The sequence below is a fragment of the Hakea prostrata genome, chromosome 10 (genome assembly GCF_041222555.1).
Source record: "Hakea prostrata isolate BN-2017 chromosome 10, UWA_Hpros_2, whole genome shotgun sequence".
Taxonomy (NCBI): Eukaryota; Viridiplantae; Streptophyta; class Magnoliopsida; order Proteales; family Proteaceae; genus Hakea; species Hakea prostrata.
In genome coordinates, this window is record NC_142609.1 from 13924854 (window position 1) to 14032117 (window position 107264).

The window sequence follows — 107264 nt, forward strand, 5'->3', positions numbered from 1 at the left end:
CTATGGGTATATGTTAAATACATTTGAATCTGTTTTGGATTATTTGTTGACATCTTTAATTTTTATTTTCCTTGAGTTTGGAATTTGTATTTAATTCTTTATATGTATTTTATTCCTACCTCTTCTTTGATATTCACCAGATATGCCAATTAGCTAGGGACAGGCCATTAGAGCCTCCAATCGGCCGGCAGCCTCGGTTAGCCGGCGGCCTGGCCCGGCCTCGGGGGCTTTCCGGGCCCTTGGCCGGGCCCCGGCGGGCCTTGGCCGGCGCCTGCCGGGGCCGGCCTGGCCGGCGGCCCCCGCCTGCGTGGCTCTGCCCTGGCTTCCGGCTTTGCCCCCGCCGTGCTCCTTCCTGGCGCTTGGGTTCCCCCCCCCCCCCCCGCCTATAAGGCTCGGTTAGTGGCAAAGGGCTTTACTCAGGAATATGGGCTTGACTATGGTGAGACTTTTAGTCCGGTAGTAAAACCTACCACGATTCGGATTCTTCTCTCTCTTGCCATTTCTTGTAGTTGGCATATACGACAATTGGATGTTAATAATGCTTTCTTACATGGCACCTTAGATGAGGATGTGTATATGATGCAACCGTCGGGATATGTTGATCAACGATATTCCTCATATGTGTGTAAACTTCAGAGGTCTCTATATGGGTTGAAACAAGCTCCACGAGCTTGGTTTCAACGGCTTAGTACTTATCTCTTCCAATTGAGTTTTCAAGGCTCCAAAACTGATTCCTTGTTGTTTATCCGTCAATGCGTCATGATCACTCTGGACCTTTATACATCTTGGTTTATGTTGATGATGTTCTTCTACTTGGGCCCTCTACCACTAGCATTGATATGCTTATGACTTCTCTTTCTACTGAATTGGCCTTAAAGGATCTTGGCCCAGCTCGATTCTTTCTTGGAGTTGAACTTATTCCTTTGTCCATTGGGCTTCTTCTCTCTCAGCAATGTTACATTAGCACTCTTCTTATTAAGGTTGGAATGACTGATGCTAAGCCTCTTTCGACACCAGTGGCAACTAATCTCACTCTTACCAAGACCGAAGGCAAACCATTGGGTGATCCTTTGTTATATCGTAGTCTTGTTGGTGTTCTTCAATACATTACCCTCACTCGTCCGAATCTCTCATTTAGTATCAACAAGTTGTGCCAGTTTTTAGCCTCACCGACTAATGCGCATTGGGTTGCGCTCAAACGTCTTTTAAGATATCTTAAAGGTACAATCTTATATGGTTTACATTTGACTCCATCTCTTACATGCACTTTGGAGGCTTACTCTGATGTTGATTGGGCTGGTTGTCTGGATGATTGCAAGTCCACCGGAGGGTATCTTGTCTATTTTGGAGATAATTTGAAATCTTGGCAGTCTCGCAAGCAATGCACTATTGCACGCTCTAGCATCGAGAGTGAATATCGTGCTCTTGCAATGGCGGCTACTGAACTTATGTGGGTTCAATCTCTTCTTAGTGAGATTGGCGTTTTTCTATCCTCTTCTCCCACTTTATGGTATGATAATATAGGGGCAACTTATCTTTCGGCAAACCCGGTGTTTCATGCTTGTACAAAACATATTGAGATTGATTTTCATTTTGTTTGTGAGCGGGTTGCCAAGGGAGAGTTACTTGTTCGTTTTCTCTCCACTACGGATCAACTTGCCAATATCCTTACAAAGAGTTTAGGGACCTCTCGTTTTCAGTTTTTGCGTTCCAAACTCAAGCTCCTATAAGGACCCTTGACTTTGCGGGAGGGTGTTAGAGATATTCCTCATATACCCCCATAGTTTTATGAAATGTCTTTTGTATCCTTCTATTTGGTACTTATATAATTTCTTAATAAACTGTCTCAGAAGAAACAGAGAGACAAACTTTCATCTCACAATGCACAACACTCCATTCTTTATATAAATTTTTTTTTACGTGTGGGTCTCATTGGTGGACCATAAACTAATGTCGGGTCCCCTTAATGCAATATATTATGTGTGGGTTCCAAGTAAACTAACACCATTAGACATCGTTAAGTATATTCAAATTTCAAACCTAAAGAAACCAAAGTACCTCTCAAGTGATTTAATACATTGATAATTGGTCATTAAGCGTTAATTATATGATTTTATATATATATATATAATATATATATATATATATAATAAACAAAAATATATAATAATACAATGTATAAAATAACTTGAGGGGCATTTTGGTCCCTCAACGTTTGAAATTTAAATATATTTAATGGCGATTAATGGTGTTAGTCTGGTTATGACCCACATGTAATATATTGCACTAAGGGGACTTAACATTAGTTTGCGGTCCACTAAGGGGACCCACACTCAAAAACTCTTGTATAAATTATGCTTTACCATAATAGAAGTCGAATAAGTTATATAAACAGTTTTTTTCTTTTTGGTAGAAAGTTATGTAAACAGAGTTTAAATCCCATTCAGGTATTGTATGTACTGTATAGCTGGGTTTTTACCAAAATACGGAAAAGCTCTATATAGCTGGGGCCCATTCAGGCCCAGCCCAAATATTTAAACGGATAGTCCCTGCACAGGCATAAGAGTGGGGCCCCTTCAGGCCCAGCCCAATTATTTAAACGGGTGATTACTGTGTAGGCTTAGGATAGGAGTTTGAAATGTTTGTAGGGAATCTGATGCAGGTTGATATAGGTTTCCTCTCCTTAGAAGAATCTTCCAATGAGCTATATATATTATTGCGTTTACCCAAAAAGAAAATCCAGAGTTTTGTTACGTGTAATATTCTAATCTAATGCTATTCACCAGATCTGTCTTAGCCATTGGATTAGAATACCAGATGTGACTGAACCCTATAACTCATTGAAATAGCCTTTCTAAGGAGACGATCCAAACTTGACTAGAGGAGTTGTGAGTTCTAGAAAGTTACCCATAGATAACCAAAGTTTACTATAAATAAATAACTGAATCTTTTTTCATGAATGACGGGTAAATAGGTCACGTGGTTCATGGGTCATTTCATTATTTATTGAAGATCATAAAATGAGTAAGACAGGAATGGCTATGGAGTGAGCTAAAATGCCTAATTTTATTAATGTGAATAAAAATAGTGAAAATTGATGAATTTTTCACTTCAAGAAACTATTAGAAAAATAAAAATAAGAATTCTAGGCAATTTGTATGAAGCGAAGGAGTTTCAACTTTTCAACTTTCAAACCGGTATAAAAGGTTTCTATAAATAGATTTGGATGATGATGATTTGAGGGGGCATGTTACTATTTTGAATTATCTTTTTTTTTTTTATAATTATTATTTTTTTTATTTTTCTTTTCGGATCTGAAGTTCACCGAGCTAGCTTGTGCTAGGTTTTTTCGGTAGAATTTTTAAGTTCCTTTCATGCTTAATTAGAGTTGAAGGCATTCATCCCTTCCATGATTTCAACATCTTATGATTTGCAGCAGTTGGTTAATGTCCATAATCATGCTTGTCAATGTCGACGATTTAAATAATTGAAAAAAATTAAAAAAAAATCAATGGCATTTTGCTTTTTTTAAGAAATTGGTAGCTTTATATTAAAGGATAATGACTATTACATGTATCACCGGAGAGTTAAAACTTTTGATATCTTTCTTGATCGAGAGGTATCAGTCATTATCAACTAAGAATCCCCCGTCAATATAAAGTATTTTATTTATTAACTTACTGGGACTATTATATGTATCATTAGAAAAAATTAAATCGTGACATTTTCACTAAGAGTTTATGGTTACCAATTGAGGGAAGATGGTAAAATCAAATTTCTATTGTGAGCACAGGCATGTTTGGGAAGCCACAGCCACAGGGATTTTCACAGTCGGCTCGGCTTATAATCTTGCCATCATTCCCTTTCATACGTATCCACCAATGAATGGCTTCAACTAATTTCGATTTTGGCATTTTCCCTTCCCACCCCGCATACTACACTTCATTTGCAAAACCCTTTATGAGAAACTACCAACTACATATCTTCTTATTGAAAGAGGTTGTCATGTCCCAATCAACTGTCTATTCTACACAACACATCCAGCATCAGTACACCATCTATTCATTTTCGTGTCCTATAACTGCTTGCATCTAGGAACAACTGTGTCTTCCACGATGGAATATTACCCAACCCATCCATCTCAGTTACGCCAGATGTTGGTCAAACTTTATTTGCTCACCCAACAACACGATCAACACTATCACATTCTCATTTCTCTTTGGGCACTTTGGACTCTCTATACTCCTCGCATTAGTAGTTCACATCCTTTTTCTCTACAGGATGCTATTCAGCACATATGAAGAGCATTGTTCTTGTTTACTCCATCGCCATGTCCGTTAAGAATTCAACCCTCCTCCCCTTTCCTCCCGCCGCTTTCCCTTTTGTTTTTGTGGGGTTGGTGGGTGTGTCCCTTGCCCCCCCCCCCCCCACGCGCGGGCTCCCCGCCCCCCGCCTAAGTGTGCATTGTCTTCTTTGTTGGGAATCTCCTCACCCAGGGTGGGTTAAAATCAATGTTGATGGCTCTTCTTATGCTCATCTTTGCCTTTCTAGTATAGGGGGTTTAGCCTGAACTCAGTATTATTAGTTTTTTTTTTTTTTTTCAAACAAGGTCTCAACACACAAGACACTCGCAATCAGAAGGCTCTCCAGGGTGCGCAACAACTTCACCTTTCACACATCATCCTAGAAACAAATAACCAAGCCCTGACAACATTTTTCACATCACACACTCATCTTTCCTGAAAAGTCACGACTCTTGTAATGGATATTCTTCACCTTGCCTCTACATTAACAACATGTCAACTTCATCATATCCTTTGAGAGGCTAATTTTGCTACTGATATTATTGCAAAAAACTGTTGGTAAATCACAGGATTGCTTCTTCTTTATTAATTCCCCTCCCTAGTTCTTATCATGGGTTTTGTTGTACAATACTCTTAGATGTAAAATCTCCCGAGGCTTTGATATTAATTGTTGTGAATAAATTACCCAAGACTCGGATCGATCGATCTTAACCAATGAACCAAACCAGATACGGGGTCAAACCGAAAGCCACATAAGGATCTAATCTTAACCATCAATTCTATGACACTCGATTGATGGCTCAAAGAAGGTTAAGTCAAAAAAGTAAATCTATAAATAGGGATGAAGTGTAGATAGAAGATAACACACTCTAATTCACTAAGAACTACCTGCATTTCCTGACTTTAAGCACGAAAACATTCCTGAGCTCTCTTGAGCTCTACAACCCTAATCGTTCAGAAAAATCCCAAAGGTTTGATTCATGGACCACTGAAACCAGGTTGGGAGAGGGCCAACCGACCTGCTTTTTGTGTAGATGTGTTTCTTCCAAGAAACGATTTTGCGTCGCTCTCACTCAGAAACTTGCGAGTTGCTTCGTCCAGAAAAAAATTAATTTGTGAGGGAAATTTAAATTTGTTTGGTTTCAATTTTCAACCTCAAATTATCATATATTGATTGTTGAGTGGTTTCTTTGACTTCCACGAGTTTCTGGAGAATAGCTTGAATTTTTCCGCCGTTGGAAAAAGCAATTCCTCGGTCAATTCGAGACAACCAATTCAAAAATGGCAAAAAGAAAACGACAAAAAGTGGCGGGAATCCCACAGTGTTAATCAGTTAATATAAATAATCTCCTTTGTAATACCCGCCAAAACCATTTTCATGAAAAATATTAATAGAATATCAAACTTTCTAATCCTCACTATTTCCACGTGCCCCATTTGAAGTCCACCATATTGTTTATCCCCCGGCGGAGTTTAATTGTTTTAATTTCAACATATTTTCTTTAAAAAAAAATAACAGGTAATGAAGACCAAGACTTTGGATATCTGGATAAAATATTTATTTTTTTGATATTTTTTTATCTGAGTATTTAGAAGAAAGTGTACCTCTGAACATTTACAAGATAGATCATAAGTAGATTGCAACTTCTTAAACATATACAAGAGGGATGATAAAATTCGAGATACACATAAATACATGATCCCAATTCAACACTAAACACTGTTATGGATAATGAATGCACAACCATGAACGGAGAAGAACACAAGCAAATCACACAAGATAAATTTAACGTGGTTCGGCAAAACCATGCTTACGTTCACCAGAGAGAAAAAGAGTTTTACTATTTCCAGGAAACCTCACACTACTCTCACACCCACAAAGTGCTACCCTTTGATTGCCCTCTATCCTTATCAGGATGGGTACCCCAATCCCTGTAAGGATGGGTACCCCAATCCCTTACAGGGATTGATTCCCTAATCTCCTACAGAGATTGACGCCTATAGGTTATCTTATAGAGACTATTTATAGGGAAACCTAGAACTCTAATCCCAATGTAATTACAAGTTTAACTCAGTACTAATAATTGACTCAAATTCTGTTTCAATTACAAATATAACAAAAATTATAATTATATAGGCCCACAGAATACAAGACACCCAAACCCAATAATCACCTCATTATGAGGTTAACAATTCGAATATCCTTGGATGGTCAGGATAGCTTTATCTTCTATAGAAAGCAATTTTCTTTGTAGGATCAAATTTATTCTTTGATTACAAATGAATGTAACTAGATTTTATATTGATTAATTAAATAGTAAATATTTAGTTTGTACTCCATGCTCCCTTTGAGTGTATTGGTGTTCCATGCTCCCTTTGAGTGGAGTTACATACTTACATTGTCAAATAAATAGATGAAGTTCAAATGTTGTTTTCTTAAATTTTGAAAAAGAAGTAACCTTATTGATGGTTAATAAATGTGCCATGTTACATTATATCATAATATATTATAGGGATAATTACTATTGCCTTCTTATATTTTGGTTTTATTACTAATCAAACCCCTTTCTTTGTGAAATTACTATTGCCCCCTCACTTCTAAAGGTGTTAAGTGGCTGTTAACATCAAATATGAAATGTCTATTTTGCCCTTAAAATTAAGAAGTAAAAAAATATAACATTACCCTCATTTATAGAAACTATATTGCATGTCAATTATATATTTAAAATCTTATATTTTAGAAATAATTTTAGATTTGGTGGGACCACATACTTATGATTGTTGAAACTTTCACATTCCACTTAAATTTTTCATAATCATCATGATGGAAGTTTTACAAACAAATTAGCATATAAGATCTAATTGATAGAAAATTTGGTAACATACATAATGGTTAGCATATATTAGGTGATTTTCAATCTCAGCTTTGAATTAAATTTGATATTTCAATATTTTAGTTTCTATTTAATTACATCTTTCCTTTATTTGGTGATTTATTTTTAGAGAAAAAAAATTACGTCTTTTCTTTATTTGGTAGTTTCTTTTTAAAAAAGAAAAGTGAAATTAAAGTTAATTTTTTCCTATTAAGGGTAGTATTATAACTTGAAAAAAGAGCAAATAAGTAAAAAGATAATTGCAGGGTTATTTTTGGGATTTTGAAAAAAATATAGATGAAGTAAATGGAGCTTAACGGTAGGGGGTATTAGTAATTGTTGACAAAGTTAAAGGTTGGAATAGTAATTTTAAAAAGTACAGGAGATAAAGTAGTAATAAAATCAAAGTACAAGGGGACAACAGTAATTATTCCTATATTGTATTATATTTTGTTGTGTTATGCTATGCTATTAGATTATTTATAGCTGAACTAATTTATTATAACCAGTTAGAAAACTATTTTTTATTTCAAGTATTGATTATGGGCAAAGAGGATAGAGTCTTTTACCACCATAAAACTTCAATTTTTCTATTTTCTGGTTGAAACGAAGGTTTATTTGCCTAAATTGAAACTCTTTAGCTTTCTCAAAAACAAAAAACTTAATTGCAGCCATGCAAGAATATTTATAAGTTCTTTCTTATTTTATATATATATATATAAAATTAATGCGACGAGAACGGTGCAAAACCAAGACCTCCCTTAAGGAAGTTGAGCCTTTAACCGCTTTAGTAACCCAATTAATAGTTATATATACTATTTCTTCACAAGAACACCAGAGTATAATATATTGTTATCGATCACTTTCTAAAATGTGAATCACGAGTCTCTTTAATCTATCTTACTATCCACTATTTTAAAGCTGTCACTAGAGTATTTTGATTATTATTTTATGGAGTCGAAACAGGAAGTCCAACTGTTAATGAAAAGCATGTCCTTACCATTCACACCAAAATGCCTGGTTTGTTTTTGTTTGACTCTTCCACATGTATTCTTATTAATTAAAAAATGGCGTTAATCTCAACAATGAATCATTTAGAAAGATATTTAGTATAGAGTTGTGTATAATTTCCCAAAGTTGACCTTTCCTCAACTCATGGTGTTTGATTTTTCTTTACATAACCAAGTTTACTTGACTAAGCAGCAAATGGTCAAAATTGAGTTGCAGAAACTAGTTTTACATGCTTAAATTAAATGGTATATAAGATTTGAAGTTTTCAGAGGGGAGACGTCTGCAAGGATAGAACCCACGACCTCTCCACTTAGAAGCATGGATCTCTACCACTTTACCAATATTTTGAAGTTTTTCTTTTGGTTTTATTTATATCTGTGAAATATTAATATTTGATTTCTCTAATTTTTTGTAACTTTCTGTTTTTATATTCGTATTTTTTATATTTCTCCTCTAGCCCTCTTTTTATGTGTGAAATACTAGTACTTGGGCCCTCTCGATATTAAATTTGGATTTCACTCTTGATGGACGACATTGCCATTTGTCAATATGTATAAACATTTAAATATTAGGTCTTTTTTGTCCAACAATGTGAACCTATGTATAAAATTTGCATTGTTTCTTTTGTTTTCTCATAAGAAAATTTGCATGGTTTTGTGCCAGCTGCGGGTGCATTTAGAAAGTTCTGGAGTTTACAAAAACAATCGAAAATTCCAAAAATCCTCAAGATTTTTCGTTTTAGGTGGCTGAAAATGCAACAAGAAATGGGTGGCCAAAAAGTGAAGAGACAGGAATCCACCGTCGTGGAAGGTTGGGAAAATGCAACTTAAATGCTGCTCATTAAATACACAGTACGAAAATTTTGTATTTTTTCATTTTACTGTTCTTTATTTATGTGATAATAATTTTCTTTTTTCCTAAAGAGATTTTTTAGGTCCACACATCTGGCATTCATGAAAATAATATTATTTTTAATTTTACTGTTCTTTATTTATATAATAATAATATATTTTTTTTTTTCTAAAGAGATTTTCTAGGTCCACGTATCTAGCATTCATGAAAATTTCCGGACAACCTTCTTTGGCCACTCGCCCTCACAAGAATCTAAACGATTAACCGTTAAGTCGATTATCCAATCAGTAATTCTCGTTTGGAATCCCCAAAAAATCGCCGAGGAAATCCAGGTTTCCAAACACCAACCGTAAACTACCTACCAATCTTCTCTTTCAGTGGTTCTCGGTTTTCTGATTGCGATTTAACGGCAGAAAAGAAAACACACCATTCACCAAACCTACCTTCGGAACCATCTCTAACACGTTTGGTACCAGAACTTCTCTTCTTCATCTACCCTTTCTAAACCTTCCAAGAGAGGGATTACAGGGTTTTCCCTCTTTCAGAAACCCTAATTTCCCCTTCATTTCCTCTGTTCCTTCTGCTAGTTGACTCAACAGGCTCTGATCCATTTCCAGGTTCGTTGGGTTCTTCTTCTTTTTCTCTGAATTGTTGGATTCTGTTTCTGTTTTAGTTCTTTATTTGGCATTTTTGGGCTAGGACAAAACCATGATGCACACCGGTAGCATTCCCTGAGACAAAGCTTCATCCTTGCTGAATTTTTAAACCATGAAAACCCAAATTCCGTTTCTCTCTCTATTGATCTGCTTATCTTGTCAATTGTTAACCACTATAGATAAAAAGACCTACTCAATTGTTATTAAGTTTCGTAATGAAGCTCTTTTTCCTTTCTAGGATCCAAAAGATAATGTTGTTCAAAGTAGTTTTCCTTAAATATCATGGATAGCTATAGATTACATCAAATGGCATTTGGCTTTACATTGTCCTTAGAGAAATTTTCCTTATTTCCATCATCAATATGCAGGGACTTAGTTACTGGACTTTGTAAGTCCATTTCTCCACTATTGCTAATTGTGAGGTGTTAGTGTGTCAATAATAATCTCATTTACTTGCAGTTCTTTAGCAGTTATTCTGGTAATTCTTGTATTGGATTTGAATTTTATTCTTCTCACTTCTGTTGATAAACAATAACGACTAAGGCCTTGCATTAGTGTTTGTGCTGTTGAACTTACTTGTAATTTTTTTTTCCAGTTCTACTTTTTCCGATTGGACTCAGCAATGTCGAGTTTGGAGGAGCCACTAGGTCTTGACAACTTCCCAAACCTGAGCTGTATTGATAGGGTCAGGGGTTTCTCCTCTACTGCTTGCAGGCCTATCCCAGATGACATAGGGATGGGAACTTGCTGGATTGAGGGAAGGAGCTGCAGCTCATCCAACAGTTGCAAGTAAGTGAAATGTTAATGTCAGGAAACATTTTTTATAGAAGAGAAAAGAAAAATGATAGAAGCTTGGAAAACCTAAGGGTCATATCCTTATATGATCAAACCTCTCCGTAAGCAAGTTCTTCAGTTTTTCTCTTCCTTACCATCATCATCAAAGGAGATACGAAAAATCTTATCATTCAATAGATGTCTCCTAGCCCTTTATTCTTTTCTCTCCCTTGTTCTTTTAGCCGTGTATGTTTTTAACTTCATTTGTAGATTTTCAAACTTTTGTTTTTGAATTGCTCTTATCAGTATTTCTTATAATTTTGATAATCATTTTGTTTACGTACTATGTGCTTTTGATGAATTTGGGCATTTGGAAGATATTCTTTCTGTTGCGTTGAACAAAAAAGTATTTAACTTAATCCCATTTTGGCACAACTTATGCTAAAACTTAGAGAACAAAAAACAAAAGGACAAAATCTTCATTTAACTTCATTTCATACAAACATTTTGAAGTCCAGGGTGGAGTTCTCAAGTTATTTCTAGAATTTTTCAAGATAAGCTGTTAAATTATTTTTGTTCAATTTGTTTATTTTCCCCTTTCAGTGAAGACTGTTCAAGAGAGACATTTTCATGGAGGAGACAGACTCGAGAGGGGTTGTGTGGGGACTCCTTAAAGCGAAGGACTTTAAGCTTGGGTCGGAACCAAAGGGTATTTGGAGGTGTTTGTGATTCCTATGTACCAGATCGTCAGTACTGCTCTGAATGCAGTGGCAATGATGTAAGGGGCATAACGAGTAAGGTATGATGGGTTCCAAATAAACTTCTAATCATAATAAGGATGCTATATTCATTATTAGTTTTTTGGTGGGTTTGCCTGCTTAAGATTTACTTTCCCTCCTAGTTTTATAGATGCAAAACTCAGAGCATGAACGATTACTTTTATTCAACTTTGATGAATGCTTACTTTTCTCCTGCAAATTTCAGAGATCATTTAATTGGCTCCCCCCCCCTCCCTTCCTTTAAATTTAAGTTCTCTCTTTTTGATATATGTAATTCAAAATCTGATTGTGCCTTCATACTGCAGCTATTACTTGGAATCCCAAGCTACGTAAAGATTGTGGAAGTAGCTCCAAGGGATGGATTGCAGAATGAGAAAAATATTGTGCCTACAGCTGTAAAAATTGAATTGATACAGAGATTAGTTTCTTGTGGATTGTCTGTTGTTGAGGCAACAAGTTTTGTCTCACCAAAATGGGTACCACAGGTAATTTACACATTCTTTTTTCCTCTCAATCATCATTTACCTTATATTAATTTTGACCAAATCATACATGTAGTGGTGGAAAATCCTACAAAGCACTAAGTCACTACTCCATGCTGTGTATCAGGCTGTTTCCATCTAGGTCTAAACTGTGCTCGCCTATCTGATATGTCCTTTGTCTTACACAAAAGAACTTGCTCAACTTCCTGAATAAGAACCTTTATTTACTTCTACCATCTCCACATATTTGCTCAAGTTCCTGGGTAGAACTTAAATGGTTAAGAGGTGATCATTGCAGAACCTAGTTGGACTGTTTTGCTTGACTTGTCTCGAATGTCTCCAAGACACGTCATGCCAAGTTCCTCTTCTGATGTGAAGTTACCTTGTGTTTGCTCTGAAATTTAATTTCTCTTTATTATGATTTATTATCACCGAAAGCTTCTCACTGTTTCTTTTTTATTTTGCATGTTCTGCCAACCTTATTAATGGACATTGTTTGGTTTTTTCAGAATAGTTTCATGACGCTCAGTCATTTTGTTTTTCTGTTTCAGCTGGCAGATGCAAAGGATGTAATGGCAGGCATCAGGAATGTGGAGGGTGCTAGATTGCCTGTGTTGACTCCTAACCTTAGAGTACGTTGTTCTATCTAGGATGAAAATCGAAATTTGAACTACGCCAAATTTGTATGAACGGATAAAACAGTTAACTTATGTTGCCTGCTTTCAGGGGTTTGAAGCAGCTGTGGCAGCTGGAGTGAAGGAAGTGGCAATCTTTGCCTCAGCGTCAGAATCATTTTCGAAGTCCAACATTAATTGCAGCATTGAGGACAGTCTTGAGCGTTACCGGGCTGTTGCTCATGCTGCCAAAAAGCTGTCAATTCCTATTCGTGGGTATGATATAGCCTTTTTTCTACTAAAATGGTTTTTATTTTTTATTTTTTTATATATAATCTTTCCATTTCACCCTTCCCTGACTCTTAGGGGAAACGGTTTGCATTTTTTGGTTCTAGCAGGCAGTTTCTTCATTTCTGCCATACTACCCATTTGTTTGATGAATCACATCTGGCCACAATTTCTTATCAGGATTATTCTTTTATTCAATGATTGGGTGGCTGTTGTGCTCAGTTTTGTGCTAGAACATTTACATTTGTTGGTTTTGATTTATATATGTTTGTTTATTACTCCCCCACTTAAAAGGAAAATAGGGTGTGGGGCATGTGTGGTTTACACTTCACAATAGTCTTCCCATTCTCTGCTTGAGCCTTGACAATGATGAAGCTAGCCATTATGGTCTAAAGCATGTTCTGCTAGGGGAAGTCATGTTGCATATAATGCATGCATCCTTGACCCATCATGGAAAGGATCCTCAGACATCAATGGTAGCCCACCAAATTGAAATCATGGCCAAGCTCACTCTTAAATCCTGTTGGACCAGATAGCTCTCTAGCTGGTCATCTCTATTGCAGATTTGTCTAAAGGTCAATTTCTGATAAGATTTTGTTTTTCTTACTTTTCGTTCATGGAATTTTATGCCACAACAACAATTAGCCTTTTCCCAACTAAATGGGGTCGGCTACATGGAATCTTGCCTTCCAATCACTTTTGTTTGAGGCCATGCTAGATACAAGGCCTAAGCTATGCATATCCTTTCTCACCAGTTCTCTTAAGGATATCTTAGGTCTACCCCTAGCTCTTCTAGTTCCTTCAATCTGGATTATATCACTTCTCCGTGATGGGGCATTTATAGGTCTCCGTTGAATGTGGCCGTGCCACCTCAAGTGACTTTCTCGAAGCCTTTGATTTGTAGGAGCAACTCCTAGACCAACTCTAATATGATTATTTTTTATCTTAACCTTCCTAGTTTTGCCACTTATCCATCTTAGCATCCTCATTTTTGCTACACTAAGTTTATTTATTATGATTCTTTTTAACAGCCCAACACTCTGCACCATACATCATAGTTGGTTGAACGAAGGTCCTATAGAATTTTCCTATAAGTTTTAATGGAATACGTCGATCACACAAGACCCCGGACACATCTCTCCACTTCATCCATCATATTTTAATTCTTTTGGGAAACATCATCCTTCATATCACCTCTTTTATTTATGATTGAACCTAGATACTTAAAACATTCACTATGAGGAATCTCCTTCTCGTCAAGTTTCACCACCTCATCGTCTGCTTAATCATGACTAAAGTTGCAAACTAGATATTTTGTCTTCGTTCTCCTTAGTTTAAAGCCTCTTGATTCTAAAGCTGCTCTCCATGATTCTAACTTAGTATTAATCCCTAATTGAATATCATCAGCATAAAGCATACACCAAGGGACTTCGTCTTGAATGTCTTTGGTTAATTCATCAATTACAAGTGCAAATAAATATGGGCTTAAAATTGATCCTTGATGTAGTTCAACTATAATTGGGAATTCATTACTTTGTCCCCCCCACTGTTCTTACACTTGTCATTGAATCATCATACATATCTTTAATTATGTCTATATATTTACTTGCAACACTTCTTTTCTCTAGTACTTGCCAAATTAAAACTCTAGGAACTCAATCATAAGCTTTTATACTGAGTTGCAATATCATTCTTATATCTTTAATATGGGTTCTGATTAGAAGTAACCAATCTTCTTTTTTGGGCAGTTATGTATCATGCGTTATTGGGTGCCCTGAGGAAGGCCCAATTCCTCCGTCAAAGGTAGCATACGTGGCAAAAGCACTTTTTGACATGGGTTGCTTTGAGATCTCCCTAGGCGATACAATTGGTATTGGAACACCTGGTAATTTCCGAGTCAGATTTTGCTTTTCTATTCGTAATTGTATAGTTGATTTTATCCATTATATGAAATTAGAAAAAAGAATGCATGCCACTAGAAATTGCATTTATTGAACTGTAAATTTCATATCTTATGGAGAGATACTGGTATCAATCTATAATGCTTTTATTGTTTGAGATCTCATTGATATGCAAATGATGGATTTATCTCTTTCTTCTGTCTGAGGAACTTAAAAATGTGTGCCGTTGGGCCAGATGGTTGTGTCTACTAGATCATAAAATTCAATTTTAGGAATTTTTTAAAAAATATTTCCATATCAGATCATCAGATTCCCCTAGATACCGTTGTCGAGTGGACCTCATGGGGGACCTTTTAATGTGTCAAAGCATTTTCCTGAACTGATGGGTGTATCTCAATCAATTGAGATAAGAAAAGCCCTAAAACTGAGTTTCACCGGGCTTAAAAACCAGATTCTCTGATTGGTTTCAAGTCCAGCAACAGATTCTGATGCAGATTCTCTGAGAGTATCGAGAGAAGAATACAAATTGAATCTCCTAAACCAGAGATTAACCAACACTAGCTAAGTTGAAGGAGACCAGAGTATAATAAGAAAAAGAAAAGTAACCAATCTCAAATTCTAGGTATCACACTGCCACTGTTTCTCACAGGTCTCCGGCCAAAGGCCACTGAGCAATACGCATGAATCAATCATGTCTGGCCTTTGGAATAGTGTTTTTATAGTTACTAAATTTTAAGTTACATTCTGATTAGGAGTACTAGTATTAGTTAAAGAACTATTACAAATTAAATTATAATAAGTAAATTTCCTAACTGAAATAAGAATGTCTAGCCAAGGTTAGCTGGCTTGAAACTCCATGAAACTGGTCAATTTTTTTGAGAAAGAGTCTTGCGACTTCACATTGCTGGTTTTGCAGCTGGAGAAAGGCCCATGAACTTGACAGATTTCTGGATGCATTCATCATATATTTTGGATATTGAGTGAGAGAGAAGAGAGAAGAGAGAGAGAGAGAGAGAGTTGGGTGTACTGTTCTGAACTCAATGCAGTTGAAAATGTGTTGTTGAATATCTTGAAAGGAGTCAGTAGTAGAACAAGGAGGAAAGGATTAAAGAGTTAACAATAAATGTGTGATCATGCATTTTGCTATTATATGACAAGAATTAGGATTGCATAATTTCACATGCAGAGATTCTCTCTACTCAGTGGATATTCTTAATTCTGTGTTTACAACTATATTCTACAAGTCATGAATGATAGTTGTTCAGAAGGGACATTTATACATAGAGAACAGTTGGATTGCTTAACGAATTGATAGAGAAACTAGTTGTTTCCATTAACTCATCTATATACAGGATCTGACTTGTATCTCATAATTCCTCTAGTTTATGATATTATTATTGGGTATGCCCCTTTTAGGAATTCCCCCCCCTCTAATTTGGTCTCTTTAGTTATGAGAGTTGTGACAATTATTTTCTGCTCCCCTTTCTACTTTTGGTGGTGCAGGCTCTGTTGTTCCAATGCTAGAAGCTGTAATGGCTGTTGTACCTGTTGAGAGGCTTGCAGTGCATTTCCATGACACCTATGGGCAATCTCTTTCTAATATTATGGTGTCCCTCCAGGTAAGCAACTTTGTTTGGTTTGAATTGTCTTGGAAGGAGAAAACACTGCTGAAATTCTGTTAACTGTGACAGGATAGAGTATAAAAGCAAACCCAGCCTGTTTGTCATTGAGTTACAAATTTAGGACTCTTTGGTTGGAATGGGACATCCCAAATTGCAACCATACAACAATCAACGTTCAAGTTGATGTCACTGACTGAAACCACAGACAAATTTACATATTTCTTCATAGTATTTTGTGTTTAGAAACATAGTTTCTGGACTTGCGGTCTGAAGTGCCATTGATGCTCAGCAATTTGTGCAATGTTGAGTTATTATTTGCAAAATCTGGCCATCGGTATATGGGATAGCATCTTAACTGGATGCATTTTCTTACCTTGTTTACATTTTTCTGTTTGTATTTTTTCCCATGTTTATCTGAATTGTTGGCTTTCCATATTTAAACCTTGTGGTTAAAAATGCAGCCAGTCCACCATGTTTATTAACAACTGAGTCTACCATTTTGAGTTTTTGATCTGAGACTGTCTTATGTAGCCTCAATTGAATGAGGGCCAATTCTCCAAATATATTTCAAGAGAACCAACTTACATGGTGTGGATACGCTTTTAGGGGAAAATGGTTAAGTTAGGCCTTTGTGGTTAAAAGTCATATGCTCTCAAATGATATTTAGGGTATCAATGATACTTAGCCCATCCCATGGTAAGTATGGGATAAATTCCTTGAGATGGGAACTGGAGTCTAAAGCTCTATTAGAATGGGGTGAAACTTGGAGGGACCATAATTAAAATGTAGAGAGATGATCTCCAAATTGGAAGATACTAGTGTTCTTGTTTTGGGGGTTTTAAGGAGTATGGTAATAAAATTAGACATATTTAAATTGAAATCGAATGGTCAAAATCGGATCAAATTGGGACCTAAGGTCACTAGGGTTGGGGTGGAGGGATGATATACTTGAAAGTGTGGAACAGATCTAACGGTTAGATTGGTGTAGATCTGAACCTTGAATTTTGGATTTCTTGAAATGTCCAAAAATTCAAGAAAAATAAAAAAGGGTGATATGAGAAGGGGAATGGAGTGTAGACTGCCAAATACCTGGAGTGAGAGCCTTGTAAAGCTTTGGGTTGAATGGAGATGGTGTTTGTAGGCTGTCAATTCAGCTGTTGCAAGAACCTAGGCTTGACTTCATCATAGATCCTAACTGTTATTAAATCTTGGACCTTCCAAATTGAACAAACACTGTTGCAGCAGCAACACACAAGAGGATGCTCGAACTGAGAAGAGCTATTAATCATATCACTGTTGGGTGCCTACCTGAAGGTTGAAATTATAAATTAATTTGAACTCCTAATTGAATTCTAACTCAAAATAGAACCTAAGTAAAAATTGAAACTAATCAAATTAAGTTAGGGCACTCAAAGCTGAAATAAAAATATATGAAAAGACTATTCTGCCCAACATAAATTAATTTATGAAACTAGACCAATTTAACTATTTAACTCACCTATTTTTGTACTTGGCCTAGGTACACCTCTGAGCCCATAGAATAGGTTCATGACTATAAGAATCTATGAAACAAAGGCCCAACACCCTCTATCAATCCTAGGTTGATTTCAAAGGAAAATAGGCCAAAATGGTGCTGGATCTGCATCACTGTCTAAGAAAAGTTCCATTACATGTTTAGCAAGAAAACTTGATTCAAGGCATTTAAATTTCAATGGCTAAGGGATTCTTAAAACCTTGAGTCATATTTGTAGCTCAAATGTATAATTGAAATTGATGTAGATCCAAACACCTGCATCTTGAAGAGGAGGCCCAAATAGGGCTTTAAGAGCTGCTGCCCTGCACCACTACTAGTAGGGAATTTCCATTCTAAAGTCTTTCTGTTTTAGTATCTGTAGTTTTTAATTAGAGTGGCAAACGTGTAACTGTCCCCAACCTTAAGTCAAGGGCATGGTTGTTCCTTTAGGTCTTCAATCAGTCTTTTAGTCTTTTAATTTCTGTCAATGAGTCATGTAAGCAGCTTTAGGCCAATGAATCTATTTTAGGAGTTACAGTTATTAATTTCTTAGTGCAGTCAAGATTAAGTCCTAATTTCAATAGGGCTTCAGTTATAATCTTCTATATACCCCACTTGAGGGGAGGATAAAAAAAGATAGGAGTTCAGTTTATATGGTTCAGGCTTCAGCTTGGCTTGAATTCTTGTTCCTTCATGGAAGCTAGGTGTGGTGCGTAAAGTTCAGGGCTGTTAGGGGAGTGATGTTTGAGATCCAGCCCTGGGATTGTAGTTGTTTCAAGTGCTAAGTGGTTGAAGTCCAAGAATCTGGTTTTGTGGACTCTGCCTAGCACGTCATCCACTGATTCCGGGAAGCCTTAGCAGAATCCCATTCCTCCCATCCCTGGTTTCCCATTTTCTTTTACATTTTCCTAGGTCAAGAAGCCATAGCAGAATCCCATTCCTCTCCAAGATCAAGCAACCTTAGATCCAGCAACTCCCCGACCAGAGTTAGTTCATATTTTATATTCATAGCTAACCTAGTAACCTTGACACGTGGTTCAACTCCTAGCTGTAATTGACCAGCCAACTGAAGATACAAATATTCTCTTGAACTTTTGTACTCCCTCAAACCCTAAACTCAAAAACTTGGATCTAAGCCAATTTACCAATTGGAACCTCACCCAAACTTAAAAGAGGATAGTCCCCTGTGTCATTTCTTGCATTCCCTCCAAGTTCCAGTGCATTCTTGATACTAGTAGACTCCTGTTTCCTATTGCAAGAGAATCACCCTATCTCAAGGAAATCACTCCAACTATTTTATCTAAAGCTTGTTTATCTATGAAGTAAATCCATAGTCTTTAGGACACTTCTATAACCATAACATCAGATTCTCAAAGCAATCATACATCCCAAGAACCCCATCTGAAAATTTCCCTATATTCCCCTATGGACCCCATAATCGAAAACGTAAGCCCTTTCTTTTACCGTAAAAGGTTGGTTTTGATTCTTTTGATCAAGATCTTGTTTATTTGGCCCTCATTCAATTGAGGTTGCATCAGGAATCTACAATCAGGAGCCAAGAGCTCCATGGAAAGGTAAAAGAAGTAGAGGAAGATGAGATGCTATGCTACTATGAAAAGGAACCTCTCACCTTGGTCTAGAGCCAACCCTAAACCCATGCCTTTTCTATAAGATGACTGACATGAAACATACTATGGAGCACCTTATGCCTGAACAACCAATCCATCTCCAATAGATGCCATCTGTGTTTGGATTTGATACTTTGCTATTTAGATTTGCTTTTGTGTTTCCCAACTGAAGCACTTGATTAGTTGGGTTGTCATCTTTTCTGGGTTAGGTCCAGTCCTGTTGCATCTCCGAACCATAACCAAGATTGTCAGGACCCACTATTATGTATCTGACATAGTAATCTGGCCCAGAGACAGATCTAAATGAGGGGCTGAAGAGGGGAGGATACCTGTCTTCTTGTGATTGGATGCCACTGAATTGCAGATGTAACAAAAGTTTTTGTTCACTTAAAATTAACTCTCTTTCTATTTCCAAGCACTGACGAGTCTTTTTTTTTTTTTTTTTTTTAATATTTTGTAATAGATGGGGATCAGTATAGTGGATTCATCTGTTGCTGGTCTTGGAGGCTGTCCATATGCTAAAGGTGCTTCTGGGAATGTGGCAACTGAGGATGTTGTCTATATGCTCCATGGACTTGGGGTGAAGACCAATGTGGACCTTGGAAAGCTCATATCCGTGGGGGAGTTCATCTGCAAACATTTAGGTCGCACTTCTGGGTCGAAGGCAGCAGTTGCTCTCAGCAAAATGACAGCAGATGCCTCGAAGATCTAATTATCTATTGGAATTAGATTATCCAGTCTGAGAAAGTGACAAAAATTATGCAAGTTTATATGGAATATGAATATAAACAATGTAAACTCAGAGCCCTAGTTCCAGTGGAAATTGTACTTGTATTCTTAATCCTAAATAAAGCAGCAGCCGCAATTGTATCAGCCTTTGGGTTCAAAGCTTGCCTGGGTTACATTTTCATTTAAGGTGTAGATACATACACCACCCTATCTATTGACTGTATGATAGCTTGGCCACATTTCCCTCTGTGGTTGAGGGACCTGTGTTTTCCCCTGGCCGTGGGGCTTGCAGTTGAGTGAAATCCTTATAGCCAAAAAAAGAAGAAAGAAGGTGTATATCATTGAATTTTCTGAGCCATCAAGTGAGAGGGTCATACATTTAAAAGAAATAAGTACAAGAATTCATTATTGGTCAAGAATGAAAAATGATTTGGTGAATTTTATTGAAAATAAATTATGGAAGGAAAAATAAGTTTGGTGTCAAATAAGAAATTGTTAGGAAATGATAGTGAACAAGTGAGAAAAGAGGGGGAAAAAAATATGGTTTTTATAAAAAAAATGTGTATTGACTATTTTACTCTCATCTTAACCAAAAAATTTTGAAGAAAACTTGCCCATAAATGAAGAGAATGAAATTCTCAACATAATCCATAATAGACAAAAAGCTTATTATAAATTTTAGAGGGTTTTCTATTAATTTAAATAAAAATAAAACTGATAATAGGTACCTAATAATTTAAAATAATGAAAAATTCTCATAATTGAGAATGATAATTGATACCAAAAAGAGCCTTAGTGTTGTTAGAATGCTTTATTATTCATTTCTGAAAGTTTAGATTCATTGCTGCATTGGTCTTGCACTTCTGTTATGTCAACTTCCTTCAACTCCTGTCACTACATTTTCAGAAGTGTAAGCTTAACATAGAAACCCCAAGAAGAGACGTTTGAGGTTAGAGAAATCCAAGCCTGCTTTGGTCTTGGCTGCTTCCATTCCTTGCTCCTAGCTTCTGTCTCCTAAAATCACTCTCGAATTCCCCTAAATGCTCATGATCTCTGCTGTTTTCACTCTCTTCCTTGCTCTTCTAAAATCTAATACCTGATGACACAAAAAATAGTACTGTTAACATTGAATTTGCAACTGGGTATTACATAGAAAGCCATCATACCTAGCCAGTTCTTGATCAGAGCTAGCATTTTTGTGTGAATGTGCTAAGTCACTTCATAGACACACCTCTACAAGTCTCTCATACATCAAATTATCTTGGTGTTGTGCTGAAAACTAATTTTCAGTCACATGTAAAAATTGGTTCAAATTTGAAAATCAAATATTCAAATTCGAATTGCTCGTAAAAAATGGAAACATTGAGGTGTTTTGAAAAATTAAAGAAACTATAATTTTGGCAATATAAATGTTGAAAAGTCTACTATTGCCAAAGTTGATAATGCATATGATGAAATGAACATGGATTTGTTTTGAAGGCCTGAACACAATTGGAAAGGTTGTGTTGATTTTGGATTCTATGAATAGATAATGCACACAAGGTAGTTGTTGCAATGGATCTTGGAGATTATGGAAATTCTTGTATTTATTTTTGGACGTTCTTTTTTGATATAGGGGTAAATTTGTCATTGTTCATTTTTTTTTCTTTTCGTAACTATTTATAGTTTGGTTTGGGTTGAGATGGATAGAGAAAATTAGCTAGGTTGTAATATCCTCTCCGTCTTCATCATAGTGAAGCACCAAATCTGCTTGGTTGTAGACATAGCCTTTGGGTGAACCACATAAATTCCTTGTCTTGTGTGCTTGCATTTTGCTATGTTTTCTTAACAACTGGTATTAGAGCTTTGGATTCGAGGATAAATCTAAAAGGAGATTTTAGGGTGAGTGGGAGCAATGACGGAAGACGGAAAGACAAAAATTGAGAAATCCAATGGGTAGAACTTTATGAGGTGGAAATTGCAAATGGAAGATCTTTTGTACCGGAAGATCTCTATCTCCCGTTATTTTGTTTCATGGCTTTGCAGGATAAATCTAGAGTGAAGTGGGAGCAAGCCATGAAAGATGAGCTGAGCTCACTAAAGCAAAATAAAATTTGGGATTTGGTAAAGTGACCAGTAGGAAAAAATACTCTGTATAACAAATAGGTTTACATAATAAAGAATGAAGCTGGAGTGACAAAAAAGTATAAGGCCAGATTTGTGGTAAACGGGTTTGCACAAAAGAAAGGTATTGATTATCAAGAAATTGTCTCTCTTGTTGTTAAAATGACTTCAATTCGTATTTTGTTAAGCATAGTAGTGGTAGAAGATCTACATCTTAAATAACAATTAGATGTTAAAACAACAATTCCTCTATGGTGATTTGGATGAGGAGATCTACATGCATCAACCTGAAGGTTTTGAAGTGAAGGGAAAAGAAAAATTGGTGTGCAAATTGAAAAGAAGATTATATGGTCCAAAACAAGCTCCAAGGTAGTGTGGTATTTGAAATTTGATAAATCCATGTAGGAAACAAAATTTGTTAAATGTCATTCTGACCACTATGTGTATTTTCAAAAATTTGAAAATGGAGATTTCTTAATGCTTGCATTGTATGTAGATGATATGCTTATCGTAGGATCAAGCATGGAGAGAATTTATAATCTTAAGAAGAGTCTGTCCAAAGCCTTTGATATGAAAGTTTTGGGAGAAGCAAAACAAATTCTTGACATGCAAATAAAAAGGGACAAAAAGGAGAAAAATGTATGACTTTTAAGAAAATGATGTGAAGAAAGTCTTAAAAAGGTTCAACAGGGACAAAGCAAAATCGGTTTATATTCCATTAACAAGTCACTTCAAGCTTTCAAAGGATCAATGCCCTTTAACAAAGGATGAAAAAAAGTTTATGGCAAATGTGCTATATTATTTAACAGTTGGGAGTTTGATGTATGCGATAGTATAAGATTAGACATAGCACATGCAATAGATGTTGTTAGCAGATTTATGCACAACCCAAGAAAAGAACATTGGAGAGCTGTCCAATGGATTTTGAGATTTCTTAGAGATACTTCTCATTACTGTTTATGTTTTGGTGGTTCTAACATTGATGTGTAAGGTTATGTTGATTCCAATCATTCAAGTGACAGAGACAATGGAAGAAGCACTACTAGTTATGTTTTAACTGTAGGTGGAACTGCAGTTAGTTGGGTTTTAAACCTACAAAAGGTGGTTGCACTTTCAACCAGAGAGGCAAAATATGTAGTAGTCACTGAGACAAGTAAAGAGATGATTTGGCTTTAGAGGTTTATGGAAGAGTTGAAAAGAGGGCAAGAGAAGAGTAAGTTATGGAGTGACAGCTAGAGTGCAATTCATCTTGCAAAGAATTCAACATTTCATTTAAGGACAAAATATATTCAACTAAGATATCATTTCATATGGTCATTTATTGAGGATGGCTTATTGAAACTTGATAAAATTGAGGGTAGTAAAAACCCTGTAAACATGTTAACAAAGGTGATTAACAAGGAGAAGTTGAGCTTTTGCTTAAAATTGATCAATCTTCATTAATGATCAATTTGATTGCCTAAGCATTGTTGATCTTTGAGGTAAAAGTTGAAAATTGTCTTCAAGTGGAAGATTGTTGTGGTGAAGACTATTTTTTTCACATGTAAAAATTGATTCAAATTTGAAATCAAATATTCAAATTTGAATTGCCCATAAAAAATGGAAGCGTTGAGATGTGTCGAAAAATTAAAGAAAATATAATTTTGGCAATATAAAATTTTGGAAAGTCTACTATTACCAAGTTGATTATGCATGTGATAAAATGAACCTCGAACTGTTTTGAAGGATTGGACACAATTGGAAATGTTGAGTTGATTTTAGATTCCATGAATAGATAGTGCATACAAGGTAGTTGTTGCAATGGGTCGCGGAGATTATGTAAATTATTGTATTTATTTTTGAACATTCTTTTTGGGTACAGGGGTAAATCATCATTGTCCATTTTTCTTGTAACTATTTATGGTCTTTTGATTTGGATTGAGATAGGTAGATATTGGGTCGAAAAAATTGGTTAGGTTATAATATCATCTTCTTTTTTCTCATAGTGAAACACCAAATCTGCTTGTCCATAGACATAATCCTTGGGTGAACCACTTAAATTCATTGTCTTGTGTGCTTGTGTTTTTGCTCTATTTTCTTAACACTTGACACCCACATTATTTTATATGCATCTAGATCTCTCATTTTAAAGGCCTACACCCCTAACTCAAGTTGGGTGCTTGCTACTTACTACCTACTCCATCGCCGGTCACTATACCCTTGGTACCAACCTCATCTATTGGAACATTGAGAAATCAATATTATGTTTATTCTAATTCCTTCAATCTGGATTAAATCATGTTCTCTATTTTAGGGTATTTATAGTCTTCGATGAACAAATGCACCACCTCAAATGACTATATAGTAGTGTATCATTTATTTGAGCTACTCCTAGATCATTCTTAATATGATCATTTTTTTATCTTATCTTTCCTAGTTTTGTCACTCATCCATCTTAATATCCACATTTTTCTACATCTGAGTTTATGTATATTATGTTTCTTAACAGTTTCAATACTCTATAATACACATCATAGCTAGTCATATGAAGTTCCTACATAATTTTCATTTGTGTTTCAAAAGAATACGTTGATTATACAAGACCTTGGATGTACCTCTCGACTTGTATAAGTGGCCATAAATCATAATATTCTGTGAAAAGCATGAGCTCTTTTTGTCTTGAATCCTCGTTTATTATCTTAGAATTGAAATTCTCAGTTCCAAAGTTAAACAATAGATAGTCACTGCTCCCACCCCCCCCACCCCAAAAAAGGAGAGTATAGTAGATGTTAGTGGAGCCTTCATTTCCTCTTCATGGAGATCAATAGAGTGACATACTTAGACTTCTCTCTACTGTTTTCCATGGACAAGTGCTCAGCTAGAATCTCTGTGTATTTCTGGAACAAAGTTTCTATTATTGCTTCTCCGAAGTGATGAACAAGCAAGGACTCTATAACAGCTCTTACGGTCTTCGCTGCATTTGCTGCACTTAAGAAGTTATCAAACTTGGATTCTTCATTGATTTTATCATCATTTGGATCCCAATTCACATCGAAGAGTTCTAGTATTTCCAAATCAAATAATCCTTCCGCTCCAACTATGTTTTTTACTTCTTGAGGACGAGGTGAATAAACTGGTATGTTAAATGAATCTACTTTAGCTTCTTCAATGAGCCCCTGTTGCAAGATATAAACAAATCAACACCAAAAGAATTAGTTTTGATTCCAAAGTGGAAAAAGCAGATAAAATGAAAGCAAAAAGCATACCTCTGAGACCAGAAAGTAAAGCGATTTGGCTAAAAGCTCCATGAGGGAGCAAAAATCTCTACTAAATTGATCATCCACATCTTTCCTTGCCAGCATTGTTAGGACCATATGACCTCCAGGAACTATTTCTTCATAACGTGCCTTTAGGAATACTGAGAAATCCTTCTGAAATTGCTCCAAGTATGCCTTGTTGACACTAGAACTTGTCTCGTCCATGTAAATGTGTCCCTTGTTATCTTCAGGTTCAAGAGGAACCTATTAATCACATAGAAATCTCAGAAAGTAATTAAAAAACACTGTAGGGTTAGTAAAAAGAACTCATTTAACCACAAAATGGAGGTCAGTGAAGAGGATTCTTGAGTGGGTTTCATCAAAAGTATTTATCTGTGAGATGCTATATATGTTGATTCACCTGTCATGACATTTTTATGGTGACTAATCATTAAATATGTCAAATAAGAGTATAGCAGATAAGCATTATGGCGAGTCGAGATCCTACACCTTGACGGATAGAGGCTTGTGTTCACCTCACACTTCTTCACCATACATTAAAGGGGGCCCACTTATAATTTTTCTTATCAGAACTTAGAGGTAGGCCACCCTCACAATATATTGGTAAAGGGGTGTGACGGAGCATAGACCTCTACCTTGATAGGTAGACTGGATCCCAATACCATTAGGGCTACAATAGGGTTGGGTTAGACTATCGGAATCCCAGCTGAACCTTGAAACATTACTCCCATCCTCTACCTGACCCTAATTTATAGTGGGCTTCCTCCTAATGTATGATGAAAAGGTATAAGGGGAACATATATAGGCCTCTATGTGATGGATAAAACATTCGGGACTCAGCAAAATTGGCCAATAGGAACAAACTTGCATCCCCTTAATAAACACTATATCGGAATGGATCTTGCTGACCTGAGAGAGCCAATGAACTCCGTAGGAAGAGTGAACAAAGTGAAGACTCTTGCTAGGGAAGAGCCTTCCAATAAAAGAACCAGGCAATCCTGATATGAAACATGGTCCAAACTGATCTCCATTCTCCTTGAATTTCTCATAAAATGCTGGCAAGGATTTGAAAATGGTATTGAAGTCATTCCCTGGAAGATCATTTAATGCCACTTGATATTCAAGGTATGGGTTTCCCAATCGGCTTCGTGCAGATTCAATAGCATTTATAATCTCTGTGATAACCATTAGTGTATTGGGTCCTGAAGAACACCCCAAATCTGCTATGCACAAACACTGTGGCAGGGTGGTGGAGTAAATCTTTAATATGCTCTCGAGTATCACCCTCTTCGCCATTGTTATCCCTGTTTTCTGCAACAATCACCACCAAAGAACATGAGATCATGCAAATATGAGAGAGAGAGAGAGAGAGAGAGAGAGAGAGAGAGAGAGAGAGAGGGGGAGTACTTGGAAGTTGGAGTTGACTGCATAGCTGGTTTCACCTTCACCTCCAACCATGTGAAGAACGTCTTGAACATCCATGGCGGCCATCATCCACTGGAGAGGAAATGAATAGAGGTGAGGGGGAGCCTTGAAAACAATGAACACTAATGGAATAGAGAGTTAAACAATGAAAAGCAAATAGGTTATTTATACCCAAGTGCCAGAAACAACGTCCTTTAACGAATAACTAGTTCCAAACAAAATCTGTTAAAACCCAGGTCAATCTCGTTTGCAAAATTTTCGGGTGGTGAAGTAATTAATGGAGTTGATAGATGTTCAAACCACCTTTGATAAACCCATAAGGTTGTCATTTAGATGAACAGGTGCATGAAGGAGAGAGATCTTGGTGTACATTCATGGGCTAATTAAATTCAACACACCAAATTTACATAATATTACGAAGAAATTCATTTGTTTGCAGAGAGAAAGAATTGAAAAATAAAAGATTTAAGTGTTTAAGCAACCGTTTCCCGGGGTTCTTGTTTATATTTTTATTTTGTTATTTTTTCATGTTCTATTTTCATATACGTGTGATCGATATATGATACCTATCCGTGTGGAATTAAATGTAGATCCAACAAATTCTCCTCTTATCTTACATGTTTTTTTTTTGCATGTTTTTTTTAAGAAAAACATGTAAGATAAGTAGGAGAATTTGTTGGATCTATATATTACATGTTGAAATGTAATAATAGTTCTTTTCTCCTTTGGGTTTGTAAGTACTTATCCCTTACAAAAAAAATTATTACAAAAGCCTTTTTTTACGGTGTAGGATTCTATTTTCACGACTACAATTGAATACAGAAAGAAAATTTCAGTCTTGATTGTACCCTTTAATTAAAAGAGTCAGTTAAAGGAACATGAGATGAGATCAACTTATAGAGAAATTGATCAAGGAAACATTCCTAAGAATGTTATTTTTGTTTTATGGTTGATGCTATTTACATTTTTTATTTTCTTCCATGATATGAGTAAGTCCCAACAGATATTGTTTTCGATGTTAAGTTATTCACATATACACCAATACCATAGAGATTAAATGAGTTTTTCAGTAGTTGGTAATTTAACCGGGAAGGTTTATTTATAGACATTGCTAATGTACATTAATGATAGATTGCAAAAGAATGTGGATTGAGATACAAATCAAAGAAATTTGTCAAAATTTTGAAGCTGGTTAAATTTTTAAACATGGGTCAATATATAATATACTTAGGAGTTTAGATTGATCTTACATACAAAAACCAACTGATGTAAAAATTGAAAAAATCATATTTCCTTAGAAAACCAGAAAAAGAGAGAAGATATAACCATGAATAGCAACATGATAACAACAAATACCCATGCAAATGATATTGTGAAACTGAGAAGAAGCAATGAGCCAAGGAATACAAAAATCCGAACCTGAAAGAAGTTGATTGAATTGTTTTGCTATGACTTTCTAGTGTAAGCTCTTAGTGATGTAGCCAAAATTTTTCTGTTAACAGTGCCAAGTGAGAGCCAAACACTAATCGCAAGTGAAAGCCGAAGAGAAACGTATAGTGGGAGCAAGGAAAAAACAAGTATAAAATCTACATGTTCACTACTAATGCAAGATTTTATAGATAGAAGAATTAATAAGATTTTCTTTTATAGGTAAATAATATAAACAATTCAAGAGATGCATAGACTTTGATTAAAAAAAAAAAGAAAAGGAAATTGAAACCTTAGAGGATTCAATAAATTTAGGGGAAGAAAATTTTAGGAGGATTTCTTTCCCATAAGGAAACCGTTAGATTTTGAGGAATCAAAAAATAAAGGAGAAAGAAAGGTTTTTTTTTTTTTTGGGTAAAAAAGAGAGTTGAAATGGTATAAAATATAAGAAAAGATAATTTTTGGTAACAAAATGACCAAGAATATTAAGTAAGTAAAATATGCTCACTGTGGTAAAACCATGGAACTTAATTTCGGCCAGTTTCGCCCCTGGCGAAACGATATTTACCAGAAATCGCCTATCTGGCGAAATATCGCAAAATCTCGCGATATTTTGGAAAAATTTATTTTTAAACAAAAAAATTTTGTGTGTGATTTTTATACTATTTCTTGCACTTTTTAGGTGATTTTTCTCGCGATTCTATCACAATCTTACTAATTTTATCACAATGATTCAAGACTCAAAAGTTAATGTGCTAAATGTAATTAGGAGGAGAATCTACATAGAATAACTTATAAATAAGAAAACTTTTTATAGCAAAATCTTCAAGATTAATGAGCAATCTTACCAACTATATTCTAATGATCTAGTCCTCAAAAGTCAACATGCCAAATGTGGTTAGGGAAGAGTATATACATGAAATAATTTATGGAAACAATTTAAATTATGAAGAGATTTTGTAATAGAATTGTCGGTTAATCATTCCAATTATGCGCAAATGATTTAGGCCTTAGAAAGTAACACGTTAAATGTGGCTAGGCAGGAGATTAAATAGAAATATTTATTAAGAAATAATTTAAATTTACCACATATTTGTATCAAATTAGGGTTCAAAATGACAAAAAAATACCCCCTAAACTAGTGGGCAAAAATTATCAAAGTCAACATGCCAAAATGTGATTAGGGAAGAGTGTATACATGAAATAATTTATGGAAACAATTTAAACTATTAATAAATCTTATAAAAGAATCTTCAGAGTGATTTGATAATCGTTCCAATTATGTCCTAATGATGTTAGGCCTCATAAGGTAACATATTAAATGTAACTAGGTAAGAGAATTTAAATGGAATAATTTTTAGGAAATAATTCAAATTTACCACATATTTGCATTAGATTAGAATAGGCATCAAATTTACCAAAATTATTGAGTAAAAATACTCAAAAAAATATCTCGGCGATATTTCGCCTATTCGCCCGGTTCGCTGAAACTAAGTTCCTTGGGTAAAACAAACCAGTAATACGAAAATAAAGTAACTAAAATATATCTTAAAAGAAAATTAACGCAACTTTTCATAAGATTTTTTTATAAAAAAAAAAAAAAACTAAATTACCATGAGCAACTTGCAAAAAAAAATAGTAACTAAAATATGAAGATTGAGATAAAATACTAATAATAATAATAATAATAATAATAATAATAATAATAATTATACATTTTTATTTTCGTTTTTTTTTTTTTTTAAAATTATTTTTTTTATTTTTTGGGGTTTTTTTTGTTGCCCCCCTGTACTTTGATTTTATTACTAATAAAACCCTGTTCTTTACAAAATTACTGTTGCCCCCCTTCCTTATAACGGTGTTAAGTAGCCGTTAAGTTTGAATATGTAATGTCCACTTTGTCCTTCATTAAAATTAAGAAATCAAAAGACGATACTACCCCCATTTATAAAAACCAAATTAAATATCAATTTTACCCTAACTTCATTTATTTTGAATTAAAAAAATATTGGTTTTCCACCTTCACTAAACTTATTTATTTTGAATTAAAGAAATTGACAAAATTCAAATTCGATTTGGTTTCCCACCTTCTCCTCTAGCATACGTGGAAAGGAAACCACAATTTTGTTTTTTTTTTTGGGGGGGACTGGTGCTTTTTAATATTGGAAGCGACGTAACCCTCCCCATGGGAGTTTAGACTTTTAACCGCTTTACTAACCCACCATTGCGAAACCACAAAATCTTGCCGAGAAGGAATTACGAGTAGGTGATATTCGGTTTCAAATTTGAGTTGAATTATATCTTCCCTCCTCTTTGGTTTCTATTTTAATTTTATTCAATTATTATTTCTTTATTTTGGTGATTTTTTTAGAGTAAACAGATTATGATTATTTTTTCTCTACAATTAATTAAGGGTATTACGAACTTGACAAAAGGGTAAATAAGTAAAGAGATAAGTAAAAGGGTATTTTGGGATTTTTAAAAATATGGAGATGCCACATCATCGGTAAACTAACGGAACTTACGTAGGGGGCATTAGTAATTATAGACAAAGTTAAAGGTTGGATTAGTAATTTTGCAAAATACGGGGGATACATTAGTAATAAATCAAAGTCGGGGGGCATAGTAATTATCCCTAATTAATTTTTCCCTTTTCGGGAAAAGGTTTTTTGAATTTTTTTTTTTTTTCTACGATTTTAGTTTTCTTATTTATTATTATTTTTTCAATGAAAGTCTCATCTTCTTAATTGTTTTTCAATAAATAAAATATAAAGGGATAATTACTATTGACTCCTTGTACTTTGATTTTATTACTACTGTATCCCTCTGTACTTTTCAAAATTACTAATCCAACCTTCAATTTTGTCTATAATTACTATTGCCCCCTACCGTTAAGTTCCTTTAGTTAACTGATGCTATGGCATCTTTATATTTTCTCAAAAATCCCAAAATACCCTTATACTTATCTCTTTACTTATTTACCCTTTTGTCAAGTTACAGTAGTACCCTTAATTAATTGTGGACAAAAAAATAACTATAATCCGTTTTATTCTCCAAAAAAAAAAAAAACCACCAAATAAAGAAAGAATGATTAAATAAAACTCAAATTGAAACTGAAGAGGAAGGAAAATCGAATTCAACTCAAATTGGAAATTGAATATCACCTAAAAAATTTTTAAAATAAATGAAGTTTAGCGAGGGTGGGAAACCAAATTGGATTTTGTTTATTTATTTAATTCAAAATAAATGAAGTTTAGTGAAGGTGGGAAACAAAATCGGATTTGGATTTTGCTCATTTCTTTAATTCAAAATAGATGAAGTTTTATGAAAGTAGGAAACCAAATCGGATTTGGATTTTGCCCATTTCATTAATTCAAAATAAATGAAGTTTAGGGTAAAATTGACATTTAATCTGGTTTTATAAATGGGGTAGCATCATCTTTTGATTTCTTAATTTTAATGAAGGGCAAATTAGACATTACATATTCAAACTTAACGACAACTTAACACCGTTATAAAGAAGGGGAGCAACAAGAATTTTGTAAAGAACAGGGTTTTATTAGTAATAAAATCAAACTACAATGGGGCAACAATAATTATCCCAGTATATAGACATTTTTTGATAGAATGAAGGATATAATAGTCAAGGACTTTGCCAAGAAAATATATTCTTTCTATCTCACACAAAAATTTTTTTAATGCATATTTTTTATACCAAATTTACTATATTTCATTACCTTATTAAGAAAATACCGTATTTTAAAATTAGAAGCTTTTTGAAGATGATTAGATATAAATTGAAGAATAGTGAATGAAGGGCTAGTACTTAGAAAAAAGATTTTCTATTTATTTTTATTTTTTTAAGGTATTTCGTTATTAGTACCTAATTGCCAAAAATAATCAATAAAAAATAGGTAAAGAAATATTAAATAATATAATACTAAACATTTAAAAGAAAAGAAAGAAATGAAAAGATTTGTCACGAAAGAAGAGTACGTACTTTTATATAATAGTATACACTATATAGTGCATATAGTATGTTTGTGTATATATATATTGAACCCTTAACAGAATTACAATTATACGAAATATAAGTAAAATTGGTAGAACAAAGAATGCTCACAATGCTCTGGCTAGCTGCAGAGCTTATTGGATTGAATACAATAATAGAGGGAAATGATTCAGATACTTCCATTGTGCGTAAACCTACGGTTTATATAGGGCGGGTTTACCTTCCTTCCCTAACCATTGGATTTGTTCGTGCCTTCTCTTGTTGGTCATTCGATCTCAGGGTTTCACCCTTCTGTCGTAGATAACGGCAATTACCCCAATTAGCACGATCGCCCATCTTGTGTTAATGATAGGTACCTGTTATGACTCAATCACGTATCTCGAATTCTTCAGGATCATTTATTTCTATGACCGCAACATTCATTTTACGTAACTGTTTGGTTCGAACTTTGGTCCAATCTCGATGGGGTTTCTTGACCCGACCGTGATTGAGCCGTTCAAAACCGGAGTCCATGACCCGACCGAGTCAGGATCCCGTTCGGTATTATTTCACCCTCATCACGAATCTAGGGTGAGAAGGGATACATATATTAAGTTGAATTTAGCAAACAGTTCCTTCCGAAAAAGCTCAGCTCTTCTATTTAACCAAAGCAACAAAGCCCAGCACTTCTTGAAGCTTCATTTTAATGCAAATAACTAAAACGAAACTTGATAATTGATGACTTGAAAAGCTCTGGTCACCATTGCAGGAGATTGAAGATGCATCGCTCTCCACGAAATCATTACCAGGTGACTTTCATGATCGTGCTGAATCAAGAAACTGCTATGGAATGCGATTAGGGTTCCTTTTTCCACTGCTCCTTTCTTGACTTTCATTAAAACAGTTAAATTTATTTTGTTTTCTTGTAGTGATTGTGATAATTTATTGTTCGCGAGGTTAGAAATACCCAATTACAAGATAAATTGAACCCATTCAGGCCAAGTTTGAATCCCCTCCAGGGGCTCTTTTGCATTGAATGTCAATGAATTATATAATATTTTAATCCAAGGAATAAAACATCTTAGAACAACTTGAATATATAGACCATGAGGCCTGAATAGGCCCCATCAAACCTTACCTGCCAGTTGAAACTTGAAACCCCCAGTTTCAAATTTCAAATCAAATCGACTTTGCTTACATGTTTGGAATTCTCAAATGTCATTGCAGTCATAACAACTATAATCAACAAATAAAAGGCGAACTTAGTGTCGAAGGCTTTTACATGAGCTGAAGGGAGGAGAAGGAAGTAATCTTTAAACGACTCTAACCCTAATAAATTTTGCTGAGAGTGTAAGATAATGCTAATGAACGAATTTATTTGATTTACCCAGAAAAAAAGTTGACCCACTTTTTATAAAGATAAAGGGTTCTACATTTATGGAGACAAAAAGAAAACCACAAAGTAGGAATTTTAAAACTAATAGGCCTTCACCCAATAAAAAATAAAATAGAAAGAAAGAAGAAAATCTCTTGCATGAATAAATCATCTCAAAATAATTAAGAGGGGAAGATCTCTCCTGGCTGTCTCTTTAGCCATTCACATAAACAAAACAGGAAACCAAAGATACACTTTATAGGAAACGGTCCTTCCCAGATCTCAATCCCATCTTTTGTCAACCCAAGAGATTGCCTCATGCTGGAAGTTGAGATAGTATTGCTGTTTCATTCTGGGTTTTTACTAGCTTTCTGTGGACCACATTTCATCAGTTCATGAAATCATTTTGTGTGTGTGAGAGAGAGAGATAAGTGCAGTAGGTTGGACAACTCCAAAATAAGGAGAATTGGACACACTGTTCAAGTTTGGTTGATGGGTCAATGAGGGAAAGTAGTAAAACAATAGGAAATGGCCAACAAGTGTAACTAATGCACTGCAGATGACCAGAGCCATAAATACAATACCAACAACTCCATTTAATGAAAATAGTGTTCATGATATATGTTACTTACATCAATATTAATTTCATGTTATATTTAACAAATAATTCCTCAAGAAGATTCAAACTGATTCATATACATTTGCAAGATCCAGAAAAATCTCAAGCATCACAGATCGACAAGAGTAAACGGAAAAATATAACAAAGAACAAGGGAAAAGAACTCATCAAAGCCTGATTAATGAAAGAAATGATCAAGCTCTTTTGTTGTATCTACATACTTATCTATTGTGTAGGGGATTCGGACCTGTATGGATTTTCCTCTTTTCATCACCAAAACCTTCATCGTCATCTTCATCGCCATGTTCTTCAAAACTACCTTTGGACTTAACAGGAACAAATTTAGAATCAGACCCACCTTTCAACTTGTCAGATTTATGGTGAAATCCATAAGCAGAACAAGGACTTTCCAACCGAGCCAGCATCAAGAGAAGAAGAAGAAACAAGCAAGCAACCTCTTTCTTCAAGCCCATCTGACTTCGGGTGAGGAGGACCCAAGTCATGCCATGGAGGATCCTGTGATCTTGTCAGCTCAAATCCCCAAAACAACAGAAAGAAACACCTTTCTATTTTGATCTTTCTCCAAAGGTACAGCAAAAAGGATGAAGTAGAGAATACAGCTAGGGATTATTTTATCTGCTGCTTTTGTCCAAGTGTTTTAGAATGCTTTGGATTCTGGAGAGTGGAGACAGGTTAGGTCAATGAGGCTTCGAGGTCAAAACGCATGGGTTTTGCTGCTTGATTCAATCTGAATTTGGTGGGAGGCGGTTGGGAACTTTCTTGGTTTCCTGATTTCAGAGCCTATTTTTGACTTCGGAGAGATCTATAACCAGGCTGGTGGTTTGGGGGAGAAAGAGAAAGGTGTCTCCTCCGGTTGGGTTTTCAAGATTTTGAATCACCACAGCTTCCTCACATCTTAATTTGAATGAAACCTGCTCCCAATCGGTTTTGGCTCCATTATAGCAGGAGTGCAACTTCAATGTTGCGCATTAATCGTGCTGCGAACGGCAGAGATCAAAACGACGATCGAGATTATGATAACGATAGCTTATTTCACATAAGTGGTTTAAAGCAACTTTTACAAAACAAGCGGTTGAGATCGACTCTTGTGTCAATCTCCCCCATACGCAAATGCACAATACCCAAATAATTTCCTTGTTGGAGGGGTTCTCTCATTGAGTTATAAGATTTAATCGTGGACAATATTGTAATCCAACAACAGTCGTGTAGAAAAGATTTTTCCCCCTATGCAAATGAGTTATAGAAAAAATTTTTCATGAATCACTCATGCATCTCCATCTTATGGGAGTACTTTTGATATTTCTCATTTGGCTCTTGGCACCCTTTTTTGGGTTAGTATTGATTTTTAATTAAAATATTCTATAATTTTGAAAACTATGGTAGAACAATTTATACTATGATTCAGATTCTTAATTAAACTTTAAGAATAACTAATTAGTATAAAAAAAAATTTAATAGTTAATCTTGGTAGAATGTCATATATGAAGTAAAACAAGTCAAAACAATTCCTTTTGAAACATTATGAAGTAAACAAGTCAAAACAATCTCCAGTCTTAAAGGAGTTTTTGGTGTAGGCCATGTTGGTTAGTAGCTTTATATTAAAGATTAGATTGAAAAAATAAAATTGAACACCTTTTTGATAGCTTTTATGGTAGAATAAGGGCAAAACAAAATGTGAGAAATCATTTCAGAACAGTCAAAGCGAAAAAAGAGTTGGACAAATTGATTTATCAAAACTAGTGGTCTTATTCTAGAGAAAAATGATGATGTCTTTAGATCATTTTATTCTTTAAAAGCAAAATCAAGATATGAAAGTCATGGACACATTGATATTAGCAACCCATAAGGGTCCCAAAAATCCACAAATAATAGTTTTGTGGAAAAAAGAAGAAGAAGTATGCCTTGGAAATAATTTTTTCTTCAAAAGATTTGGTTATCTAATTCTTTCACCTTTACTTTTGAATTTTGGCCATCATTCCATGACTAAAAATCAAATTACCTTTTCTTGTTTGTTTGGTTTCAAACTTCTTTTCTCTTTACTTCTTTCTTGTTTGGTGCTATGTTGACAATTTTGTTGAATGGATAAAAGTATGTTACCAAAATGAGAGGGTCTTGGATAGCAAATAAGGATCTAAACCCTAGGTAACAACAATATGGCTAGTCCTTGGAAAGTTCTCAGAAAGAGTTTGTAGGGAAGGAAAAAGAATTTGGAGCAGACTTCCCAAACAAATGACCTTCCAAATTTGGGTTTGTATCTGAATTTGGTAGTTCATATGCAGATCCACTCAAGCTAGATATGCGAAATACAAGATCTATAAATCAACTTCCTGACAATTTCAATGGAGATGGCCTACTTCAAAGGCTAAGGACATCTTTAGTGAGATCAAGTGGAGGCAAGGGCTAGAAAAGGGGCTAGAAAAGGGGCTAGAAAAGGGGCAGACAAAGAAGAAGTGGGGAGGATCTTCTACATTGGTAGCACAAAAGACACACTGGGTGTAGAGGTGTCAATACAACCCTGTTGGCCTGAAACCCAAATGAACCCTAAAATCGACCCGATCCTAGCCTCATTTTTTCAACCAAAAGGGCAGGCTTGGGTTACAAAATAATCAACCCCGACAAGGTTAGGTTTGGGTTTTGCCCTCAGACCAATCCGGCTTAACTCAAGCCGACCCTTTGTTATTTTAATTTAATTAAATTATATTTAAATTGGCTTTAAGCAAATCGAGTATATCTTTTTCTTTGGCAAGTAACAATCGAGCATTCCTTTTTCTTTGGCAAGTAACACTTGAGTATCCCTTTTTCTTTGGGAAGTAACAATCTAATATCCCTTCTCTATATCTTTTGATAAGTAAGAATGTGAGTGTCCCACTAATCCTAATTATCTAAATATATATCCACAAACCTCAGATTTCCATGTCAATAGTCACGTATGCTTTTCAACTCCATTGATCCCTCCAATAGCCGCCCAAGAGACTCCAAGTCTTACTCTCTATCTCTCCCAGGTCTTAGATTTTTACTTTTCTAATCAACTACGATATACTATTGTAGAAGGCTTCAAGTAATTATAAGTAAAAGAGATCTCATTTTTTTAAAATTATTCTTTCCTTCGTTCATATCAGAACTGATAAAAATTAGGGTCAGAATCAGGGTAAATTAGACCAGTCCAACCGATTAGGGTTAATTAGGGTAGGGAGGGCTTAGAGAAATTAGGGTTCAATGCTGGCCAGACTCAACCGGCTTGTTGACACCCTAAATTTTTTTTTTTGGGGGGGGGGGTGGGGGTGGGGGGAGGGAATATAATTATTGATTATGTAGCATCATTAAAAGCAATGAATGAATTGCTGGCAAGCAATTAGGTTCCCCTTTTCCCTTCCCTGTCTTCTTTCTCTTCTAGCTTTTTCTTGGTCAAAGACAAGGAGCTTGCTAACATCATTGGAACATCAACTACTGCATCAAAAATGTATACTTATGACCACATAAAATAGTCATTAATGAAAATGGTAGTTTCACACTCTTAAGTAGCTTCCACAGATTTGAGATGTTAGGCAAAATAACCATCATTAGCAATTACTTGTAGAAGCTTACAAGCGTACTATTAAGTCTTTGATTAGATTGTCGTTAATTATCAAAACCCTCATTAAAGAACCGAGGGAAAATGGTTAATAGTAAAATTTGGGTTCAGTTTTATACTGTTACAAATCCTATGTCCAAACCCAACACATGCCCAAAATCAAAATGTACAGAAATTTGAATCCTAGATCTCCTTGAGCTTACTGCGTGTAACAGAATTATCTTCAAGATTTTGTTTCACTGCATCTATATAGGAGACTGCCGCCACTGTGCTAGAAGTACATCCACCCTAACTTAATTCGATGAACTTGATGGTAACAATGCAAACTTTAGACAAAATGGCTAACATGAGGTTTCACTTGAGAGTAGGGCCTGTGTCCACTTCTCTTACTTGCAGAAGCATGGGTAGAAGGCTGAACGCAGCAAAAGAACTGGGCTATAATTAAAGTGAAGAGAAACAACTGGGAATCCACAATGAAAACAATTCTAAGCATTCTTTAAAGAGCACCAGTTGAAGGTAGAGCACCAGTTGAAGGTAAAGCACCAGCAGGTCCAGACACTATCTGAAAGAGAGCTGTGCTTCAGTGCGACCTCTTCTGTAATTGATAATTGATATCCAGTACTGGTAGGGTTGGTCATTCATGAACATCTATTAACGGTTTGGGGAAGGTGATTACCTGCAACTTATCACGAAGCCAGCCTTCAGTGATTGATCTCTCCTCATGACCATAAGTTGGCTTTCCAATTCATTTCCTTTATAGCATGAGAGAGAGAGAGAGAGATGCTGCTACAGTAGGTACCCAACTTAAGTTTGGGCTGGGCTAGGCTGGGTTCGAGACCTCTACCTTAGTTCAACCCACCCTTCTTTACACATCAGTATGCCAAACACAATTTTCATGCATGGTGTGCTTATTAGACTTCCTACGTAAGGGTCATTATATACCTTAGCTCGACACACTACAAGAAAAGAGATTTTTGGCTACGGTTTTCTTTCTAGCTATAACTGTCGTCATGTAAGTAGAGGTGTCAATGGTTAGGTCTGGGGCGGTTTCAGTTGGGCTTAACAATATCAAGCTGAAAACATCAAAGCCCAAACACGAATCATTTGTAAAATAGCAGTTTTAGTTTAGTTTTGGATTAGTGTAGTTTGGATTCGACTAATTGTTTGGATTTGGGTTGGGTCGGTCTTGAGACCATTACCAACCTGTTATCCTATAATCCAATTTCAAAGTTAAAAGTTACATGTGGGTCTTAAATCTTGCCTCTTGGGCTTATGGTCTCAATAAACCAGTCTCTTTAATTTCTTTACCTCTAAGAGCAAAACAAACTCAAAATTTTATTTGAAAAGAATAATACATGAGATATAATATAGAATTGTAAATTCATAAAATCATTAATTTATACAAAAATGTGAAAATAAAATATGTATATTTTAGCATAAAAAAATATTCAAAATGAAAGTCATAAATTTCAAAAAAATAGATGCAAGAATAAAAAATTCAAAATAAAAAGATTACTAAATGGTGGGCATGATCTAGCTGAGGTCTTGGCAGCTAAGAAGGCAATAACATGCTGGTCCTAATTCGATGAGATTTGCTTGTCTAGTGATCACTGATACAATAGTCAATAACACTTGTACATATATTGATTTCACATTAATTTGAGGTTTTGGACAGAAAAAGTATTCATGCCAAAAAGAGGGAGAAATTGAGAAATGAAAAAGGTAACTGTAAAGGCAAAACTATAAAAGAGTAAAGGGCAGGACCATTATTCAACCCTTGGGGGTGGGGGCAGAATGGCATTTCTACCTAATGCCTTTACTTTTATTTTATTTTTATGTTTTTGTAATATGTTAGTGGATTTTTTTTAGGGGGGAGGAGGATGATGTGGACGTTTCACATTGAATGGGCCAAGACTGGGCTGGGAATGGGCTTACTTGTTTTCTTGGGTCCCCTCCCCTGGCCTGGGGGCTCGCCCTGGGTGCTCCCTTTTTGGGTTACACCGGTTGGCATTTATCAGGGTTCGGTTTGGGTAATGATTCAATGTTGGTTTGGGTTAATGGGCCATTACCTACTCATGATTTTTTGACCCTTCAGGCCATACCCTGTCCAATAAGCTTCAGTTTGGTTTGGTTCCGGCTATAATGGGTTGTTCGGTTCTGTTTTAATGGTTGGGGGCAACAATTTGACACCTTAAATGTGGGGGTGTAAGTTTAGCCCTGGCGTCCTTTGCCAGCCTGAACCACCTTGAGCCCAAATAAAGCCCGGGTTCAAGATTTTGGCCTTGAGGCTAGGTTAGGGCCAAAATATTTGAACCCTCAATCAAGACCAAAAATGGGCCTGGAATTATGTTTGTATTGCTCAACCCATCCCCATGTCCCTGATTTCGACCTAACTTTACTTTAGAGACATGAAATCAACTTGAAAAAAGATTGAGAATGAACATTGCCAAAGTGTAGTTTTTTTTTTTTTTTTGTGGGGGGGGGGGGGGGGGTGGGGGGGGGGTGGAGGGGAGGTGAATATTCTAGGGTTAATGCTATCTACCTTTGTGCTTCTTCTGGTTCAAATGGTTCGTACAATTTATTGCCAAGGTCAGGTACCCCTACCATCTAACCAACAATCAGATGTTAGCCTCCTATCATTATATTAGGGTGTTTAATACCCTTCTTGTTTCTATATATTATTTTCCCTAACTTTGTCTTGTATCTTTTTTTACATATATATTCTTCTTATTTCTTATTTTTTTTTTTCTACCTGTTTTTTCTTCCTTCCCCTTTTCCTCTTTTTTTTTTTTTTTTTTTTTTTTTTCCTTCCCTTCTCTTTCTCTTCTTTTCCTTTCTCCCCTTTTTTTTTTTCTTCTTTCCTTTTCCTCCTCCACCTGTTTTTTTTTCTCTGTTTCTTTTTTCCCTTCTTTTTTTCCATTCTTTTTCTCTTTTTCCTTTCCTTGCTCTCTCTCTCTTCTTCTTGTGTTCTTTTCGTCTCTTTGATCTCTAATTAAATTAGTGCATCGTAGAAATTAAAAACATCATAGAAGAGTTCAAGAACATTGTAAGAAGATGAAGAAAAATTTATTCTCAAGCTCCAAGTCTCCAAAGCCAACCAACATCTCCAAATTTGTCCTTTATGCTTCTTCCAAAACGTCTTCAAGCAGGTGTTGTTCTTCTTTTTACTCAATTTAATACAATTCTAATTTCTTAATTTGACTCAACTAAGTAAGAATTTGGTGTACAAATGAGATTGACTTCAAGAGCTCAAATGTACAATTCCACCGTTGGATTTTAAGAATAGGAAGTTATGAAGCTCCTGCCAAAAATAAGCTTGATCAGACATTGGATGACCATCCGATAAAGCACTTGATAGAAACTGGATAGAGACACTCAAAAAATGGATTTTTCACTCTTCCTTTTTTTAATCTAGTCCCAAACAGGAAATAAAATCCCGGAGTATGCAAAGAATCATTATTTCCACGTTTTTGACTTGAGAAAGCCTTCAGAGCCTACTCTAACTTTATGAAAAAGACTTTCTTTTAGTGGAATAAAAATCTAGCTTGGTTCTTTAAGATTCTTTTCACAAAACTTCTCAATATTACTCTTGTAGTTTTGATTGATTTCCTGCAAGCACAAATAATAATCTTAATTAAATTTTGCTTGAAAATGTATAAAATCACTAAAATTATAGAAATAAAACCAATTAACTAGTTGATATAAAATCTACTCATCAAGGACAAGAATTCCAGGCCCTAAGAATAGGATAGGCTTGAATGTTATAACGCCCGTCCCAGCCCATCTTTGTTGTGGTTCCATCCAAGGAACGAAGTTTCGATAATTTCGCCCGGTTCGCTATCCGCGACGGGGGTGATATTCTTCGGCGAGATTTCGCTACCATTTAAAAACTTTATTAAAAAAACACTGTAGTTTGAAAAGACATGCCTGCAAATCTGCAATTTTCAGTTTCCACTTTAATATAAAAGCAAAATGTCAATGCATCGGTGCGAGTATCTAGGTAAGGTAAATGTAAAATTTAAAAAGGAGATAGAAGTAACATAAAATATTCTACAAAAAGTACAAAACATAACATCAATCAACCGTCAGTGTAAAAGCAAATAAGTAATAATAAATAACATTCAAATCAAAACCCTTTACCTTTTAACTCTCTCTCCGTCTCACCCTTCGTCCTTAACTCCTTCGTCCCTAACCGTCTGCACTCTGCTAAATATTTTTCTCAAAACAGCAAGCTTCTCTCTCTCTCTCTCCTTTTCTCTTTCTCACAAATGGTTGCTGCAAGCCTGTGAACATGGTGGCGCCGTCGGAGCCCCGTCGGCGCGTTGAGTGTTTATCGTCGAAACAGCGAAAATAACGACGGCGAGATATCGCCAGAAATCGCGATATCTTGTCAATCTCGTTTCGCCCCTGGTTTCGGTCCGTGGGCAAATCACCAATTCGAAATATCGCCGTTCGCGTGTTCCTGGTTCCATCAATATGTGGCTGATGTATGTTGTATCAACATTTAACAATAGATGGAGGGCATCAAAGTAATTTGACCACCCATATTACCCTACCTAATCTCCACAATTCGCAATCTGGTGCGGTTATACTAGGGTTTCCCGTCTCGCCCCTGGTTCCCGGCTTTGTCCCTCTCTTCCTTTGTTTCGTGGGGTGGAAAATCCTCTATATATATATATATATATATATATATATATATATATATATATATATATATATATATATAAAGGAAGGGAAAATAATTAATTTTGTATAAAGTTTTAAATGCTTGTCTCATTTGTTTCCCACACTTTTCTACAAATTTCTTTTTATTTAATGAGACTTTGAAAATGGATAGGGTGGGAAAGTTTGTATACCACATCAAAAAACAAGTCAGATGCTGTTAAAAAACCTAAATAAAAAAAAATCCAAACAAAAACTATGAAACCATACAAGCAGAGAAGAATCCTGTTAATTTTGACGATGTTGATGATCACAGGAAGTAAAATTTTCTAATCTGAAGTGGGATGGGAGAGAGGAATAGGAAAATTTTCCATAAAATCTCAAAGTATGACTTATTTATTTCAACGGGGTAGGAATGTGGTTGAGATCCACATCTTCTGTAATTCATTTCTCTACAACTTTTTTTTTTTTTTTTGAGAAAATGAGACTTTATATTAATAGAAATAAATAGAATACAAACAATAATACAAGATTAGGTTCTAAAGAACCTACGACCCCGTCACTCTTTTACAACATATTGAGAGAGCTGAACAGGCAAAGAGAGAGAATCCAACAAAATTTCTTGGTCCGACGTTGCCAATCCGACTAAAAAATCCGCGCACCTATTAGTCTCCCTAATACCATGCACCAAAATATACTCCTGAAACAAAGATCTCAAGTGAAGAATATCCTTCCCTCATAGGATTGTGCCATGTGGCATTTAAGTAATCCAATGGTCACCTAATTCAAACTAAATTTGAATTTTATTTAAACCCACCCATAAATTTGAATTTTATTTAAATTTTACTTTATTGGATGACCATTGGATTACTCTTAAATGCCACATGGCACAATCTTGTGAGGGAATTGTAGGGAAAGGAATTACAGAGGATGTGATCTCAGCCACATTCCTACCAGTTGAAATGAATAAGTCATACTTTGAGATTTTATAGAAAAATTTCTTATCCCTCTCTTCCATCCCGCTTCAGATTATAAATTTTCACTTCCTGTGATCACCAACATCGTCAGAATTAACAGGATTCTTCTCTGCTTGTATGATTTCACCGTTTTTGTTTGGAAAATTTTTTTATCTGGGTTTTGTAAGACTTCATTTATTGCAATATTGTATCTATAACTTCACTTCTCAACTGAAACATATCAATCGTTACTGTTCTCTGTGATACAGGAGTTTCAGTAATCTTGTATAGATCATTCAGTGCCAGTGACATTTTATTTAGAACAACATCACTAGGTAAGTCATACAGAATGATTTATGCTAGAGTTTGGAATTCTTCTGGTACTGGCTTGCCTTCAAGAAATGCATTGAACAAAACAAGTGATCTTTCTGGCTGTGAGAATGGGGCCTTGTGAGATGCTCCTCTAATGGTGGCAAAGGTGAGAACATTTCCATACTCTTGTATCCATCCACCGACCTGAAAATATAGCCATCGAAGTTACATTCAGAAACCAGACAAAGATTATGAGCAGTCACTTATCCAATTTGATCAAGGCTACCAAAATGCAAACTTCTCTAGCTAAATTTGATGAAAGAAATTCTTGCTGTTAGTAGAAGACTAACTTGTTTCCCTTCAAACCAAGCTCTGTAACTCTTAGTTGTCTTCAGTCCCAATTTATCAGCCAATACATGAAGCAGTGTCCGAGTCCCGGTTAATGGGATTACAGAATCTTGATCTCCACTGGCAACAGAGATTAAATACAGAATCATTGTTAGAACTGTAGTCATGAATGGTTGGAACAACAAAACTAAGTCAACTAAGTGAAGCTGACATAATAGCTATTTTCTTAAGAGTGATCCTCAGTTCACTCCTGAGGATTGTGTTGCATTACTCTTAAGAGATTCATCACTTTAGACAAGCTAAGGGAATGGGCTGAAAGATATGGGTCTTCAGACCAAAGATTCTACTCCAAAATCTGAAAGGTTCAGTATTATTGATTGCTTATAATTCACCTGTAAATCAAGACTCGAATTCCAGAACTGATGAGTGAGCCGATGACTGGTACTGTCGGTACCTCTAAGTTTAGCATCTGATATTGTAGAACACTAGGAAAAATGGTGTTTAGAAATACAGACACAGCAAACAGTTCAGAAGAAAACAGTGAATTGGGTAGAAAAACCAGAATTGGTTGATGACAATTCTGCAGCTTTTTTGCTAGTAGCAGAATTGCAAAAACCACTTCACATATTAGTGTCATAGGATACCTACTCACTGCAAGAAGCCCAATTGGTGACGCCCAAAAGACGAGCATGGAAAGCCTTCTGTACATCAGCCCTGTTGAAATATTTTGTTGTTTCATCTTCAACACAGACATCTAGACTCTCTGCAACTTGCTGAAGAATCAAAATACCAAACAAGAGAGTCAATAACAGAACTAATGAAATATAGACATTTGATAAAAGAAGACAAAAGCCCATTGCCAATGTTTACCAGATGTGTTAGAGCATTTGATTGTGATAAAATAGATGATAGACAGACATCAATTGTGACATCATATCTGTCGATATATATGCTAATTTCGTTGTTGACTTGGTTCATCACTCCTGAGCAAACAGAGGAAATATAGCCTCTGTATGACTCACTCTTGTATCTAGAGTAGTTACAAGCTGAAGTGAAGATCTCATATGTTGAATCTGATATCAATCCATGTGACCAGAAAAATTCTGCCCTTGAGTTGAAGTCGATATTGAAATGTAGAAGGGGGTTTCCCAGCTGAAATGAAGAAATAATTAAGGTCAGGCAATATAAAGACTGCATTCTGTTGAGGTTGAGCATGTTCTTGTTTTGTACTACTCACAGCTATTCCTTTCAGATTGAATAACTTCTCCTTCTTGTTGAACTCAACCATGAGCTGTGCTAGCTGGGGAATATAATGACCTGATAAATAAATATACACTCAAAAATCTTTTATTGTTTCAATATCCTTTTCTTTGTTCAATCACAATAAAGAAGTGGTAGATGAAGAGTACCAGCATAGCTTTCCCCTGTGAGGAACAGATCTCTGGTTTTGTATTCAGGGAACTTGTCAAACCAACGCTGCATGAAGATGAGATTATCCCTAGCTTAAGAAGACAAAGATGATAAACAGGTTGTGTTCAGGCCAGTATGATAAACCAAGAACTGTTCATATCAGTGGATCTGAATTTGTAATATAGGGAAAAGAAAATGGAAAATACAGGATTTTTTTTGGAAGATGAAGCATACCAGTCATCTCATCATTCACTCCCTCATAGTAAGATGTGTTAATAGAATAAGAGAACCCAACTCCTGCTGGTGTCTCCAAGTACAATATGTTTGCTTCTGCAGATCAGAGTAACACAGAAATTTTCAATTCTTTTTTGGATTCTTAATCAAAGACCAAAATTCATAGGAAGATGGATTTTTTTTTTTCTTTTTTAATTGCACATACCTTTGTTCCAGCTATATTCATTTTTGACCAATTTGTCTCCACTGGTTCTGAAAGGCCCATTCTCAGAGAAGGCTCCTACACCAACAGAAGAACAACCAGGCCCTAAAAAATAACAAAGCATATTTAAATGATTATGTCCAAATAAAGAACTTCTGAAAAGATAGATTTCATTTTGTTTTTTCACTCTGCACTTCTGGGGCACCAGCACCATAAAGGAAGAATTTTCACTGTACCTCCATTTAACCAGAGAACGAATGGCTTCGAAGCTGGGTTTGCTTCTGCCTCAGCAAAGTAATAGAACAGAGCTCTCTCTTGCTTATCATCCACAGTGATATAGCCTGAAAACTGTTGGAAACTGACCTCTGGTTGCCCAGGTAACTTCTCGATCTTATCAGAATCTGAAAGAGAAGCCTCCACAATCTTAGCTGATAACGATATTTGAAAGATAAATACAACAACTGCTGCTATAGCCTTCCATGGATGAAAACCCATTTATTCAGGCTTCAGACTTCAGTAGAGAGAGTGAGTTGAGAGAAATGCTCTTGTAGATTTCTAGTGTTTATTATCCCCATTTTAATACTTTTAAAAGCTTCTTTTTTCTTCTCCCTTACTTTAATTTTATGGGTTTGGAGATGAAAGAGACATTGGTGGTATCTCATCACAATTCCATAATGGGCACTAATGCAGTAATGCTCCAGGTATAAAGAGAATATCAAAGAAGACTAAGAAGCTTTTCTTTTCTAGTCTTTTTGTCTTTAGCAACTATGCTAAAATGGGTCACCAAAGGTCAAAAACAGAGGATGAACAAGAGAAGGCTAGATCAGGCTTTTCATTTTTCTGTAAATAATTTAAACTTTAGTTGACTTTCGTATCAAAATTTATCTTTGATTGGATGCTTCATGCTCTTCTCTTCAATTACCTTTCATATTTCTGAAGAGCATGAAATATATTGCATCTCATGAACTACAAATTGGCTTTTACCAAAAACATATTTAAAAATTGAGATGCTTTTTCTCGATATTTAATAGAGTTCTCTCAGTTCTAGATCAAGCTTTCATTAGAATTTTTTTTTTTTTTTTCTCCTTGAAAATGAATCTTTGAAATGGAAGTGACAGTAACAAGTGTTTTATACTTTATTCTATTGTCGTTTACCCCAATTAAATGGAATGCTTTACATGATGTTGAGGCTCCACTTAAAAAGTCTTGAAGGCTGAAGGCATGAAGCTGTGCTTAAGGTGATTAAGCTCAGCCAGTTCTACAACTGGGCCACTGCTTTGGTGATTTCTAGATCTTATCCTTTTGTTTTTTCCTGCAATCAGTGTAGGATGATTGTTGATCTACTATTTACCTCTTATTTGAGATGGAATTTGTATTCTTGTTTTCATGTATTGAATTGTTTGTTTTGTTAATTGTGTGCTCGACAAGTGTTTGTTGCTTTGCCTAGTAGACCTAGGTTGCATGGTAGGTAGCTAGTGCTGGGGTTATACCCTATATTCTAGTGTGATCAAGTAAAACAAATCATGTACGAGCATTCCACCATGGATATTGGCAGATTGCTGAACCACATCAAAATAGATAGTGAGTGGTGTAGTTGCTATTGGGTTTTTTTTTTTTAATTATTTTTTTATTAACTGGATAAAAACTTAATATTACTCAAGTACAAAGATTAGTAGCATCTATTATAGCTAGTGTCTTCTAATATTCTATGAGGAATATATATATTATATAAGTAAGCCATTGTTGGAGTGTGGTCTGAGTAAACTTTTTAATGTTTTTAATCTTTACTATTATAGGTTATATTTACCAAAATTGGGACATAAGCTATTGACCATTTATTGTAATTTAATGGTGAGAGTAAATCAAACATTCTCTTCATTACACCATGTCTCTTCTATTTGAATGTTGTAGAGTTGTGCTTGGTCTATTTCATCCTTCATTTCAAATAAGAGAGCATCAATGATCTTCCCCTTCCTTAGTCCTCTTAAACTGATATACATTAATTGTTCCTTCCAAAATAGTTCCACACTCCATACGATACTGTCTAGCATTGCGTTATGTATTCCTGTATACATCAACATTGGTGATTGTCTCAAGTTAACTCACAATTTTACATAAACAAATACTTGGTTTAAGAATCATTATATGTGTCCCGCTGTGTGTGGTTCCTAGAAAATCATTTGTGTTGAGATTTAGATCTCGGATCCAACTTGAAGTATTAAGCAACATTCTTTTGGGGTTAGGGGGGGGGTGAGCTTATTAAAGATTTTGTATTCCGTTCTTTCCAAACAAAAAAACAAGTGATTATAAAGACAAACACCATCCCATCTTTTAGTTGATTTGTCAACCCCAAGTTTTGAAATGAAAGTTTTGCAAAGATCACTGATGGATGTATGTTTTAATCTTTCCATTTTGAAGCCTAAAGGACCAGTTGCTCAAATTTGTTTCCTCCAGTCACATAACAGAAACACGTGCCAAAAAGATTCCACACAATTTCCACAGAGCTCACATATTGGAGACATCAATGTCCATTGAGTGAGTGTTTCCTTAACATGTAATCCTACATTTATAAGACGCTAAAAGAATGACTTAAATTTGGAGTGTATGTGTAATTTCCAAAAGAACTTCCATCATCTGGTGAGTGTAATAGATTGGGATATTGCTCTTATTTGTGATAGGGCTTTCCATGCCAATTTGATAGAAAAATTTCCATTACTTGAAATAAGGGATATCCAGGCATCAATTTCATTATTAAGATTTATGTTGGAGAGGTAAAAAAGTTGAGAAGTTTAATGAAGAGATAACTCCCTGTTGAGATGATCGATTGAGGTTGTCACTTGAGCGATTGTTGAATTTCTTACCCACATCTCGGTGTCAGGCGGTTGATACATTATTAGAAGCAAATTTGATTTGTAGGATAAGAATGTATCTCTAAGTATAACTGTTCTGGGTTAAGGATAGGAGTGCATCTGAACTCTAGCTGGCCAAAATTGGGCACGCCCCAGCCACTGTATACAGAATGTCAATGCAAATGTTTTGGCATCTTAAGTTTCAGTTTTAGGAAGCTTGGGTGTCTGCTAGATAAGCAATATAGGGTTTCTAGTATGTGTGGTTATAAGAAACTGTCAATGGAATCATGTTTCAGTAAAATTTCATAAATACTTGTTCCCCCCCTCACTACTGAAACCTTGTGCATCAAGTTCCTGTTTTGACTTACGCTTTGAATGCTGCTGTAGCCATTGAGGCTTTTGGGCTCTTCTAGATGAAAAGTTCAAGAAAAGAAAAAGGATTGAACTTGTAAGGCTAAGGTGTTAATAGACTCAGTCTGAAATCATGTTTCTTCTTATATGGTGGGGATATCCATCACACTTTCTGTTGCATTTTAGGGATAGATGGGAGTAACAGGAGATTCATCTCCTAAACAGCAGCAATTTTTGAGAATGCAAAGTGTAAAGAAAAAAAAGAGAGACCAGATTCAACATAAAGGAGTACTGTGGTTGATGAAGCAGAGCTGGATACTGATACTGTCTACGACCGCGCTGCCTGTGGCTGGTGGCCTCAAAACCCTGCTAAGCCCCTCAAATTCAACATAAAAGGGTCATCCCAATGTAGATTGTTTGAAATATCAACTTTTGTATCTTCTGCGATAAAAATTCTTGTAGTTTCATGGTCAAGAGCCTCAGGATAAGTTCTACTAATGGATGAATTCAGAGATTTGTTACTTATGATCATATATATGGACTGATTGGAGACATTATTGTCATCAGTATCTCTTTCCTAGCCCCCTTGATTAAAGCTTGCAGGATGACTTCCCCTCAGTTTATTTTTTGAATACACCACCACTAAACCAGACAATCTAGACTTGTTGAACAGCTTGGAATTGTTCTGGTAGCGGATTTCCTTTCAGAAATGCATTGAACAACACAAATGATCTCTCAGGCTGCGAGAAAGGAGCCTTGTGAGATGCTCCTCTAATAGTGGCAAAGGAGAGGATATTTCCATACACTTGTACCCATCCGCCAACCTGAAAATACAGTTACCAAAGTTTATTTTGAGGAATAAAATTATATGCAAAAGAGAGAGAATTGACAAAGATTAAAAAGCTAGTTTCCCAACTTGAAAAAGGTCCCCAAAATGTACCATGTTTCAGTTATAGTCTAATATGCAAAATTATATAGAAATTGTAAGTTGATACAGAAGTTGTTGTTCCTAGGTTTTGGCTTCATAATGCATTGTTAAGAGTCATTAACTAATGACAATTTTCCACAAGAAAGAATCACTAGCTAAATTTGATGTCATACAGCTGTGAGCTAATGAATTTTTCATGGTTTGCACTAGACTACTAACCTGTTTCCCTTCAAACCAAGCTCTGTAAGTCGTAGTTGTGTTCAGCCCCAGTTTATTTGCCAATCCATGGAGCAGTGTGCGTGTGCTGGTTAATGGGATAACAGAGTCTTGGTCTCCACTGCAATACAGATAAAATGCAGAATCATTCTTGAAGTTAAATATGAACAAAACTTAGTGAGGCTACTATCTTAGAGACATCCTCTCCTGAGGATTGTGTTGTATTTCCAAGACATAAACATGATTTTCTACAAGTGAGAGCAATACACCAGCTAAAGTGGCTCTAAATGATATTGATTTTCGAACAACAATTCATACGCCAAATCTAGAATGAAGTTCAATATTGTTTGCTTGAAATTTACCTAAAAATCAACACTGGAATTCCATACTGGATGAGTGAGCCGATGACATGTATTGTGGGTGCCTCAAAGTCAACCACCTGATAGCGAAGATTACTAGAAACATTTTTTGTTCAGAAATGTTGCAGTAAATATTTTTTTTAAGAGAATGCAGTGAATTACAATTTGCAGAATTGCAGAACCCAGTTCTCGATATTAATCATGAGATACCTACTCAGTGCAAGAAACCCAATTAGCAACTCCTAAAAGATGAGCATGGAGAGCCTTCTGTACGTCAGCTCGGTTGAAATACTTTGTCGTTTCATACTCAACACAGACATCCAGACTCTCTGCAACTTGCTGAAGGACCCAAAAATATAACCAAACAGTCATTAATAACAAAACTGGAGAAATATAGATGGTTAATGAAAGGAGACTAGCCCATTGCCTATATTTACCAGGTTCGTAAGAGCCTTTTGTTGTGATAGAATGGAGGGAAGGCAGACATCAATTGTGACATCATATTTGTCAATGAATTTACTAACTTCATTGTTAACTTCGTCCATCACTCCCACACAAACAGGGGAAACAGAACCTCTGAATGACTCACTCTTATAGCGAGAGTAGTTACACACCGAAGTGAAGATCTCATATGTTGAATCTGATATCAACCCATGTGACCAGAAAAATTCAGCCTTCGAATTGAAGTCAGTAACGAAATCCAGAAGAGGATTTCCCAGCTGAAATGGAAAACTAACTAGAGATTAGGCAATCTGAAGATAGCTTTTTGTTGAAGTTCAGTATGGTGTTTTATAGTACTCACAGCTATTCCTTTCAGATTGAATAACTTCTCCTTCTTGTTGAACTCAACCATGAGCTGTGCTAGTTGTGGAATATAATGACCTGATACCAAATATACACTCAAATTTATCTATGCTTTAGTATTCTACTGCAATTTCAATGAAGAGGTGCTAAATAAAGAGTACCAGCATAACTTTCCCCTGTGAGGAACAGATCTCTACTTTTATACTCGGGGAACTTGAGAAACCAGCGCTGCAGGAAGACGAGATTGTCCCTGGCTTCAGAAGACAAATTATATACAGGTTGTACTTAGGCCAAAACAGTAAACTCTGTGTCATGTTGATAATATTTTCATTCCATTTACCAATAAGCCTAGAACTGTTAGTTAGTAAGGTGCAAGGAATTACAAAGAACTGATATACAATATGAACCTGAAAATATTATCTACAGAAAAAAGGAAATTTTGGGTTTTTTGGGAGAAGCATACCAGTCATCGCGTCACTTGCCCCCTCATAGTGAGAGGTGTTAATAAAATAAGAGAATCCAACTCTTGCTGGGGTCTCCAAGTACAACATGTTTGCTTCTGCAGATCAGATTAACACAGAGAAGATACATATCATCTTATATGATCCCTGTTCTGGGTGTCAAACAAACTCTAATCACATGCCAAAAGTTGCAGGAAATTTGTTTTCCCCCCCCTTTGGAGATACCTTTGTTCCAACTATATTCATTTTTGACCAATCTGTCTCCACTTGTTCTGAAAGGTCCATTCTCAGAGAAGGCTCCAACTCCAACAGAAGAACAACCAGGCCCTATGGAAACAACAAAATGGAAAACCAAAATATATGATATCTTGATGATTATGTCAACATAAAAACTGCTAGAGGATATATTTCTGTGTTATTTTCATTTTCTATTTTTCCCTGTTCACTCTCCATTTTTGAAGCTCCTGTATCCATTTCATGAAAGAAGAAGCTTCACTATACCTCCATTAAGCCAGAGAACAAAGGGCTTTGAAGCTGGGTCTTTTTCTGCCTCAACAAAGTAATAGAACAAAGCTCTCTCTTGCTTATCATCCACACTGATGTATCCTGAAAACTGTTGGAAACTGACCACTGGTTGCCCGGGCAATTTATCAATTCTGTCCGCAGCCGAGAGAGAAGCCTCCACGATCTTATCTGACAAGAATATTTGAACAATACATGCAACAACTACTGCCACACCCTTCAATAGATGATAATCCATTGGTTCAGAATCCAGGAAGAGAGAGATGCTCTTGCAGATTTCTGTATCTGGTTTTTGCTGTTATTATACTTTAATTTCCTTCTTCCTCTCCTGATTTTCAATATATGGGTCTGGAAGGGAGAGCCGTGTTTGTTAGCTCTATCCCATCAATATGACATTTGTAGTCACAATCCGTGCTGTTTCTTGCAATGTTTGTTCTTTTCTGATACGAGACAAAAATCATACTGATAATCCATTATTAACAATTAAAGAAGCTAAGATATTGTTTTCTAAATTTCTAGTGTACAAGTATGACTTTTTACCTACTTCTGCTAATTGGCCTTTTCCATTAATTAATGATTAATGAAATGTATCGATCAGATGCAATAGCCTGATTTTTATTCTGTTTGTGACAAATACTTTGATTTAAAAAAATTGGGTTACTTTGGAAATTATAATCAGCTCTGGGGCCTTACCAAGACAGAATTGAGTAATCTGGAAATTAAAAAACAGCCCAGAAGTTTAAATACCATTTCTCCCCTACTTTGAAATTGTCAAAATTAGCCCGAATGCAGAATGAAATGAGGAAGATTTTGTGTAATTGGAAAATTCATTATTAACTAACCATGGGTAATTCATGCTCTCTCATGGAGACATTCATTGTTCTTTCACTTGACGAACTTCACTAGTAACTGTATTCAGAAAATGGAGTTAAAGAACAAACACTTGTCTTGCAGAGTACTCCCACTATCAGTCTCTGAAACTTTCAGGAATGTAGAGATAAAGAAAAAGATATGATGGATGATGGATTTCAGAGTCAACAAAACTAATTTATTCTTCTACATCAAACATTTTACAACACACAAACTCACTATTACATAAACCTATATTTCTAACAACACCCAAAAGAGGAGACACAAATCTATGTGTATATCTTGTTATTTGTATCCCTAAGTAGCATTAGTTTATAGCCCTAAACAGCTTAAGGGTGTAACTGAAGGAGAACTTCTAACCAGCGATTTCAATGGCCTTGACATCTGGCTTCCTCGCATCTACATGCTTGGGCACGGTTACAGTCAACACTCCATTCTCCATGGAAGCCTTCACCTGATCAAGTTTCGCGTTCTCAGGCAACATGAACCTACGCTGGAATCTGCCGCTGCTGCGCTCAACTCGGTGCCACTGATCATTCTTCTCTTCCAGTTCTCTGCTCCTCTCTCCACTTATCTGAAGAACTCTGCCTTCTTCCACTTCCACCTTCACTTCTTCCTTCTTGATCCCAGGAAGATCAGCTTTGAAGATATGGGCTTCTGGGGTTTCCCTCCAATCGACTCGGGCATTAACGATTGGAGCTGTTTCACTGGAGAGCTGAGAACGTGGAAAAGAAAGGGAGGTCGACATGGGAAAGTTGTTGAATGGATCCCAGAGGTCCATTGAGAACGGATCGGCGAAGTTTCGCCGGCCACCAAGGAAGCTTGGGATGAGCGACATTGTTATGAATTGGAGGCTTGTTTAGAGATTTTCACAGAAATTGCAGAAAACTCTTCACAGATCGGTTGATGCTTTGTGCAAGAATGCTGCGATGTGAAGACATGAGTCCTTAATTTATAGTACTACGAATGGAGGTTTCCAGTGCTTCCCCGTGTTAAGATAAAGAATTGGAATTCTCCCTTGGATTTTTTTCTCTTTTGGTCTTCCTGAATTTTCTAGCAGCTCCTCCGTCGCTGGTAGAGTTATCGTAATCGCATTCAAACCAAAAAAAGAAAAGAAAAAGAAAAATCGTAATCGAATAGATTCTTTTGATCATAGAAATAGCAATAGATATTACCAGAAAAATCTGGCTATAGATTGTTGCCCCACGAGTCCAAGATTCCAAGAGACCCTCTAATTCTAGATTTTTCCAAATTTGTGATTTGTGAAATCCAAACATTTATGAGTTAGAGATTTTGCGTTTTGATTGGTTTGTTTTTCTTTTTGAGAAAATTACAGACAAGGGCATGGACTATGAGTTAGATGTTTTAATGCCCTAAATTAAAGATTATACACTCTTAAAATTACAAGTTAACATTTCATGTAAGATTTTGTTAACTCATATGTGAAATTACCCTCATTAAAATCAAATAACATAAATATCATTTTTAAACTCTCTCATATCCAACCCTTTAGGTGGGTGCATCTTCTACCTACACCTCGTCGAAACACCAACCTCTCTCTCTCTCTCTCTCTCCAATTCATCTTTGTTCTTCCATGGGTGAAAGGTTTTGATATGATACATTTCATTGTAAAATAATACTTCATCAGTACATGATTAAAATTCACTGGAGATAATTCTTTGGCTTCTCCTTCGCCGATTTGATTAGTTTCAACTTTGGATACAGCAGCAAGTCCTTGACAATCTCCATAGACGTTGCTAACCCTTCGGTCACAATGGACCCGGAAGAGGGCTTTGTGCCCATTGCAAATTAATATTAGTTTCAATGTCAAAGCGGTTTGAGAAAATTTTGGGGTCTTCAATGACTGGACACAATGGCAAGGGCACAGCAAAGGGATTGAAACGGGAATGACTTTGAAACAACCATATTCGGCATAAGAGGCCATCATATATCTCCTTCTTATCTGGGTTAAAGATGAAGAAAAAGGGGCATTTTCAAAGGATTTGAAGGGGACAGATTCTGAATTTTATCATATGCTGAGATATCTTACCATTACATTCATTTCAATTTTTTGGAGAGATTTTTCAGTACGAGACGGTGAGCGGAGAGATTTTCTGGCAAGGGGTGATGATTTCCGGTGAAGATGGGCAATTTTCATTTGACTTTAGTGAGAGTAACATAGACATTTCACACATGAACTAACAAAATCTTAGATGCAATTTTAAGAGTGTGCAACTTGTAATCTTGAGAGTGTACAAGCTATAATTTAGGGTACTAAAGCTTGCAATCCAGAGTTTAAGCTTCACTAAAGTATACAATATATAATTTTCTCTATTTCTTTTATATTTAGGAGCAGAGTCGACATTTATCTATTTATAGTTCACTTTATTAATGCTCAAAAGTAAGGAATTAAATCCTTGACAACACTCATCCGAGCGGCCATCCAACAGCAAAAAACTTCAACCTTTGATTGTTTTAGGGCCTGTTTTGTTACTTGAGTCAGAAGATCTCAAAAATCTAGAGATTTCAAATCTATGGAGTCATGGTTCATAAAATTAATTGTTTGGTTAGCTTGAATCTTTGGAATGAAATCTATAGATTCATTCTAAAAAAACATTTATGGAATCATAGTTCAAATGTATAATACTTTTATAGTAGAGATGAAATCTCTGTATTTCACTTTATACCCATAAATCTATAGATTCATGTTTTTAGTGTAAAAAGGTGAATCTCTAGATTTCATGAATCCAGAGATTCACATAACCAAACGGATATAAATCTCCCATTTGTGAATCTAGAGATTTGAAATCTTTGGATTCATGTAACCAAACAAGCCCTTAAACATTCAGTCCCTCTTTAAACCGTTCTAATATACCTAGTTCACTGAACAAATCGGTTTATCCAACGACAACCCACGATTCACTGGAAAGAAAAAAAATTTCTCTCACCTCTCACAATGTCGCAGTCACTAGCTTTGCAAAAAAAATATAATCAAGATTTTGATTCTCGTGCCATCTAGCATTCAAGCTCAAATCAATTAAGTTTGAAAATGTAATCCATTTAGGGCTGTTTGGTTACATGAATCCCAGATATTTCAATCTCTGGATTTATGAATCTGAGAATTATACCCGTTTGGTTGTAAAAATCTCTAAAAAGGTGAATCTGTAGATTTATGGGTAAGGTGAATCTGTAGATTTAGGGGTGAAATCCAGAGATTTCAAAAAAGCTATACATTTGCACATTCACAAAAATCACGTCAATCAAATAGTCTTTTAGGATGAATCCACAGATTTCATTCTACAACCAAACATCTAATTTTATAAATTATAATTCCATAGATTTAAAATTTATAAATTTGAAATCTCCAGACTCATGTAACCAAACAAGCCCTTAAAGAATTAGACAAACTCTAACTTGGAAGAGAAGTAATGAATTGAACCTTGGAAGAGAGGATGATTCTACTAAGAAGTGGAAATGTCCTCCTTGTTAGAATCTTGCACCAGAGCTAGATTAATGTAGCTGTATCCCATTCATTCACCGGGATTAATGCCGGCAACTATGATGTCGTGAGCTACATGCGGATTCCTTTTTAAGTGAGTAGTATAGCTATCGTTGAACAAACCAGTTTATTCGATGAACCGGGTATAGTTTGTTTGGTGGGTGTTGAAATGCACTCTTCCACACAATCAAAAGCATGAGAATGAAAAAGAAAGAAAGACAAATAAGAATTTAGATGGTTCGACCTCCAATATAAAAAACCTAAATCCACAATATGATGGTTCTCTTCTCATCTAATCACCAATGAGAATATTTGATTATCTTTATATAACTATTACAACTTGGAGATAACTCATATTTAAAGTTCAATACAATCATATTTGTTTTCTCATTGAAGTGTATAGTTGAGTTCAATAGAAAGTCTCTTGAACAACGGTTTCTTCAACACTCTCCTTCCAAGTTGGGGAGAAGGTATCCTCTAAAGCCAACTTGGACAAAGGTGAAACATTATTATAATACATGGAAACTAAGATTGAATCTACAGCATGGGGAGCACAAACTCTCTCTCTCCGTCGGTGAAAGAACCCTGATCGCTGCCCACGTAGCTTGCGCCGTCTGAGGCGGAGAGGCTTGCCTGGTAGTCTCTCTACCTCCCCTGCTCTCCCGTTCCGCCTTCCCTGCTATCCCGTCTCTGCCTCTCCCATCTCCGCCTCACCTCCCTCCCTCGCTCGCTTCCATCTTTCCCATCTGTCCCTCTCTATTGTTTCTCCATCTCCTCTCCCGGCTCCACCTCCTCTCTCCTGTTTCCATCTCTCCCATCTCTCCCTCTCTGTCTATTTCCTATCGAGGAACACCAGATCTGGTGTTTTTGGCTTGCTCTTCCCTTCCCTCCTTTGCTCACTTCCCCCATTTTCTTCTTCTTTGCTCGGAAAACAGATCTGGAGTTTTTGACTTCGATCTGCAGTTTTTCTTGTCGATCTCTCTTGTACTTTTACCCTCCCTTCATCGGCTACTAATAATCTGGTTGCAGCATTTTTTTTTCTTCTTTCTTTTTTCGTTAGCAAATAACAAATCAATTCTCTGATTGCAGCGTTCTTTAGTGCACACCGCACAACTCCTCCAGCTCTGGGTATAAGTTCTTCTGCGGCGAGCTTGACAAGTACGCCTCTACGGCAGAGCCGGATGGCATGTCCGAACCTTCTCCGCACTTTTGATGCTACCACCACAACAACTGCACGAGTTTTGTGTCCTCCTTTGACGCGTGTTGTATGTCCCTCTATATAGGTATTATATTTTGCCCTATGTGGCGTGTTGTATGTCTGTCTTAACATGTATTTTGTCCCCCTCTGTGGGTGTTGATGTTTCTTCGGTACTGTAGTTGCTACAGTTTTTGTTCTAAGGGTTCTTTGGGCGTGACCCATTTTGGGCTTGATCCAATCCTTAGTCTGAATGACCCTGTCTATTGCATGTACGACAGTTTGGTCACTTTCCGCTCCTTAGTTCGGTTCAAACCTTGTGTATTCATGCAATTGTGTTTGTATGTTTCTTTAATTCACTCAATAAAGTGCTGTTTACCAAAAAAATATATATATATATACAGCATAACAATTATGTAATGTGACAGATGGTGTAGGATGCATACTAATCTTCTTGGAAGAATCGGTGCCAGTGGTGATTTCATAATAGGAAAAACAACTAATCGAAGCAAAATTCTATGTTGAATTGGTTGTAATCATAATGACCATTGTTGATACATTCTCCCTAAATTTGAACCTAAAAAAAAAAAAAAAACCGAACTGCTTCAAAAACAAACACAAAATATAAGTAAAACATTGGCTCGGAGGTTCTACGATTAAGGATTGCCATCAAATCAAGCTTTTGGTGCCCTTAAATATTCCCATTGATCCAATGGGCAGTACGTTTAATGTTGCAACAAAGATTGTGGATCAAACATTTGGATTGTTCTTTTGCTAAAAGTAGCTTGATTCTTTCAAGATCTTCCTTTCCCAAATATGGAGGTTATAAAAATATGTATAATGAACGCTGGGTGTGAGCCAATAAAAAGTTTAGACAAACCAAGCCTATAAGTTCCATATGTAGGAACCGTAATATATAACCACAAGCAACCTTCATAACACGATACCATTATTTTGACATCTATATACCATTATTTCTCATAACGCTCTTACATCACACAACCCCAATACCAGCGCATCTCTGCAAATCCAAACTCATATTTGTAAGTTGTAACCACGGGCGGCGTAAAGGAACGGAAGCTTCTAGCCAGAGATTTCAATGGCCTTCACCTCTGGTTTCTTCACTTCTTCCTTGGGCACGGTGACGGTCAGAACTCCATTCTCCATTGCAGCCTTCACCTGATCGAGCTTTGCATTCTCAGGCAACCTGAACCTTCGCAGGAACTTACCACTGCTACGCTCGACACGGTGCCACTGCTCATTCTTCTCTTCCTGCTCCTTGCTCCTCTCTCCACTGATCTGAAGGACTCTCCCTTCTTCCACTTCCACCTTCACTTCTTCCTTCTTGATCCCCGGAAGATCAGCTTTGAAGATATGGGCTTCTGGGGTCTCCTTCCAATCGATTCGGGCATTGGCGAATGCAGCTGTTTCGTTGGAGAATTGCGATCGAGGAACAGATACGGAAGTTGAGAAGGGGAAGTTGCCGAATGGATCCCAGACATCCATTGCAAATGGATCACGGCCACCGAAGAAGCTTGGGACGAGCGACATTCTCACTGATTTCGACTTTGATTTATGGATGGATTCAAACGAATTGCGGAGGCTTTTCTACAGATAACTTCTGCTTCGCGTACGACTTCCTGAGCTCTGTGGAACGCCATGGCTCCAGTATTTATAACAAGGAAGAGAATTCCAGTACTTTCCAGTGTTTTCCATTATTCCCCATGAAAATATCTTGAATAGTTTTCTTAGGATTTCCTGATTATTCTAGTGAAAATATCTAGAATAGTTTTCCTAGGATTTCCTGAATATTCTAGCATTTTCTCAATCATTTGTAAAAGTTTCCCAATCTAGCGCCTACGAAAAGGACCAACGCTCGCACAGACGCTCTTAGATGCTTGCTTTCCTTGACTTTTTTGCCTAGGTAATCAACCCAGCCAAACGCTCACTGGAACGGGTTGGCAAACTTAGACCACTTTGGTTCTTGATGTAAGGTGTCAATTTGTAATCAAACCGATTTAAATCGGATTTCTTTCTTCTCTATCTTTTCTTGGTAAGGATACATTTTTTATTTTTTATTTATTTTTTGCAGAAGTAAGGATAAATGCAAGTTAGGGATATAGTAAAAATCAATTTTCAATGTATTTTGAGAATTCTGTTCAACTCAAATAAATTTGAAGAGTAAGACAAGCGATGATCAGTAAGCTCTAAACACTTCTATTTAAATTATTATCAAAAAAATATATCAATTTAAATTGGAATCCAGGCCAATTTTCTTAAATTATATCATAAGTGGTTGCATGTTAATCTTTACATTTTGCATTTAAGTTAAATTTTGTAATTTTTTTTGGCATATTCTCTTAGAATTCGATTTGAGGGTTTCAATAAATTATAGAAAACTCTTGTCTAGTTTGAAATCATAAATTGTCTCCTACAAATTTTTTATTTTTTATTTTTGGTCAAAATCTCCTACAATTGTTAAAGATTATAACCATTGTCTTCAAATGGTCTCATTCCACCCATTTAATATAGTATGGCCAATGACACCATTTTTTTTTTTTTTTGGGAGATAGTTTTATATATAAGAGAATCTTGTTATACATATCTGGGACTTTGCTCTGGCACCAAAGATATTTGTATTTTTTACCACAGATTGAGGCATTAATCTTTACTAACTAAATATTTTTTTTATATTTTTTGCTCGCCAAGAACTAAAGGCTGTGTTTGGTTATGGAATTCCTTGGAATCAGCTTTCAGGGAATCATGATTCTAATTTAAAAATATTTGTTTGGTTCAAACAAAATTCAAAATTCATAAAACTCCATAGAATCAAGTGATTCTAAATTAGGTGATTCCATGGAAGACATTTCAATGGATAGTTTTCATTTAAAATCATCAAAATATAGCATTGGTATTTAAGGAATTGATTCCATGTAATCACACCCCATAGTGAATTAAAAAAGATTGAAATCTTCTTGGAGTTCTATACCTTCATGAAAAAAAGGAAAAACCTAAGGAATTGCGAAACCTTCTTCGTCTTCTCCTCTAGAATTGAAGAACCACACACAATTAAAGCTAACCCCTTGGGGTTTGTTCTAAATTTATTTTCTGATTTTTTTGAACTACTATTGTTATATATATATATATATATTAAGAGTAGGGCCTACCTAATTTCTTCACTAAAAGGTGTAGGTTATCGCCAAGTGAGCCAGACTTTGAATATTTTATACATGGGTCCTTTTAGTGAGACTTAAACTATTGTTGGGTCATCTCAATGCAATAAATTACATCTAGATCTTAAAGCAACTAACATGTTTAAGATGTGTTAAGTTTCTTCAGAAATGACTAAAATACCTTCACCCAATTTAAACCTCCACACCCACACCTAGCACACAGAGTGCCCACATCAATTCTTGACCCCCTTCTTGTTGTGTCAAGTGTTTGGTTGAGGCGTATTGTTGAGGTGTCACCAAGTTTGACATACTAACTCTAAAATCTCTTTGGACAAACAAGCATTTATGAATGAGATGAGTATAGAATACTCATTGGATCCATGAATAGGCGTGGAATTGCCCAAACACTAGAAACCATGCTAAGGCTCGATTGTCCCTGTTGGCCTTTCAAATTTCCTCATGTTTGAAATTTGATTATACTTAATTAACAACGGATAAAGGTGTTAGTCTGCTTAAGACCCACATATAATACATTATATTAAGGGGACCCAATATTTGTTTATAATCCACTAAAGGGACCCACACGTAAAAAATTCTAAAAGAAAAAAAAGAAAAAAGTTAAATATTTTAAAAGGACAAGAATAACCTTAAATAAAAAAACACTATGCTAGACTCATTTCTTCTTCTTACTTTACCGTGTACGACTTCTTCCTCTCCCAATCATAAATTCTCAAAGTTTAAGAGGTAAGATTTTTATGTATAGTATTTTTAAACTTAGTATGTGGGATAATGTTGTAAATCGATAAATAAATATTAATGTGACTAACTTTATTAGTAATAGAGGGTTTGATTGGTATATTAAATAAATTAGAGCATGAGAAAAAGAAAGTTTTGGCGAAGAGTATGAGAATTAATATTAGCAGATAACTTAGAGGGGTGGGGCTGAAATTTTTCCAAAAAAAATTCATGAGCGGATCACTTCTTAGAACAGTAGGCCAAAGGTTGGCAATTTTTCACCTGATCCACCTAAAGGAACTTGACATTGCTCCATTCCACGCGTTGCCACAAATCATTCTTTTCTTCCCTCTCTCTTCTCCTTTCCCCACTACTCCGAAGCACTTTGCATTCTCCAACCTCAACCATCACTTCTTCATTCTTCAGCCAGGAAGTTCAGCTTTAAAGATGTGGGCTTCTGGGTTCTCTTTCCAATCGATTCTAACATTCAAGAACGCCGCAGTTTCGTGAAGGCTTGAGACAGAAAGGCTTCTTGGGAAAGGGAAGTTACTAAAACCAAATGGATCCGAGCCAAAATTTGGGATAAGGGACATTTTCTCTTGTTCTTTCTTCTAATCTGGATCGGACTACTGATAAACTCAAGAATGATAATTCAATGGATGCTTGTATTTGAAATCTTTCTCAAACTTGGGAGCATATATGTTCTAGAATTTTCTTGGGTTTTTCTTCTTTGCTTTCAATTTCCATGGACTATTCCACTCACAAACTCCAAATGTCTAGTACTTCCCATGATCTTTTTCTGGATTTTCTTTATCTTTCCAATACTGTCGAACAATAGAAGCTTTTCAATGGTTTAGATTTCTTAATATTGATGGGAAATTTGAGATTCATGTGTGGTCTGAATTATACTACTGGCTTTTGAAGGTTGAATCGATATATGGGTCTTTATTTTCTTAGTTCTTCGGATTTGGATTGTAAAGGAAAGTGGTGTTTTTGAATTTTGTTGTTTGAGTTGGATCTGTGCTTAAGCTAGATCGAATTTGCAGCTAGAGCTCCGTTGCATTCATATCTCCAATGTCAGTTTACATTTTTGTGTAGAACATAAGGAAAGAAAGCATGAAGAACTAGCATTTATTCTCTTTTAACTGCTGGAAGCCTTCCTTGCATCTTCAACCACAACATCCGTCTGTGCAGCACACAGGGCCACACTGCAAGAATCCATTTTTGTTGCGGACGAAATAGCAACACCGACAACCTTCTCCAAAAAAGATGAACAACACTATCAGTTCTTTGAATCAACTACTAAAATAGCTAGATTTGTAGATCATGTTGTAGTTTAAAAGAAAAACCTGCTTGTGGATGGACGATGGTGTCCCCTGGATTTGAATCCTTCAACCGAGCAGCAGCAGTCGCGTTGGTGCCAATGACTGCCATTGTAGCAGCTATGATGAACAATGCATAGACAACTGCAACTAAGGTTTCCTTCCTCACCATCTCACCTTCCTTCTTTAAAGACAGAATGAAAGATGAGAAGCTCTTACCTTTTTATAGTAAAGATAGTAGGTTTTCATTGCAAAGCCAATCTATAATATTTATATACATTAGTTCAGTGCATGTGAACTTTACCCAGAAAACAGAAGAAAAAAAAAACAATTCAGAGAAGTGAAGCTTATCCAATGAGCAAGTGGATTACACCAATCTCATCAATTCCTGTGCCTGCCTCAAAGTCCCAAATCTAGTCAGTTGCAAGAAAACCAAAAGCGGCTAAACCATACCAGACGCTTCCATCTGCACAGTTTTGGTAGACTGTGGTCAATCCTAGGACTGTCAACGGTGTGGTTTCGGACTGAAAAATATTAGCCCAAACACGGCCTATTAGTAAAATAATGGTTTCGGGCAGAATTTGGTTTGGTGCGATTTAGGTTCGGACTAACTAACGGTTTGGGCTAATGGTTTAGATTCGGGTTGACTAACGGTTATGGTGTGTAAGAAAAAAAACAAGAAGAAACAATTGAGCATCCTACAACAAAAGCAAGAATTATATGGAAAGCAAAGTTGCTAATTTGCTATTGGTCAATTTCCATTAAAAAAACCCACACATTCTATAGAAATCAAAAACTTAGATATTAAGTAGTAAAATTACTATTTGATCTTTGAATTCATGCTTAATTATTTTAATTGTCTATACCAACTACCTAATGTAATATAATGATTCAAATAATATTTAATGTAAAATTACAAAACGGGTTATAACGGGTTGAGGTTCGGTTTCGGGTTGGTGCAGGCTCAACAACCTTCAGCCCAATTACAGCCCATTAAGGTTCGGTTTGGGCTGGTTCAGGTTATAACGGGCCAGTGCGGTTCGGTTTTAAGAGTTCGGGCTATAAATTGACACCCCTAGTCAATCCCAATTGAGAGAGGAGTATACTGTATACTCCCCCTTACGTATCTTTATCGCATATTTAGAAGAAGAGTGTGGATCATCTTTCCTGATCGAAAACGGTCTTCATCGATAGCTTTATAACCACAAATATACATGAGAGCCACAACTAAAAAATAAAAAAAGGGTAATTTTCATCTGGACCCCCTGAGGTTTGGCATATGTCATTTTTAGTCCAAAAAAACAGAGACTTTGCATCTACCTCCCCTGTACTATAGAAAAAGTCAATTTAAGGACAAATTATCACTTTTATGACCAATTTACCCTTATCATTTTTAAGTTTAAATTTTTGTCCACCTCCCAACAGAAAAAGACTTCAAAAAGAAAATGAAAAACAGAAAACTAGATAACAATGGGGTTCCTATTCTATACAATGCTTGCGTGTTACTTTGAAAGCCAATTTTCAATTCAATCCCCCGATACCAAGTTTACCGATCAAATGCCAAAATAAATAATTCTTCCCAACCTCGCTGTACACTCCAATATTAACTGAACTGCGTACGGAGCTTCTGTTTTTTGGTGAGTATTACAGAGTTCCAAGCTGAAAAGTTGTAAATGCTTCACTCTACCCATCTTTTGAACTGAAAGAATTCTATAAAGAAGAACACAAAACTTGGAAATGTTGTGGTTACTACTCTGCAATTTTGGCGTTCTTTTTTAATACATTTGGTAAAGAAAAACTGGGGGGAAAAACAAAAATGAAGGAATTAACTGTTATGTAAATGGTTAGAAGCTTGCCTTTCATGAGATGAGGAGCGTTAATCTCCATCAAGGATGGGCAACAAGTTCTGAAAATAGAAATATATAGAAATATGGGCAACGAGTTCGTGCTTGCCTTTTTTCTTATTACTAAAAGAGGAGAATATATAGAAATCTGGAACCCCATCTCGCAATCCCTACATCCTCCTTCACACACAAGTTACTGATAAATTTATCAATTTAAATCATCCAAGATATATAGAAAAGTAAAATAATTTTGACAACTAGTTTATGAGCTTCACCGTGGTGTGAAAGCAGCAGGGTCAGAAATCATGGGTAGCGACGAAACATGATCGCGCCATGATGCGATTCCGAATGACATTTCCCAAGAAATGAGTTGCACTGTTGATGCTAGCAGAGACCTCGCATGACCAATCGCCGGAAACCCATTTACAGTGCTGAAGTTGCAAGACACATAAACAGGGACAAAGAAGAAATCTGCTTCGAGTGGATTAAGAGTTCTTACGTCGCTCCTCAATAAGGCCTTGTGTATTGCCACTTCCGCAGTCGTTGTATTTCGATGGGAGATAGTAGACATAAATCTTCATACCACTGAACAGACCTAAGAGAACCCGAAAGATGAAATAGTCAGACAGAGAAGCTGAGTAAGATGACTAAGGGCAAATTGGTCATAAAATTTATATTTGTCCTTAAATTGATTTTTTTCTATAGTCCAGGGGAGGTAGATGCAAAGTCTCTGGTTTTTTGGACTAAAAATGACATAGACCAAACCTCAGGGGGTCCAGATGAAAATTACCCATAAAAAAGTTAAGAAAATGGATCCCATCACAAGTACCTGTGGCCCCCTATAGTTTGTGGTAGACAGCCATTTTGTGCTCCCCGTCATGGGAGAAGATCTATACTCTTAAAAGAGAAGTCAACTTGTAGTTTACTTTATTAATGTTGAGAGGTGTGTCATCCTCCTAATTGTATAGTGGAAAGATATGAAGAGAGCATAATCATCTACTTTTGATGGTAGAAGATCTCTCGTTTTAGAATAGGATCGGGTATTGAGTATGGTTCCTATAACCCTCCTCTGTCCCACTATCACCACACACTCAAGGATTACTTGGGATCCTCTAATCCTTGTAGGTAGAAGACTATGATGCCTTCACAATCCTTACTCCACATTTAGTAAGGGGTCCACTCCTACTCTATCTCGTCAATGCTCGGAAGTAAGTCTCCTCTTAAATATGTGGTGGAGAGATGCACAGTCTTCTACATCTATAGGTAGATGATCCGGACTCACATTCAAGAGAGGGTCTACCTTCTCACTATTCAGAGCTAGACCAGTCCTAAATCTGTAGTGGAGGAGATGTCTAGGGAAGATTATCTTTTACCCTTGTGGGTAGATATGATATAGACATGGTGTCAAGCATAGACATAGATTTATTTATTTTTTTAAAAATTTGATTTGTATCCAAACTATGTAAAATGATGTACAATAAGTCAAGTTTTAAATTATCGGTATCAAGTATCGTATTAGTCAAGTGATTTTAAGAGACATATCGTCTTGTATCGATTATTGTAATGTATTGCCCAATATATTTTGGTACAACTCAATTCGAGCCCTTAAGGTGGAGGGTGAGAAAAGAGAGAGGTATCGCTATGTATCCTTTCGGTTATATATAATATTCGCTAAACCATGAGATTTTTTTATTTTTTTTGAGCCTGATGCAGAATGCAAAACTGCTGTTTTTATCAATCGTCTGAAACCATGGGGGAGCCCTTGATCAGACTTTATTTGAAAATAATATATATGTGGAGCCAAAAATAAAAATGAAACTGAATAGGAACAAGCACTAGGCACCATCCCTTGCCATTGTAAATGGATGAGTTGCCATTTTTTCAGGAGTTTGCTTTCAGAACAAGATCCATCTCTCTGTTTTTCAGCATGTTCCACTCATTTTTCTTTCTTCTTTTTATGCCCTTGAAATCTAGTGAAATGACAAAGCTCTCGTGGATTCTTAAGAACCACTCATCATTCTTCTCTGTTCTTTTCTTGGGTAGAAAACTCATCCTTCATTCTTCAGATTTGTTGTTTTTAGGAGACAAAAGCCGCCATTACCATGTTTTTCCCACTAATCCATTTTAGTTTTCTTTCATTTCTTGTTTCGCTCTTCTTCCTCCAAATTTTCCGGCCAGGGTGGAGGGCCGGACTGTTGAAATTGGACAGAAAACGGAAGCTTCAACGGCGACGGCCCACCACCCTCACACTTCTCATCATCACCCACATCATCCTGCAAATCAATTTCAATGGTAATGTGGATAGCAACACGTTTCCTCCGAGTAATCTCATGCATTTCCTTGTTCTTCTTTTCTCTGAGTTCCATCAATGGTCAATTGGGTTCTCCTTTAATCCCATTCAGACCAGTAGATAATCATCTTATCAGCTGTGGTTCTCCACCTGCACCCAGCGTCTATTTCGGTAGAACCTTCGAATCAGATCATCAATCTCCTTACCTTACCACAAAGAAAGATATCGAGGTCTCTGTTCCCAAAGCTGATGTGCCTTCACCAATCTATCTCACAGCAAGAATATTTGAAGAAGAATCAACCTATTTCTTTCCATTGTCTCGCCCTGGTTGGCACTGGATCCGCCTCCATTTCTTCCCAATCAGCAACACCCAATTCGATCTCACACGATCAGTTTTCACTGTAGAAACAGAGGATACTGTCCTGCTTCACAGCTTCAGTATCTCCAACAATACCAAATGGGTTATGAAGGAGTATCTCGTCAATGTAACCACAGAAGAAATCTCCATCAGATTCTATCCTATGAACAATTCTTCTGCCTTCATCAATGGCATTGAAATTGTCTCAGCCCCTGATAGTCTCATCTCTGATGTGGGTTCTACAATTGCTCCCATCGGTTACTTCTCTGGCCTCTCCTCCCACTCATATCAGACCATGTATCGTCTTAACATGGGTGGCGCAAAAATCACGCCGGAGAACGACACGCTCGGTCGTCAATGGGATTCCGACCTCCCCTTCATCAGAACAAGGGCTCTTGCCAAGGTCACCTCTGTTTCTCCCAGCACCATCACCTACCCAGAAGGCCTTTCCCCATTGATTGCTCCAAGCTTAGTATATGCCACTGCAACCACGATGGCCAATTTACGTGTCAAAAACTTCAATGTCACTTGGAATTTCATCATCGATCCGGCATTTAGCTATCTCGTCCGTCTGCATTTCTGTGACATAGCAAGTAAGTCCCTCAATAATATCTACTTCGATGTCTACATCAATGGGAAGAAGGCAATCTCCGGCTTAGACCTCTCTAGCATTACCTCTGGCCTTGCTGTTCCTTACTACAAGGACATTGTTGTTAATTCTTCCATTTTGATTGACAAAATAAAAATCCAAATTGGGCCATTAAACCAGCTGAACACTAGTGTAGTAGATGCTCTCCTCAATGGGTTAGAAATATTAAAGATGAGCAACTCAGTACTGAGCTTGGATGGAGAGTTTGGTGTTGATGGATCCAAAAAGTCTTCCTCTCGAGGGACTGTAACAGCAGTTGGGTGTGCCATGATGTTTGGAGCATTTGTTGGGTTAGGAGCAGTAGCGATCAAGTGGCGTAAGAAACCTCAAGATTGGGATTCCACCGGTCATAGCTTCTCCTCATGGTTGCTACCTCTCCATACAGCTAACTCTACCTCCATGAGCTATTCTAAAACTTCAACTGGGTTACATAAGGGCGGATCTGGTAACCCCTACTCATCCTCCTCTGATGGGTTTGGTCGTCACTTCTCCTTCGGCGAACTGCAAAACGTAACCAAAAATTTTGATAGGAAAACAGTGATTGGAGTAGGAGGATTTGGAGATGTCTACCTGGGGAAATTGGATGATGGGACCGAAGTAGCTGTAAAGAGAGGGAACCAACAGTCTGAACAGGGGATCACAGAGTTCCAAACAGAGATTCAAATGTTGTCCAAGCTAAGGCACAGGCATCTAGTGTCTTTGATGGGTTACTGTGATGAGAAGTCAGAAATGATATTAGTATATGAATATATGTCAAATGGTCCTTTAAGAGATCACCTGTATGGTATGAATAATCCACCATTATCATGGAAGCAGAGGCTGGAGATATGTATAGGAGCAGCAAGAGGATTGCATTACCTACACACAGGTGCAGCTCAAGCAATCATACATAGGGATGTGAAGAGCACAAATATCCTTTTGGATGAGAGTTTTGTAGCTAAGGTGTCAGATTTTGGGTTGTCAAAGACTGCTTCTGGACAAACCCATGTAAGCACTGCAGTGAAGGGTAGCTTTGGATACCTTGATCCAGAGTATTTCAGGCGCCAACAATTAACTAATAAGTCTGATGTGTATTCCTTTGGTGTTGTGCTACTAGAGGTGTTATGTGCAAGACCTGCCATTGATCCTGCATTGCCAAGAGAACAAGTGAATCTAGCAGAGTGGGCAATGCAGTGGAAGAGAAAAGGCTTGTTAGAAAAGATTATTGATTCTCACCTAGTGGAAGTCATCAACCCAGAATCCTTCAAGAAATTTAGTGAAGCTGCTGAGAAGTGCTTGGCAGAGTATGGCACAGATAGGCCATCCATGGGGGATGTACTTTGGAACCTTGAGCATGCATTACAGCTACAAGAGGCTTCTTTAGAAGGGAAGAAGGAAGAGGAAAATAGACGTGCTGCTGCTGCTCCGGCGGTGGTTATACCAATACCACTTGCAAATGCAGGTGGTGGTGGTAATGAATCTGCTCAAGTTCAAGCCTTTGAAGAACATTCTGGTGTTGCGATGTTCGCTACCCAATTTTCGCAAATCAAAGGTCGATAGCTTAAGCAACTTATCTATTTAATCTACAACAATCATTCTCTTAAATGGTCGTACTCACTTCCTCTGTGTTTTACCTTAAGAGTGTTAAGGTTAGCACAGGAAGAAAGGAATCCTTTAATAAGATGTCATATTAATCTGTTATATATTAGGACTGACTTACCTTTTTTTCTTTTTTCTTTTTCTTTTTTGGTGTTAAATTTAGACTCTCTTGGGTATCTTTCTTTTCCTTTAATTATTTATTTATTATTTATTTATTTATGGTTATATGTCATAAATAGTCATCCATTCTCACATTGAATCCACCATATTAGTGATCCTTCAGTGGGTCCATGTGAACAGCTGGTAGTGTCTTGTATGTCCTGCTTGTACAAAAATGTGGTTCAAAATTTTCTTCTTGTATGGGAATATAAGGCTTTGACCATTAGAAATGTGTCCTTAATTGCAAATGGCTGATGAAATCTATACGAATTTGAGATGAAATCGCATTTTAACTCTTTACCGCTTCCTCCAAGGAGATTCGCTTCTCTGCTCCTTAAAACATGAAAAGAAAGTAATGCATGTTCTGTTGAAGCTCAATCGACGTCATAGGAAGTTTTTGAATTGTTGTTTGTATGTCAGTACCTCAAGCTCCCTACAACTTTTTTTTTTTTTTAAAACATTAATTCCTTCATTTTTAGCATCCAAATTAACACAGAATAAATATATCAAAGTTATAGCCTATACAAATGTCAAGCAATCTTCGAAGTTGTATCATCCTATAAAAAAAATTTTAAATCCATGCAAAATGTAATAACGGCCTAGAGCTAGTGAAGTATCATTCTCAAACTCTAAGAAGCATATAACTATTTGGTGAAAGATGATTAAGTAAAGCAACCAGTGGTGCATCCCATAAAGAGTATAGGTATTCTTCATGTACATGGATGCATCCACCAAAGGTGAATTCCTAATTTTATGTGACATTTGATAATTGCATGCAAGAACACCATTCTTCATTCTGGAAAGAAAAAAAAACAATATTCAAATTATTCAATTTAACATATTTGTGTGAGCATCTAATATCTTTTTTTGTTTATTTTTATTTTTTATGGGGCGATAAAGATCATATATCTATAATCATATGAGGACAAATTAAACAGGATCATAGAAATAAAGAGGACAACCAAACTCAACATGGAACTAACATCCATTAATGACAAAGCATGCAAAACCAATAAAATCGTCATCAGCAGACATAGTTGTTGCATTAGGATCTTTCACGTAGCATGACTCACAGTGGGAAGCTTCCTTTTGATGGGTTTTACTGCAAATTGCCAACGCAGGAAGTTTCTATGGAGTTTCGTATCTTAAACTTCAATTAGGGCTAATCTAGTTTCGTAATTTTATGGTCATGGTAAAATGATTCAGGGAAGCAACAAAACAAAAATGGAGATCCAAAGCAACTTCGTGGAAGCAGAACTGAAAAAGAAAGATGCAAGCAATAACTATAATGGTGATTCTCTCTGATAGCATCTCTCTTTCATTCCCATGTTTATCTTCTTCTTATTTAAAGACCTTTTTTCTCTATCACTCTATCTAACATTTTCTGGAAAACCACAGCCAGGTTGTCTATCTCTACCTTCTACTGCTCTAGTTCATTTTGAAAATGGCAGGGACAAGCGAGGTGGTTTTTCAAGACTTCTTTCCATCGATGATTGAAAGACTTGGAGCTGAAGGATTTGTAAGGGAGCTTTGCAATGGGTTCCGTTTGCTCATGGATGTTGAGAAGGGAGTTGTCACATTTGAGAGCTTAAAGAAGAACTTCATGCTTCTGGGTTTGCAAGACTTGGGTGATGAAGAGTTGCTTTCTATGTTGAGGGAAGGAGATTTAGATGGAGATGGGGCATTGAATCAGATGGAGTTCTGTGTTCTCATGTTTAGATTGAGTCCAGGTTTAATGAATGGATCAAGAAGATATCTGGAACAAGCTGTTGCAGATGGGCTGTAAGCTGTTTTGTTTAAAATGCGTGTAGATTATTAAGACTATGTTTCCTCTAATTTGGTAACAGAATAAGCCATTATATCATCAAAACTTTGTTTATCAGTTGGCAATGACCATAGCCTCTTAATGAAAGATCATTGGTTTGGGTCTCCTTGTGTTTGTAATAGTATCCATCTCATATTATAAAAACTATCAGTTTTAGGGAGAAAAAAAAAAGAAAAAAGGAAAAGAAAGGAAAACTCTATTTATCCTTGGATCCTAGTTGGTATATATTAGGGTAATTTTCATCTGGACCCCCTGAGGTTTGATCTATGTCATTTTTAGTCCTAAAAAATTAAGACTTTGCATCTACCTCCCCTATACTATAGAAAGTCATTTAGGACAAGTATCCTTTTTGCCTTTGCCCTTTTTTTTTTTTAATTTGAATTTTTACATAATTAAAAACTTGAGGATTCGGTCGGGATATTTAAAAACTTGAGGTCCGGTCAGAATTCCTTTTTTTTATTTCTTCCGGGTTCCGGTGGAGTTCCAAGCTTCAAATGCATCTTCCTTGCCGATACAACATATTCCCATTTGGTTCTACGAGCAATCGGAGCAAACTAATTAGAAAGAAAGAAACCAAAGACTTCCTATTTCTTCGCTTGAAGATTTTCTAACTCTCTTTGTAATCAATGGACAATTATTTGGCGGGTTGGGCTTTGGGGTTTAAATGTTGTGTTGGCTAATACTTTTGCCCTTGTCGATTAGTTGTTCTTTGTTGATGACTCCAAGCTTCTTGGGCAATTTGCTATGCCTTTCGCTTTTTCACCATCGATGGGGGAGAGAATGAGATGTAGATAAGGGAACCATGAATTTTCTAACCAATCCGTTGCGACTTGTCTTTGGCTTGCACGTCGGCCCTCACGAGGGAGATCAGTTTTACGGTTTACATTTGTGTACTTTCCCTTGCACGTCGTGGGGAGGGGTCAAGAATTTTTAGGGTTTACAATTTGAGTATTTTCCCGTAATAAACATTAGCGATGATAGACCGGAGAATAAACATGGAGATTATGTATGTAAAATATTTAAATTAAAAAAGGGCAAATTGGTCATAAAATGATAATCTGTCCTTAATTGCTTTTCTATGTCGGGGAGGCGGTGCAAGTCTCGGTTATTTTGGACTAAATGACATAGCCAAACCTCGGGGGTCCGTGATTACCCTATATATTATGACTCCAGGCTACCTGATGAGACGTAAATAAAATCTTGCTTCTTATCAACTTGAACTCACTCTTGATTTTTTTTATTTTTATTTTTTAATGAAATCCAAATTACACAAACATAGTCTCAATTAAGAAACACAACAACTGTAAACACGAGTTTGGATCACCGATCTAAGATGGATTGAGGTTTTCGAGTTTAGATCATTTCCACTCAGCGTGACCATACAATTCAACCATGCACCCATACTAACAGACATGTCTATGTTAGAATAAGGTAGTGTGGATGACATACTCATATGAGTGTAGGTGTAAGTGAAGAGGATCTAGATTCAAGTTTTTCATGTGACGGTTGATGGGTGGGGGATGCTACTCATCACTACACAGATTCGTGTGGGTCCTGTATCTGGGACCTAAGTTTGAGGTCTATGGATTTAAGTCCAAGGTCTTAGAGGTGGAACACCCCCCCCCTTTGTACATGGGGCAAAGATATTTGAATTTCAAGAGAGTCTAGATAAATAAAAGAGAAAATTATACGGCACCCATTATATTTGAGATGAAATTACTGACCAACCCACTATTGTCTTAAAAATTACATGGCATCCACATGCATAATTACAAGTTATCCACAATTAAATTCGCTATAAAAATATGTTATAAAATTAACCAAATTCCCTTACTTTTATTTAAATCATTTAAAATTTAAATTTCTAATTACTAAAATGCCCCCCTCTAGGCAAGGAAATGAAAATAATGTCCTCTATTTGGATTCAACAAATGACACTAATACCCATACTATCATTTTAGTGATTCAAAATTCGAAGTCAAATTACGTAAATGCCCTTCGGTAAGTGAAATTACTAAAATACCCCAAGCTAATTGCCCCAATAATGTCATATTTCTCTCTCTACAACCCATCTTCTCCATCTTCTTCGAGCACCCCCCCCCCAACCGCTCTCTTTTTTTGTGGTGAAGATTTTAACAAAGATCTACATCCTTCCCCTCAGTTTAAGGACAGGGTGAAGGGTGGACTCCTATCTGGATGAAGGAACTTAAACTACAGAATTTAGTGCAAACCAATAAAAAATCATGGAAAACATTTAATGATGCCTTAGAGCCAGATGCCTCTAATAAGATCTAGCAAGAAATTCCAATATATCATAATCATAATTGATTTTTCCTTTACCACATCTTTATGTTAATCATTCAAAAAACTTTTTGCAGGAAAATAGATTCCACTTGCCAAAGGTTTTGGCTTGGTAAACCAACAAAAATCAATCCAATCACCCTCATTTCATGGGATAAGCATTGTAAACCAAAAGATGATGGTGGATTAGGTTTCAAGCGAATGGAGGATATAAATTGTGCCTTATTATTAAAACAAGGATGGAGATTAGTGAACAATCCCGAAGCAGTATCAGCACAACTGTTAAAAGCAAGATACTTTCCCAACTCAACTCCTTTTGATCCTAAGATAAAGAAAAAAAGAGGATCTTGGATTTGGAACAGTATATGTAGTATACTTCCTATGCTTCACACCATGATTATAGGAAAAATGGAGAAAGACAAAACCACCTCATTTTGGTTTGACCCCTAGGTAAAAAACACTACAAACCATTATGTGGGTAAGCTAATTCTTATCTTTTTTCCTACAAAAGCAACAGTGGAAGAGGTTATTACTCACTTAAGATCACAAAACATGGAATATCTTCTTAACTCCAACCCTTCCCCTCATTCACACTTTCTTAGTACAATCACAAGCACTGTCCAACCATCTCCAACACCATATGTATGGTTTTCCTTAAAATTGACTATTGACGATTTCTCTGTTAAAACAACAGGAAGAGCCTTGGCAAAATTAAAGTACAACAACACGCTGAATATTTACTTACAATTGTGGAAATTCTTTTGGAAATTGTCACTTCATCCTAAGTTTAAAGAATTTTTTTGGCATCTATTGAATGTAGGGCTCATTGTTAAGACAACTCTTTCAAAATGGAAGGCAATGACCCAATGTGCGAACTTGTGGTGCTTGTAACAAATCAAAATGACATCTCTTCCTCTCTTGTGAATGGACAAAGAGGATTTGGGTGGCGGAACCATTAGGACTTCGGATGGAGTTCATCTCCTATAACTCCCTCATTCATCTTTGCAATGGCTTTCTCCTAAACTCAAACTTGGATACACAATCCAATAAATTATTCTTTTTTGTTTTCATGATAACTTGCTACTTCATATGGCATGAAAGAAACTTGAAGGTTTGTAATAACTTGCTAGAGTAATGCATACTCTAAACAAATCGATAACCTACCTACATCTCTACCATAAGCTAATTCCAAATAGCACGAACAACGAACAAATTCATATTAATATTACAAATCAATGCATATATGATCATGTAAAATCCTTTTGCTCACCACCTTTATTGTGTGCAGGGCTATCTAATGAATTTTTAAACAAGATAACGTGGAAGGTGAGACTTTTTTGGAATAAAAATTTACTTTTTGTGAGCACAGGGAAAACAATAAGGACAATGAAGGAAGCAATGGCGCGTGGAATTATAAAAGGCTTGGACAAGGTAAAGGACCCTGGCGTAAATATCAAAGAAATTTGGTGCTGCAAAGATGAATTCAAATCCATGTTTCTACAACGGCATGGCATTAGGCCATTGAATTTAATCCAACCAATGGCTGACCTTTTTGAAAGCACAAAGAACATTATATTTTGAAATATCTGATCTCACCCTGCTAGAACTAACCCCACTTCATTTTGATGAAAGAGAGACAAACCTCTCTGACATAAAGATGTATCTGTAACAACTCCCACCAGTAATGGAATCTATTCTTTTCGCTTTAGAAGAAAAAAAAACATCACCTTGACACCAAAAAATTCACCACAAGGGACATCAAATGACTGAAAATCTGACATTATCGTTGAAGATTGAAAGAGTTTTGTGCCTTCTTGCTGGAGCAAAGAAGATTTTCTGACTTCTATTTTTATTGTCTTCTCTATTCTCAACGGGCAGTTGACGCATAAAGAAGAAATTGAAGAAACCAACTTCTGTGGTTTGATTATGTGATTGTTTATAGTGGATTTTATAAGGATGAGATTTGAGGAACTGGGTAAGGAAGAAGAAGGTGCACATTGATGATGAGACTTTTGTTTTTGCCTTCCCAAGCAAGTACTGTTACTTTTGGCTTGTAAAATCAAGAAACAAAATGCAGGTTTGCATTAAACTGATCATAATCTTCAATCCACGATGCAATAAATTTAAAGATCAATGGCGTTCTTAATTGTTTTGAGATTTTCAATTCCCTTAAAAAATAACTAGTGAGAATCTCTGTCAAACCCGAAACCCACTTTCCTTTTCTTTTCCTAATCTCTGTCTATTCTAAATGTGTTTATTTTGGATAAGTTACACCTGCGATGCCTCAAGTATGCCAAAAAAAAAAAAAACCACACCAAGCTTTCCCAGGTTTCAAAAATAACATTTTAGGTGTCTTATTAGATTAGAACGACTCCAAAATAAACAAATGTTGTTGATGTCTGAGGGATCCCACCTTAAATGAAGTTGTAATCACAGTACTTCTTTAGAGCTGAAACGTACCTAAAGTACTTTCTTTAAGGTATTTAGACACCCCGAATTGTGCAATACGGGTTCTAAAAGTGTCTTCACCCCAAGATCAGTCAGCCCAAACCTTTAAGGTTGCACCCCAGAAAGGTTTACTCAATGTATAATCAGGTTATGTTCACTGCATAACAGAATAACAGGGAGAGAGAGAGAGAAAGAGGATGAGGAATTCTTTGTGTCAAGAATGAGCACGAAATGGAGTTTATATAGAGCCCCAAAGGCTGTGGGTGAAAGGGTAAGGCTACCTTTCAGCTCAACTCTCTTCAGTAAGGTACCTTCAGCTGACCTCCCTACAGGAGAGTGCCACTCAAATGGCATCTCCACGTATTCACCCAGTAGTGGGCTTTCCAGAATAGGGCCCATGACAAACTGGGCCTTCCGGATCAAGTCCCAAGTCCCAAGTCATATATATATATATGACAGGGTCACTATAGGGTATCAATTAAATTAATAATACCTGGGCTCTTACTATATAAAAACCATATAATCAGATCCTTTCCACCCGATGTGGGACTAAATAAAACCATGGATAAAAGACACAATTAAAATAAATAAAATATTTATATAAAGTTTTAAACATATTTACAATAACAAATTTTCTAATTCACCTTGATAACCCCACCCTTGACCCTACCTTCACCTCCGATTCTAATTCCCTTTTCAACATTGGCTTGAAACACCACCACTAATTCAACCATACATTTCCCACTATCCTTGCAACCCTGATTGCATTGAAGGACACTGGTCATAGATGGATGTTCAACATAACACATTGCTTGGGCACCATAGGATGGATTAATACGGTTCTTCTATGCCTAGGTCATCAAAATATCGAACCATGAATAAAGAAAGGATGAGAAAAAAGCATACTGACTTATTGTGAGAGAATGATTTTTCCAATAATAAATTCATGGAACAAGACAAATATTTGATGACATTGTATGAAACAAGCATAAAATGATTAGAAAATACCATTTTTAATGAGATTCTAGATTTTTTTTTTTTTTCCTGTCCCATAAAAGTTATTTTTTGAAATTCAAATTTTTTTGGTGGAAGACCTAGAGGAAATAAGAGAGTTTTTGTACAATAAAAGCTGGGGGGGCGGAGAACCAGCCGCGTGAAAAAAATGAGTTTTCGAGCTCCTGGAGCTAAGAAATTCTAGAAACAAATTAGTAGATTTATGATCAAAACCAAAAGGTGTAGAAGTCCAAAAATGAACAAAGAGATAAAATCTCAGAAGCAGTCTTTTGAGAGGCCCAGTGCAAATGAGTTTGGGAGAAAGTTCAGCAGCTAAATAGCTTGTAAATAAAATTTATGCAGATTTGCTTCAAATCCAGGGATATAGCTAAAAGATGTTGTCCTGTATATCTTTTAGTTCCATTGCTAATGCAAGATAAACTACTTCCTGTGCAGCATTTAGCAGCTAAAAACCGATTTCCAACATCCCAAATGATGCACCATTTTGCTCCTTCAGCTGAATCCCTTGACGCAGTTGCATCGGTGTAGATAGTAGAGCTTCAATGGGGTAAGGGTATCTTGGTGGTGGGAGAGGGAGGGCCGAGTGGAATGTAAAACTATCAGTTCTATCACTTGAGCAGCTTCAGGGATTTTGCTTTGGTTTAGCGTCATAAATGCGCCTAACCATTAAACAATACAACATGAGCTGTTGGATCAAGATCTCGGATGAGATTTCAATATCGACGGCCTAAAAGTTTATGGCGTTGAACCGAAGCAAAATCCCAACTTCAGCCATATGATATTTGAATGCTACCACAACCCACATAAGCATGGGATCCATTGTAGTAAGCATTGTTCCTAGCTTTCCAAGTTTGCCCACATTAATTAAGTTTCCTCATATGGTGTTGAAGTCATCCTTGGTAGCAGCATACTTGAACTTCAGTGTATGAATAGGAGCTATTGATGAATATCACTACCCTACAAATCATCCATATCAAGTCTTAGAAGTTAGGGGGTGAATTTTTCTCACATAATTTAGCATTGTTGAACAAAATCAATGCATGAGCTGCAGTTTCTACTTGTAAAAAGCAAGAGGACAGATTGGGGAGGGGGAGACTGATCTCAAGTAAGGGCCTTTGTTGAGAACTAAGGCTACATGCCCACTTTTTATGAGAAAGACTTTTTATTTTAGGCTGAATAAACTTTTCTATCTATATATTATCTTTGCCTTAAAAGCTTTCTCTAATAAGAGAGAGCTAAGTGCTGATATTTAAAATCGGAAAGAGTGTCAGATGACCAAAATAAAAAAAAAAAAAAAAGCCCAAAGGGCCTTTATTAGAAAAAAAATTTAAAATCAGGGGGCCATGGCCCCTTAGTTCTAGTGTAACTTTGCTCCTACTTGGAAAACAATATAATAGGCAAATATGACTGAAAATTTCCAAAGTCTAGAGAAAATCCTAAGCCGCCAAGAATCCTTGGTCTCCTTTGAAATAATAGGAAGTTTAAGAATGGCCTTAACATCATTTTTATGGAGATGGTGTTATAGAATATCTAAGTTCAAATGTTAAACAAAATATCAATTAAACTCTTCTTCTTCTTTTTTTTTTTGAAATTAAGGCTTGTTTGGATCAGCCTGCATGTACCTCAACTACATCCTTAGAGAGCAGTTTTATGTATTTTATATATAATTTAAACCTCAACTCTTGAGGTGGATAGAACCTCATGGTCCCCCACCTTTGCCTCTCCGCCTCTTCCCTTCCACTTTATCCTTTCTCATATCTCCTCTTTTACCAGTTGCCACCACTCTAAAGAAACCCTAAAGCGCAGGTAGTTCTTTCTCTTTTCTCTTATCTCCTGTCTCCTCTTTTACTAGTTTGTTGCAGCTCTTTTGGATTTGGAAGTTCCAATGTGCAAGAAAGTTCAACCACCGCAAGGTACTAGACTCCAGAGATGGTTGCAAACTTCTGCATCCATCATAGCCTCTGTAATGTTGTAGGTCGCCACCATTGAAGCTTGTGCAACTTCCTATGCCCAAGCCCATGCCGCAAAACCATCCATCCAAAGATATGGCAAAGGAAAAGTCACCCTGCCGAAGCACTAGCCCCTCCGTTCTTCTCATGAAGTCAAGTGGTGGATTCCCTAGCAGTGGAACATACTTGCACTTTCGTTCTCCAAATCGATCTAGTAGTTGCTCAAGATGTAGCTTCTTTGTCTGTTTTTTCTCCACCGTAGTGGTGTGTATTACTTATCTTTTGAGCTTATTAGTTATTCTTGTAATTACAACTTTATTTCTAACATTTTAATAGGGTTGACCCATACCTTAGCTTAGATGACCCCATCTTATGTATGTATGACAATTAGGTCAAATTTCTCTCCTTGGTTTTGGAAGTTTATGTTTGAACCTTGTATTTCCACGTGTTTATGCATCCCTTTAAATTTCAATGAATGAAGTTTATGTTAGTCATGGTATAAGGTCAAGAGTTCAAATTTTTGTTTAAACTAAACCCTTTTAGATAGACCTAGTTTGTGGAAAAATAAAATAAAATAAAATAAAATAAAATAAAATAAAATAAAATAAAATAAAATAAAATAAAATAAAATAAAATAAAATAAAATGAAAATTTCAACGTCGGAGCTACCTAAAAATTATTGTGACCTGCTTGCTTCACCAAGAGTACAGTGGGATCCCCATCGAGTGGAATATTGTCATTAAGCCCCTATCGCTAAGCAATTAAAGTAAGCAGATAAATGTTTTTTAGAAAGACCAAACTACCCATTGTGGCAAAACCCAACCCTCCTCTTAGGGGCCCTTTTCGGTCTTCTTTTTATCTCGCTCTAAAGTCTGCTTTTAGGTTGTATGGTAACAATTCTTGCACACTTATTCTGTGCCATTTGTCCATTTAGGCATAGAAGTCAGAAAAACTTTTGTATGGTAAACCGATTTGAATTTTATATGCTAATTCAGCAAAAGTGTGCTGAAACGGATGTTATCACACAAATTATGTGCCAACAAGAAGTTCTAAATTGGAACTTCCCAAACACAGAATTGTTTCAGGTGAAAATTCGCGGGCAGAACACCGGAGTTGACGGTGATCAGGGACATCGAAGTAATTTCATTCGACTTCAAACAAAAACCTAAAAGGTCCTCGTCTCTCCCTGGTCTCTCTCGACTCTCTCTCGTCGCTCTCAACTCTCATGACTCTCTCTAGTCTCTCGAATCTCTAGTCTCTGTCGTGTCTCTCGTCTGTCTGAACCCTAAGCAAGCGTAAGAGGTCAAGGCAGCAAGCTCTCTTGTGCAAGCGAAGCCCTGTCTCTGCAACCGATCTCACTTCTTCATTTCATTCAATTGCTTCTGATTCGAGGTATTTTCCACTTCCTTATCCATATTTTGGTTAGTTGCTGCTTTTATTAGTCCTACGTTCAGAGGGGGATTTTCTTCAGATTTTTTTATCATTGAAAATGGGTTGTTTACAAATCATTCGTCTCCTTAACTCATGCCTAAAATGATTATGGGTTGAGATTGTTTGGTGGGATTCTGGGTTCCTAACGATATAATGCCTAAAATGATTATGAAATTGTTTTTTATTTCTTTAACTGAGTATGCTTGGATGAAGACCCGACTGTGGAAGCTAGATGCATATGTCAACATTCAATCCTGACTCGACATTGATCCTAATCTACACCATCCAGATCTGATCCAGACTCGCCCTCGACATTGCCTATTTTATCATTGGAGTTTTTAGTTTTCCTGTTTGGAACTCTGTTTGAATTTGTTTTAACAGAATACTACTTAATATTTGGCTTTCTTGAGAAGTTTTTTTTGATGTTGCCGCTGGAGGCTGCGTTCTTATCCTTCTTTGAGAAGTTGCTAAGAAAGTACTAGCTTTTTTTGTTAAATGCTTTTGACATTGTTGTTGCAAATATGATATTGTGGATTGTATTTAATATTCATTACCACCTATTTTAGTATTTTTTGTTAAATTTTTGTTTGACATGAAGATCATTCGAGCTTTCCTTGGAGTTTGATTGAGTTTTCAGATGTCAAAATTGACTAAAATACAATCTCAGTTCAGTATTGCAAATGTCTTTCTAGCATTTCTCAGTCTTAGTGATAAGTCGTGAGCAGAGTCAGGTCCTTAGAAGTTATTTGAATTTTTCTGCCTTTGTTGTCCATAAATGAATTTTGTTCATAGTTTTTCTTTTTCTTTGTACTTGTATATATAATTTTGTCTGTTTGGCTCTTACTGTGATGAAAAATAAAAATATCAAGGATTGGGTTTGTCTTTGCTCCTAGATAATCTTTGTCTTTTCAGTTGAAATCAGGGAATGGAAAAACTATGACAGACATGTCAGTGAAATTAAACTGGACAATTCAAAGCCAGCAACCAACAGTTTTAAGACAAATAGGGGTAAACTTGTTACTCTTTCAAGTTTTAGGTAGATGATAGAGATGAAAGATCTTCTAGTCGTAAGAAAACTGAGATACTTTAGAAACTTGAAGCATATGTTACTGAAAGCTGAACCAGTCATCTCACTTGATCAAGCAGGGATAACAACAATCAGAGTAGAGCAAATGCAACAAACCTCTTCTTAGTTTGAAACTGAATTTGATTGAAGGGTTTCCAAAATTAGTTGTGTTATGCTTGGGACTTCATCCTTGTTTCAATGGGTTGTGGAATATGTACAAAGAGAGAGATTATATGATGTTGGTTTGCATTGTCATCTTTGGTTTCCATGCCAAACACAGCATTTTAAGCTTTTGGATAATCTAATTTTAATGGCTGGTCAGGTATATATTTCAAACTATTAGTCCCATACACGTGTGTGGTGATTGTCTGAATGATGAGTCTCATCTATAGTTTAATCTCACCGGACATTCTGAAACAAGGATCACATGCCTTTTGAAATTGCAAAATAAGGCATTGCTAGAGCCATTGAAGACCTAGTATGAAAAATATATGAATCACATGCATTGAAATTTCTTCTATTATGCTTGTTCATGAAGTGTGTTGTGTAAGCTTGTTCATGTATTCTATGCAGTTCTTGTCGCTTGAATGGCTCTCATGAAGGGGTGGTTGGGATTAAGGTATCTTAAATGTACAAGTTGCTCCTCTGAACTTCAACCATGTCGTTTCATTCTATAAAGTTAGTCTTAGTTTAGTGTTGATGTTCATCTTTATGTGAATAGATTAGGTAGATGTAGGTGTCTGCTACTGAATATTGGTTCTAATTTCAGATATTATTAGCAAGTTATATTATGGTTTTTTAGCCTGGGTTAAGATATTGATGTGTTTTAGTTGTTAATGATCATTTGTTTATGTCTTGTGGAGATGAGTTGCTTTCTAAATCTTAAGCGTTGCATGAAAAGATGTGGTTTTATCATTTATGATCTATGAAAATTGAAGTGCAACTTAATTGGGTTTGTTGTTGGAAGTCATGGCTATTCTCTACTGTTGGAAGAATAATATTTCTTTTACAACTAAAAATAGGTTCTTTGCTTAACCTTTCGTTTGTCATAGAAGAAAAATATTTATTTTATGGCTATTTTCATAATAGGGACTCTTTTGGATTGATCCAACAGGTGTTTTTGTAGGTGAGAATCCTCAGCTCAAATGGAAGAGCACCTAGAATGTTTCTAGGCTATGATGGTTCGATTCCATCAGGATGCATGTTGTTAATTTTGTTTTTGACAAATAATGAAAACCATTTTTCTATAAATAGATGGAGCGTTTGATGATCTTTCCTTTGGTTTTAATGTTCTTAAGTGGTATTTGTATTTAGCTTAGTTTTCTTTTGGTTTTATATAAATTTTAAAAAAAAAAAAAAAAAAAGGGTGCCCATTTTGTACTCTGACTTTGTACATACCATACAAAATTCTGTGCCAATTTTGCCAAAGAAATGTGCCCATTTGTGTCCAACCATACAAGATTTTAGTACAAATTCTGTGCCTAATTTGCCCAATTCGGCACAGAAGCATAAAAAGTGCATTCTGTGTCAAATTTGGCACAAAATCATTGCCATACAACCCTTAGTCTCTCTGCAATTCTTTTATTTCATCTTCCATTTTTCCATTCTGTCATCTTCTTCCACAATTTGGGAAAAAGCTAACAAAAAATATCCCTCTTTTCGACCTCACTCATCGGTGTTGAACAATTGCAGTACTGCTTTTCCCTTTTGGGTAGACGCTCTTCCTCTCTGTAAGTACCTCTTTTCCATGCGTTGTTGAATAGGTTTCTATTGTTTCATGGGAATTGGGACATGGATGTATAAAATCAATTTAGAGATGATAAGACTTCCTATTCCTATCCTTCCCCTTGGACTTCTGTTTCTTCTCATAAGACTTACTTTTCTTGCCCTTGATACCCAGGTACTTATGTGTCATTCCATGTTTGTAGTTCTCATTGACTTGAAAAATGCTTAGAGAACAAACATTTGAAGCTAACAATGGTTTTATAGAGTGAAAAACAATTATGATCTGGGCTGTTGATTTTGGGTGTTCATTTCTTGATGGAGGAACAAACCAGGGGTGAAATCAGATTGGGGTGTTATTGCTGTGAGTATAGCGGTGCCACAAAAATGTAGGGATTGAGTATGGGATTTTGAAGCTGCTAATTGTCTTTTACTTCTGTAGCAATCTGTGGGGGCAGTCCTTTCCTTTTTCTTTCAAACTTCTTTGTTTATCAGAAGCATCTTATAGATGTTGTATGGAAGCTTATGTGGTTTAGATCTCTTTGAGCTTTATTAGACATTAAATCCTCATATGATTTCAAATTGATATGCATTTCTTGTTATTCACTGCTGATTCCTATAGGTTTTGTTTTGTCGCGTTTGCTTGTAGCTTGGTTGAAGCCAAAAAGCTGAAATCATTGTTGCTAGTTCAACTCTCATAGTTTTGTTCTTGCATGTTCATTGTTACCTATGAATGGGCCACACATTGACTGATAATGGGAAAATATCCTGGTTGATTAGGTTTTGTTGCTTTTTGCATTTTCATCTTATGGATTTTCTCCTTTTTGTTCTGCTATTATGCTCCTGTTTATATTTGTGAAGAGGCACCTTTTTTTTTTTAAATAAAATTATTGTCTACATGCTAGAATTTTGGTTATTGGGGGATGTATTTTACCTCCCAAAGCGACCTTATTAAGCACGAACATATCATTAGATTCATGCTTCATTGCACCCGATTTTGAATGTGTATTACTGCTGTCTAGTCTGTTTAATTGCCTATTGTTTCCTATTTTCAATCTTAATATTCTCTTTGGATTTTTTTCTTAAATAACTTTTTTAATTAATTAATATTCAGTTTATTTTCCTGTGCCTGTATTATGAAACCTTACAATGTTTCTGTTCCATGGAGTTCTTCATGTATTGAGAATCTTTGAGGTTTTCTTCCCATTCCTTGTCGTAGTTGAACTAGCTCTGATTTTTAGTGAGAGACAGTGTGTGATTTCCCAAGGTAGATCTCATACAGAAGACCTCCCCCTGAGACCCTCCCTTAGGGAAACTCTCGACCCTTGTTTATGTTTTAGATGGTGTAAGGATGCTGTTGATATGCAAATTCTAAATTTCTCTTACGGACTAACTTGGTCATTCCTGATTCATCTCTGAAAAACAGGTGAAATTATCACCTCTTTCACCTTTCCTCCAACATAAATTATCACTCTAACACACACACACACACACACACACACACACACACACACAAAAATAATAATTTGAGTACTACTTTAAACCCAACTAGTTTGATGGACAACTAATCCAAGAGATCTTGAGGATTTGTGTTCCATCACTCCCATGTTATCTTTTTCCTTGAGTGCTTTAAAGGTTGTCTCATTCTCTTCCTTCCCCTTCATTTACATTACATTATTTTGCACAGTGAAGGGGTATGAAATTCTAGCTATGGCAACCCTTCTAAGGCGTACATTTTCATCAAAGAACTTTCTTTTCTTCCGAAGCTCAATCCATTGTGGTAATGTTTCATACTCGCATCTGAGTTTATTCAACCCTGTACGAGAGAGTTCAGTATTTGGACATCACGAAAATTGCAATGTAATCGGGCTTGATTTTTTGAAAGAAACTCGAAGATGGTTTGCCAAAGGAAGAAAGTCAAGTAAGTCATATCTTTGTAATTATATCACTTTATATCCACTTTAACACCTTCCATAAGAATTCAAATTTAGGTTCATCTCGGTTGATATTTATTGCCTGTAACCAGTTGGAGCTAGTTGCAATGTATATAAAGTACTCTTTTGCTTCCCCCTCCCCTTTCTCTGCCTTGCCCTTGTTAGGGCTAGAAGAGGCAATATCAGCATTTACAACTCATCCTTATCCCAACTTAATGGGGTCAGCTGCTTGAATTCTTGCACAGGCAAGGTGTTGCAATCGATAACAATAGCAAAAGGACAAAAACACATCATCAACAAATATAAGAACAAAAAGTCTTGTCTAGGATTTTGTGGTCTGATGGGACTGCAATTTAGATCCAAGGTTAGGGTTATGCAGGAGATGATATGGTGGGAGTTTGATGATCATCTGGTTGTTGGATTTGGATGCATGTAGTTCTACTCAAAAAAAAAAAAAAAAAAAAAAACAAAACAAAACAAACGAAAGAAGAAGAAGGAAGAGAGAGAGCATTTCACTTATGATTGTCTAGACAATTAGGAGAAGAATTGCCAAGTTCTTAAATAGACGTAATATAGTTGCACGTCAATGCTGGCAGCTAGGGCAAACACACATACAAAACTTATTAGTTCATATCTTCATTGTTTTTTTTTCCCCAAGCTGAATGCAAGGATTTAAATAATAAAAGAAACAAATAAGCCTAGGACTGTTAATAATTTAAAGTTGTTCCTACATATCCTATCCAATCCAAAATTCTACTCGCATAATTATCCTAATGAATAGGTAACAAAATCCTACATTATCTCCAAAACTCCCCCCGTGAAACAGCATCTCCTATTTTATCTCTTTACAAGCTGGATTTGGCGCCCACCAAATATGAATAATACACCTCTTTGCAAGCTGGACTTGGGGCCCATTAAATATGAAGAACTATCTCTTAGTCCCCCCCCCCCCCCCGGCCTTTTTTTTTTTTGGGAATAAGCCAATTTATTGAAGTGGCAAAGCCAAGGAAACAGCATTACAAAGGAACTGAATCCCAGGAGTGAAGTAGGCCAAGAGGTTGAGCACGCCATCAAGCTGGCCTTCTGGGCTAGGAGATCTGCTGCTTCATTGATCATCCTAAGAAAATAAGCATAATTACATGGTTTGAACCGCTCACTAAGACATATAAGATGAGCTGCTTACAATCTGATTCGAACCACGCTTTGAATACCTCATCTCCAATAGCATGGAGCATGGCTCTCCTTTATGCCAGGACTTCTGCCATTGGTGCTGAGTAAGCCTCTCCATGCTCTGAAATGGCCAAACACAGGTGTCTCCTGTTGTCCCTTATAAGAACACCAAAGCCAGCTTGTCCTGATCCTTCATCAAATGATTCATCTACATTGATTTTGTGGTGGAAGTTAGGAGAGGGGCATCCACTTCAATGCTGTTGCGGAGGAGAGGCCGCTGGTTGTTTGGTGGGCTGGGGCCTGGGGCCTGGGGCATCTAAATTCCTGGGAGGCTTTTGCTGCAACAGTCCAGACTTCCACAGGGTCCATTTTCCTGCACTTGAAAGAAGTGTCGTTGCGGGCCCTCCAAATAAGCCTGCAAATCTAGAAACATAGGGACTGGGCTCTCCTTTTCTCCTCCTTCGGCCCAATCTGTATATTCATTAGCTGTTCGACCCATACTGGTGATTGAGTGGGCTCCCTTCGATCAATCTTAGAATCCAATGGGCTTGAGAACCAAATTAGTCATGCAAAGGGGCAATTAAACAGAAGATAGTTCACTGTTTCACAGTATTCCCCACAATGAGTGCAAGAAGGATCATTGAAATGTCTCTTCCTCATCGTCTCTCCTGAAGCCAGACCCTCTACCAGCGCACACCACATGAAAAACTTGAATTTGGGTGTTGCTTTTACTTTCCAAGATAAATGACCACCCCTTGTCGAGGATGAGAGTCCACGAGTGCCTATGAGATGAAGTAGCCTTGGCTGCGTATTTCTCCAATTCCAGATAAATGACCACATGATAAACTTGACTTTGGTTGTTGTTTTTACTTTCCAGATAAATGACCACACCTTGTCGAGGATGAGTCCACGGGTGCATATGAGATGAGTAGCCTTGGCTGCATATTTCTCCAACTCTTCGTTGAGCAGGTTATGGTAACGTGACAGTAACTTCTACTTGTACTGCATCAATTTCCCCCTCTTTAAATATATATATATATATATATATATATAAATAAATCTGCCTCACTCGATCGACACCACAAAATAGGATTGGATGGGTTGATGTCGCATTGTTCAGTCATAATCACTAAGAAAAAAGAAGGAGAGAAGGGATATAAGAGATAGAAAGATCTCAAGGAAGAGAAAACAAGTAGGGGAGAGATTTACCCAGCTTTGGGCTTTGATGCCGAATAATGGGGGACAGAATAACAAAGAAAGAAGGATAAAGCAAATAGGGGGAAGAAAGGGAAACTTGAGAAGAATCAGACTGGTAGTAGGGGAAGAGGGAGAAGAAGAACTAAATGAAGACAGGAAAAAGAAAAAAAAGAGGTGGGGGTGGGGGGAAGGAGAGTTCAAAGGCACACACAAAACTTAATAATTCATGTCTTCATTCTAAAATTGAAGTAAAAAGTAGGACTCTCAACAATTTAAGTTAACTAAAATTATTTTTACATTACCTATTGATCGTGTCGCTAACCAATCAAAAATAAAATCCTATACTAATCCAGCAAGCAGAAAGTAGGGGGTCGAACTATGGGGAACTAAAAGGCTAAGTTACTAAGATTGAATTTAACACAACTAAATTTAAACTAAATCTATTAATTAATTGAAAAACGTTAACTATGAATATGTGAAGATCTTTGGGATTTCAAACCCCTAATGCTTTTCCCTAACTGATATAACTCTACACTTCAAAGTAAATTAGGGATGGTCTTCCTAGATATGCCCTATCTTCGCAAGACTATCGTCCTTCACAGAAGCTTGGCATGCTTAGTTTGCTGAGCTATAGAACATCTTTGGCCAAACTCAAACACAATCAACTAGAAGATAGAACAATCAAATTAATGAAATAAGCATGGTTCATCTACATTCCAAAGAAAAGGAACTAGCTACTCATTATCACAAAGTTCATAAGAAAAATAAAGATGAAACATAGGGGGAGAGAGAGAGATGTGGTCTTCTTCTTTAGCAATGAGAGATGAGAGCCGCATTTACCGTCTTCCTTCTCTTCTCTGTGGCTGGCTTCTCTTTTATGCCTCCTGCACACAATGAATCCTTCTCTTTACCCGTAGATTCGACCTTTATTCGTTCGGATTTTGGGAAAGCTCAAAACTAGAAAGTTGTAGATATTTTCGATATCGTTCTATAGCATCTTGAATCACCAAAATCCAAGCTCATACGAGATAGATATGCCCAAAATACTGAAGGTAGGTCTGTTTACCCGATTTTCAGATTTATTACCAATTTTGTTCCTTAGACCTCCACCTATTTCCAATTTGGCTAGGACCTCACTTTTCATGATTTCTTGAGCAGCAAGATTGAATGCCATGATTTAAAATCCACCAATATCTAATATATTTGCCAACTTTACTCCATATTATCTCTAATATCCAAAATCACCTTATTCTTGAAAAATACACAAAAATACTCAATTAGCCCTCTTCAATTAAATAAGTATGGGGAATTAAATCAAATAAATAATGGTAAATGCATGCTTATCAAATACCCCCACACTTGAGTGTTTGCTAGTCCTTGAGCAAAACGAAACAATAAAAGTAATACGGAAAATAAAGAAAGAAAAACCTAACTCACTTTCGTAGGAATCACGGTTGCACAAACCTTTAAACCTCTAGGTTACCCTAGTGGACGAGTTGTGTCTCGTGAGTGTTTGCAGAGAATATACACACAAAATTCTTAAGTGCTCTTCTAATTATTCTGGCAATAGTAAGAGTAAAAAGACAGATTTCAAGACAAAGACACTCAATTAAAGATTGAAGGGAATATAGGCACCCCCACGCTTAAGCTCTTTACACCCTCTCTTGAGTCTAGCTCTAGGCAAACAATTTAATCGAGAAGTCTCCTCTTATCTTCAGCCTACCAGTTCACCCTTAGATAAAACTAAACCAGGTACCAAATAATACCAAGAACTCAAGATCTAAGCAATATTGACCTTCTTAGACATTTCACCTTTATAAGCACATTAATTCACTTCTTTCTTTAATGCTCACAGTTCTAGTCCGTGCAATGTCTTGCCTCTTAAGCTTTCTAGATGGCCTATATAACGAGTGTTGGGTCAGCCGCTCTCAAGCCAGATGGCCTTAAGGGACTAGGTGTAGAATACCCCTCGAACTTACTTCCTCAACCCAACTAGGCTACAGGCCAAGACTGGATCAAAGACACCCCAACTGTTTGACGCGAGGCACGATGTTGGTGACACCGAGACCCGGTTACTAAGAAGGAGGTCTAACCTTTAAACTTCAGCATTTTTTTCTTTTTTCTTTTTCACATTTTACTTCAATTCACTTCACATTTAAATAGTCTAAAATTGGTCTCAACTTGTCACCATAAGCACAGGGCAATACAAGATAACTAGATGATCAAACCTTTTGGACTACCTGGAATTCCTATTTTCCGATTCAACCTCAGTCTCAAAATGTAAAACCCATTACTATTCTCTCAAGAGGGTGTTCATTACATCAGATGGGATTTCTAAAACACTTAAACTCTCATTTTGTATCTAAGCAAGGAATTAAAACATTTATCTTACCAAAGCCAGAAAAAATTGGGCACTTTTTATCTTTGTGAATGCTCTACCAACTATGAACAAGTCTTACTCGAGTTGACACCCCCCCCCAACACTTAAATTATGCAATGACCTCGGTGCATGCAAGACATAAAAAAAAAACATGATAGAAGCAAATAGAGGAAAGAGTGTACCCGATGTTTGAAATCATGATAGAGCACGCAACAGTATTACCTAACAACAAACAAAGAAAAGAGAAGAAAAAGAACAAGAAATAAAATCTAAACAAATGGGTTGCCTCCCATAAAGCGCTAAGTTTAAAGTCTTCAGCGAGACTCAGTGAGATGCAGCCAGTGGAGGTGGAGGCTCAAATCTAAATGTGAATGGTGACTGCTCCAAAGAAGTTGAAGAGTCCAACAATGTGTTGACTTCCTCAATATTTAGGTTAGATTCCCCAAATGGCAAGTAATACTGCAGGGGATCATCAATAAACATGTTTGGAGTATAATCAGCCACTACCTCATCAATAAAGTTAATCGCAAAGCACTCTTCATCCCTATTTGAGCTTAAGGATGCATTGAAGATATTGACTCAATTTCTTATTGCCAAATGATATGTCCATGACACCCGATCTACAATTGATGCAAGCATTCGCAATGGCTAAAAAGAGCCGTCCAAGAATGACTGGTGGTAACTTATTGGTAGTTGTATTGTCCATATCTAGGATAAAAAAATCAACAGGAAAATATAGATCCTCAACCTTTACCAAAACATTTTCAAGTAGCCCACGGGGTTGTTTGATTAAGCGGTCTGCCAATTGTAGAATCACATTAGTGGATTTCAAATCTCCTAGACCAAACCTATCATAAACTGAACTGGGTAAAATATTCACACTGGCTCCCAAATCAAGCAATGTTTTTAATGGATAAATTTCCAATGACACATGAAATTAAAGGTGTACCTGGATCTTTAAGTTTAGGGGGCAGTTGGTTGGAAATTACAGAGCTGACTTGTTCAGTTAGGTGCACAGTTTTAGATGTTTGAGTCTTCAACTTACGCTTTTGGGTGCACAAATCTTTTAGAAACTTAGCATAAGCTGGGATTTGCTTGATAGCATCTAAGAGTGGGAGATTGATATGAACTTGTTGGAATACATCAATCATCTCTTGCATCTTAGCATTCTTTTTAGAATATGGAATTGAGGACTCAAAAGTTTCAGGGAAGGGGGCTTTGGGAGTGTAAGATTTAGGAGTAGGACCCTCTACAATCGGAATGTGCAACCCCTTACGAGGAAATTGATGGGGAATACTTACAGGTGGTGTTTCTTTACTAGGCTTGTGTGCATCATCTTCAGTCTCATGGGTCAAATCAACCTCCTCTCGACTCTCAAGATCAATGGGCAATGGCTTGGGAGTAGGCAAAGGTACATAATATTCCTTCCCACTACGTATCACAATAAAGACTGCTTGGATTTGTTCTTTCCTAGACCCAATTTGATGATTAGGGTTACCTATTGGTTGACTAGGTAATTGACCAATCTCCCTCCTTACGATGGCATCAGCTAGTTGACCAAGTTGGGTTTCCAATTTGTTAATGGACTGAGAATGGGAATGCAACAATTGAGTGTTTTGCTCTAATCCACTAAGTGCTTTTAGTACCTTAGCCTCAAATGATGAATTATGTGAGGGTTGTGGAGATGATGGTTACTCATTCCTATAGGCATTTTGGTGCATATTAAATGGAGGTGGCCTATAAGGTATTTGATTAGAGGGATTGGGCATTGAGTTTCGCCATGAAAAATTGGGGTGGTTTCGCCATCCTGGTTTGTAGGTATTGGAATATGGATCATTGCCCAATTTAGAGACTCCTTGGGCCAAATGTGTATGCTCCTTAACAAACTCAAGGTATTGTGTAGCCAAATAGCAATCAGTGACATGATGGGATAGGCTAGAACATAAAGCACATGCTTCAATCTGATTAGGTGGAGACGAACTTGTAGGAAGTGGATATGGGGTTTGTTGTCCTAATGACAAGAGATATTCCAATTTCTTAGATAGCAAGTCAACCTTAGCACTCATCTCAACGGTAGGATTGTTCTCATTGAGACTGTTCCTCTTTGGTTGCCAAATGGATGGAATCTCAGTCCTAGCTGTTGAAGCATGGTGTTGGGAGTTTTCACTAAGGGTCTCAAAAAGTTCTCATGCCTCATTCTCATTCTTGTGCATGAAAGTCCCACCACAAGAAGAATCAACCATTTTGCCTATGTCGGTCTCTAAGGCCATCATAAAAGCATTGAACCAATTGCCATTTAGGAATAGCATGGTGGGGGCACTTTCTAAGTAATTCTTTTAATCTTTCCTAGGCCTCATGAAATTGTTCTCCTTCTTGTTGGGACTCATTATCGCTCTCCTAATGCTATTAGTACGGCCAATGGGGAAGAACTTTTTAAGGAACTCCTGTTGCATTTCTGCCCAAATAGAAATTTTAACATTGTCCAAAAAATGAAGCCAATGCTTAGCTTTATCTTTAAGGGAGAATGGGAAAAGAAGTAACCTTAAAGCATCAACTGAGAGGTTTTGAATTTTAACTGTGGAGGACACCTCTAAAAACTCATCTAAGTGCTTATAAGGCTCTTCATTGGCAAGTCCATAAAAAGATGATAGTATTTGAATCACACTAGATTTGATCTCATATTGAGCCTCCTTTATGTCAAGCAACTTAATACAAGAAACCGGAGTATATATCCCTCATTGGAGGCTCATAGTTTGCCATGGTTATTTGCCTTCTAAGGTTGGCCAAAGTCTCTTCTAACTTTAAGTCAAGTGGAGTCAACTCAGGGTTCAGAGACCGACGACCATGCATACACACAGAAGAAGAAGAAACAAAAGAAGCTAAATAAGTAAAATTCATAGAAAATAACTATAGCAAAAGGGAGAGTTTAGGACATACCTGAAGCATAATCCACGTGATCTTTCGAACAAAAGTTACACATGTGGGATCTAAGGGATGAGGATTTTTAAAAATTAAGCTAAACAACCCAATCTAATGCAAATATTACAATTGAAAAGTCCTAAATACAATTATATCTAAGAAAGAAAAGATAACAACCTAAACTAAGTATCGAATCGCGCTACTCTTGTAGTTACCTACAAAACAAAAGAAAAAGAGATTAGTTAAATAAGCAAAGAAAAAATAAAAATTAAAACACTAAAATTACTCTAAAAATTATGCCTAATTGACAAAAATCAATCATAGCAACCGTGCTTTGGTTCCCCGGCAACGGCGCCAAAATTTGATCGTGTCGCTAACCAATCAAAAATAAAATTCTATACTAATCTAGCAAGCAGAAAGTACGGGGTCGAACTATGGGGAACTAAAAGGCTAAGTTACTAAGATTGAATTTAACACAACAAAATTAAAACTAAATCTATTAATTAATTCAAAAACGTTAACTATGAATATGTGAAGATCTTTGGGATTTCAAACTCCCAATGCTTTTCCCTAATCGATATAACTCTACACTTCAAAGTAAATTAGGGATGGTCTTCCTAGATATGCCCTATCTTCACAAGACTATCATCTTTCGCGGAAGCTTGGCACGCTTAGTTTGCTGAGCTATAGAACATCTTTGGCCAAACTCAAACACAATCAACTAGAAGATATAGAACAATCAAATTAATGAATAAGCATGGTTCATCTACGTCCCAAAGAAAAGGAACTAGCTACTCATTATCACAAAGTTCATAAGAAAAATAAAGATGAAACATAGAGGGAAAGAGAGAGATGTGGTCTTCTTCAGCAATGAGAGATGAGAGCCGCATTTGCCGTCTTCCTTCTCTTCTCTGTGGCTGGCTTCTCTTTTATGCCTCCTGCACACAATGAATCCTTCTCTTTACCCGTAGATTCGACCTTTATTCGTTCGGATTTTGGGAAAGCTCAAAACTAGAAAGTTGTAGATATTTTCGATATCGTTCCATAGCATCTTGAATCACCAAAATCCAAGCTCATACAAGAGAGATATGCCCAAAATACTGAAGGTAGGTCTGTTTACCCGATTTTCAGATTTATTACCAATTTTGTTCCTTAGACCTCCACTTATTTCCAATTTGGCTAAGATCTCACTTTTCATGATTTCTTGAGCAGCAAGATTGAATGCCATGATTTAAAATCCACCAATATCTAATATATTTGCCAACTTTACTCCATATTATCTCTAATATCCAAAATCACCTTATTCCTGAAAAATACACAAAAATACTCAATTAGCTTTCTTCAATTAAATAAGTATGGGGAATTAAATCAAATAAATAATGGTAAATGCATGCTTATCGCCTGTCCAAACTAAAATTCTAGTTGCGTAACTATCCCAATAAATAAATAAATAAATCCTAGATTATATCTTTAAAACTCCGATGCAAAACAGCATCTCCTATTTTATGTCCTTGCAAGCTGGACTTGGGGCCCACCAAATATGAATAATATCTTTGAGGCTACTGTTACTATAGCGTGAATTGTAACTTCTGGTTGTGCTGCATCACAACAGCACTTTGCTAAGACATTAAATTGAAATTCTGAACTGTTACGTTGCTGCTGATGACGGGGGTCTATATCTAGGAACCTTTATTCCTTAGGTCCTAATCCTAAATACAATAGGAAATTATTCATTCAAAAAAAAAAAATTACAATAGAAAAGCAAATAAAGACAAAGCATAACACGCCTTCGCATAAAAAATTTAGTGGAATGTATGCTGGTCTGAATTACACTCTAACCAAGTTATGTCACAACCTAATCACATGACCTCTAAACAAATTAAACCATACTAACTCAAATTGAACCAGAGTTGAAAAACTGGTTCAATTGAATACACAGAAGCCCGGGATAGAAAGGGTGGGGGACCATTAAATATAAAAGCTTACTGCTATACTATTTGTACTTCTAGTGCTACTGGATTTCTTGTGCTTCTCGAGATGTAGATTTTTCAAATTCATCTGGGGGACCGCACAGTAAGACTGTCGCTGATAAGTCTCAAAATCCTCTTCACTTCACTATACATTAAAGGAAAAATAACAGGATATCTAATTGACTATGAAACTAAGTCATGCAGACGCACACTGAAGCAACATGGAACTTCAATGTTGGTAACCCTGAACAAGTAAAAAACTAAAATCGATGAACTACTAAATAGGAAAACTAACTCCAACCGTTAATTGACCAAAAACCATGCACCTGTGCTTATTGGTGAGAGCTCCAAGGCCTAGCCTGCCTGTCCATTCAGCCAGGTGTTGGTGCATCAGAACACATGCTTTCTTACCCTCTAATGCTGTCATTTATTTGCTAGACGCAAGCTGGCCTTTAGCTATTGTGTTTGTTCAAGTCCACAAGGTAATGTTGCTATTTCAGAGCATGGCAAGATACATACCCTTTTTTTTTTTTTTTTTAAAGAGTGACAACACAAATATTCAGACATGCAAGAAACTTTGTTAATCAACTTTCCATCTCCCTATTACACTGTCTTATGTTCATGCTTGTATCTTACAGCTTTCATCTGCATTGTAGGGAATGATGATGGTGATGGAGATACAGTTGAAGTTGTGCTGGATATCCGGCCTACTGTTAAGGCAGCTGCTCAGTCGCAGATGGATGCGGCAATGGATGCCTTATCTCGAGATCTGAGCAAATTAAGGACAGGAAGGGCATCTACAGGTACAATGCATGTGCTGGTTTATAAATGAATTTTCAGAATTCAGATTTGAATAATTAGCTGACCTCTTGGGATTTCCCCCCTCCCCCCCAACAGGAATGCTTGACCATATTATCGTGGAAACGGGTGGTGTAAAGATGTCCTTGAGTCACCTAGCTGTTGTTTCCGTCCTAGATTCAAAAACGCTCTCTATAACACCCTATGATCCAAATGTAATGGAATTCACTACAATCAAGTCTAATGTTTGTTAGTTAGATACCCTTCTTTCTTATTGCTCTCTTAAACAATTTGTTATTGTTTAGTACTGGTTTTTGACATTTTCTTCAAAGGGAATTCTACTGCAATATGCCACTGGCATGGACATTAAGATATTCTGAATTACTCCAAAAAAATTATGTAGCTTATTAAGTGTACCTGTTCTGCAGACCATAAAAGAGTTAGAGCACGCCATTGTTTCATCTCCTTTAGGTTTAAATCCAGTGGTGGAAGGCCAAAGGCTTGTTGCTGCTATCCCACCGTATGTAATCCTTCTGTTGAAACTCATAGTTTTGCATTTGATTTTTTGATTTTTTTTTTTTTTGGTTTGTTGGGGGGGGGGGGGGGGGGGATTGTTGTGCTTGTCCTAATAAAGGCCATTTCCCTGTAATAGTCATTGTTAGCAATCAGACCTGGGACAGTCTCTTTGTGCTAATTAGGCAAAGAACATTATCTTTCCCAAACGTCTATTCTCTGCACAACCTGATTAATGTTTTCTTTTTGCTTTAATTAACAGATTGACCAAGGAACACATGCAGGTGAGCTCATTTGGACCTAGAGTCTTTCATAAACCCTCCCCGCCCCCTCTTTGCAATTCTTTCTCTCTCTCCAAAGGCACACACACACACCCCCTTATACGATGGTCAATGGTAGATCTCTGTTTTTTGTACCAGGCAATGTGTAAGGTGGTTAGCAAATCTGCTGAAGAGGTGAAGCAAAGTATAAGAAGGGCACGACAAAAGGTATGGCAGAGAAAACATACTCATGTTTTTTATTGTTTGCCTTTTCCAATGTTTATTAAAGTAAGATCATTGTTCATAAGCTTTTTACTTTACTGACTACAGCAATCAAATAGATTTGAGTTTCTAAAAGGGCAGGCAGCATTTGACTAACTGATTAGTGATTAACCGCAGGCCTAATGGGTTTTTTTTTTTTTTTTTTTTTTTGTAATAGGCCTAATGGTTGTTGATATCCTCAGCTTGCACAAATTCCAATAACTAGAAAGATACACTAATGGAGATCAATTAGGGCAAAATTGGGGGTAAGCTGTTTTTTTCTTGCCCTCTGCTTTTTTCCCCCCCCCACCTCCCCCAACCCCTCAAAAACCTTTCTTCCTCCCCCCCCCCCCTTTTTTCCACCCCCCCCCAAATCCCCCCCCCCCCCTTTTTTTTTTTTTATTTCTTTTTCACCCCCCTTCCCCCCCCTCCACGGTTACAACTATACAACAACAACAACAACAACAACAATAAGCCTTTTCCCAACTAAATGGGGTCGCTACATGGATTCTTGCCCTCCAATCGGTTCTTTCAGGCCTGCTTGCAGGCCTGCTTACATATCCTTTCTCACCACTTCTCCTGGTTTCTTGGTCTACCCCTGCTCTTCTGTTCCTTCAATATGTTATTCACTTCTCCGCGGAGCATTTATGTCTCCGTTGAGCGTGGCCGTGCCACCTCCCTTTCTCGCTTATCACTTTGGCACTCCCGCCACTCTTTGATCGTTTCTTATCTTTCCATCCTGTTTTGCCACTCATCCATCTTGCATCCTCATTTCTCTCGTTTTCTATATGATTCTTCTTAACAGCCCAACACTCGCACCGTACATCATAGCTGGTCGGACAACGGTCCTATAAAATTTTCCTTTAGCTTTAATGGAATACGCCGATCACATAAGACCCCGGATGCACCTCTCCACTTCATCCACCCTATTTTAATTCTTTGGGAAACCTCATCTTCTAAATCACCTCTTTTACTTATGATTGAACCTAGGTACCTAAAACAATCACTCGAGGAATCTCTTTATCGTCAAGTATCACCACTTCATCATCTGCCCGATCATGACTAAAGTTACAAACTAGATATTACATCTTCGATCTACTAAGTTTAAAGCCTTTTGATTCCAAAGCTACTCTCCATGATTCTAATTTGGTATTAATCCCCACTTGGGTCTCATCAATCAACACAATATCATCCATAAAAGCATACACCAGGGGCCTCATCTTGAATGTCTTTGGTTAATTCATCCATTACCGGTGCAAATAGATATGGGCTTAAAGTTGACCCTTGATGTGCCCAACTGTTATCGGGAATTCATTACTTTGTCCCCCCTTTGTTCTAACACTAGTCACCGAACCATCATACATATCCTTAACTATATCTACATATTTACTTGCAACACTTCTTTTCTCTAGTACTTGCCAAATTAACGCTCTAGGGACTCTATCATAAGCTTTTTCTAGATCAATAAATACCATATGAAGGTCTTTCCTACATTCTCTATACCTTTCCATAAGTCTCCTAATTAAGTAAATAGCCTCCGTTGTAGATCTTCCCGGCATAAACCCAAATTGGTTCTCCGTAACTATAGTTAAGTGTCTCAACCGGGTTTCAATTATTCTCTCCCATAATTTCATCGTATGGCTCATCAATTTAATGCCTCTATAGTTATTACAACTTTGAATATCTCCTTTATTTTTGTAAATTGGAACCACAACACTTCTCCTCCAATCATCTGGCATTTTCCCTGTGCTCATAATCTTATTAAACAACTTAGTCAACCAAACTAGTCCATGGGTTCCTAAGCTCTTCCATACTTCAATTGGGATTTCATCAGGACCTTGAGTCTTGCCGAGTTTCATCCTCCTTAAAGCTTCTTTTAACTTGGACATCGAAATTCTACGAATATAAGTTCGGACACCAGTGCCTTGATTAAAATAATACACCCTGACCATGTCCACTATTTTGGTACAGGTGTGGGGAGTCCCCTACAACTTCTTGAGCCTGGTTTGAGCCAGCTGAACTGCATCATTATGCCTTTTTGATCATCAACTTGCTTGGGTTTGTTACAGGATCCATCCTTAAATCAACCATGAAATCTTTGCTTGTTGCATCTGTACCTAATTATTCCTCCAGACAGTAGGTCTTAGCACTCATGGTCAATTGCTGATCAATTGTGGATGTTTTCGGTAATCACATGAGTTAATAATTTTCTAAAATGAAGAATTTTCAGTCCTAGTTGACAGGATGTTTGTTTGTAAGGATAATGTGGCAAGGGGCACTTTAAAGAATGTGTTCAATTATTTGGATCAAGGTTTAAAGTGTCCCACAATACAGTGCGATACAAGCCGATGTGTATCCATATTGGCTATACAACCAATACGATATATATCGATACATCTTTCTACTGGATTGCATTAAAATACACTAGCCAGTACGATACAGTGCTTGATACGAAACGATACATCTCTTAATATCACCTGATCGCTATGATACTTGATAATGATTCTTTAAACCTTGATTTGGATGATGAGGATACACTTGTGTGTGTCATCTGAGGCTGGTGGATGAGAAAAATTAGAAAATCATATTGCCCTCTTAGATTCTATCATGCTAAAACTCTTGAAATTTGGTGGTACAGGCATTGGATTCGATAAAGAAAGCAGGGTCAAGCATCCCCAAAGACGATGCAAAGAGATTTGAGAAAGAAGTGAGTTACACATCCAGTGACTTAGAAAGGTTTATGTTTTTAACCAGGTCTTCTGATGGTAACATCCTTTTCCCAGATGGACGAGATCACAAAGAAATTTGTCAAATCAGCAGAGGAGATGTGCAAAGCAAAGGAGAAAGAGATCACTTCATGTTAAATAGCGGCAGATTGACATTTCATCGACTCCATGACCTCTGACCAGCCTGAGGACATCCTTTTTGAAGCATCTTTATTGAGAAAGAGTTTAGTTGGTTTGAAACCAAGAGTCTTCATGATTTTTTCATGAATTATTTTACGAGTTCAGGCATTTCAAAACCAGAGAAAAGCCAGATGGAGTTTTTCAGATTGGAAGCTACAAAGGATCAAGTTCTAACAATATTGGAAACACCTCCATCTTTGATGGGATTTTGGATTTTGTTGTGACAAAGTGCTCTTTGAGGGTTATCATATGCTGATTTTTGATTTGAAAGCTGAAATCCATTTATAATGATGATTATATATATTGTTGACAGTTATTTGCGCTCCTGAACCATAAATTTGGATTCCCATGACCTTTAATGGTTTGAGAGATACTGGCTACACTTAATTGTCTAAACATGTAGGTTCTGCTCAACCAGTGTAGCAATTGACAAAGTGTGGCCGCAGTGGGGAAATGTACATGGAACTTTTAATGGCGACTTGATAGGTTCATATGGAATTGTTAATTTTAGAGCCAATTGTTCATGCCTAGTAGTAGAATTGGAAGATGGTATATGCTAGAGAAATTTAAGTTTTAGTGACTAGTATTGATTATTTAACAGGTTACAGGGTTGTTTAGTGACATGGCATAGGTTAATCGGTGCTTGAAACTTTAGGGTGACAGAGGAAAGTCTAGCCTACTTGTTTGTCATTTAAATTGAGTAGTTGGACAGGGCTTGGAACTGGGTCCTTGGTTGAGCTCTTTAAGGAATCAGTTGTTTGCAAGATAAAAAATGGAGTGGGGAAAACTGGGTAAGGATAATTATGGAAAAATTACGTTAGTACTTACTTTTGGTTTTCTTTTACAAAAGTAATTATTCAATATTTCACTTACAAAACTAAGTTTGTGTATACAAAATCAACTAAAATAGTGATTTTTAATTCTTTTAGACATTTGTAACCCTTAAAACTAATTACATTGAAGAGGGAAAATCACTATTTTGCTCAAAAGAAAAAGTCACTAATTTTTCATACCCTTTGGACATTTTCACCCCCATATTGGTATGGTCAATTTTTGGGGTAAAAATGTTCAAAGGGATGAAAAATCAGTATTTTGTTAGTTTTGTAAATGCAAACTTAGTTTTAGCCAATGTTCGAAATGTTGCCCTGTGTAGCTGTGTCGGTGGCTGGTGATACCACTAACACTGCAACTCAGGGCGACATTTGGAGGGGTGTCGATGAAATTTTAAATCATTTTGACTTGAATTTTGACATGTAGCCTAATTTGATGCCAATAAATACATTGGGAGTGTTATTTTGACTTAAAACATCACCTAACTAATCTTCTTGATTGACACATGCCCAACTATATGCAGGGGAAACTAGAAGTTTGAAAAACTCATATAAACCAATATAAACATGTAAAGTGAACACAAGTACACTAGTGAAGAGAAATACTAAAGTCTACAATTCATTATACAACCTATGTACTGTGCCTAGGCGGGTCCAACTCCCATTGACTGTTCTCTCCAACCCATAGTGGCAATCATCCTCTCCCCCAACCAATTTATATATTGATCCCATCTCATTTGGTATTGATAGTTCTCCAGGTAGTCTTGAATTGCAGCTCTATAGCGGTCATCTTCCGCTTCCAAGAGAACTCCCATGTGAGGGAAGTGAAAATGGGCCAAGGAAGGTCCTGCAGGCCTAATGATGGTACTACTAGTGCCAATGACTGTGTAGATGATATGCATGTCTACCACGAGCCAAATATGGACTCCGCAACAAACTCTTGACCCCAAGAGCCACGCTCATAGTAACTATAGTCGTGCGAGTGCCCATAATACAAATTACTAGAGGGGATACCCATACCCATACCATAATGTCCATGAGGAGGAGGGAGCACCATAAATACCGATAAGCCCATAAGCAAATGTGGAGCCTACAGACTAATCCCAACTTATGGACAACCCCATCGCTCTTGTTAAGTTGTCCGTCAAATCTGGAGCTGAAGGATTTACGTAAGAACCATAGGTTCCGCAAGATATGTACAGGAAGGTGATATCATCATTAACCACCTCTGTGTTGTTGTTGCTTCCCATGGCCCTTCCCTTCCGGTGGTGGCTTGTATCAGGATATTCATGACCACGATGTTGTTCACCACCATGATCATGATCCTGGGTGGCATTTGTGAAATGACTCTCCCCAATGTATCTGAGTGGGGGTTGTTGTGTCTCCGGTAGTGGAACATGCAAATGCTCTTCAAGTCCTCCACCACCATCATCATCATCCCTCTTAGGCGGACTGGGAGCAAATGTGTTGTCTGGATCATCGTCCTGCCACTCCTGCGTGCTTGGTGCCACCATCCAATCCTCATCAATAGTACCAGTTGCCTTTGGTTCACATGCATGTGCCTTCCCATCTCGAGAGACTACAAACTCATCCGTTTCAACCCCTATAGCTCAAGCAAGTTCTCGGACAAGCCTCCCTCTAGGCTGGTCCAACATCGGCTCTCTCCAACATCCACTAAGTTAGAGGATCTTGCTCATCTGCACCCACCTCAAATATATCATCGAGATTGATGTTCTGTCAACTATTCTCAGCCTGGTCCCAGACATGTTGTATCTTCAACTTCATATTGTAGTGACAAAACACTAAATCATTTAAGCGTTGGCTTCCCAATTGGTTCCTCCTCTTGGAATGGATCATGTTAAATGTACTCCAGTTCCTCTCACACTCAGAGGTAGAGCAAGTCTAAGACAGGATCTTGATCACCAATCTCTAGAGGTTGGATGCACTATTCCCAGAGAGATACCACAATTCAGATGAATTATCACAAAAACATTAAGTTAGAACTTTAATACTTAACATCAAATCAACTTATCTATAAATTATAATAATAATAATTATGCATCTAAGATCTAGCCTGGATCACTGGTTTCTTTGGCCTATACAACATCTCCACTAACGGACCCAAATGTGTGCCTAAACAACTTAATATGCAATAGTACAATCATTTGTATTGATTGGTTGGCTAAATTCTATAAACAATAAATACAAGTCTAATTGTTCGAAATTCCTGATATCTCACCTTGTTGTGGCAAAATGATTGGACCATCGGATCTGGCTCCAACCCCGAAATCACTTGCAACAGGGCATTCAATAGGTTTGTGTCCAACCCTAGGTGTTCACTCTATTGATATCTAGGGTTTAGAAAATAGGCCACACAATTAAAAAAGCTTACAATTAGAAGTTAGAGCTATGATTGATGAATTACTGATACCTACAAGTCAACAACCCACAATATTTACTTATTGGCCCTATGCAGGGGATGCATCAGATGAATAGTCCGTTGTGCATACAATATCCAAGAAAGCCCCGGTGCCCTCTAGAGTTTGCTGCTATAGCAACCTTCATACGCTCAAGGGTTGCATACAGGCGGGGCATAGTGGGTCCCCTCAAAGAGGAGTCGACCAGACGCAAGACTTTTATAATAGGCTTTAAGGTCTACAACAAATAGTCACATTTTTCCAGAATTCATCAAATGATATTGTATTATGTGTCTCGCGCATATTGCTTGTATTGATTTATCACAAACTCATTAAGTTAATAGATAGTAGATACAAGATAGGCATAGTATAATAATTTGTAAAATAAAATAGTAGATAGTTATCTTACTTGGATCCAACCCAATCAAACCACTCCTGGGGTGCAAACATGGATCTGAGGCCCGACTTCTTCTCTTGCACATTGCTTAAGGCGAAGAAATTCATCGCTAATCTTGTCGGACCAAGTCGCACCAATTCCCCTCCACATGATCTCCTCATCATGGTCAAAGCAGTGTTATGATTGTAGATGACGTTGGTTACCTATCTAGCCCATTCAACTGAGTTTTGGACAATGCTAATTTTTTCAATGTCCTTCAACATGAGGTCTACAGAATGAGCTGTATAAGGTGTCCCAAAAAGATGATAGTCTGGTGAGCTCAACACTTCACTGGCCTTTTGAAGTGGGAGTCTTTGTCAGTAACAATTTGCACCACATTCTTCCTCTCAACCTCATCTATCACATCCTGTAGGAGACCAAGGATATATTTGTGGTCTTTTGTATGACTAGTAGTGTCCACTGATTTCAAGAAAATAGTTCTCCTGTCACAGTACACCATAAAATTGATGATGGACTTCCTGTCTAAGTATAAATGTATAACTAGCAATTCTTCCTTTTATTTTTAAATATAAATTATTTTATTACAATTTTTTGGCAAAAAAATAAGTTGCCTATATTAAAACCGGCGATGAGCCACATTGGCAGCACTTGATAAATACTTGCATAATTATTCCATAGTTTTATATGATTTTCAAAACCTTTTTCACCATTTTCCCCCTATTTTCTCCATTTTTTTTCATAATTATTTTATATTTTTGTTGATATTTTAATAATTTTTGAAAAATTAAATAATTATTTATTGGGTGGAAAAATATTTCGACTCCATGAGTCTGTAGATCGGCTCATGGAGTTCCATATATGTTTTTTCTATCGCCATACAACATATTTATCACTTAAAAAGTAAGCATTTTCAGTATAAAAAAATACAATTTTTTATGCCCAAATTTTGCAAAAAAAAATTCCCACTCCGTGAGCTCGTAGATCGGCTCATGGCATTCAACATACTTTAATTTTATAACTATCCAACAACATTATGGCATGCATTTTGTCAAAAATTAATTGGAAAATAATGGTTACTAGTGAGATGAAAAAATCCGCAACTTTGTGCAAAATCCCCCTTGATCGACAGATACAAGGTGATATCTGGCAATAACAAAGCAAGATGTACTCGTAGAAGTTGAAGATCATAGCAAAATAGGGTGAAAAATGCAAGAAATAAGAGAGATGCTCTAGAGAGCTTTGGAGAGGAGAGAGAAAAGAAAAAATCGAATTGAAACTCAGTCAAAAATTCGACTGACATTCAATTATATCGCTGAATTTGACGATATATGGTCGATTTATGTCGATTTATGGTCGATTTATCGACAATATATCATCGACTTAATGCTTTTATTGTTTCGGTGGGGGAAGTTGTGTCACCCCCCCCTCCATCGACATGGCAATATATTGCCCTATGTTGGCGATATATCGCCCACACATTGAACCTTAGTTTTTGTAAAGGAGAGATCAACCGTATAGCTGTTCTCTAGCTGATCATGGTTATCTCAATTATCCTATAAATACATGTAATGTGTTATTCATTTAATATATTGAAAAACATCATTTCATCATGGTATCATTTCTTGGGTTCGGTTCAACCCTCTCGATCCAACCACGTTTCACGATTGTCTCAAGATCTAGGTCGTTTCTAGAGTCTTCTTAACTCTTTGTTTTTCACATTCACAGATCTAGAGTCTTCTTGACTTTAGAGTCTTCTTGACTTTGTCGGGTTCTCTTCTTGAAACAACCAAAAAGCCAAAGCTCCAGATCTTGATCGAATCTGTTCTGCTTCATTACTATGCTGTTTTTTTTTGCGCAGAAAATGGCTCAAGAAGACACTGCTGTTCAAACTTCTGAAGATCTGTATACCTTTGGGCGAATTTATTGCTGTTTCTTGAAGATTTAGTACTTTCGTTTCATAGATCTGAACTGATTCATGGCAACAACTGGATCTTCGTCTCCGCTTGTTACTCTGAATTTTCATCCAGCTTTTCCTCTCAAATTGAATGCTGGAAATTACATTTTATGGCGTGCTCAATTTGTTCCTCTCTTAAAAGGTCACAATCTTTTTGGCTTTGTCGATGGATCTATCTGTAGTCCTGTTCTTGCACCTTCACCAGAATCTGAGAGCTCTGTTGCTGTATTTGCTAGTTCAATTTCTCCATTAACTATCGATCTATGGACTCGTCAGGATCAACTCATCTTGAGTTGGATTATTTCATCTTTGAGCGAAACGTCTCTTCCACATGTTGTTTCTGCTCAAACCTCTCAGCAGGCTTGGGAAACCTTGGCTAAAGTCTATGCTCCGGCTACTAGATCCAGAGTTCTTGATCTTAAAGATCGATTGTTCCGAATAGAGCGAGGTAGTTCTTCTATTGCTGATTATTTGTTAGAAATTCGTTCCATTGCTGATGCACTTGCAGCGATCAACAGTATGGTTCCTGATGAAGATCTTGTGTTAGCCACTCTGAGAGGTTTGGGAGCAGAATATAATGACTTCTCCACTTCTGTTCGTTTGCGTTCGATTCGTTGAATTTTAGCGCTTTTGTCGGCCTTTTGATTACACAAGAATCTCATCTTCGAGCATCAAGATCACTTTATCTGCATCTTCGGTGATCACTGCTAATGTTGCTGCTTCAACTAATTCTTCTGCTAGTTCTCAAACAACAAATCGTGGAAATTTCTCTGGTAGTAGTGGTGGTAATCGAAGATTTTATGGAAATAGGCGCTTCTTTGGAAATCGCAGAGGTCATCCTCTTTTTGATCGCACAAGTTACTTTGATAATCGTCGATTTCAAGGTTCAGGTGGCTTTGATCGTCGATTTCAAGGTTCTCAGAACTCAATTCCTAGCTATCACCACTCTGTAAGTTCTTCACGTGGTGTTTCTATGTGTCAATTATGCAATCAAGAAGGGCATCTTTGTGCTAGTTGTCCTCAACGATTCAATCACGCATATGTGGGAACGAATTTCTGTTCTACTGCCATTCTTGGATCCTCTGTCAAATCTTCTTTATGGATTCTTGACTCCGGTTCTAACACTCATTTAACTACAGATTTGAGTAATCTTGCTATATGTGAACCATTCACTGGCTATGAGAACATTGTTGTAGGTAATGGACAGGGTGTTCCTATTTCTTATTATGGTTCTGCAATAGTCCAATTTGTTGATTCTGCCTCTGTGTTTCATTTACCTCGTATCCTATATGCTTCTGGATTACGTTTCAATCTATTATCTGTCTCTCAATTTTCTTCAGATAATAATGTTTACTTTGTTTTTAATGGAAATTCATTTTTCATTAAGGATGTGCAGACTCACAAGGTGGTTCATCAAGGGCAGGGTAGTCATGCTCTCTATACTCTACACTTACAACTCACCAATTCAGTTATTGCTGCTGCTGTTCTTCCACTTTCGCA

The 107264-nt window shown here is 36.7% G+C and overlaps 7 protein-coding genes and 2 pseudogenes across 10 annotated transcripts; 4 read left to right on the forward strand and 5 right to left on the reverse strand.

Annotated features, from left to right (window-relative positions):
• The first annotated feature begins 9357 nt into the window (after positions 1-9357).
• Positions 9358-20391, forward strand: LOC149002032 (Aldolase superfamily protein). The gene is made up of 9 exons (XM_089138153.1): positions 9358-9657; positions 10292-10485; positions 11074-11269; positions 11555-11734; positions 12283-12363; positions 12458-12621; positions 14382-14518; positions 16038-16153; positions 19761-20391. The coding sequence occupies exons 2-9, from the start codon at positions 10319-10321 to the stop codon at positions 20007-20009; spliced, it is 1290 nt and encodes a 429-aa protein (XP_088994279.1). The 5' UTR covers positions 9358-9657; positions 10292-10318; the 3' UTR covers positions 20010-20391.
• A 4518-nt stretch (positions 20392-24909) lies between these two features.
• On the reverse strand, positions 24910-34697 carry LOC149002033 (S-adenosyl-methionine 4-1-methyl-2-pyrrolidinyl-3-oxobutanic acid methyltransferase-like). Its single transcript, XM_089138622.1, has 5 exons — positions 34472-34697; positions 26794-26933; positions 26296-26697; positions 25375-25629; positions 24910-25284 (listed from the first exon to the last, which is right to left on the reverse strand). Exons 1-5 carry the CDS (start codon positions 34695-34697, stop codon positions 24910-24912), a joined length of 1398 nt encoding a protein of 465 aa, XP_088994748.1.
• Positions 34698-43615: 8918 nt separating this feature from the next.
• Positions 43616-46503, reverse strand: LOC149002034 (serine carboxypeptidase-like 45). Its single transcript, XM_089136879.1, has 10 exons — positions 46177-46503; positions 45944-46045; positions 45739-45834; positions 45504-45596; positions 45332-45411; positions 44965-45246; positions 44743-44867; positions 44487-44579; positions 44097-44214; positions 43616-43950 (listed from the first exon to the last, which is right to left on the reverse strand). The coding sequence occupies exons 1-10, from the start codon at positions 46433-46435 to the stop codon at positions 43789-43791; spliced, it is 1410 nt and encodes a 469-aa protein (XP_088993005.1). The 5' UTR covers positions 46436-46503; the 3' UTR covers positions 43616-43788.
• Positions 46504-49267: 2764 nt separating this feature from the next.
• On the reverse strand, positions 49268-52805 carry LOC149002035 (serine carboxypeptidase-like 45). The gene is made up of 10 exons (XM_089136880.1): positions 52410-52805; positions 52134-52235; positions 51911-52006; positions 51609-51701; positions 51446-51525; positions 51081-51362; positions 50858-50982; positions 50647-50739; positions 50288-50405; positions 49268-49964 (listed from the first exon to the last, which is right to left on the reverse strand). The coding sequence occupies exons 1-10, from the start codon at positions 52666-52668 to the stop codon at positions 49797-49799; spliced, it is 1416 nt and encodes a 471-aa protein (XP_088993006.1). The 5' UTR covers positions 52669-52805; the 3' UTR covers positions 49268-49796.
• Positions 52806-53217: 412 nt separating this feature from the next.
• On the reverse strand, positions 53218-54388 carry LOC149002036 (17.8 kDa class I heat shock protein-like). Its single transcript, XM_089136749.1, has one exon. It carries the CDS (start codon positions 54136-54138, stop codon positions 53656-53658), a length of 483 nt encoding a protein of 160 aa, XP_088992875.1. The 5' UTR covers positions 54139-54388; the 3' UTR covers positions 53218-53655.
• A 4469-nt stretch (positions 54389-58857) lies between these two features.
• On the reverse strand, positions 58858-59617 carry LOC149002037 (18.1 kDa class I heat shock protein-like). Its single transcript, XM_089136820.1, has one exon. The coding sequence runs from the start codon at positions 59543-59545 to the stop codon at positions 59078-59080; it is 468 nt and encodes a 155-aa protein (XP_088992946.1). The 5' UTR covers positions 59546-59617; the 3' UTR covers positions 58858-59077.
• Positions 59618-67357: 7740 nt separating this feature from the next.
• LOC149002038 (putative receptor-like protein kinase At2g21480 pseudogene) lies at positions 67358-69942 on the forward strand (annotated as a pseudogene).
• A 1377-nt stretch (positions 69943-71319) lies between these two features.
• On the forward strand, positions 71320-72004 carry LOC149002039 (calcium-binding protein PBP1 pseudogene; annotated as a pseudogene).
• An 8753-nt stretch (positions 72005-80757) lies between these two features.
• Positions 80758-100799, forward strand: LOC149002040 (Ribosome recycling factor). 4 transcript variants are annotated; one of them, XM_089136305.1, is made up of 10 exons: positions 80758-81031; positions 82710-82755; positions 85546-85779; positions 96085-96231; positions 96326-96441; positions 96655-96746; positions 97002-97023; positions 97159-97227; positions 99899-99967; positions 100044-100799. In XM_089136305.1, exons 3-10 carry the CDS (start codon positions 85569-85571, stop codon positions 100122-100124), a joined length of 807 nt encoding a protein of 268 aa, XP_088992431.1. In that variant the 5' UTR covers positions 80758-81031; positions 82710-82755; positions 85546-85568; the 3' UTR covers positions 100125-100799. The 4 variants fall into 4 exon arrangements, with proteins under 4 accessions (XP_088992431.1, XP_088992432.1, XP_088992430.1 ...); XM_089136306.1 differs by lacking the exon at positions 82710-82755 and having other exon boundaries at positions 85551-85779; XM_089136304.1 differs by lacking the exon at positions 82710-82755 and having other exon boundaries at positions 80762-81031; positions 100044-100789.
• The last annotated feature ends 6465 nt before the right edge of the window (positions 100800-107264 follow it).

What these genes read in the sequence shown, in the direction of transcription:
- LOC149002037 (XM_089136820.1), bottom strand. Translation starts at nt 59,545, where the DNA reads ATGTCGCTCGTCCCAAGCTTCTTCGGTGGCCGTGATCCATTTGCAATG.
- LOC149002033 (XM_089138622.1), bottom strand. Translation starts at nt 34,697, where the DNA reads ATGGGCTTGAAGAAAGAGGTTGCTTGCTTGTTTCTTCTTCTTCTCTTG. An exon ending in CAGTCAACTCCAACTTCCAA is followed by an intron (nt 26,698 to 26,793) that starts GTACTCCCCCTC and finishes TGATTGTTGCAG; the next exon opens with AAAACAGGGATAACAATGGC. An exon ending in TTTACTTTCTGGTCTCAGAG is followed by an intron (nt 25,285 to 25,374) that starts GTATGCTTTTTG and finishes ATCTTGCAACAG; the next exon opens with GGGCTCATTGAAGAAGCTAA.
- LOC149002040 (XM_089136305.1), top strand. Translation starts at nt 85,569, where the DNA reads ATGGCAACCCTTCTAAGGCGTACATTTTCATCAAAGAACTTTCTTTTC. An exon ending in TGACCAAGGAACACATGCAG is followed by an intron (nt 97,024 to 97,158) that starts GTGAGCTCATTT and finishes TTTTTGTACCAG; the next exon opens with GCAATGTGTAAGGTGGTTAG. An exon ending in CAAAGAGATTTGAGAAAGAA is followed by an intron (nt 99,968 to 100,043) that starts GTGAGTTACACA and finishes TCCTTTTCCCAG; the next exon opens with ATGGACGAGATCACAAAGAA.
- LOC149002036 (XM_089136749.1), bottom strand. Translation starts at nt 54,138, where the DNA reads ATGTCGCTCATCCCAAGCTTCCTTGGTGGCCGGCGAAACTTCGCCGAT.
- LOC149002032 (XM_089138153.1), top strand. Translation starts at nt 10,319, where the DNA reads ATGTCGAGTTTGGAGGAGCCACTAGGTCTTGACAACTTCCCAAACCTG. An exon ending in CTGTCAATTCCTATTCGTGG is followed by an intron (nt 12,622 to 14,381) that starts GTATGATATAGC and finishes TTTTTTGGGCAG; the next exon opens with TTATGTATCATGCGTTATTG. An exon ending in ATATTATGGTGTCCCTCCAG is followed by an intron (nt 16,154 to 19,760) that starts GTAAGCAACTTT and finishes ATTTTGTAATAG; the next exon opens with ATGGGGATCAGTATAGTGGA.
- LOC149002035 (XM_089136880.1), bottom strand. Translation starts at nt 52,668, where the DNA reads ATGGATTATCATCTATTGAAGGGTGTGGCAGTAGTTGTTGCATGTATT. An exon ending in CACAGGGGAAAGTTATGCTG is followed by an intron (nt 51,526 to 51,608) that starts GTACTCTTTATT and finishes ATTTGGTATCAG; the next exon opens with GTCATTATATTCCACAACTA. An exon ending in TCAATCTGAAAGGAATAGCT is followed by an intron (nt 51,363 to 51,445) that starts GTGAGTACTATA and finishes TTTCCATTTCAG; the next exon opens with CTGGGAAATCCTCTTCTGGA.
- LOC149002034 (XM_089136879.1), bottom strand. Translation starts at nt 46,435, where the DNA reads ATGGGTTTTCATCCATGGAAGGCTATAGCAGCAGTTGTTGTATTTATC. An exon ending in TCAATCTGAAAGGAATAGCT is followed by an intron (nt 45,247 to 45,331) that starts GTGAGTAGTACA and finishes TCTTCATTTCAG; the next exon opens with CTGGGAAACCCCCTTCTACA. An exon ending in ATTCGAGTCTTGATTTACAG is followed by an intron (nt 44,215 to 44,486) that starts GTGAATTATAAG and finishes CTCTGTTGCCAG; the next exon opens with TGGAGATCAAGATTCTGTAA.